Source organism: Lontra canadensis, unplaced genomic scaffold (genome assembly GCF_010015895.1).
Source record: "Lontra canadensis isolate GAN:19392208 unplaced genomic scaffold, GSC_riverotter_1.0 scaffold26, whole genome shotgun sequence".
Taxonomy (NCBI): Eukaryota; Metazoa; Chordata; class Mammalia; order Carnivora; family Mustelidae; genus Lontra; species Lontra canadensis.
In genome coordinates, this window is record NW_022631020.1 from 20,260,068 (window position 1) to 20,370,205 (window position 110,138).

The 110,138-nt window shown below is 37.5% G+C and overlaps 2 protein-coding genes across 6 annotated transcripts; one reads left to right on the forward strand and one right to left on the reverse strand.

The window, feature by feature from the left end:
- Window positions 1-11,071: 11,071 nt before the first annotated feature.
- UCHL3 (ubiquitin C-terminal hydrolase L3) lies at window positions 11,072-59,653 on the reverse strand. 3 transcript variants are annotated; one of them, XM_032864243.1, is made up of 10 exons: window positions 59,346-59,653; window positions 59,222-59,228; window positions 50,462-50,595; window positions 47,432-47,588; window positions 46,998-47,083; window positions 44,950-44,997; window positions 22,803-22,994; window positions 18,465-18,540; window positions 11,895-11,953; window positions 11,072-11,289 (listed from the first exon to the last, which is right to left on the reverse strand). In XM_032864243.1, exons 1-10 carry the CDS (start codon window positions 59,385-59,387, stop codon window positions 11,206-11,208), a joined length of 885 nt encoding a protein of 294 aa, XP_032720134.1. In that variant the 5' UTR covers window positions 59,388-59,653; the 3' UTR covers window positions 11,072-11,205. The 3 variants fall into 3 exon arrangements, with proteins under 3 accessions (XP_032720134.1, XP_032720133.1, XP_032720135.1); XM_032864242.1 differs by having other exon boundaries at window positions 50,462-50,590; window positions 59,217-59,228; window positions 59,346-59,649; XM_032864244.1 differs by lacking the exon at window positions 22,803-22,994 and having other exon boundaries at window positions 50,462-50,590; window positions 59,217-59,228; window positions 59,346-59,634.
- A 12,585-nt stretch (window positions 59,654-72,238) lies between these two features.
- Window positions 72,239-88,823, forward strand: COMMD6 (COMM domain containing 6). 3 transcript variants are annotated; one of them, XM_032864245.1, is made up of 4 exons: window positions 72,239-72,341; window positions 72,431-72,442; window positions 84,294-84,446; window positions 88,614-88,823. In XM_032864245.1, exons 1-4 carry the CDS (start codon window positions 72,300-72,302, stop codon window positions 88,662-88,664), a joined length of 258 nt encoding a protein of 85 aa, XP_032720136.1. In that variant the 5' UTR covers window positions 72,239-72,299; the 3' UTR covers window positions 88,665-88,823. The 3 variants fall into 3 exon arrangements, with proteins under 3 accessions (XP_032720136.1, XP_032720137.1, XP_032720138.1); XM_032864246.1 differs by lacking the exons at window positions 72,239-72,341; window positions 72,431-72,442 and adding an exon at window positions 74,087-74,301; XM_032864247.1 differs by lacking the exons at window positions 72,239-72,341; window positions 72,431-72,442 and adding an exon at window positions 74,334-74,358.
- The last annotated feature ends 21,315 nt before the right edge of the window (window positions 88,824-110,138 follow it).

Consider the following 110,138-nt stretch of genomic DNA (forward strand, 5'->3'; position numbering starts at 1 on the left):
CCTGCTGGATGGTTAACTGAGAAGGAATAAATGAGAAGCCGATGGTTATTATCAATCTTCCTCCTGTGTTCACAGACATCCCATTAAGAGATCAACTGAGATTATAACTTTCACCAAAACATGGGACCAACCCCATAATAAGAAGAACGGTTCGTTATTTTCTTCTATGGTAAAGATCTTAAGAGTTTAGAGTTTGGCTTTTTTTTTTTTTTTAACACATGGAACAGTTTCTTATCATTGAACTCAAATTATTTAACATTAAATGTAGGACTTTTTTTGTTGCTGTTGCCATTAAGATCCTGCATTTGCGTTCTAGCCAGAATTGCAAAACCACACTATAATTCTCTAAGTGATAGCAGTGAGATCAAAAGGACTTACCCTAGAATTAGCTTTAAAATAAACTATTGGAGCTTCTGGGAAAGAAGGAGAGAATGTGTGTTTACTAAATTTCTCTTCCTGAAGCTCTGTGAAATGAATAAAATAAACTCTGTATTTTCCCTAAAAAGATATCTTTAGTAATGAAAATCACAGACAAAAATAGTCAAGTCCAGATTTCTCTAAAACATATTTCTTTCTTTCTTTTTGTTTTTAACGGTTTGGAAGAGAAATTCTACCTGACTTCTCATTAAGTTTACTAAAATAGAGCAACAAACATACTATCTGTTCAAACTGTTCTGCTAAAAAGGCAGGTGAAAAAAAATAAGCACAGTGTTTATTGTATTAGTAACACTTTATAATAACCATTGTTGTTTACATTTTGAAATGGACCGAGAGAAGAAACAGCTCATCCATTATAGGAAACTTATTTTTATGTAATTATAGAAAATAAGGGCTTTGATTATAGAAATCATTATAGAATTATAGAAAATAAGGACCTTAATAATCCTTTTAATAAGCCTTTCTTACTGGCTAGGTATTGATAATATATTACCTTCAAAAAGGAAAGGATTCAAAAACTACAAAATAGACTGACCCGAGAAACAAGAGACCAGGTTGTACTCCTGGGTTTACCACTAGTACTAGTGAGGCCTCAGTTGTAAGATGACAGATTTCTTTTCTTTCTTTTCTTTTCTCTTTTCTTTAAGATTTTATTTATTTATTAGAAAAGCACACATGGGGGTGGGGGGGTGGAGCAGATGGAGAAGCAGGCTCCCCACTGAGCAGGGAGCCTGATGTGGGTCTCTATCTGAGGACCCTGAACCACAGCCCTGAGCCAAGGGCAGCCACCTAACCGACTGAGCCACCCAGGCACCCCAGATAACAAATTTCTAACAAAGCTCATTCTTACTTTCATGCACTATGAAGAAACCTTACAAAGAGCTATGAAAAGAAGCCCTTGGCTGTTCTTCAGAGCTCCAGGATGGCCATGAAATCACGCCAAGACAGGTCTGGTGCTCCCTCAAGGATTGGAGATTATCACAGAAGAGGTCAGCCTCGGACCCAGCTCAGCCAGAAGCTTCCATATGAAAAGAGGTAAAGGAGTTTCCTTGAATGGGGGGCGGGAGTCACTTGAGAATGCTCCCAAGGATCATGAATGAAACCAGACAGTCTGTGATATAAATCACCGAAGTCCCTGGGAGTTCTTGCAGGAAGAATGCTCCATCCATGACTCTACTGTCAACTTCTTTGGTCCCTGTGGACAGAAACAGACCAGTCAGTCCAAACCATTTCAATCCTATATGACTGAACTCAAAAACAAAAACAAAAACATGACCTTGGGGCTTTCTCAGGACAGAGAAGACACCTACCTATCCCATTTCTGCTAACTAAGACAGTTAGTTACACTATGTTATGGATCAAGGCTACACACACATGCACACACACAAGAACACTCCTCCACGGATTGTACACACAAGTGTCTTCTTCTACTGGATCTTTGAATAATTAAAGGTAGTGACTACAGATATGGGACTTTGTTACTTCAGGAAGCATTATAATGGACTCCATTTTATTTTTGCAGAGATAGACCTCTGGGCATGGTCTAGATAAGCAAAAGTTTATAGGGAAAGACCTAACACTATGCTGTGTAAAATGTAAAGGGCTATTTATTGTAGAGAGGAAAATTCTTTTCAAGATATATTGGCAATGCGGGGCGCCTGGGTGGCTCAGTGGGTTAAAGCCTCTGCCTTAGGCTCAGGTCCTGATCCCAGGGTCTTGGGATCGAGCCCCACGTCGGGCTCTCTGCTCCGCAGGGAGCCTGCTTCCTCCCCTCTCTCTCTCTGCCTGCCTCTCTGCCTACTTGTGATCTCTCTCTCTAGGTCAAATAAATAAAATCTTAAAAAAAATTTTTTTTCAAAAAAAAAGATATATTGGCAATGCAAAATTAGCCTTTTTAAAAAAATTTGTACAACAAAATAATTATACGGTAATATTTCATCCCAGAAAAATTCTTTGCCAAAGAGGTGCTCTGTTCATTGAACCCTCATGGCCAGAGAAAATTTTATTGGATGCTACATCCAAAGAGCAGGAGTTACTAATTTTTAGATCAGTTTTTAATTGGTATCCTGACATATTCAGCCAATACCATGAGAGAAAACAAGATTTTTCTCATGCATAACTAGATTTTTCAAAATCAGACATTAGTATTGTCTATGTTTATTGCCCTACCTGTCGACTAGATCTAATGTCAGGTTAGGGTAGTGGTCATAAATCAACATGTCACCCGCCATTAAGTATCCACTTCTAGTTTGGTCCCTTTGAAAGAAGTCTGGGGCTTATAATTCTTAAAACTCTCAAAAGCATGGCTAGAGTAAGAGCATCAATTATGAAGGTAGTACTTACAGACAATTACAAGATTTAGAAAAAGAATGAGAAGAACTATTCAAAGCTAAGTCCAGAAGGATCGTACTAACACTGGGCTCACAAACCTAAACTGAAAGTGGCTTTGAGCAGCTTGGTTGACATTTCTGCACGTCCTTAACACCGTGTATGTGGTAGCACCTTGCAAACTACAACATGCCTTATGCTACCTTAATGTCCTCCATCACCCAGACATATCCTACCAGTACAAGAGGTCATTAACGATTACTAAATTGCTAGGAGGGCACTAGATATTTGCAGTAGTGTGGCTACTGGCAATAACTTTTTTTTTAAGACTTTTACTTATTTATTATACAGAAAGAGAGACAGCGAGAAAGAGAACACAAGCAGGGGGAGTAGCAGAGGGAGAAGCAAGCTTCCCACTGAACAGGGAGCCAGATGAAGGGCTCCGTAGGACCCAGGGATCGTGACCCAAGCTGAAGGCAGATGCTAAACGACTGAGCCACCCAGGCGCTCTGAGATTGATTTAACTTTATCTCAGTTGTAGTATTTACTTTCTAACCTCCTTCTGACTTCCTCTTTTCCAACTGTATGTGTTCCAAAAGAAAACCAGATAGAGGCATTACGCCTTAGAGCTTTCAAAGCAACCATGGAGATGTAGTCAAAGAACTATTGATATGTCCTGTGTTGTAGACCCCTCCGTGGATCAAAGCCAGCCCACACCAACCCAGACGTGGGCACTCATCAGTTGCCTCCAAATTTCCAGCTCTCAGAGGTCTATTGGGCATAGAAAGCCCAACTGTAAAAAGTGGAAATTTTGAATATCTGAATTTTCTTTACAGGAGTTGTGATAAAAATTAACATAGGTTTATATCACAAACCCCATAGTGAACTTATCTGATCTCATTTTGTTACTCTAGCACCATACTGGAATTCATCAAAATTCAAATAGCTTGTAAATGAAGCATAAGCAGTTATAATACCTTGCAATGTTGAAATAATTATTCAGGGTGATTTAGATTCTGTAAACATAGCTATCAAAAAGAAAAACAGCATTCTGGCCCTCAAGAGTAAAACATTCAGATAAAAATGTTTTCCTAATGAGCAGTATGCTTTGGTATAGTATTATTACAGGAAAGACCAAAATTCCAATCATCCTTGCTAAATTGCATGTCTGCTAACTTCAGCTATTTTGAGATTTTTTAAAAGTCAAACCATTTCTGAGTTACAGAAGAAGTATGCACAGTTCCCTTGTGCATGGAAACAAAACGTGATCTATTCATTCCATCTTCTTATTCAAATTCTTCCGAAAATTAGGTGAGTCTCATGACTCATGACACAAACTTTAAAAATATGTTCAATACAGGTTATTGCACTCGTTGGGGGTGATTGTGATAATAATAACTATCTTTTTTGAGTAGGCTTTTATGTACTACAGTTACAATTCTCACAAAAAACCCACATAAGGGTACTTTTATCTAATATATTAATAATTTTCCTAAGACCAACCACACAGAGACAGAACTAAGAATCAAACCACATCTGAAACCAGAGCCTGAGTTCTGTTCCTGAATCAATGACATTTCGGTGGCTTTTTGGTAGAACCACTGTATTTGTTGCCGTAATGTCAATATCATGCTGTCAATCAAGCATTGTGAAAACACTGAGATTCAATCTTAGTTTCATTTTAGAGAGGGAGTGGGGAGAGCAGCTGGTAGGGAAGGGAGAGAATCTCAAGCAGGTTCTAAACCCATCACAGTGCCCCTCACGCTGGGCTTCTTCTTAGGACCCCAAGATCATGACCTGAACCGAAATCAAGAGTCTAGCACTTAACCGACTGAGCCACCCACAAGCCCCAAGAACACCGAGATTCTAAATTACCAAGGTCAGAAATTTTCTAGAGAAGCAATTCTCATAAAATAGCCATTTAGTGGGAAAGGGTACTAATTGGATATTAGGGGGAAAATTCTCCCTTAAAAAGTTCCATCAGCCAGAATCTCCAAATTCCATAGGTATTTAATTCTCCGGCCCATGGTTTATCTCTTCAGCTGGGTTCTAGAATCACCCAAATCAAAGTGGGGGTCTTCAGACCGGCAGCTTGAGTGCTTGTTAGAAATGCATAATATCGGACCCTATATCTAATGGCTGAATCAGAATCTGCATTTTGGCAAGATCTGGCATCTCCAATGCTCATTCAAGTTCAAAATGTTCTGCTAGATGACACATATCTTATCCCTGCCTCCCTGCCCACAGTTAGATCCCTCAAGCATCCCATTTCTTACCTGTGTTCTCAACTTGTCTCTATTTTTTGTTTAGTATTGCTTACCCTCACATAGAAATACTCTTTTAAAAGTCCTCTGCTGGGTACTTGGGTGGGTGAGTCAGCTGGGCATCTGCCTTCAGCTCCGGTTGTGATCCCAGGGTCCTGGGATCGATTTCCGTGAAGGGGGCTGGGGGTGTCCCTGCTAAGCAGGAGCCTGCTTCTACTCATGTGTTCTTTCTCTCTCAAGAAAATAAATAAAATCATTAAAAAAAATTTTTTTAAATAAAAAAACCTAAAAGTCCTCCACTGATCCTGATTCCACACACCTAAGACCTCATTTCTCTTCTCTCAACCATGTGCCTTGAAGGAGGTGCCTATATTCCTTGAATCTACATCTTCGCCTTCTGTTTGTGTCTCAACCCACTGCAGTAGAGTCTAATACAGGTTAGCTAAATGTCATCTGGCCCTCTTCCATTTGCCACACATTGTGCCAGACTCTGAGGATAACATGGTGTGCAAGAGACATGGTCCTTGTCTTCAAACGACCATCTCTGAAATTGTTTTTACACGGATAACCAACTGACTCTCTAAGTTACCAATTCCACTTTTCATTCATTATCAGGTAGGAGGATTTGGCTGTCTTCCATAAGTCAGAGACTAAAGAGATTTTGCAAAAATGTAATATACTGACTGCTACTCTTCTAACTTTTTAAAGAAAAGTTATTTTTAGAATATTGTTATGTTAACAGATGATGGGTTTATTTTTATTTGAAAATTAATATATTCTGAAAAATGTGTTTTAATCTTTAATATTTGTGGATCAACAGATATCATCCCTATAGAAGTTCTCTTTCTGGGCCCCTCAATAATTTTTAAGAATGTGAAGGGCCTTCTGAGACTGCAAAGTTTGAGAGCAACTAGATCAATTTTAAAACCAGGTTCATTGCTCAACAAATTGCTAAAATCTACATAGCTATCAACTCTACAGTTAATATAGGAGGGGTATGAATAAATTGGCCTAAGCATTTTCTATTCCATGTTTTATTCATCTAGCTAAAGATGTCACTTTCTCTAGGCATTTCATGCACATTAAGAAAACAGTAGTTGACTACTATCCCTGAAAAACAAAGCCTTCACAGGAATATTTTCAGTATCTGAGATACATGCTCTTGTCTCCTAAAAATGAAACAAGGTAAAAATTAAAACAGTAAGGCGAAGAGTTGGCTTTCAATATTCCTTTGTCTTTCTTTTGCCCAAAGCAATATTTTCTAAAGTTCTTAAAATCAGTACCATTATGCTGTTATCTTGAATACTTCATGTGTCCCTGATTATCAAGCCATACCAGACTATGGCTTTAAAAGCAATTCTATTTATCACATTAAAATAAAGAAATATTTAAGGCATTTGCATTTTGTTTATGAAAGAAATCAATTTCTCAGAAGAATGTGTCTTTTAAATTATACCCAAACCATGAACTATGCTTTGGTCTCCACAGTAGAAATATGAACAATGTAACATTCCCATCAACTGTGTACACACTATTATTAAATGTGTGCAGTCCTTTAGTATTGATGAAGGACAAGAGAAACTTCTGATTCCAAATACTTCATGTTGGAGGCAGAATAAAGAAAAATAACTGTCTGCTACTTAGCCCTAAAGGAAAATGCAAATGTAACCTGTTGTCATCTTCTACTCCAGGCAGTTAAACTCTCAGTAGGCAGGATGATGTTTCAGCAGACAGGTTTTAGGACATTTTTAAATGGTCTGATTTACGACATGTGCCTGTGTTGCAACTCTTTCATGTTTAGGATACAAATAAAACCTCAAGCAATTTTTCATCTTGTCCTCACAGAACATGTGCAGGATGGAGACTTTATCCTTTAGCTCTAAAGGGATACACTACTGAACATAACTGGTATTTAAATACAGTTTTTAACTAAATTTAAAATTTTTAACTAAATTTAACTATACATGTTGATAAAGGGCACACTTTGAATCAACTAAAATGTGTCATTCACACTATTTGGGATTTATTCTTGACCACATGGATTTTTATTCTAAATAATTCAATTTATACTCATAGCTGTCTTATGGATTAGAAAGCCTTTATTATATATCTCTAAGCCTTTTAAAGATTCTATGTATTTTAGAGAGAGAGAGAAGGAGAGCAGGGGGAGGGAGGGAGGGAATGGGAGAGAGAGAGAACCTGGAACAGACTCCTGAGTGTGGAGTCCAACATGGGGCTCAATCTCAGGACCCTGAGATCATGACCTGAGCTGAAACCAAGAGTTGGACACTTAACCAACTGAGCCACCCCAGGTTCCCTAAACTTTTAAAATAATTAATTTTGCAAAATAGCTCTTAGTATAGGTTATGTATATTCAATGCCTCTAAACTAGGGATTCCCAACTAGCCCATCAATTAGACAGTGAGGTAATGCTCCTAATATATAGCCATTAGTGTCTAGAACTTCCCACTATTATCTAGGTGTGGACAATGGAAATGTCATACTGGGGACTCTCATCTATCATGTAGGCGGAAGCAATAGAGAGGTTCAAAACCACTATCCTAAACAAAGAAGTCCAGAGAAAGACTTAGAATAACTTTTATTCAAAGGCAAAACAAGTAAAAATATACAGGAAACTAAGGCATGAGGATTGGTCTGGTCCACTGGCACCGTTGACACCAGGACACTAAATTTCTTCGTTATACTGAATCATCTACAACACAACAGGCCATACTCTGAAATCAAAAGAAGCAAAAAAAATGACAAAGCTTACTTAATGGCTATCTAAAAACTCAGTATTTTCCACACTTGGTTTTTAGTGGTAATTCTGTTGAGAGTACAAGAAACCTCATTTTAAGATCTTACCAGAGAATCTTAATAAAGACATTAACTATTAAACTTTATACATGTATGTATAAATCCTTCTAAATTAGCTAAAAACCTTCTGTAATGATTACATACTTTTCAAAGTGGTTTTACTTTAATTTCAGCCAAGGATTTAAATAATCCACAGAGAATTTAGATCAAAGTTATCTGCCTTTTCTAGGTATGGATGGGTGAACATGTGTGGATGTGTGTGCACGTGCATATACATGCACATGTGTATCTCTATATTTGTTCCCAGATGACATATACACAAAAATATATACATATATACAAATACATATATGTGTGTATATATACACATATTTACATATATGTGAGCTTTCTCTAAAGGAAATTTCTACAGATAGAAAAATGTTTTAGATGTGATGAAAATATTACTTTTTGCAATTTTCTCACAAGCACCAATGTAAGAATCATAAGCCTAGAGATGTTACTTTGAAAGATATTACAGTAGACAGACAACAGCTGAAAATGTCTCTTAAACTATATTATTTTCAAAATGAGATAAACAGGTTATATGTTATACACAACCCAATTACAAAGCTTACCTAATAAGTACTGTACACAAATCTAAGTTGGAATTAAACTAAATTTAAATCATGTTTGAATAATTTTTATACAGTATTAAAGATGGTTTGCACTTAAGACATGTTAGAATTTGATTCACCACAGAATGCAGATAACCTCTGTTTTAGTCACAAATGAACACAGAAAATATTAGAGGTTAAATATGGATATCATAAGCTCTATTTCAGTACTTAAAAGCAAACCGTTATACCTGCTGAAAGATGATGTTTAGTTAATTCCCAAAAGTCCAAGTAAAAACATTTAAAGTTTCAGTTCACTTTAGTTCCATTTCCCCCAAATGTATTAATCATCAACAAGTTCCAGAAATGTCCCATTTGTTGACCACCCTCTCTCTCTATAAGTTTCTATATAAAATTCATCATCAATTTCTTCTGTAAGTGCTAAATTTTAAGAAAGTGACTAAACAAAGTATTATAGTTAATACAGTAGTAGGACTAAAATCCTAGACAAAAATCTAAGAGAAAATTTTCAAATTTTGAGTTTCACAAGGGACTAGCGTCCTAATGTGTGTGCAAAAGAATGCCAGTCCTAAATGGTTGTTCCATAAAACATCTAAAAAATGACATTCATAATACATAGATTTTTTTTTAAAAGCTCTGAGTTCTGCAATGCTCCCACCCAAAAAAACTATATTTTTTCAAATGACCTTTAACCCAATGTTTTCAACAGATACTTGACTTCAAACCCTTCTTGCCCGTTAAGTCTGAAAAATTAGTATTCATTACAGCAAACTCTGAGAAATGATGTAGATTTTTGGTGATAAATTAGATACTCGGAAAAAGGGAACCAAGAGCTGTTTAGGAATACTTGAAATTTTAAGATAATATACAAGACAGCTGGGAGTACAGAATGCAAATAAATGATGGAACAGAAGAGTGGAACACTTGGTTTTACTGGCAGGACAGAAGCACCATTCTCATACACTACTGGTTGTTTCAGATGATTTCTTCATCCCTATTGCCATCACTTCATTCAAGCCTTCTTCACCATAGAGAGTTGAAGGTCTTCCAAAGGGACCCTTCTCCTTATAGTCTATTTTTCTAATCCAGTGCTTCCCAAACTTAATATGCATATTCATTACCCAAGGAACTTGTGGAAAACACAAGTTCTGATTTGGTAGGTCTACAGTGAGGTCTGAAATAATTCTTCTTTAGGAAGTTCTCAGGTAATGCTGATGTAACACTTTGAGTACCATAGATCTAATCCATTCTTTACGTCACTGCCCCATTACTCTTCCTGAAATACCACTTATCTCAGGTCACTGCCTCAGAAATCTAGGTTACCTCAGTGAATCAGGTATACACGTTTACACTCAATGATTGCTCTAGAACTTCATTCCAGACCAATTTGGTCTTTCTCCTAACTGTTACAATCCTTCGAACACAATTCTATTTTTTTTTTCCTGAGGTAAAATGAATGTACAGTGAAGTACAGATTTTAAATGAACAATTCACTGAGTCTTGATAATTGCATACACCTGTGTAATTAATACTCTCCCCCCCAAATATAGCACATTGCCATCACACCAAACCTGTGTTTTGACCCAGCTCTATAAATACTCTTCCACCTTTTCTCTGCCTTCCACTTCTCCTTTAAGATGAAGCTGAAGCCCTCCCTTCTTCAGAACACACATTAAATTCACACACATAGCTCCGTCTAAATTACCACTTCTTTTAAGATTAAGCCATCACCGTCTCTCATTGACCTCACAAATCTCTCTGCCTCCATTCTTACCTCCTCCCCAAAATATTATCCACAGAGGGGTCAAGATGATCTTCTGAGATTATAAATCAAATCAGGTCACTCTCCTGCTTAAAACCTTCCGTGGTTTACCATCACACTTGCAATAAATCCAAATTCCTTTTTCTGTTGTCCTGTATCACTCAGCCTCTCCTCCTACGACCTTATCTTTGCCACCTTCCCCTTCATTTTCTATGCTCTGGTCTTATGAGCCTTTTTTCTGGCCCTACAACACTGTAAGATTTTCCTACTTGAGGGACTCTGTATTAATTTTCCCTTTTATTCTTCACTACCACCTTTCTCAGGTTGTTTTTTTGTTTGTTTGTTTTTGGGGGGTTTTTTTTTTAGCTATTCAGATCTCAACTTCACAGTTACTTCCTCATAGGAGCCTTCCCTGACTACAGATTCTAAAGTAGCCACTCAGTCACTCTCTAACACAAATCTGACTTGGCCTAACATCTATCATTGGTGTGTCTCTTACTGATGTGTTCTTCATCTCTTCTCACAAGCACATAGGCTCCAAGACTGTAGAACTTGTGGACTGTGTTCATGGCTGTAACTCCTGTACCTAGGACCGTGTCCAGCTCATGACAAATCAACACTCCACAACTGCTTGTTAAGGGAGTATGTTAAAATATGTGATATATCATATATTTACACTATGCAGATGGAAACTGTACCTGTGCCCAAGACAAAAATCTCCCATGAAATTTAAGAGAATAAGAAGCCTATCACTAGTCCCCAGACAAGGTAAGTCGTTCACAAGAAACAAAGGGGAGAAAAGAATGACAGCTTTAACGTGGGACAAAAATAAAACGCAGATTAAGTCAAAGTTTAATTCACATAAAGTTTAATCAGTCAAGTTAATGAAAATATCAAAATTTTTGAGTTAGTGTATGGCAGCAGAAATTTAATTTTTGTTGCAAATAATACAGTATTTGGTGTTTCCGTCACTGACAAGCTATGCTGCAGATAGAGCAATTGCATTGAATCTCAGTTCATCAGGGTCACGTTCCATAAACTTCTTGCAAACTTCTATGGCATCCTATGGGGGGAAAAATTTGTAATTTTTCAGTTTATAAACTTGTGTTTTCCTTTCAAATGATAAATGTTTCGTATTTTCCCAATTCATGCTAATCTTTAGTGCAGACGTCTTTTTCCAAATGCAAAATAATTTAAAGCACAGACCAGGAAGAGTGAATGGTTGGTAACCTAATTTCCTTAGTACAAAACTTGAAGATACAGTAAGTGTTCTTTCTTAAAATACTTTAAAGAAACTTAACTTGAAAATTACTATCTCAGCCACACAATTTGTTCATAAATCTAAAAATCTCTAAAATCAGGATCAAGATAAAGATGGTGGTATCCTGGAATCAGTGAAATATGGGAAAAGATGTGCAACTCTTTCAATACTATTCATATCTTTTTGAAATTTGATACTTGTTCACAAAAAGAACTCTGAAACTCTCTTCATTTGGTGTAGATTTTTAACACTAACTCAGAATTTTCTTTTTGGATTTTCTCAAGAGGGTAAGGACACGGAAGCATTCAAATGCAGAGAAAATGTTATTCAAGTGATCTTTAGAAATATTTTAAAGATAACAAGAACATTGATAACACTTAAAGTAGGCCAACAAGTTTTATTGTTACCTCTAATAAAGTTTCATCACTAGTTTCCCCATGGTTAATTGGAAATGGTTTCCGTCCATCTGTGGAAAATGAATAAACAGTTGAAGGTTTAGCTGCTTATATAGGATAATGTACTTCCAACTTCCATTTTCCTCTTCCCACAAGTGAGGCAAAAGTTAAAAGATACTGAAAATGATATATCCTAAAATAAATATTTTAAATGTGCTACCTATCAGTATTCTTTATATTAAATGTTATTAGAACCTTGCTTCCATGTTTGAAAGCCTAAATTCTCTTCATAAAAAGAATTTATAAGAAATAAACATTGGCTTTAATTTCTTAAAAAAATGCAAAATTAATTAAGTCAGTTTTTAAAAAGCAACAACCCTAGTTTCTACCTTCAGGAATATGAAAAACTTATTTCAAATCAGAAGGTACCCAAGACTGACATGCTTATACCAATCAAGGGAACCATCACAAGATTTATATAGTAATATATATTATATATATATAGTAATATATAATAATAATTGTGTACAACCAAGGCAGTAAGCAGTATAGACCAACAATCTAAATAACCTAGGGTTATTTCACTGACCACCAATGTTAATTAGACACAATTATAAACATCTTGAATAAACTACTACTTTAATGAATGCTATGAAAAAAGGAAAAAGGAAAAAGTCCAATATTATATAAACTCATCCTAACCCAAAGTTAACTGATACTCTACTCTATATGCAAATCTTAATCTCCTGTATCTCATAAATGGCACTTCGTGGGGCAGCTGGATGGCTCAGTTGGTTAAGGACCTGAGAACATGACCCGTCAGCTCGGGTCATGATCTCAGGTCCTGGGATTGAGCCCCTGCTCAGCGGGGAGTCTGCTTCTCCCTCTCTCCATCCTGCTCTCTCGCTCTCTATCTCTTTCAAATAAATAAACAAAATCTTTAGGGGAAAAAAAAGACATTTCAAGTTCAATCCATAAAACACAATCCCTTCTATAATTCCATGGCTTCCAAATGTAATAATAATGTCTGAATCCATATACATACACAGTGATAGAGCTGGGCTGATACCACTGTGAAAGAAAAATATGAGGGAAGATTAACCAAACAAACCAAAAGGCAAAATGAGACAATTACTAAAACTGGATTAAAAAAATTTTATTTATTTATTTATTTTTATTTGAGAGAGTGTGAGAGAGAGAGATCACAGAGGGAAAGGAATAGGGAGAAGCAGACTCACCGCTGAGCAGGGAGCTCAATTCGAGGCTCGATCCCAGGATCCTGAGATCAGGACCTGAACCGTGACATTCAACCAACTGAGCCACCCAGGCACCTCAAGGTTTTTAAAAAGTACATTAATTATGGCTCAGCTAAGAATAAATGTTTCTGTGGTCATAATACTATAACTCCAACAAAACTGAGAGACTAGGAGAAAGGAAAGATTGGGAAGGTGGGTAAGGAACAAGGGTGACCACTGGAAAGCTAAATTCTGATCTTCCTTGTGGGAAGTGAAGAAATAGCACTGAGGCTACTTCCACCTCCAGCCACGCTGGAATAACTGATACCGGGTAACACCTTCCACTGGAAACAACGAAAAAGCTGGAAGAAATAGCTGAAACAGTTGTTCTTAGATATCTGGAAATTGGTAGTTTGTATGTGAGCTCAACAGTAATAGCGTTCTGCCAGTTCACAAATGGGAAACCCACACGGAGCCCAACAGTCTTAATGAGGAGACTGCGGAGAAAGAGCGCAGGATTCAGGAATTTGCAAAACATCAGAAAGAAGGTGGCTCCCCACTTTGCAGAGCTGTTGCTCTTTGTCTGTACTGGGTCAGGCCAGGATCAGTGTGCTGGGGGAGGAGGGGAAAGCGCAGGGAGCACTGTGTCTGGGTCTGATTTTTAGGCTGGGGTGGCTGAGAGCTTGTTTATATACAAGAGGAACGGGTAAATCAAGAAATACACAAAGGGTAATGGAACACACTAGAATAAACTCTATGCTATTAGATTTAGAAGTGCTACTGTAAGTGAATGCTTTTTAATATATAAACAGGTAACTGTGGGTATGTTTATACTCATATTCATATATATGTACCTGAGTGTATTTTTCTAATACATACAAACATTTCCTACCTCTGTCCTCTGAGAGGGCCTAGGAGCAATGATATCTTAGTAGCAATAAGCACACCTACCACCCAGATATTGGTTCTAAATACCATTTTCCATAGAACCAGGGCTCTATGGAGAAGTAACTGAATAACAGGGCCAGGGCACAGAAAACCAAAGATGAATCTAGAACATCTTATTCTACCTGACAGAAAGTGCTTGAAGAATGACAGAAACCTATCAAAAGGTCAAAAGGGCCAGCTTGACGGGGTTCCCTTCAAGGCCAAGTCTGGGAAAATTTAAGCATCAAAATAAATGATGAAAATGAACTGTATGTACCCTCTTGCATAAAATACGAATCCATGAGTCCATTCTGACATGAATGAATGAATGAGGGAGAAAAAGGAAAGCTTCTAATGTTGGAGAAATTTTTTTTTAAAGATTTTATTTATTTATTTGACAGACGGAGATCACAGAGAAGCAGGCAGAGAGAGAGGAGGAAGCAGGCTCCCTGCTGAGCAGAGAGCCCGATGCGGGGCTTGATCTGAGGACCTTGGGATCATGACCTGAGCTGAAGGCAGGCTTTAACCCACTGAGCCACCCAGGCGCCCCCAGAAGAATTTTTTTTTAAACACCATTTGGCAACCATCATAGTGACAATTAATTAAAAATCATCAATGGATGCTAAATCTGATAAAGGCTTAATAAGAAACGGTACATTTACATAGGCTCAAAGTATCTCCTGATAAAATATTTATTCATTACTTATTAATTAAAAACTATAACATGTTGACATATTAATAAGTTTAACAAATGCATTAACTTTATAATGGAGAAATGCAGATAAAACCTAGACCAAAGGATAGAGGTCACCATCACCAGCCATGGGACAGATCAACATGACGAGCGTCCTGAAATGATGCCCTGAGAACACAGTGCCACTTCTGTGGTGTATGTGGCAAAATTAGATAAATAATGAGGAAATATCAGACAACCCAAACTGAAAAATAATCTCACTTAAAAATAAATGTACATTTAATGTACACTGTACACTTAAAAATAAATGTCAAAAACAGGGTGCCTGGGTGGCTCAGTGGGTTAAGCCTCTGCCTTTGGCTCAGGTCATGATCTCAGGGTCCTGGGATCAAGCCTGCACTGGGCTTTCTGCTCAACAGAGAGCCTGCTTCCCGCTCTCTCTCAGCCTGCCTCTCTGCCTACTTGTGATCTCTCCTCTGTCAAATAAATAAATAAAATCTTTTTAAAAAATAAAATAAATGTCAAAGACACGGAAGAAAAGAAAAGATTGAGGAACCATTCCAGATTCAAGGAGACAAATGTGACAACTGAATACAACACACAATCCTGGATTGGATTCTGCACCTACAGAGGATATTGTAAAAATCAGAACAATTTGAATAGGGTCTGTGAATTCAATCATAATATGGATTGATGTTAATTCCCTGATTTTGACAGTCACTATAGTTATGTAGGAGAATGTCCACCTTTTCTAAAGAAATATGTACAGAAATATTAAAGAATAATGGGTCACTGTGTCTGCAACTTATTTTCAAATGGTTCAGACACATTAATTGAATCTGGGGGATCTTGAGTAAAAGGTTTATGGGAACTCTGTATACAATTTCTATGATTTCTCTAAAAATTTAAAATTATTTCAAAATAAAATTGTTTTAATGTTTCAGAGTATTCCTGTCCAGGGAGAAGATAAATTGTTAGTTATCAGTTTTCTAATCTGATGATTCAATCAGTTCTGAATTCACTACCAAATCCATTGTTCTAATTTATCCAAAAGAGTAATTATAGCTATTTAAAAACATGTACTTTTCCTCCCCTACATTTGCCATTAATGACATGAAGCCCTAAAGAAAAGGAAGGGTTGATAACAAAAAGATGAGTAATTCAGTTCTTTTCATCAATCAACTTTACAATTTAGTAGGGAATAAATATATTAAAGATACCCAGTATCCTTTGTTGAATAATTGTCCTGTAGGAATTAACTTGCACATGTCTACAATCACATAGCCTTATTTTTAAACAAATAAGGCTACTTCAAAATGATTTTTTTTTCTTAAAAACCTATGCTGTTCTCTTAGTCACTGTTTTCTATTCACTAACTCAATAGTCTTCTTGCTCAACATTCCTTTAGAATTTATTAGGAATTCGCGTCAGCGTTACTGCCAATCTCCCTTGCAGTGAATCAGCAACTGCCCATTTTAATTTGTCCTGTACCTTGTTCTCTATAGCATCTAAAAGATTACTGCTATTCTTTAGAACTCTGAAATTCTTTAAACTCATTTAAAGAACGTAATCCCCCAAAGGCTCCGATTCTCTATCAGCCGTGATCATTCTTCTTACTAAAGAACACCTGAACACCTGACCAGCAAGACCTCAGTAGTTGTCTTTCTTTTCTGCTGGTCTTCCTTTTCTGGTGTTCAAACCAATTTTAAAATCCTTTTGTACTGATCTTGGCATGCTACAAGAAAACCATTCTTCCTAGGTAGCTTACTCTTGATATACATCTTCCCTTCTAACTGTCCTTCCCAGCCTCTGAGCTCAGGGAGCTAGCTAACCAAATGCGTTAGTCAATGCCTTCCCATTAAGATGATCAGAGATTTCTTCTTGCTAAATATCTTTCTGATGTTACTGTTTGTTCTACTGATAAGTCTCTCATTTGGAAAGTCATCATCATTTCCATAGTTTCTGGTTACGGCTCATATTTACCGTTTCTCTAGCCTTTCCTAAGTGTACTTTCTTAAAGAAAAACAAAATGTGTCTGGCAAGTCTCAGCACTCTCTTTACTTCCCTTCCCACTAGTTATTCTTTATTGTTCAAAATTCAGAGAAGGAACTCAGCTTCCTGCAATCAGGCAGATGCGTGAAATCCCTGATCACTATTACATCTTATCTCTAGATACAGACTTTTGTAGACTGAATTCACAAAGCTGGTCTTCCACACTGCCTTGCAGGTCTGTCGTATGTGTCCGTAACAATGTGTTCTTTTCATTTCAGTTTGATTCCAACTCAGATCACTCTACTACTGTACAAAGCCCACGGGGTTGTAAATTTCTCCAAAATTAAGTTCTTTACCTTCCTTGTCCCCTTTAATAGAGCCATTTCTTTTTTTTTTTTCTTCAGAGAGAGAGAGGGAGAGAGAGCGAGCACAGGCAGACAGAATGGCAGGCAGAGGGAGAAGCAGGCTCCCTGCCGAGCAAGGAGTCCGATGTGGGACTCGATCCCAGGACGCCGAGATCATGACCCGAGCCAAAGGCAGAGGCTTTAACCCACTGAGCCACCCAGACGTCCTGAGCCATTTCTTTTTAATTAAGTGTATTATTCTGTTGTTATATTCCAAACATAAAATCTATCTAAATTTTATGGACCTCATTTAGAGTCACAGAAGTTCTTTCAGAATTCTTATGCTTTTAAATAAGCTGAGGAAAATCAAAGTGGCAAGTTAATACATAGACAGCAAGTAAGAAGAAAGAGAACTAAAAATCATGGTACCTAGAAATTGAAAAAAAGACTTCTCTTTTTATTTGGCTTTTTAAAAATTTTTTAAATTGAATTAATTTCTTTTCTTTCCTTTTATTTATTTTTCAAGTAGGCTCCTTGCCCAGAATGGAGCCCAAAGCAGGGTTTGAATTCACAATCCTGAGATTGAGACCTGAGCTGAAGACCAAGGATCAGATGCTTAACTGACTCAGCTACCTAGGCACCCCTTATTTGGCTTTTTTTAACCTAAGAAGAAAGTCTCATGGAAAAGGACAAGAAGGACTCACAATACTCACAATAAGTACCATATACCAGCCATTAAAGAATCATAATAAGTTTGTTATATCTGAATGGATCGATTAAAATTATGAGGATCTCCTCCAAAACTCTCCAAAATAGCCTACCTACAGTTAAATTTCTAAAAAATAAGTGCAGGTTTAGGCCAAAATGCCAAATAATTAATCACGACTACTTTGACATATGCCTTAGGGAAGTGTTGCCAGAAAACAGAGACTCCTGTAAAGTTATAAAAAATCAGATGCAACACAGAGATAGTACAAAAACCTAAAAACTAGTGATACTCATTAGTGATTACAAAAATTAGTCTTTATGAATATATTTTAAAAGTTGTTTCCAGATCAAGATAGTTCATCCAGATGTTGATGATAACTAACTTAATAATTTAGTAAAGAAAGCTGAAGTGATGTATAGGAGTTTCCTATGATTTTTACTTTCCTGCCCTGCTTGAAATACAAAGGAGGTATGCATACTTTCTTGAATTGTAATTTATTTAAACATCAAAAAAATTTTATTTTTTTCTAGTAAAAAATCTTAAATGGAAAACTTTCATTATGTCTATTCAATGTTATAGGGCAATTAATATTAAACACAATAAACATCAACAGTCCTATGAATCATAGAGACTTTCCCACTTATCATTTCCCTCCCCAGAGTAAATTTAAATAGTTCTTACCTAATTCATAGAGATGCCCATCTACATGAACTAATGCAATAAAATGAAGATCTACTTTTTCATCTATACTTGGTGCCTGAAATAGGAGGGAAAAATACATATGATGCATGTTAGTAGTCAAATCAATGAAGTACATGTAAATACATACAAATATGAAATGATATGAGAGAACATTTAACCAATATAATTCAAAGTTTATTAATCTTTGATATGGTAGACAAAGAATGAACACAACGACATTTATGACAATGACCTCAGGACATCAACCAGGAAAACACCGAATAAAAGCATATCGTTCTTAATCTCAACTGATCTAAGAACCTTTAATATTGTTCAACCTCAGAAGCGCTGGTGCCTAGCACAACGCCTGAAACATAGTAGATACACAATGCATACTTGCTGAATGAAATGAATGCATGAACTCATTTGTCTAATTTTTGATATTTGAAATAACAAAGTTTAAAAAAATTAATAGTGTAAGAGTTAAACTCCTTCCAAGCTAAATTTTAAGACATCAAGAAAGTGAATTCTTAATGATTTGAACTTGATAATCTTTTTTGAAAAATGTAATAAAGTCTTAGAATAAAACAAGTCTCATTGTTCATCATAGATTCAAAAAATTTAAAAATGAATAAATGCAGGAAACTAGCCCAAAAGAGTAAAGGGGGGGGGAGAGATAAAAGCAAATAAAATGCAATTAACTATAACCTATGATTTTTTGCCTGCTTTCTTAGTGAACTACTTGAAATTAAAATTACACCTAGGTTTTTTTTGTTTTCTTTTTTTTAGTTTACCAAATTCGATTTGCATTAAGCAATATCTGCTACATTTCTTAGAAATGTAAATAAGTTACCTAAAATCAATACATGATTAAATAGCACTATGGTATGCAGTAAACTGCCCAGTTAACACTGTGTGTTTGCTATATATCAAATCTTAAATGGTCTGGAATAAAATACAATCACTGTTAAATACAAGCAGAAATTTTAGAGGCAAATATTTTAAAAAGGCATAAGTCAAATCACATCTCATATTAACATCCTGTAACACAATAGTGTCTAAAATATAAAGTTTATACCTTTTTCACCTTCAGATAATTTTGTAATTTTAAGTTGTTTTCTAACAACAGCTTTAAGAAGTGTTCAGATGCAAAAAATTGAAAGCGACAGAATAAACATTACTATTTTGGATTTACTGAATATTTCTAAAACACGTACAGATAGAGGGACTCATCTAATCTCATATTATTCTGCCGAGATTATTTCCTTCCATTTATGAATGGGAGAATCTCAACATAACATTAATATGGCAAACTAGGTATTCCTAACTTCAATTGAAAATGAAAGAATTCCACTGTTGGTAGGAATCAAAATGATCTACTTTTGCTGCTGCTCCAGTAGTAGCCTCCTCCCCCGCGCAGCCCCATTTGCAGTGGCCCCTAGAACAGGGGACTGCCACTAGGTTCTGAGGCAGTCCATTTCGTCTTTGGACAGTTTTGCTGGAGTTATCCTTCATACTGAGACTAATATATGTCTCCCAGTGTTTTCCATGGTCTTAGAAAAAGTCTAATCCCTCTTGAACATGATATTTCTTCAAATATTTAAAGATAGTGGTAATGAGTTCCCTTACTTTCCTGGTCAGAGAATCAAAAAATATTACTGATCACTGAAATCCAATATCCTTGTTTTACTAATGACCGGAAGAGAATCCAATTTTTCAAGGCTAAACCTAGGCAATTCTACAAAGTATAAATTCAGTCTGTAACAAAAAAATGCTAGAAATGATTTTTTACCCAACTAGAAAAGAGTTTTGTTTTACTCATTACTCATTTACTCAATTTAAGACAATTCTCCAACAGGATATCAAGTATTTTAATTTTCAAAAATTATAAACTATTTTAACACCATCTCTTCTTAAAAAAATAATACATCTTATAGCTTCTATTTTTCATATTTTGTTAGTAAATACAACCATGCTAGAGGAAAAAGGAGTATAAGTGGGGTCAGAGACCTGAATATGTATCAGACCCTATGTACACTAGGTTTTTAAATCTGTTTTAAAGTTTAAATGAAATGCATGAAAGTATTTTGTAAATTGTTAAGTGCTATGAAAGCATTATGTAACTTTGCAATATTAATACTACATTATCACAAATATAAGAAATCACTAATGCTAGTGACTCATAATGGTGAGTCATTATACCTTTTATTCAACAGTGCATACTAAAAATATACAGCTCTAAAGAGGGCATGAAAAGTCTTCAAACTATTATTATAAAAGGTAAGTAAAGCTCAAAACTTCTAAGCTTTCCACAGAACCTTGGTACCTATTGTGAGCCTTTCCCTTTGATCAGATTCATTAGTCTGAGAGTCTGAAATCTGCAATTATCCAACTGCTTCAAAATTGTTCCACTTCAAACAAGACCAATAAAGTCAAAGTCTTCCATTTCAAAACATGACCAAGAAGGCAGAATCCGGAAGCTATAGACTGGATAATGTTGCCTATGCTTATTTTATATATATATATATTTTTTTTACAAAGGTCCCTAATTTACAATACAACATGTATTATTATTATTTCTGACAACTAAAAATAATATAACAAATCAATTAGAAATAAATTAAATACTAAATATAAATTTCAAATTGTTGAAAATAACATTTTAAATTTAATTTATACTTGTAGGCACTGGCACTGTTTTAAGTGCCTTCAAAGTACTGACCAACTCATCATCATGTAAACTCTATGAGACAGATAATATACTCATTTATTCTCAAGAAAACAGTTTAACAGCTAGTAGGTGATAGAATCTGGTTTCAAACTCAGGTGGGGTAGTTTAGAATCCATACTATGCTATGAAAATACTTATGAAGCTATAAAGCATCAGAATTAATATGGAGAGTGAAGATCAAAATTATGTAACATCATATAAAACTGGAAACACCAATTTTATGATATGTTCACTTATATTTAGAATATTTTAAAAGTACTAAGGAATCAATCATATTTAGAATCAATTTTGCCCAAGATAGAACTTACAAAATTGGGGTTTTACTCTGATCAATTCACCTTTTATCTCCTACTATGCCAAACAGTGTATGGCACAGTAGGGAAGCAACAAATATTAAATCGATAAATGAATAAAAATGGCAAATGCATGTTGTGATCCAATGAGGAAAATGAAATAGACAGCAGTTTATTGACTGATACTCAGCATAAATGAAAGGCTATTTTGATGACCATACTGACATTTGGTAGAAACAGATATTTAAGGAAACATGTCAAGACTACTTCACAGTTTGTGTCTAGCTCTGGAAGAGTAAATAAAGGGAAAGAAAGAATGTTTGACACCTTTTAATTTGTTTAGCATTAAATGTATGAGGAATCAGACTTCCTCTGGCTTCAAAAGTTAGGATTTCCAGAAGCATCAAGTTTCTTATAAATGGATAGCATACATCAAATCTTTCAGATACAGCATTTCTAGGTAGACTCTGCCAAACCACAGTCATTGCTATTAACAATCTAAAAGACATCAGAAAGAAAAGAGCTGGAGTTGCCTAACCCTACAATTTATTTCAATCATGAGAATTATTAGAATTCCATCATCAACCTCAACATTTAAGATAATTGGCAAGATTTTAAGAACAAATGTACTTTTTAATAGTTTTTAATATTATCAACCTAAGAAGGAGAAATCATAAAATTTGTGGGAAGCAATTCTCAAGGAGAAAATCTTCACCTCCTACTTGGAAAAAGATCTTTAGAAACTGAATAGGTAGGGAAGATTGGATCAAGATTAAACCAAGTACCTGAGACACCTCAGGGAATAAAATAGCTTAGATGAACACCCTACACCATGAAGGATTAGGTTAAGGATAGAGTAAGTAAAGTGACCCCAGAGCATGACAAGAGACTATAGTCATGTTCAGAAACATGAAAAAAAATAAAGAGATGGCAAAGAACGCAGAAGGTACACAGCATTTGTTGACCTGGGTCAACTAAATGAAATCAGAGAGATGAAGGTTAAGAGAATACATATTCACTTTAACAACAGACAGGAACTTAAACATTGTCATGAATGTCGATCAGTATTCATCAAAAGGCAGGCATCCTAATGCTGGCGGGATATGGAGTGGGAAGATGAATGTTCACCGAGGCACTGGTGAAAGTCAAGCTAGACTGCAAAGCATAGAGGTATGCTTGCAATCTTATTGGGGGGAAAAAAGCTAATGGTTGAGTGAACCAAGAGAAAAGCACTTTGAAGACTGAAGAAGTGTAAGGAAAAAAATGGACTATCCTTGTCACTGGAAGAAGAGATGGAAGATTGACTACACTTACAACAGAATGGAGACCCATAGATGGTAGGCGTAAGAAGGGTCGCCAGCGACGAAGACGGAGAGATGGACTGGTAGCTTTTGCAGGGCCTACATGGTTACGTTTGACCCAGGGCAGGGATGCATGGTGACACAATGATGAGGCCTTCGTTCTGCAGTGGCTAGAATGAGGCTGTGATGAGGATGGCGAGGAGGACTACATAATTAAAAAAGAGAACATTTTACTTAGACCACGTTACTGGGCGATCATTTTTTTTTCTTAAAAGCAACGTATGGTCACACTTGTCTTTATATGGTCTAGTACTTTTAATCAACCATAATCTAGAAAAGGATCATATATGAATGTTGGTTAAAACTGGATAAAGTGGAAATATATAACTAAGGTATAAGGTTATATGCCATAGCTTCTGTAAGGATACATCTAAAATATTTACCTACTCTCATTTGTGTAGCACAGTCTCATGGAATTATTTAAAAGCCACTAATAATGGAATTATCACATCAAATTGTTAAAAAAACAGAACACACACACACAGAACACACAACATGTAACACATACAAAACACAAAGAATACTGTGTAGAAGAAAACAATATGGTGATAGGCAGTGATGAAAAGAATTCTTTAGTGGGAATAAGCTCTAAGAGGGAAAAAAAAAAACCTTTAAAATATAAAGAGGAGTAGAGCAATCCTCTGAAGCTGATAACCTGCATTAAGTATTCTCTTACTTACACTGACAAGTTAAATGGAAACTACCATAGCCTATTAGCCATCTTTCACTAATCAATAGTGTTTGTTAAAATATGTACCATTTATTTTGTCCTAGGCACTCTTTTAAGAACTTTACATTATCTATTCATTTAATCTCCCAGCAATCCATGAGACAGGTACCATATTCCCATTTTACAAATGAGGAATCAGAACACACAGAGGTTAAATAATATAACCCAGGCCATTATTCTAGCAAGTGGCAGGGATAGGATTTGGATACAGGAAATCTGGTTCTAGAATCCATTGTGTAGAATCACCTTGATGTGTACCCTCATTTTCCAAGGGAAAGATTTTATAACTAACTTAATAGATCAGATTCTAATGAGGAGAGGTACAATCCTCTTAAAATTAGATATTTTGAGAATCATGCTTTCAAACATAATTACGGCACAAAGGTTGAATCTGGCCCAACAGTTTTTCACAAAATGCACATGCTTACAATAAGTAACTTATTAATGGTAATCCAAATGTTAATTTTATGATTGCTACCTCCAATAAATATTACCAGTACATGAAATAAAAGTTTAAGGCAGTGTGAAAAAATTATAATCATTTATAACCATAGTGAGAAGCAGCAATAAGAATAGTATTATGAGGGGCGCCTGGGTGGCTCAGTGGGTTAAGCCTCTGCTTTGGGCTCAGGTCATGATCTCAAGGTCCTGGGATCGAGCCCCACATCAGGCTCTCTGCTCAGCGGGGAGCCTGCTTCCTCCTCTCTCTCTGTCTGCCTCTCTGCTTACTTGTGATTTCTCTGTCAAATAAATAAATAAAATATTAAAAAAAAAAAAGAATAGTGTTATGAGTCCTTGGGAAGCGATAATGATCACTAACCATGACTTATTCTCTTTAGGAAAATGAAGGGGTTTTCCCCTAATGATTTCTAGGACTCTTTCAACCCTAAAAATTCTGTGATCCTTTTTAGTATTTTCAATCTGTGGAAACAGTACAGTAACCTAAAATAAAGCTATAACTGCAATAAGGGTTTAAAAAACTAGTGGCTCTTAATAAGAACCAGTCAACCAGAAATACATAAATAAATCCTCTTGGCTCTATACAGGAGTAAATGGTCTGCTCCCACAGACACAGTCTAATCAGAAGTTTCACGTATTCAATCTGATTACATTAAAATAGGAGAAAGAAAGGGAAGGAGAGAATGGGGATAAGAAGAAAAATGGATGAAGAGAGAAAAGAAATGGAGGAAAGAAAGAAAGGGAAGGAGAGATGACTAATGAGCAGGGGAAAAAAACAACAATCTTCTGAGCAAGGAGGAGAGATTACTAAGCTACAAGTAGAACTGGAAGGTGAATACCAAAAGAATGTGGAAGGTTTGGGGAGGTGATATGGGAAAAGGATTCCTGGCCAAGAATTCAGTGTCAGAAAAAGAACAGAAAATAGGGACAAGGAAGACATATTCACAGAACTAGACCACCGGGTCTAGGATTTGATTTTACCCTTTCAATCAAAAGAGCTGGCCTGTTACTTTTCCAGGGATGCTGGAAGAAGACTTGGGATGCCTGGGTCAGAGAAAAGGGACTTGACTTCTAGCACAGCCAGGAGCACGATCATCTACAGGTCTGCATGCGCTCACGCTCACGGGAGGGCGACACAGAGGGCCTAGATGGATAGCTGCACACAAGGAGAGCTGCATTCCAGGAGAGGAATATTGAGTTTGCGGAATCGTGTTTTATAGCAAAAAGCAAGCAAACATTCTCTTTCCTATAAGCAGACCTTACCTAATCCCTCACAATTTCCTACTGGGAGAAAAGCAGTTTCTCTTCAAGTGTAATGGCCTTCTTCTTTTGCCATTTTTGAAAAACCTTTTAAGAACTTAAAAAAAAAAAAATCAAGCTTATAAAGTTGCAAAAACAAAAGTAGCACAGGAAGAACTGAACTCTTTACCCACGAGATCCTAGCCCCCATTCGCTTTGTCCTCTGCATTTATGCTCTCTTTCTATATAATTTTTTTCCTGAACCATTTGGGGGTTTAGGGTAAGTTACATATATCATGGTCCTTTACCCTCAAGGTATTTCCTACAGACTAAGAGAATTCTCTTACATAACAGCAGTGTAGTTACCACCTTCATAATTTTAGATTGCTATAATATCTTGTCTAGTCTGCCCATATTTTAATTTGTTAGTTGACCTATTCATTTCTTTTAGAGCATTTTCCCTCGTGACCTAGGAACAGGTACATTGAATTTACTTGTCCTGTCTTTTCAGTATCCTTTAACTTGGAATATTTCCAACAGTCTTCCCTTGTCCTTTATGACATTAATATTTCAACAGTCTCCATCCCCCATTTTTAAATAAACAATTTTCTACATAAAAAAATCATGCTATGAATACAGACACTTATTTCTTCCCTTCTAACCCATATGACCTTTCTTCTTCTTGCTTTCCTGCCAGGATCTTTAGTATAATAATGAATTTCATTGATTTCTGCTTTTATCTTTATTATTTCTTCCTTCTATTTGACTTGGGTTTAATTTGCTCTTCTTTTACTACCTTAAGGTAAAATGTTAGATTACTGACTTGAAAAGATCTTTTCTTTTCTACTATAAGCATTTAATACTATGAATTTATCTTGAATCCTTGCCTTTTCTTTTCTACTGTAAGCATTTAGTGCTATTGATTTTTCTGTAACTCCTGTTTTTTCTCTTCTATAAGCACTTAATGTTAAAGAGTCCCAGCTCCTGCTTTACCTGAAACCTGTATATTTTGATTTTTAAAAAATCTTATTCAATTTAAGATGTTTCCTAATTTCCTTTGTGACTTCCTCTTTGACCCATGAACTATTTAAAAGTATATTGTTTCACTTCTAAATATTTGGGAATTTGTCAGATATTTCTCACTGCTGATTTCTAATTTAATTTCATTAATCTAGAAAACATTCTTTGTATGATTTCCACTTTTAAGAAAATTGTTAATTTCCTGATCCAGGGTATGGTGTATCCTGGTGCACATTCCATGTGTATTTGAAAAGAATGCATAATTAAGCTGTTTGGGGATGGAATATTCATAAATGTTAATAGGGTCAAGTTGTTTAGTAACATTGTGAAAGTCTTCTATGTTAAGGTCTTACTAATTTTAAGGTCTACTTGTTCTACTGATTACTGAGGAGACTGCCGAAATATCCAAATATTTGTGCATTGTCTATTTCCTCCTTCAAATTTCCCAGTGTTTGCCTCATATTTTTAGAGGTTCTATTTTCAGCTACATACACATATTTTATGTCTTATTGGTGAATTGATCTCTTTATCCTTAGAATATCCTTTATCACTGTAAAATATTCCTGGTTCTTAAATCTACATCACCTAATTTCAATATTATTCCAGCTTTCTTTTGATCACTCTTTGCATTGTATATCTTTTCCCATTATTTTAATTTAAATCTTTCCAAGTCTTTACATTTAAAGTGACTTTCTTGTAGATACATATAATTGTGTTCTTGCTTTTTTACCAGTTATAATCTTTCTTTCAATTGATGGGTTTACATTAAGACCATTTATATTTTATTAATTTCATGTAATCATTGATATGGTTGACTTAAAACCTATCATCTTGTCAGCTCTCTACTTTCACCATCTGTTCTTTGTTGTTCTTTCTTTGCCTTTTTTTGGATTATTTCTATGATTCCATTTTATATGTGCTATTGTCTTATTGCTTATATTTCTTTTTCGGTAATTGTCCTTGGGTTTAAAATGTTTCTTTTGTCACAGTGCACCTTCAAATAATATTACACTGTATGTCATCTAAAAGCCTTATGGCAGTATTCTGAATTCTTTCTCCCATCCTTCGTGCTAATGCCATATATTTTAATGTATCCTATAAATTTATAATACATGGCTACTACTTTACATTTAGACAGTTAATTATCTTCTAAAGCAATTTTTTAAAAGAACAAAATTTATTTTACATTTACCTTCCCTTGTTCCATTTCCAGCCCTTCCCAAGTTTTTGTGTAGCTCCAAATTGTAGTACAGGTAAGCTGCTGATGAATCGTTTTGGGTTGTTTCAATGTGTCCTTTAGTTTTGAAAGATATTTTTGTTTTAATTCTTTCAACACTTTAAAAATATCATTCCATGGTGTTCTGGCTTGCATAATTTCTCATGAGAAGCCTGCTGTAATTCTTATCTTTGTTCCTCTGTATCTAACCTATCTTTTTCTTCTGGCTGCCTTGAACATTTTCTACTTATCTTTTGTTTACAGTAGTTTGAGTATTATGTAGCTCAGTGTATATGTGTGTTTGGTTTTTGGAGGATAGGGGTACCATCCTACCTAGTGCTCTTTGAGATTCTTGAAGCTGTGATCTGAGGTCTTTAATTATTCTTTGAAAAGCAGCCATTAGATCTTGAAATGTTTTTTCTGTCCCATGTCCCCATCTCACCCTCGCCTCTTCTTTCCTTCTAGGATTCTCTTTTCATGTATTAGATCATTTGAAATGCCCTACAACTCTTGGATGCCCTGGGTACCCCCTACCACCAGCAGTATATTTTACTTTTGCGGTCTATATGAGTATGATGTGTCTTCACATTTACTGATTTTCCCCTCAATTTTGTGAAGTCTACTGGTTGGTGGACCCATGAAAGGAATTCTTCATCTCTGATACCATATTTTTCATTACTAACATTTCCATTTGATTCTTATAGTTTCCAACTCTCTGCTGATATTGCCTCTTTGTTAGTACATGTCCACTTTGTTCTCATGAGTCTTTAACATATTATTTATAGTTATTTCAAACTACATCTGACAGGTCCAATATTTGGATCATATCTGACTCTGATTCTGTTGACTGGTTTGTCTAATAACAATGTATTGTTGTTTTTCTTGTTTCTTCTTTGTCTTGTAATTTTTGGTTAAAAGTTATACATCCTGTGTAAGAGCAGACTGAGGTAAATACTTTTTATGCCTGAGAATGGGCATACCTTTTCTGCTACAACTTTAGTGTGTGGAATTGAATCAGTCTAGTCAGAAGCTGAGCTGTTCTGTGTTTTATTGTGCTACGGTTAACCTCAGCAACCTACCAGCTTAAAATTCGTCTAGCATTACCTTGTGCTTAGGGTAGCAGCTAGGCTGTTGGATGCTTTCTTTTTCAGTGTTCTTGTTCCACCCACAGCTTTAGGCTTTTTCTCAGAGCCTGGGTTCAGAGGTCTCTCTCCTTGTTATTGACTCACTCACACACTTTTGACACTTGTTTATTGATGCTGACTGGTCTTTAATGGTGGGAAGGTAGAGATATTCTTTATTGCTCTGGTTTAGCCATTGCTTCTACCATTATAGCTAGGCTGTCTATCCCTGGTATCAAGAACCAGGCTTTCCTCCTTCGACTATCTCTCTCGTTGTTTTCTGCCCCTTCCCCAAAAAGGTTATTTTATCTATTCCCTTACCCAAAGAAGGGGTTTTGTCCTAGCATCTTTAGGTTTTGTTCTGTAGGGGAGAAGAACCAAGGCTTGGAGCCTTAGCCGAAGTACAAACTGCTCCCTTCCTCAGGTTTGTACCTTAAGTCTCTCTCTAGTCTTGTCCTTAGTCTATCTTGTAAGTACCAGTGAAGTTTGTGGAGTGAATGAGAGCTTCCCTTTTGGGGCCCCTTACAGCAATTTTATAATTTCATACTAGTCTATACTTGGCCTTTAGCAATTTGTTAAAATTTTTAGCATTTTGTTTCTTTTTTTCTTTTTATAAAAAGGGATCATATGCTTCATGCTGCTTTTTTCACTATCCATATATTTTGGGCATCTATCCACCCCAATAAGTATGTATCTATATCATTTTTCAAGGCAAGATATTATTTTTTAAATATGGTTAAATAGATGAACCATAAATAAATATATATATATATATATATATATATATATATATATATATATATATATATATATATATATATAAAATTGTATATTTAGGTTGTTTGTAGTTTTCTACATTTATAAACTATGCTATAAATAGGTTCACACAAGTATCTTTAATATGTTCACCAATGAATAATAGTAATAGCTAACATTGTGTGACTATCGTTATATACCAGATGTTCTAAACTACAGATGACAAAGATCCTCACAATAACCCTATAAAGTAAAAATTATGATCATTTCTATTTAAAAATGGAGATACAATTGTTGTCCAAGCTCTATCAGATTATCTATAGGCGATTTTAGCCTTTTTTACTCATCACATCTTCCAATGTAAACTTATATAAGAGAAAAGAATGAAAAACGTATACCATGCTGAATGAGTTCCACACTTTAAGTTTGTATGCATGTGTGTCTGTATCTGGCTATGTTTTTATGTTGTAGAAAATAAAAAATAGGCCAGTACAATACTATATTATGACTGTTTTACTTTTAAACACCTTGAAAAGGTCTTAGGGAAGAAAGCTGTTACTATTTTATAGTCCAAGTGCCAGCTTACTATTATTTTTAATAAATAAGTGAACATGTTAAGATGTTAAACGTTAGAAGCATTAATTCTAAATGTTTAGTCTAGTCATATTTATTTCTACCTAATGCTAAATGAACACGATGTATACATATTTTCTCTAATAACATGATTTCTAAAGATAATCTAATTCATAATTTAGACATAATATTGTACATCATATATATTTTCAATTCTAATAAAAATTTATATGATAGGGGCACCTGGGTGGCTCAGTGGGTTAAAGCCTCTGCCTTCGGCTCAGGTCATGATCCCAGGGTCCTGGGATCGAGCCCCGCGTCTGGCTCTCTGCTCAGCAGGGAGCCTGCTTCCCTTCCTCTCTCTCTGCCTGCCTCTCTGCCTACTTGTGATCTCTGTCTGTCAATAAATAAATAAAATCTTTAAAAAAAAATTATATGATAATTCAGGAAAAGGCTGTCAAGTAATATCATTTCAAGAGATGAAATAACTTTGATATGAAGTATGCAATTATGGATTCTTAGAACTCCTAGGCTTTCTTCGTAGAATTATAAAGAATTACATGAACTTTTAAATTTTCATATTAACTGTCAACACAAATGCTTAAGAAGCCAAGATAGGGGCTGCCTGGGTGGCTCAGTGGGTTAAGCCTCTGCCTTCAGCTCAGGTCATGATCTCAGGGTCTTGGGATCGAGTCCCATATCGGGCTCTCTGCTAGGCGGTGAGCCTGCTTCCTCCTCTCTCTCTCTCCCTCTCTCTCTACTTGTGATCTCTCTCTGTCAAATAAATAAAATCTTTAAAAAAAAAAAAAAAAAGCCAAGATAGGCTGCCTTTCAAAATATGAAAATTTAAACTGTAAACTGAATCTTGAGACTAAATATCCAATTTTTCATTGTCTTCCATACTAATTGGAAAAGATCAAATATGTATAATTTATTCTTGAATCTTTCAGAAGAGTCATAATAAAGAGCTCATTCCCTCGGTTTTTCAGTTCTGGTAGAGGAATCCAAAATTGCTAAAAATTACGTATTTCACTAAAATTACTAAAAACATCAATATCTGCCAGGACTTTAACATTGAACCTGCATCCCCTCTGCTGTGTGGGTAATGCAACCATATAATGTACCTATATATATAGAACACTTTGCATATACTATAAATCTATCTCTTTATTACATGATGTTTGGAAATATCTAGAATAGACTTTTCAGAACCCCAGGCATTTTAAAAGCAGAGTAAATGTTTTGCTCTTTATAAAACACTTAGGAATTTAATAAATTAGAATTAGGTATAAACATTCATTTTAAGAGATTTTTAAGCATTCTCATTTCAACTTAAATCCTCAGAGTTTAAAAATAAAACACCAAAAAAATAAAATAAAATAAAATAAAATACAGAGAGTGAGTTTATCATGAGAATGTTGGGGTTTTTTAATATTCAGAAGCAAAAGGACTCAATTGACTTGCCCAGAGCATTCAACTAGTGCCTGTCAAAGCGAGAGGCAGAACATATGACTCCTGGCTCTAAATTCAGTGTTTTCATTACATACAAATCCACTCACCCATCAATTGTCAACTAATTTATCTGATTCAGAGAGGGAAATCTATTACTATCTTTATCTGTATTCTCCAAACACAATTCAAGAATTTGTTTTCCAAAACTTATAAATAGTTCAGAAAAAAAAAAAAAAAAGAAAAAACCCAGAACCAAAATTCCCGGGTCATACGAGGCCAAATTACTTTTCCTTCACAGGTAACATGCATGTTACCTTGTATATGAGAAAATGAGTTAACTGCTCCTTAAACTGTTTAATAACAATAAAAAAAAAATAGAAATACCATGAAGACTAAAAAGAAATGATCTAAACCTTTAATAAAAAAGTGGAGAGTGTGTGTCCCTTTAAAAAGGAAAATTACCTTCTTTCAACTAATACACCTCTCTGTGTGTAGGAAAAATGAAGACTATTCTTTAAACTGTTTAACATTAGGGGTGCCTGGGTGGCTCAGTGGGTTAAAGCCTCTGCCTTTAGCTCAGGTCATGATCCCAGGTCCTGGGATCAAGCCCCACATTGGGCTTCTGTTCAGCAGGGAGCCTGCTTCCTCCTCTCTCTCTGCCTGCTTCTCTGCCTACTTGTGATCTCTGTCTGTCAAATAAATAAATAAAATCTTAAAAAAAAAAAAAGATTTAAACGGTTTAACATTAACCAAGGAATTAGAAATACTATAAAGGCTAAAAAGAAATGATACAGACATTTTTTAAAAAGGGGGCAGGGGGTCTGCCTAAAAGAACTTGTCTATTAAGAAATCAGGGTTTGGGGGCACCTGGGTGGCTCAGTGGGTTAAAGCCTCTGCCTTCGGCTCAGGTTGTGATCCCAGGATCCTGGGATCGAACCCCGCATCGGGCTCTTTGCTCTCCAGGGAGCCTGCTTCCCCCCTCTCTCTGCCTGCCTCTCTGCCTACTTGTGATCTCTGTCTGTCAAATAAATAAATAAAATCTTAAAAAAAAAAAAAGAAAAGAAAAGAAATCAGGGTTTGGTAGGTTATTTAAGTGCTCAAATCTGAATTATTTTAAAATGCTAAAATAAACGAAGTAGATTTTGGCTTACACCCAAAACATTTTCTCATTTTAATGGGCATCCTATTATTATGAAAAATATCATTATAACCATGTAATTTTCTGAACATGAAGGGATCATTAGCTGGTAGATACTTAAAATAATTACTGTTTTCTGAAATATACATGATATGATAATCAAAAGACTGTCTTGGTTTATGGGTGAGATTTTATGTTTAATATAAGGAAATATCTACTAAGAGCTAACTTAGATATAGGGGTAACAAGGAATAAAGTATTCAGCACAACTCTGGACAGTTATAATGCATTACATATTTGTATTAATTGGCTGTAGAAATAAGTCAATCAGAGAAAGACAATTATCATATGGTTTCACTCACATGTGGAATTTAAGAAATAAAACAGAGGAGCAAAGGAGAAAGGAAGGAAAAGCAAAAGAAGAAATCAGAGAGGGAGACAAACTTCCAGGGTTGCTGGAGGGGAACGGGGTCATTTGGTGATGGACATTAAGGAGGTTACGTGATATAATGAGCACTAAGTGTTTAAGACTGATGAATCACTAAACTCTACCTCTGAAACAAATAATACACTATATGTTAATTAATTGAATTTAAATAAAAAATTATTAGCTATATTTAAGTTTGCTTTTAGGACAAAAACAAATCTTTAAAATTAAAAATCATTTCTTCTTTTTTGTGTTAGGATTTTGATTTATGTACACATTGTGTTGCCTTCAGAGCATGGTTACTTACTAGCTATGTGACCTTGAACAAGTAATTTCTCAGATTTCCCACCAATAAAATGGGGTAACATATATGGATCTTAAGGAATTTAGAGGATTAGTACAGTATAACTATACTAATCATTAAAATAAGATGGCAAACATACTTTCAAAAGCAGTAAGAATTAAGAAGATGAGAATAGGACACCTGGGTGGCTCAGTGGGTAAGCCTCTGCCTTCAGCTCAGGCCATAATCTCAGGGTCCTGGGATGGAGCCCCATAATGGGCTCTCTGCTCAGCAGGGAGCCTGCTTCCTCCTTTCTCTCTCTCTGCCTGCCTCTCTGCCTACTTGTGATCTCTGTCAAATAAATAAATAAAATCTTAAAAAAAAAAAAAGATGAGAATATTTGGAAGCTACTAAGCACCTCAATTTCTATTTTTATTCACCCATAAATGACACTAAAGAGTTACAAAGAAAACTTCCTCAGTTGACACTGCAGCACCCAAAATGATGCCTAACTCCAAGCATCCCCAGTCACCTCACAGAGAGAATTCTTTGGCTTTAAAACCTATATCTGGGGGCGCCTGGTTGGCTCAATGGGTTAAAGTCTCTGCCTTCAGCTCGGGTCATGATCTCAGGGTCCTGGGATCAAGCCCCACATCCGGCTCTCTGCTCAGCAGGGAGCCTGCTTCTCCATCTCTCTCTGCCTGCCTCTGTGCCTACTTATGACTTCTGTCTGTCAAATAAATAAATAAAAATATTTAAAAAATAAAATAAAATAAAACCTATATCTGTGCATGTCTAGTAGAGAACAATGTGCACTCTCTTCACAGTATCTCCTTCTCTTCACAGGGTAGAAATTGGAATAAAATACTGAAAAAAAAAATTCAACTTCTAAAAATAATTTTAGCTTCTCATTATATGATCATTAGAAATCATGATTCCTGGGCGCCTGGGTGGCTCAGTTGGTTAAGCGACTGCCTTCAGCTCAGGTCATGATCCTGGAGTCCCGGGATCGAGTCCCGCATCAGGCTCCCAGCTCCATGGTGAGTCTGCGTCTCCCTCTGACCTTCTCCTCACTCATGTTGTCTCTCGCTGTCTCTCTCTCAAAAAAATAAATAAAATCTTAAAAAAAAAAAAATCATGATTCCTTTTATCGACCCATTGATAAAATATGTACTTGATCACAAACAAATTTCATAGTTATTTCCTGAATGTATGTACATGTTCTTTCAGAGGTTAGAAATACCACTGAGTTTAAAAAAATTGCCTACGGACAGAAAAAGAATTAGGAACTTCCCTAGGGCTGCCAAATGCTATGAAAAGAAGTAAAATATAAATGTGTGTGCATACAGGTATGAGCACATGTGTGCACATGCATGAGAACATGTACGCATATATAAAACTTGAAAAGTTTAAAATCAAAATTATAAATTAATTCTAAATGGAGTTCTGTAGATTTTTTTAGTAACTATCCATACAATAGATCGGATTACACTAAATGTAAGGTCCAAATTTAAAAGAGGAAAGTAAAACCAGATTCATGCAAAAGATGCAAACTTTCCTACAGAGTATCCAGTCAAAGCAGTCAAAGTGAAACATGGGCTAGATATCAAAATACACAAAACACCACCACATAGTCCTTGGAAAATCTGCATGATGGCAAATGTATTCATTTTGCTCACCTAATAAATCAAGATGCCCACAGTTAAGAATGTCTTAAAAGACTTTTCCTCTATTGGTTTTAACAACTGTGTTTTCTCACTTCAATTTATAATTCTCCATGGCAGAAATCTCTATTAATATAATGACTTATATCTGTACATGTCATATTAAATTCAACCTTACCATTGTTAAGGTGGCCAAATGAATTCTCAGAAATTCTTTTTTTTTTTTGGCAATGTTAGAATAGGTTTCATTTATTACAAATGAAAAGAATCTTAAAGCCTAGCATTATCCTCCATTTTGGAAAGATATGGTTTAAAACAAAACAAACAGAAAAACCTCACCATCCCAAACCTAACCTTGACTCTAGTTTATTGCTGAAGACATTTTTATATAAAAGGTTATGCCCAGTCAGATCTGAAAGATTACATTCCTGAGTTCAGTCTAAGAATTTTTTTTTTAAATAAGTAATAGCCTAATATCTCTATTTCCAAAACCCTCATATTGTCCAAAAAATAAATAAATAAATAAATAAATAAGAAGATGAAGAAAGAAAAGAATATTTTGATCCATTTTAGGACAAAGCACTTGTTAACCTAAGAAGGGAGGAAGAAAAGCATAAACAGGATGGAGTAGTAATTGCATTTCTTACCCTTCAACAACTAATTTAATCTATCTATAATCATTTTTTAGTGATAGTAAATAACTGATTACACGATTGGAGACATGGTGTTAATGTTTGAATATTACTTAGCCATCAAAAAGAATGAAATCTTGCCATGTGCAATGACGTGGACGGAACTAGAAGGTATTATGCTAAGTGAAATAAGTCAGAGAAAGACAAATACCGTATGATTTCACTCAAATGTGGAACTTAAGAAATAAAACAGTTGGACATAGGGGAAGGGAAGGAAAAAAGAGATAAAAACAGAGAGGGAGGCAAACCATAAGAGACTCTTGACTACAGGGAGCAAACTGAGGGTTGCTGGAGGGGGCGGGGGGTGGGAGGATGGGATAACTGGGTAATGGGCATTAAGGAGGGCACTTTATGTAATGAGCACTGGGTATTACATGCAACTGATGAATCCCTAAATTCTGCCTCTGAAACTAGTAATATACTTTATGTTAACTAAATTGAATTTAAATTAAAAAAAAAAAAGAAAGAAAATAGAGGAATGAAAAGAACCACTCCAATAACATTTTCCCAATTATGACTAAATCTAATTTGTACTCCCTCCCTCAAATTCAGCTCCTCCACTCAACTTTACATATACTTTCGAATCATGCCTCTATCTGGGTAATGATATGCAGAAGGAGTGACAGCAATAAAAAAAGATGGGGATGGAGAAGAGATGGAGGCAAAAGTATAAGAAGTTAGGATAGGCGTTACAGAGAATTTCTCAATTTTAAGAATGAAATAAAATGAAGTTGCCCAAAAGATTAACCTTAAGTCTTGTTGGAATGGAATAAAGAAAATGAGGTGAGGAAAGTAAATGTAGAAAAAAGATCAGAAAGTGCCAATTTCAGATTTCCTAACAAAAGTGGACTATACAGCTTAAAAAGCATACTTTTTCATCAGAGTTCCATTTGTTTCCAACTGATTCTTCCAAGAATATAAAGAACTTAAACTGTACATTACATAAGAACTAAGTTTCTTCCTAATTGGTTTAGCTTCTTTCAAAGACAGGAAAGAAAAAAAAACCTTAAAGAAGAGAAATAAATGTGAATATCTTAATTGACCCCAATTCTAACATAATCAAAATCATTCAAAACTGTACTGCAGAGTAAAATGAAACCATGGAAACCATACTTCTACAATAATGAAAATGAAACCTGACACTGTTTTCCTCCACTGACAGTCTGCACTGATTGGGCCAAAAAGCAAATTAAATACACACACACACATTTTATTTTTATCTATGTATACATATATGAATACATACCTGAAATCACAAGTTACCCTTTGCTTACCTTACCTAACCTTAAACTTACTCTTATAGGACAACAACACTAACCAGAATATATTATTACATATTTCATCATAAATAAATTACAATTTAATTTCACAATTTAAATTCATTCTGTAAACTTTTCCTAAAGATCTCTGAACTGTCATTAGCAATCAAACTTATTATTTTCCTCTATCACACATGCTAAAATTTAAAAATAGGATTTAACCCTGGCAAGGGTTATTTTTGAGGCTATCTGCACTGAAGTGAGGGATCCTTAAAGACACAAAATGTATCTTATTCATCTTTGTACATACAGCTCCTAGAACAGTGCCTGGCATTATAGGTGCTCAGACAGGTTATGTGGTTGATCAAATGAAAGGAGGACAATTTTATATTCTGTAACAAGAATCTTAAAAATGTTTATCCCTTTGTCTCAATATTCCACCTAAAAGTAACTTAAAGAACCTAGAATGAATACTTGAATAAAGATATTTAATGAAATTATAGTTTTAACTTGAAAAACTGTAAACAAAACAAATATCACAAGTTTAAAAAAATGCAAAGTAAATTATGATTCATTCACATGATAGTACACAGCCACAAAGAATTTTTTATGAGGAGGTCTTGAAGAGACAAGAAAATGCTCAAGATAAAATATAAAGAAAAAAATCCCACAAAATCTTTTTTTGAAGATGTTTGAAGATTCTTTTTGAAGATTTCATTTATTTATTTATTTATTTATTTATTTGACTCAGAGAGAGAGCACGCGCACACACGCATGCACAAGCGGGGGAACGGCAGAGGGAGCTGCAGAGAAAAAGGGAGAAGCTGACTCCCCACTGTGCAGGCTCCATCCCAGAACCCTGAGATCATGACCTGAGCTGAAGGCAGACGCCCAACTGACTGAGCCATCCAGCTGCCCCTTAACTGTTTTAAAGATAAATTTAAAAGGGGGGCACCTGAGAGGCATCTGACTCTTGGTTTCAGCTCAGGTTATGATCTCATGGGTCATGAGATCAAGCCCTAGAATGGGTTCTGCTCTCAGTATGGAATCCACTTGGGATTCTTTCCTTCTATTCTCCCTCCACCTTTTCCCCTACCCCCACTTGTACAAACACACACTCTCTAATAAATAAATCTTACCAAAAAAAAAAAAAAAAAAAGGATCAATTTTAAAGGGGCGCCTGGGTGACTCCCTTAGTTAAGCATCCAATTCTTAATTTTGGCTCAGGTCATGATTTCAGGGTTGTGAGATCAAGCCACAAGTCAGGTTCCATGCTAGGCATGAAGCCTGCTTAAGATTCTCTCTCCCCCTCTCCCTTTGACTCTCCCCATTGCCTCTCTCAAAAAAAAAAAAAAAAAAAAAAAAAAGGAGGGGGCACCTGGGTGGCTCAATCAGTTGGGTGTCTGCCTTCAGCTCAGGTCATGATCCCAGGATCCCAGGATCGAGCCCTATACTGGGCTCCCTGATCAGCGGAGAGCCTGCTTCTCCCTCTGCCAGCTGTTCCCCCTGCCTGTGCTCTTTCTCACTATTTCTGTCGCTCAAATAAAATAAATAAAATCTTAAAAAAAAGATAAATTTTAAAGAAAAGATTGGAAGTATATATATACATATATATATATATATCTCAAAAAGCATTCTTTGCTACACTTTCCATATTGGCATGCTTATTTAAAACCATAAATAAAACAACAGTGCCACCTTCTATTACTTTTCTTCATTATTATAAACTTGAATGGAGGGTTCTGAGCAGTAAAATAAATTTATTCTTTTGTAAAAAGTTAAATAAACAATACATTATCAGAAGATCTCTACTTTTATCTGGACTGGCTCCCAGACTAATATGGACAAATGACAAACTTTAGAAAAAACTTTTTTTTTTTTAAATATTTTATTTATTTTTGACAGACAGAGATCACAAGTAGATGGAGAGGCAGGCAGAGAGAGAGGAGGAAGCAGGCTCCCTGCTGAGCAGAGAGGCCGATGTGGGGCTCGATCCCAAGACCCTGGGAACATGACCCAAGCTGAAGCCAGAGGCTTTAACCCACTGAGCCACCCAGGTGCCCCAGAAAGTGCTTTTTAGATAAGCAGCAACAAAATAAAAGTACAGTTTAAAGGCAAATTAAATACCTTTTTGGATTTTTTTTCTTTTCTTCACATTGGACTTGCAGATTGCTTCCATTATTGTATCACTGATACTTGTTCACAATTTTAAAAACACATTATTTAAGTTCCTCATAGCTCATTGTTCTTTTATCTTAAGTGAAAAATGAAAGCAATAATTTTCAGTATAGGTTAATGAAACATAAGTGAGGTGGGGCTACTGTCTAAATTTCTGGATTAGCCAAAGTATGCCTAAGTATCATGGTGGGATGGTGGGATGGGGAAAACCATACAAGAAAACAGACAACTGGTCAATAGTAGCATATTAAGGCCAATCTTCTGAAAACATTATTGCATCTGGGTGGTTTGACTTACTGATCTCTCATTTAGTCTACAAATCTTTACATGCACTAAGGCTCCTGCCTGTCCTACTTCCATAAACATGTTCTGACAGAGTACCAACGATGTCAATGACGACTACCATTGCAATTACATATTATTACTGGCTCCTCTTCCTCTAACCACTTCCTTTAACACCAACATGTCCTGGGGATTTATTATGGCCCACCACTATTCTCCCTCTATAGAATTTTCAAGATTCTAACTACTACCCAAATACAAAAGATTTCAGATATCTCCCCAAAGCTTTAGGCTCCATATCCAACTTCTACACAGATGCCCCATAAATTCACCTTAAACTCAATATGCTGAAAACTCAATGCACCATCTTTGGCGGCTCCCCATTGCCTATAAAATCCAAGCCCCTCCTCGATCGGGCTTCACCTTATTACTTCTTCCTCTGCCTCATCTGGACCATATTAGAGCCTCATCCTCCGCCATCCATATTCATTTTTCTGAATGCCTAATAAAATTACCACCTAGTATTTACTGAAGGTCCATTACATGCCAAGAACTATTCTAAACACTTTATCTGATTAACCCATCAATCTTCACAGCAATCCCATAGGGTAGATGCTACTGTTTCCACTTTACGCTGTGGAAAGTATCTTGTCTAAGCTACAAAGCAGTGGAGTCAGCATACAAACCTATATCCTGTGTTCCTTACCTTTGTATATGTAATTTCTCATAAATGCCTACACATGCCAAGCACTGTCCTGGGTATTCAAGGTGAATGGGACAAACAAGGCCCATGACCACATGGGGCTTATAGTCTAGTAAGCAAACAAAAAACAAATAAACAAAACACCTTATTACAAATCACTTAAAAGTTCCATGAAGAAAATAAATAGGATTTTATGACAGAAAATTCAGAAGTGGAAATACTTAACAGTGATAAAAGAAAAGCCTCTTTGAAAAAATGACTTTTAAGAAGCAACCTCATGGATAAGGTGTTAACTACGCAGATAGGAGGGATATTTCCAGAAGAGTACTGAGTCAATTGAAAGCACTACGATGGTATTATAGATGAACTGCATTCCCCCAAAATGCTCATGTTGAAGTGCTGACCCCCAATTGGAGTTAGGGTCTTCAGGGGCATAAATAAGGTTAATAATGTGGGATTCCAACTGGATAGGACTGGTGTCCTTACAAGAAGAAGAGAAGATACCAGAGATCAGTCCATCGATGGACAGATCAATCAATCTCTCTCTCTCCCTCTCTCCATATGCACACAGAGGAAAGGCCAGGTAAGGACACAAATACCCATCTACAAGCCAGGAAGAGAGGCTCACCAAAAACCAACCCTGTCAGCACCATAATATTGACTTCTAGCCTCCAGAGCTCTGAGAAAATAAATTTCTGTTGCTTAGGCCACCCAGTCTGTGATATTTTGTTATGGCAGCCCAAGCAAACAAATATGAATCAGAAAGACTTAGTTGTTTTCCAGGAACTGACAAAAACCAGTGTGCTAGAATACAGAGACAATGGAGATAATAATATGTCAAAAACTCTTAAGCCCATCTTGGCAGATGAACCTGAAACGAGACAATCACAAAAATAGTATCTGGGGCAAAAGTTTTAAGCTGGTTCATACTGGATTTGAAAATGTATGCTGTGGGTTTTTGTTTCCTCAGTGACTGGGAGTCAATAAAATAGCGACTAAAATACAGTAATTTATAGTCCACCGTGGAATGCACAAAACAGCCCCACACAACAAAGAACTGAACCCTTCCCAAAATGAGAGTAGTGCCCTATTGAAGAAAAATGGCTAATGGGTATGTCTTGTTTACACAGAGAACTATGGAAAAAACAAGGATGGGGGGGTTGTTGTTGCTGTTTAGTTCTTACATCACTAAAGATAGTTCTGAGGGAATTATGGTGAAATAATAAGTATGTGTGGTGCCCACGTGCAAGGAATGGTGTTGGATATTTTGGAGCACATCCAAATGAACCAGATACCAATCCTAGGTCTAAGAGCCACAGTAATACAGTAGATATGACACCCCATTTCATCAAATGTAAGGTACCAGTCGTTATATGATGTATCACATTTTATGCATAGCTAAGCAAGTAAATTACAACATTAACTGTAAAATTACATCCTAATTTCAGGGCTGTTAAAATGTAGGGGAAAAAAGTGAAAAAGTATACATCTTAAATAAGTGAAAAAGAACACGAAAATAGCTAAATGCAAATAATAGAAGTCACATAAAAGAGCCAATAGAGGGGCGCCTGGGCGGCTCAGTGGGTTAAAGCCTCTGCTTTCGGCTCAGGTCATGATCCCAGAGTCCTGGGATCGAGCCCCACATCGGGATCTCTGCTCAGCAGGGAGCCTGCTTTCCTTCCTCTCTCTCTGCCTGCCTCTCTGCCTCCTTGTGATCTGTCTGTCAAATAAATTAAAAAAAAAAAAAAAAAAAAAGAGCCAATAGAAAGAATGGATTGTTTCATGCAGAAGGTAGTATTTAAGCCAAATCTTGAAGAATGGGTAGAAGTAGGAAAAGCAGAGATTGACAAAGGAATTTTTTTTAGTAAGAGTAAACTGCAAGAGGTAAAGCATAGCAACAATTAAGTGAGGGATGGCTATAGAGAAATATTTAAAGAGAAAACACTGATGAAAAGTTGGAAGGATAGGGCTGGGAAAACCTTGAATACAGCTAGGCTAAAGAAGTTGAAATTTGGGTGCCTGGGTGGCTCAGCGGGTTAAGCCGCTGCCTTCGGCTCAGGTCATGATTCCAGGGTCCTGGGATCGAGTCCCACGTCGGGCTCTCTGCTCAGCAGGGAGCTTGCTTCCCTCTCACTCTCTCTCCCTGCCTCTTTGCCTACTTGTGATCTCTCTCTATCAAATAAATAAATAAAATCTTTAAAAAAAAAAAAAAGTTGAAATTTATTATATATGCTTGGGGAATGGTTCTCAAACACTTTTCGTTTTTTTATCCAATACACTTGGGGGATATAGTATACGTAAAAAAATAGGGTCACTCTAGCAGTGATCCTCAACTATAGGAGATGCAAAATGACCAAAAGCAATTAATTTTCTGAGAGTAAATTTAGAAAAAGCTGTCCAGAAAATCCTAACTTCTATCCCTACCTCACCTTGAAAATCACTGCTTTCTACACACTTAAAAAAAAAAAACCAAAAAAAAAAAAAAAAAACCAGAAAAATCTGAGTACCCACAATAATCAAGTTACAATTCAGGAAAAGTAATCCAGGAGAACAGTGTAAAAAGGAATGAGTATTAGAATAAAGATTAAGATTGAGAATCTACATAAGAAGCTGATCTTCTAGGAAGAAATGAAATAAATTCGTATTCGATTAGTGATAATGCGGAAAATGTATGGTGCAACTATTATAAGAAACAGGAAAAATAAAGGGAAGAAAAAGTTGAAAGTACAACATAATAAGCTCAAACAAGGACAAGTGCATTCTAAAATATTGGTGGTCATTCAGGTCATTTAGGTAATGTCTAAAAGTTTAAGATTAAAATGAAGAAAAGTGGAGGGGTGCCTGGGTGGCTCAGTCGTTAGGTGTCTGCCTCCGGCTCAGGTCATGACCCCAGGGTCCTGGAATCAAGTCCCGCATCGAGCCCCCTGCTCAGCAGGAAGCCTCCTTCTCCCTCTCCCACTCTCCCTGCTTGTGTTACCTCTCTCGCTATCTCTCCTCTCTCTGTGTCAAATAAATAAAGAAATGAATAAAATCTTAAAAAAAAAAAAAATGTGAATCCTTTAAAAAAAATTAAGATGAAGAAAAGTAGGTCTGGAAAAAACTGTGAACATCATCTAAAAAGAATTACTGAAGCATAATATGGATAAAGCCATGAAAAAGAAGGCAAAAGAAGGTGTCGCAGAGAAAAGTTTTTGAAGTAAACATGCATTAAAGCATTTAATAGCTCTACTATAAATTACTGTCTTCATATTTTATAATAATCTCATGCTGATCATCATCATTGCTAATTTTAATACTGTAAGTTTACCAACAAGAAAGCAAAGCACAGTGAAGATGAAGAACATGCTTAGGACCATACAAAGCAATTTAAAAAGGGAGCATTTCATTAATTTCCAATCTAGTGTTACAGTCATTTAGAGATGCCGTGTGTGTGTGTGTATGTGTGTGTAAACTTAGTCAAAAAGCAATAGTTTACACCCCTGAAAACAGAACTTGAGAGCAAGCAAGACAGTATAATATCACTATAGGGAGAATTAGTATTTAAATTCCTAGACAGCTTTATTCTAAACACTCAGTTATCCAGCATAATCTATGAAAAGCTGCAGTTATACCACAGTATTGAATTGTTTTCTCCTTAAAATTAAAAAAAAAAAAAAAAAAACCTTTCTGGAAATAGTGAGTATATTTAAGAACAATATTTTTAGATTAGATATTTTTCAAGTATTTTTCCAAGTATTGTTAAAGCATAAAGGCAATATGATCTCTGTATGTGAAAAAACCTGGTTTCAAGTCACACATGGATAAAAGAAAAGAAAAATCTATAATTCTCTGGTGTTAGCACTTAAATGTGTTATAAATTTACCAAACGACTTTAATAGAGTCTATCTGTTTTGACTGAAATACCTTTTTTTTTCAAATTTTATTTTTTATAAACATATATTTTTCCCCCAGGGGTACAGGTCTGTGAATCGCCAGGTTTACACACTTCACCGCACTCACCACATAGCACATACCCTCCCCAATGTCCATAATAACCCCACCCCCCCTCTCCCAACCCCCCTCCCCCCAGCAACCCTCAGTTTGTTTTGTGAGATTAAGAGTCACTTATGGTTTATCTCCCTCCCAATCCCATCTTGCTTCATTTACTCTTCTCCTACCCCCTTAACCCCCATGTTGCATCTCCTCTCCCTCATATCAGGGAGATCATATGATAGTTGTCTTTCTCCGATTGACTTATTTCGCTAAGCATGATACCCTCTAGTTCCATCCACGTCGTCGCAAATGGCAAGATTTCATGAAATACCTTTTGACAAACTTCCTCCAAGAGTAGGAACATCAGGCTTGGAGGGAAGGAAAAGAAATGGAGAGGGAATGAGAGAATGAGAGAAACCAAGAGAACAAAAAAAAGAGAGAGAGAGAGACAGAATGAGAGAGACAAAATAAGAAGAGGAGAGTTGACCCAGTTAAAGAACTACTATCAGAATGAAGATGGCAGAAATCATCATATTGCCCCAAGCAAATTTAGTGAGCAAAGAGAAGGATGGGGCTTTTTGCTGGAGGTTGGGCATGATTAAAAGTCTTAAAAATCCTACAGGTTCATCTGCTTGTACTATCATGCAGCTATTTTTCTCAAAACACTTGCACAAGTCGGAAGAATCTAATAAGGAAGATGCAACCCGCCCACAGTCTGCAATCCTTCTAAATGATCAAACTGTGATGGCCAATACCAAAGTGCCTATTAATAGTTTATCGATACATGTTCTTGAGCTACTTCATGACTACTTTTATATAAGCAGATTCCCTCAAAGGAAAAAAAATGTCCAAGTGATTTTCTAAAACTACATGCCATACAACAACACCAGGGTTAAACTTACACAGGCAAGAAAAGTTTTGAAAAATGTGAAATACCTCAGTCTGACCTTCATGGGCACTGGTCTCATGAGTGACTCGAATAGCCTGTAATAAGAACACAAGATATTAATTGGAAAAAATGATTATATCCAAATTTTTGAAAGAAAACAATAATGCTAAATTCTAACACCTAAAGCTTTGTTAAGAGATAACAAATTGGAAGAAAATTAGGAAGAGTTTAATATTAAAGAATGATTTCTGGGTAACCAAATGAATTCTCTACTTTCCAACCCACAAATCCCTGAAGACTTAGGAAAGAGATGAACTGATTACTTGTAATTTCCAGATGTGAAGTGGGAGTTATTTAAATTATTTGTTAGAACTGACGTCTTGGGTACTAGGGCGCCTGGGTGGCTCAGTGGGTTGAGCCTCTGCCTTTGGCTCAGGTCACGATCGCAGGGTCCTGGGATCGAGCCCCAAATCGGGCTCTCTTCTCAGTGGGGAGCCTGCTTCCCCCTCTCTCTCTGCCTATCTCCCTGCCTACTCGTAATCTCTGCCAAATAAATAAATAAAATCTTAAAAAAAAAAAAAAAAAAGAACTGACACCTTAACACTTTATTCAACTGGGACTAGAATAAAGTAAGCATCTCACAGACAGAGACGGAAAAAGCTTATCTCATCTGTTTCTCCAGGTCACATGCTCCTCTGCAGCTCTGGCTGTAGTTATGCTTAATCATGCAGCTTCAGTCAGCAGTTTCAAATGGGGAGCAAAAAGCATGCACTTATCAGAAACTAGAGATTTTAGCTTTCTGAACTTAAAAAAAAAATGCCCTTACAATACCCACTATTAGCAAAGATGAAGAAAATAGGCAAAAGTAGTAAATTTGGGGTGAAGTACCATTATGAATGGCAATTTGGCAGTAAGTGTCAAAGCCTTAAAAACATGCAAACTGTTGGATCCAGCAATTTCTGTTCTAGGAGTTGATTTACATGTAACTGTACATAAGTATATATAAGGATATTTGCAAAGATTTTGCTACAATAACATACCTTGTAGTATTTTTTAAATGGTGAATAAAGAGGAAAAGTATTAAATTTCCAACAATAATTAATTGGTGAAATAAAATACTGCTCAATGGAAAGCTATGCAGCCATTAAATGATGATGTCAAATATATACTTACTGGTATGTAATACGTTTGTGATAAGTTAAATGAAAAAAGCAAGTTATAAAACAATATTACAGTGTGATCAAATTTTTGTTTTAAAAAACTGTGTATATACATATATACTCCCTATAAAAAATATGACTAATGGTGGCTACCTCTCATTGGTGGGATTACTGGTGATTTTTATGTTGTTTATTTTACTTTGGTGGAAAATAAAGATATTTTATGAGATCTGCAGGTTTTTTAAGAAAAAAATTAAGATAATTGAAGTATATAAAAATGCTAAAACAACAAAATCAAATCAATGAATTTACTGGGCACAAACTCTGTTCAAGTCATTTTTCTAGCCAAATAATCTGTATACTACACTGCTTCTAATTTTAGAGAACTTACCATCTACGTAATAGTGTTACTAAAAGGTAAAAAGAACCTCAAAAGAAAAATAGATTTCAAAACCAATGAAATTTAAATGCCACTCTAAAACAATTCTACGAAATTGTACAATTATTTAAAAGTAGATTATGTGGCTTGTGTCTTCACACATGCAAAAACATTAATAAGAGGATAAGAGAACTAAAGTGTGGTCTAGAATCTACCATTAAACTTTTGCTTTTTCCATTGGTCTTCAGCTTTGTTTCAAATTCCCAGTGAAAGACACATAGAGTATTGGCAGGCATATATATATTATAGGTTGGGAATGGTAAGCAATAGCCAATCATAAAACATTTTCAAAATTTGTCAATAAAACTTTTTTCTCTCATTCAGCTCTGGATGTAGAAAAGTGGCAATTTATCAATATTTATGGATATTCGGGTAATGACACAACAAAATCCTTAAGTGCTCAAAACTACAGTTTTAGGACAAACCCCCAAACAGAATCTACAATCCCACAAAACTTTGCCCATAACTGAGATTGAGACAGAAAGAAGGTACCGACGTCATAGTTCTCTAGGTATCTGGCTCGTTCTTCAGGACTCATTGACACAGACTCCTCGAGGAATTTTTTCAAGGTTGATCCAGATTCTGAGAATATTAAAGAAGATCAAATTGAGAAGGTTTGCTATCTCACTGATACCTGAAAATATTAGAAGCATGTTAACTTTTTCAGGTAAAAACTTTATCACTGGTAAATTGGGAATGTAAGAAAATTTGGATAAACGATAGGCTTTTGTTTGCTCATCGGTCATATAAAAGAATGGGAAAGATTAGTATTTCTTCTACACAATACTTCCCATTATTAAAGAAAGGAGAGAGGAAAAGGTTTCCTTTAATACTTTAAAAGAAAGAACTATAGCACCACCTACTGTTCAATAAGATAACTTTTAACTTGGGTGGGGGTGAGGGGACAAGCAGTAATATAAAATCATTTACCAAAGTGCATCTTGTCTTTATTGTTGGCAATAGCATGGATCAATCCAATTGTTCCACAGGCATTGCTGATTGTTTGCTTCATGAAATATACTGATGATGTAACATCTTGTCCCTGAGATTTTATTTTTTCCTCCTCCTCTGTTCTGAATACTTCATACTATTAAAAAAAAGCCAGTAGTCTAAATATGAAAATAATACATTAAAAAGAAACCAAACATAGGGGCTCCTGGGTTGCTCAGTTGGTTAAGCGGCTACTTTGGCTCAGGTCATGATCCCAGGATCCTGGGATCAAGTCCCACATTAGGCTCCCTGCTCTGTGGAGAGCCTGCTTCTCCCTCTCCCTCTGCCTGCCATTCTGCCTACTTGTTCAGTCAAATAAATAAAATCTTAAAAAAAAAAAAAAAAAGGAAATCAAACATAAAACTGGAAAACTTCTAACTATTCATCAATAGGGGTTTGGTTAACATACTATGGCATATCTTAATGGAATACTATAAGTACTTAAAAAAGAACAAAACATATTTACATATTCCAACTCAGAAATTTGTCCATGATTAGAGGGTGGTTCTAGGTCAATATATATTAATATGATTCTCATTTATGTTTTTAAAATATCTACTTTAGGGACGCCTGGGTGGCTCAGTTGGTTGGACGACTGCCTTCGGCTCAGGTCATGATCCTGGAGTCCCGGGATGGAGTCCCGCATCGGGCTCCCAGCTCCACGGGGAGTCTGCTTCCCTCTCTGACCTTCTCCTCGCTCATGCTCTCTCTCACTGTCTCTCTCTCAAATAAATAAATAAAATCTTTAAAAATAAATAAATAAATAAAAATAAATAAATAAAATATCTACTTTATAGGGGCACCTGGGTGGCTCAGTCGGTTAAGTCTCTGCCTCCTGATTTTGACTCAACTCATGGTCTCAGGGTCTGTGAGAGGGAGCCCGGGGTCAGGCTCTGCACTAGGCATGAAGTCTGGTTAGATTCTCTCCCTCCCTCTGCCCCTCCCCATCCACTCATGTGCATATAAGCATTCTCTCTCTCTCTGATTTAAAAAAAAAAAAAAAAAGGTTTAAGGGGCGCCTGGGTGGCTCAGCCAATTAAGCACCTGCCTTGGGCTCAGGTCGTGATCTTGAGGTCCTGGGATAGAGCCCTGCGTCAGACTCCCTGCTTACTGGGGAGTCTGTTTCTCTCTCCTTCTGCCCCTCCCCTCTGCTCATGCTCTCTCTTTCACTCTCTCTCTCTCCCTCTCACTCAAATAAATATTAAAAAGAAAAAGGAACACAGAAGCCTGAAACACTTCATATTCCTCAAATATCCACTAGATATCTTTTGAGTGACTTTAATATATCACTTATGAACGGAATGAGAATATACCAAATTGTAAGAGAGATCCTGACGTGGTAGATGCCGTTATATTCTCCACTTTAGTAGTTGAGAATTTGTGTTCTTTCTAGCAGTAGGCACAATGAGCTTTTCAGTACTGGTGATCTACTAAATGAAGAGTCCAATTGATAAGGACAACAGGCTTTTTAAAAAATACTAAAGACCCACTAAATGAAGGAGACCAAATCCAATTTATTCTTTAACTTAAAAAAGTGAATAAAAAAAATTTTAAAAATAAGAAGAAACTTTAAAAAAAAGATCACTAAACTCAATGTTTTGGGAAATTTCCAATTCAGACTATAAACTCACATTTGTATCACACCAACTAAGAAATCCTAAGCTTTAAGCAGCTTTCTTTTCTTTTCTTTTCTTTTCTTTTCTTTTCTTTTTATTGTTCCTTACAATTGGAGTAAGGGATAGCTATCCTGGGATAGCTATCTACTGGCTTATTTTAGTAATAAAAAAATTAATTAATTAATTACAATAAAGCTGGACTAAGAGTAAACTTAAGTGTCCTAACGTCTTCTCAAATTTCAGAATAATTACAGCCTCGCCACTAAAACTAGTTTAGTCTAATAATGGATAATCAATAAGAAATTTCTAACTTTGAGTTCCTATATTATAAACAGCAAATATGAATAAACATCCCTTCCTTAATTAATTTGTTTTATGGAACCTGAAGTAGAAAAAAGAAGTATTTCAGTATTTTTAATTTATATTGAATTGAGGCTAATTAGTTATGGCATAAAGAAAATTATCCAGGAATTTCTAGGACTGAACTGATTCTTACTGACTGTGAGACTTGGCTCCATTCATTCCTGAAAAATAAGGATAACCTGAGCATGTATTTACCAAGTCATCAATACTTCACTGCTCCCACATCTTTCCATTTACTTCTTCATTTTTCACAACTACTGACTTCATCCTGTTGTTTCTACGTTTAAAATAAAAATCAGAAGGATATGGACTCAAAAGCTGCTTTAAAATGAACTTAAAAGTTCTGCCTCCATAATGCATATATCTAGACATTCTAGAAGAAAAGCCTGAAATATGGAGGTATGGAATTAAATACAGAACCCTAGGAACAGCTAATTATAATCCCCAACACATCCTAAATCTGCCAATTAAGCTATATTTAAACTTAATCATTTCCAAACATACTGAGTTTATTCTGAAAATAACATAATCCCTGTCATTAGTTATACCTACCTCCTTAAAGACTTCTTTTTTACATATATTGGAAACAATTACATATTTTACATACTGAAATTGTGAGTATTCTTTATTCATGCCTTCTCTAAGACAGATTTAAGATTATTCCAGTACCTAAAATTTCTAAAGTAGATACAACGAAATATGATTAAATGTGGTATCGAAACATGCTGAGGCAAACTAATCATATTTTATAAAAGAAGAAAACCAGTCAAATTAAAATCTAACTGAGAGCTTTATCGTCAATCTATAAAGCAAAATCTAAATATCATCTCTTTAAGATGTCTTTTAGACATCTTTAGGCTTTTAAGATGTCTTTTAGATTTCCTTATTTTATGTAAGGGAGTCATCTGTTCTTGAAGAGCATGTTTTTAATTCAACATCGAAAGAGAACATTACGTTTACCAGCAACTTTATTATCTTAGTCAACAATTACCTTTTCTGTAATAGGGAAGAGAAGTAACACTGCACACACCGGTCTTGGTACCATGCTAAGAAGTTCAGGATCCATTCCATATACATCAACAAACTGCCAGTTAGGATGTAGACCTAATTGTTTGAGAAACTGGTAAAAGTTGAAAATAAACAAACAAAAATTGTAGTGTTAACAGGGAAATAATGAACATGCATTATTGAATATCTAATACATAAAAGAGAATGAAAGGTACGATTATTAATGATGTTTGGTAAGTGAAGTAAAGCAGGTTTTCCATGAACAGAGTGGGAGGAAATAGCAATATATTTATACCAATCAAGAAACATTAAAATTTTGGGGCGCCTGGGTGGCTCAGTGGGTTAAAGCCTCTGCCTTCAGCTTAGGTCATGATTCCAGGGTCCTGGGATCAAGCCCCGCATTGGGCTCTCTGTTCAGCAGGGAGCCTGCTTCCTCCTCTCTCTCTGCCTGCCTCTCTGCCTACTTGTGATCTCTGCCTGTCAAATAAATAAATAAATATCTTTAAAAAAAAAAAAAGAAAGATTAAAATTGTATAATATATTAAGCAAAATTCCTTTTTTAAAAATCTATTACTTTGGGATTGAACATAATAAACCAGGATTGAACATAATAAACCAGGACTTCACCAAACACATATAAATTAGTTTGGTTGAACTAAATGAGTTGAAACTCATTCCCAATACATGATTTTTAAGAAGGTGTATTTAAGACCTAGCAAATAAAGAGTTATATTAGATGATCAACACAGTTTATCCTTCTTACCAAAGATGAAGGTTGAGGCTTAAAGACAGACATATATCACAAATTATATCAATGAGCAAAAAGTACATAAAGCCAAAAAAGGCCAGTGATTATATGAACACCAGAAAATCCCTGATATAAGAAGTAAACTATGGGCTTCCTGACCCCTACTATACAGTGAAACCTATCCAACTTCATTGTCTCTCATACTTGGCAAAACAACTGTAACAAAAGATTGGTGATTTTTTTAAACTCTAAGATTTCATAGGAAAATAAAATGTCAAACCCTAGTCTATTGCAAATAGAAAAAATAATGAGAATGATGTCAATTTCACAGTGAAATCTTAATAAATATTTGTGTTGAATGAAGCTATTGATTTATAAACGTAAACTATCACTGGGGGCGCCTGGGTGGCTCAGTGGATTAAAGCCTCTGCCTTTGGCTCAGGTCATGATCCCAGGATCTTGGGATCGAGCCCCGCATCAGGCTCTCTGCTCGGCGGGGAGCCTGCTTCCCCTCCTCTCTCTGCCTGCCTTACTGCCTACTTGTCATCTCTGTCTGTCAAGTAAATAAATAAAATCTTAAAAATAAATAAATAAATAAAAGTAAACCATCACAAAATACGGTTTAGATGACAGGAAAAAAAATCATATTAAAAATGTATCATGGGACATCTGGTGGCTCAGTTGTTTGACATCAACTCTTCATTTCAGCTCATGATCTCAGGGTTATGAGACTGAACCCCATTTCGGGCTCCCTGCTGGGCGTGGAGACTGTTTAAGATTCTTTTTCTCCTTCTCCCTCTGCCCCTCCCCCTCTAAAAAAATGGATCATTATATCTTACTTCAAGAATATAAATAAGTCAAGAATATAAATTAATGGGGTACCTGAGAGGCTCAGTTCAGTTAACTGTCCAATTCTTGATTTCAGCTCAGGTCATGATCTCAGCATTGTAAGATCGAGCCCCATGTTGGGCTCTACACTGAGCATGGAGCCTGCTTAGGAGTCTCTCTTTCCCTTGCCCTCTGCCCCTTCCTCCCCTATCTGAGCACTCTCTTTCTCTAAAAAAAAATATATATATGTATGTATGTGTGTGTATATATATATGTATATATTTTTTTAAACATTGTTAGGTCAATAGGTAACATATTGTCAATATGTTATTGACAATATGTTACCTATTGACCTAACATTAGCTAAAATTTGAAAATAAGACAGTGCCTTGGGTGCTTCTCCCTGAAGAATGATCGCATGTACTGGGACCATCAGCTGAGATCTTGCAACACCAACAGAAACAATGCCGTGTTACATAAACAGTGCCATTTGTCTCATACAGTCAGGTTCTATAAGAAAAGAACTTCCTAATTAAATAGCTAGTCAGGGGTGCCTGGGTGGCTCAGTGGGTTAAAGCCTCTCCCTTCGGCTTAGGTCATGATCCCAGGGTCCTGGGATCGAGCCCCGCATTTGGGCTCTCTGCTCAGCAGGGAGCCTGCTTCTCCATCTCTCTCTGCCTGCCTCTCTGCCTACTTGTGATCTCTGTCTGTCAAATAAATAAATAAAATCTTAAAAAAAAAAATAGCTAGTCAGTCTCCTTCTCTGCCTGGTGAAGAAACTCTAATTAATGATAATACGGTTGGTCAAAAATAAGGTCCTAGATACATTTAATAAAAAATATATGGAATTAAAAAACTCTTGGTGGAATGTGCTCAACACCTAATTAAGTTAATCAAGTCACATGCCCTCCAACAGTCTGGGGTCACAGAAATCAATGGACTCCTTTATATTATACCTATTCCTCATCTGATTCCCACTCACTCCAAACTACTTTTCTCTCCATTCTCCACTTTCTCCAAAATTCTTAGTTAATGCCCTTCTCAATATTCAGTTTTATCTAGAAACCAAAAAGAATCAAAATTGACAAAGTCAAGGGAGGGAACTATGTCTTATTCATTTTTTTAATCCCATCCCCTAGCACTGTACCTGGCTAAACCAAAGACACTAAAGTTTTACTTGTTGAACTGAAGATTATATCCCTATTTTAACAGATAATCTTGCCATCTCTATGTCTATATATGTCCATTAAGCTCTGGACATGTATTTAAAATATGTTCATTTTTATTTGTGTCATGTTAAATAGATAGGAAAAATATATTTGCCTAATCTAAAACCAGGCATTCATTTAATCAACTCAGAATACTACCTGGCCAGTCTACGACCATACCACCCTGAACGCACCCCGATCTTGTCTGATCTCAGAAGCTAAGCAGTGTCATGCCTGGTTAGTACTTGGTTGGGAGAATACTACCTGCCCAGGATTGAGACCTCTAAAAGGAAAAGTATCATGAACCCCGATGAGAGGATTTAAATTGTTAATTTTATATACCCCAAAAAGTCATGCTGTCATAAAATTATAAAACAAGACGGTACACATAACAGAGTAATTTCACATCTGTGCCACAAACAGCAAGTAAGACTTAAATATTTTAGTGATAGTCTGGACAAGACTCGCCAATTTCTGTGAAGTAGAAGCCTTTTTCTCAACTGACTCCACGGCAGCCAAAGTTGTTAAGTATGAAAAGTACCAAGATCCAGGGCAGCAACTCTAGGGAGACTGGTAAGTAACAAACTGAGGAATGAATGACTAAATGAACATATAAAGGGCTAAATTTTAACTGGAATCACACTTTTTTAAACTTTTTACTCATATTACTTATCAAATGAGATTGATACAAAAAAAATTCAGTCATTATCAAGTACATTAGTTGCATCCTCTGACCAGATTTCTGTAAGATTCACACAGGAAGTCATCATACAAATAAAAAGAACAAAGGCAGCTATTAATAGTAACTACCTCTGGGAAGGTGAGAAAGGGTGAGGAAGAAGGCTTTTAACTTTCACCTCTTTTTTTTTTTTTTTTTAAATCATGAAGCTGTCCTACATTGATTATTAAAACAAAAACAAAACCTGCGTTTAAAATTACCCTATGCAAATAGAGAAAGACTGAATGGAAATTCTCTAAAATATTGACTGCAGTTAGCTTGGGTGGTGTGAACTGAACTTTTTTATTTTCCAGTTTTTAAAAAATGTGTTATTTTTACAATAGGTATATATAGTTTGTAAGTTACAAAAAGCTATAGAACTGACACACATATGTATTTTAGTTAAATTTACAAAACTGGGAGAAAACTCAAAATAACAATCTTAAAACTACTCCAAAAAAAATCTCTCCAGACTACCCACAGAGTATTCTTTACATGCATTTGCAAAGCCATCTCTACACAATTGGAAGCATCCAGTTTGCATCAAGCAGGCTAAATGGTATTATAAACTCGAATACCATATTTTTGGCTTTTCTAAACATTGGATAATAAAATAACAAAATTCTGACTGATAAGCTCACTAAACTTTCACAGTGCCATTAAAATTTTGGCCAGTCAAGAAAAATGAGTAGGGGTACTTTAGGGGCACCTGAGTGGCTCAGTCAGTTAAGTGTCTGACTTCAGCTCAGGTCATGATCTCAGGATCCTGGGATGGAGCCCTGTGTCTGGCTCCCTGCTAACAGGGAGTCTGCTTGCCTCTCTCACTCTGTCCCTCCCCCTGCTCCTCGTGCATGCTCTCTCACGATCCTTAGGTCACTTATTTTTTTTTATTCTATGGTCCAATGATAAAATTTTCCACCAAATAAATTTAAAATTATTTTTAAATATTTTTAAAAACTATCATGTATCAGAAACCCTGCTATAGGCTTTAAGTACCTCACCATTATTGCAACAGGCAAGGTAGCTTTTATTAAATCCTTTTACCAGCTGAGAACATGGAGTCTCAGCATTTACATTATTTTTAAGCACACACTGCCAGAACCCACATGCAGAGCTCTGGATGCTCTCATCCCTATTTACTTTTCTAGCCTCATTTTTCACTGTCTGAAGTCTCTTTTTTTGTATCTTGTTCTCTAACTTTAGCTACAAAGTCTACAGTCTCAAAGGTTCTATAACCACCTCTACTCTCCAGGTTTTTGCACACAAGTTAGATTTCTCTACATGAAAAACTGTTACCTTCTACCCCTAATTTATAGGGAATTCTTCCTCCTTTTAGGTGACAAATAACAAAAACTCCGATTTTACAAATTTAAGAAAATAGAAAAATAATATTCACTTTCCTTTTAAATTTGTCCTAAAGCCACTTTCTCCAGTCTTTAATAGCCTGCTTACAGCAACAACAGACTCTGCCTTATTACTAAATTGTTAATGATTTAGGTTCTAATGGAAATTTTACTTATTTAGTACTTGCTTGATATTACTACTAATAAACATATATTAGTAAGAAAGGCTAGATGCAGAAATAGGAGAAATGAGTTAAATGAGAATAATTTTTCCTATCACTTAACTGATTTATTTTATTCCAGGTAAGTCTTACCTGCAACATGACAAAATATCCTTAAAAGGGACTAACAGCATATTAATCAATAAGAAAAAAATCATTGCTTACCACATCTACAGAGACACATGGTTACCAGTTAGTATCTGACATTTAATAATGTTCTCCATATAGTAAATATGGATTGATCATTCTTCTACAAACTAGGTACCATTAGAACATAAAATAGTACTTGCTCAAACTAAGAGTACAATAATAATATATGCAACTATCAAACTGTAACAAGTAAAAGGCCTAAGATTCCTTTAAGTTAGGGAAATAGGGAGTGTGGGGATAGATGCTGTTGGGGTGTATGTATGGTTTAATTTATTAATTCTCCAAATTCTAAGTCAGTTATTAAATTTCTATTCCTTTTCTACCCTCAGTTTTGTCACTAATGCATAGACAATAAAGAAAAAAACACGAAAATTTGGTTAGAACTAATCACTTCTTAGATATTTGGCCATTCTTCCCTAAAAGCACATTACTTCTTTAAAACAAATTGAACCATGCCAAAGCAAGCCAGAAATAGGAAAGAATCATACACTAAAGTAACATCTTTTCCCTGTTTATGTCACCTCAGAATGGCCTCCTGTCACCATCCAACCTATTATGTTTCTCCTAATGGAGAAACAGTATCCTATTAATTTTTTTCATTGTACTTAAAACAATTGCTAATTGTTTGCTTACTTGTTTATTGTCTATCTTCACAATGAAATGAAAAGCAGAAAACCATGAATATTTTAATCACCAGAATAACCAGCTGCCTCTTATAGAAGATATTATTTCTATTATATGAATATTATAAAAGGTATTATTATTTATATTATGTGAATAACATTATTAATTAATTGAAAAAGTACATTTTGGGGGTCTTGGGGGTTTTTTAGTGAACACATTTTATAGTTTATTACGATTACCTAGAAAGAGTCCAGTAGCAGCTGGATCACATCACAGCTGAATAAATTTATATCTTATTAACAAATAACATTATAATCTAAAAAATACTTTTGTTCATTAGTCTGTTCTATGGTTGGTTAATTACACTGATTGACTTTGGAATGATGAACTAGCTTTGCAATACCTGCATAAACTGCTTAGTCTTGAAATATTAACCTTTTCACACATTGCTACATTCTCTTTGCTAACATTTTGTTGGAGATTTTTAGATCCCATGAGGGATACTGGTCTGCAGTTACTCATATTATGGCTTATCCAGTAATGCTGGCCATTAAAATGAATTCATAAGTGTCCCTCTTTCTTCTATGTTTATGTAGAATTGGTATTATTTCTTCCTTAAATAATCTTCTCAAGGGATGTGGAAAAGTCATCTGAGAAAATTGAACACGGATTCATGGTAAAAACTATCAGCAAAGTAGGAAAAAAAGTAAATTTCTTTATCTGAGAAAAAGTATTTACTGAAACCCTACAATTAATATACCAAATCATGAAAAATCAAATGTTTTCCACCCAAGGTCTGGTACAAGACAAGCATGTCCTCTCTTTCCATTCTAGCCAACTTTGTATTGAAGGTCCCAACCAGTGAAATAAGAAATATTAAAGCACACAGATTGAAAAAGAAGAAATAAAAAAGTCTATTCACAGAGAATATGATGGTCTATATAGAATGCCCCAAAACATTCATAAAAAAGCCACCAGAATAAGTGAATTTAGCAAGGTAGTAGGATATAAGTCAACGTACATAAATCAACCGCATCTCTATACATAACAATGGACAATTAGAAATTAAAATTTTAAAACAGTATCATTTACAACAGTACTGAAAATCATTAATATTCAAGTATATATCTTATAAAATATATGCAAGACTTAAATGCTAAAACTATAAAACACTGTTGAATGAAATCAAAGACCCAAGTAAATGAGATATATACTATATATATAGTATATATCTATCTATATAGATAGATATATACTATATATATAGTATATATCTCATCATTTACTTGGGTCTTACCAAGTAAATGATGGATTACAAGACTCAATATTTTTAGGATGTTAATTTTCCCCAAATTAAATCTATCTACTTAGACACACATTCACCATCAAAATCACATTTTTTTTGTAGAACTTGACAAGGTGATTCTAAAATTTATATGCTAAGGCAAAGGAACTAAAATAACTGAAAACAATTTCAAAAATGAACAAAGTAGGAGGATCCTCGCCATTTGAGTTCAAGATTTACTACAAAACTATAGTAATCAAAACAGTGTGGTATTGAGAAAAGAAGAGACACACATAAATGGAAAAGAACAGAGTCTACATGTATGGTAAATTAATTTTTCACAAAAGGTGTAAATATCGTTTTGGATTAAGTCTGAGAAAAATACCTCCTTCCTCTGGCACTAAATCAGAAGTTGCAAATACTGATTTTTTTTGCCCCCCCCCCAATTTTTTTTCTCTTTTTACAAAAGGGTCAAAATGTTTCAGGGAAAAAATGAACAGCAAATTTCAAAGGTGGAAAACAAAAGAAAATGTACATGATAATGGGCAGGGAATGCCACCTAAAGAGTAATATAAAAGATATATGCTGGTTTTCAGTTTTGTATGTTTCTAGGTTACTAAAGAGACAAGAGTTTGGAGTCATTCTGAAAGCATAAAATAAACTGCGTAAGATGAAGGATTTGGTCTCAACATTAAGATAAAGCATTTCTATCTACTTTTGGTATATAAAAAATTTTTGAAAGGTTTCTACAAGGTTTGAAAACCAAAAATCAATTAAGTACATGATGAATCATTATTCTTTGGTGATGAAAAGGAAGATCATGGTGGGGGGGTATATCATATAATAAAGTAAGAGGGCAGTAAAAAGTCAATGAGCTGTTGAGAATGAAAAACAGGTTAAGACAAAATACACCTGAGCAAATCAAAAGTTTATACCTGGTAGCACTTATTGTTCTTTTAAGGAGCGGCTGGGAGATGTTCCCTTTTCCCTCCCCAAACCTGAACCTTCCATACCCAAAGGACTGTTAAAGTGTTGGTAGGTGGGCAAAGAATGGCGTGGGTTTCTATTAGTGCGCTTTCTATGGTATCAAAGCAAAACTGAATTCCAGTTTTAAGAGACTGGAAGAGAAAGGGGGCGTGGCGGGGAAGAGAAAGGACTTGATGGAGCAAGAGAAGATGATTGGAAGATGATTTCATAGCGCAGGCGGTGGATGAAATTACAAGGACTGGGTGGGCGAGTTTACAAAGCTTGGAGTCAGGTAGTGTAGACAAATTAGTCACCCAGAAGGTCCAAGAGTTGGGAAATTATGGAATCAGCACTAGTAGAACGAAGAGGGAAGAGGTATGGGAATACAGGGTCAACACGCCACAAGCCTCAGACCCGGAGACCCCAGGAAACGCGATGACTGGGCAATGGGACCAGAGGAGGGGCTGAGACAGCTGGGAGCATCTCCAGGAGCCAGGTGGGAGGCACACGGCCGTAAAGGGGGCACACTCGTCAGAAGCAGAGCAAGAGGGGCCCTCACGGAATCTAATTCCAGATTCCTGGTGAGCGCAGAGATGCAGGCGAGCAGGGAGGGCTCCGGGGTCGCGAGCGACAGACACCTCACTCACCTGGTTGGTGACCTGAAAACGAAACAGAGAACACAATTTATAGAAACAAACTGCTCTCGACTAGCCGCGGCAGCCCGCTTCCCTCGACCCCTGCCCGCGGCCTCAGGCTCAGATCCGAGCCGCGCTCACCTCGGGATTGGCCTCCAGCGGCAGCCAGCGCTGACCCTCCATCGCCGCTCCGCCCGGCCCCTCTACAGGTCTGACAGCAGCCGCCGTCGCAGCCGCCGCCGCTTCCGCCCCCGCGCTTCTTGACCTGGGACCGTCTAACCCTCCGCCCCCACCCCGGGAGGGGGGCTGAAGAACGAAGCGGAGCTTGACAACATCTAGCCCCTTTCTTGCTCTCTGCAGAGCCACACTCAAGTCTTACAAATTAAGATACAATCGGAGAGGAGAAGAGAAGCCACCTCCCTACTGCACAAGGAAAAAGAACCTGAATCCACAGCCAGCTCCCCTCTCACTTGGACTGTTCCTATCCAAGGCAGGCGCTCGCGCGCTACGCATGCGCCATGCAAGGGCCGGGGACCGCATGTTCGCCCGCGCTCTCCCATTCCTGCAGCTTCATCTGGAGGCGCTAGGGGGCGCCCGAGAGGCGAGACGGGACTGCCACCCACACATCAAGACTACTGAAGGCCAGGATGCCCAGGAGTCGTGCCCCAAAAGCTCTTTTGTCACGGTGCAATTGAAATATTGGCCTTTTCTAATGTTGTAGAATGGGGCAGGGGTAAGGGACGGAGCGGGGGGGAGGGACTGTGCCCTCTGTATACCTATTCAGTTACGTCTGAAAAAAAAAATGCCAAGCATCAATTAAAAATCAGACTCCGCATTCACCATAGGGTAGAAGAGGTGGACAGAAGAATGAAAAATCACAGGGAAGTATGATATATATGTGATAGTGGTAGCGTGAGGCGTAGAACTGCAGAGATGTGCAGCTAAATGGGAGAGGGTGTGTCCAGAGGCTTCCAGCAGAAGGTAAACATATGGAGTGAACTTTTTAAAAAATATTTTATTTATTTATTTGACAGACAGAGATCACAAGTAGGCAGCGAGGCAGGCAGGGGGGGGGGAAGGGGGAAGCAGGCTCCCCACCCAGCAGAGAGTCCAGTGGGGGGAGGGGGAAATCCCAGGACCCTGAGATCATGACCTGAGCCGAAGGCAGAGGTTTAAACCTACTGAGCCACCCAGGAGCTCCTGGAGTGAACTCTTGGGCACCTGGGTGGCTCGGTAGGTTAAAGCCTCTGCCTTCCGTTCAGGTCATGATCCCAGGGTCCTGGGATCGAGCCCCGCATCGGTCTTTCTGCTCCACGGGAAGCCTGCTTCCTCTTCTCTCTCTGCCTACTTGTGATCTCTGTCTGTCAAATAAATTAAAAAAAAAATCTTAAAAAAAAAAAAAAAAGACATAGTGAACTCTTAAGACTTTAGCCAGGCAGAGAGGAGGATGCTCTGAAGAAGGGAAAGTATGCACTGTGGCTGTGGACCCAGAAAGACTGAAGGGCTGAGGTTAGAGGTGATGCTGGAGAGGTAAGAAGGGACAAGTCCATCCCGACATCCGGGCTTCATTCTGAAAACAGCAGGGAACCATGGAAGGATTTTTTTTTTTTTAAGATTTTATTTATTTATTTGTTAGAGAGAGAGAGAGAGAGAGCACGAGCACAGGCAGAGTGGCAGGCAGAGGCAGAGGGAGAAGCAGGCTCCCCGCCAAGCAAGGAGCCTGATGTGGGATCATGACCTGAGCCAAAGGCAGCTGCTTAACCAACTGAGCCACCCAGGCGTCCCCCATGGAAGGATTTTACACAGGATTTTCATCTCTCTCCTCCACCAATCTGTAAATTCCATGAGGTCTGCAGGAGTGTCTTTTTAAATTCTTCACATTGTTTCCCTAAAGCCTCACCCAGTGTCTGATACATAGTAGATGTGTCTGATACATAGTAGATGCTCAATAAGTACTTGAGGAACAAATAGAATCATCAGATATGCTGAAATATAATTTGTCAATAATATAGGATATGTGTAAGAGTGAAATGATGAGAGAATTAAGGCAATAACCATGGAGACGGAGAGGTAGGCACAGATTAAAGAGAAACTGCTTTAAGGAGGTATCCCTTTGATGAGCAGGAATTGTCAATGGTAACTCCATAGATTTGACCTGGGGTCCAGTGCATATTGCTACTCTGCACCCAGTAGAGGGCATTCCAGGAAAGGAGAATTTAGAAGTGAGAAAAAGAGGGACCCCTGGGTGGCTCAGTCAGTTAAGTGACTGCCTTTGGCTCAGGTCATGATTCTGGGTCCTGGAATTGAGTCCAGTGTCGGGCTCCTTGCTCAGTGGGGAGCCTGTTTCTCCCTCTGCCTTTTCTACTTGCTCTCCCTACCTGCTTGGGTTCTCTCTCTTTCTCTGACAAATAAGTAAATAAAATGTCAAAAAAAAAAAAAAAAGCGGGAAAAAGGTAATTTTATTATACTGAGTTTGTCTTTCTTGAGGAACTTCCAACTCTCCCATTCATGTTCTTCTGGCCACTGTTTTTTGACCTCCAAGGAATTTTCAATCTTTTGACTCCTTTCTCTCCTTATCTATCTGATAGATTACTGTTATACCTACCCATAAGTCACTTGGTAAATCTGAAATGTCCAGCTAATGATAAGCGGTCATTGTTGCATAATACTGAGTTGTATGGCAAGGCTTTCAGCAGTGTGCCTGGGGCTGCTTTTCAAATGACAGACTGTCAGAGAATGGCCTTGCTCCAGAACCTTGAGGTTCTGCACTGTGATTCTCTTGTTAGGATTACCTAAGAATCCACATAGCATCCTTACTGACCATGGACCTCTCTTGTACCATAGGATCTGCTGAGACATAGGGCCAAACAGCAAGCAGCTTGCATTTCAGCATAGACTTGCTACAGAGCACTATCTTGCTCAGGGACCCACTCAAACTGGCAGCCATCCATGTTGCCCAATAAATGTGTTGCAGCTATATTTTCAAGTGTGGCATATGCTGCTCTCAGAAAGCCAGAGAGGCTCAAGTCCTCTGCCTCTTCTCTATTAATAAGAATTGCAAGATGAAGCAAATTAATCCTCACCTTAGAGAGGCTGTCCCAGTATGCCCCCAGACTCATAAATACTCATACAAATATTATGTAGTAGGCCCCTAATCTCTGTAAGGTTTAACTTCCACACTCTGGCATGAATATACCCATCATCCTATTGAAGGCAGCACTTTTCAAACTTGAATGTGTATACAAACATCTGGGGAATCTGAAATGCAGATTTTGATTCAGTAAGTCTGAGGTAGAACTCCGGATTCTGCATTATTGGCCCCAGCTTTTTTAACCCTCCTTTCACCTACCTCTTTCTCTTTTGCCATAGAACTTTGAACTTTTTCCCCAGTAAGGGGCAAAGCAGTGTTGATCCTTGTTTTTCATGGATTCTGCATTTTGAATTTGCCTACTTGCTAACATTATTTGTAACCCCCAAATTCATACTCATGTCGCTTCCATCGTCATTTGCAGACATGCGCAGTGGCAAAAAAAACTTGAGTTCCCAGCTGAGGTCGAGCACGCAATATTCTTCCTTCTTGTTTCAGGTCTCATCCTAGAAACAAATGTCCTTTTTGCAATTTTTTAATGCCACATTTTGTTTTTGCATTTTTGCTTGTTGATGATTTCAGAGTACATATGGCCCCAAGCATTGTGCAAATGTTCTGTCCAGTGTTCCAAACAGAAGAAGACTGTGATGTGCCTTACACAGAAAATGCATGTGTTAGGTAAGTTCCTTCAAGCATGAGTTATGGTATTGTTGGTCAGAAGTTTAATGTTAATGAGTCAACAATATATATTAAGTGAGGTGTCTCTAAACAGAAACACATTAAACAAGGTTATGTATTGATCTGTTGAAAATGTGATCAGAGGCTCACAGGAACCAAACCTCTATTTCTCCTGGGAGCAGTGGTTCTGTATTTAGTAATGCAGTATTCATGGTGACTTTATAGAGCATAACTATCACAAATAATGAGAATCAACTGTGTATTTCCCCACTCCTTGACACTGAGTTCAGCCATGTAACTTGTTCTGGTCAATAAAGGAGAGCAGAAATAATGGTGTGCCTGTTCCAAGTCTAGGCCTTAACAAGCTTGTGTTTCTGCTTGCTGTCTTGCACTTCTACTGTTGCCTTGAGAGGAATGTGCTTGGGCTAGCCTACTGGTCCCAGAAACACAGTAAAAGATACCAAGAGAACAGCAGAACCACCTCACCTAGGCTCAGGCTAGACTAGCCAACACATTGCTAACCCTTGAGAATTGTAAGCTTGATTAATGTTTGCTTATAGCAGGACATTGGGAATTTGTGTGTGTTGGGGAGGGGGCATTAGTTTGTTTTTACATAGCATCAGCTAATTGCTATGCCTGCCAAAACTTCAAATAATCAAGTTAAAAGGAATGGCCAGGTAATTGATACACTTGCCCCAAATTCTAAGAGCCAAGTAAAATTGTGAAGTTCTACCTCCAGAAATTAAAAAAAAAAAAAATGTATATGCTAATGCAACTTTAATTTATTAATGAACTATTGAACTATGTTAACTAAGTGAGATGTTATGTTAGCAATGAAGCAGTAATATGTATTCAGACTTGATTCAGGCTTTACTTTTTTTTTTTTTAAGATTTTATTTATTTATTTTTCAGAGAGAGACACAGCGAGAAAGGGAGCACAAGCAGGGGGAGTGGGAGAGAGAGAAGCAGGATCCTTGCCAAGCAGGGAACCCCATGCGGGGCTCGATCCCAGGACCCCAGGATCATGACCCGAGCCAAAGGCAGACAACCAAGAACTGAGCCATCCAGCCTTTACTCTTAATAGAAATTTCGACATTTCTCCTAAGTCCGTTGAGTCCTCACCACAATCTGTCAAGTAGGCAGGTGAGATAAGGTTGTCACCATATTACAAACACGGTAGCTATGGCTTGGAGAGTGTAAGTTGTTTCCCATGGTTGCACAAGTGGCAGAATGAGACTTCAACCTAGATTTTCTGCAGCAGATCTAGAATTCTTTTCAAAACAGGAAGGAGGCAGGAGCAGTGAAGACGTTGACAAGCCAGGGAAAGGTACTCAGAAGATAAGCTGGGGATTGGAGGAAGATAAAAAGTATTGTTGCAACAGCAGGTGCCAGAATTCTCTGCACTGTCTCTTCAGAAAAATTTCACACCATTGACGAACCACTTGGTTTGGAGACTGAGCCCCAAGGACATCCAATTCAGCAACAGAAAGTCATTATGACACCTCTCTTTGTGAGAGGAGAGTCTGAGGAGGTTAGAAAAGGTGGGGAAAGAAGAAGGAGAGAGAGGGAGAGGATGAAAAGGAGGAAATTAAAGAAAGGAGGTAAGTGAGGAGCTTGAAGAGCCTTATAAGGGAGAAAAATCCTACAGCTTAGTGGATGTCAGGGTATTTGATTTTATTTTCACTGCTGATGAATGAGTTTGGATATTTTTCCAGTTGTTATGGGTTATAACTTCACATCTTTTCATCGTGGATCCATCCTAAAGTTCTTTCTTAAAGCTCCTGTAGCATTTATTATCTATTCCAGTGCTTCTCAACCTTTCTCCCACGTGATACACACAGATAAACAATATATTTCATGTTCTTTTATTGACTTTAACACCAGCAGATTGATTTGGGGGGTTGTCAAAGAATATCAAGGTTTGTCACCATTTCCTACTTGACTAAACTCATGGTATCATTTTCTCACCCACTAATGAAAATTCAACAGCTTTTATTCAAAAACAGCGGTATGTTTCTAACAAAGTGGTGTTTGATGTCTTAACAAAAGTAGTTTCTTCTCAAAACTGTGCTCTCTCATCCTCATAAATTTCTTTCTCATACTCTGAGGGATTTGGTAATTTATCCATCTTTGAACTGGAATAAGCTACCTTTTTGTTTTATCTACTCAAGACTATCTACTTTTTAAAGGAGCAATAAATTATTTGGCTGTTTTGTGAGAAAACATGGATTTTTGGTCATTAATAAGCTTTTGCCCCACTGATACAAGTTTACACCCATTGTTCTAGTTCCATAGCTAGTAACTTTTTGCCAAGTAGTTGTTCTATTTCCATACCTAGTAACTTTATGCTAAATAAATAAATAAATGTCTCTTTAAAGACATCTGAAGTGGCAGTTAAACATAGTAAGTATACAGTCAACAATACCCATAACTCAATAGAAGTGTTGATCGGCTATGACCAAGTTCATGCATGCACTTGAAAAAACAACTGAGTCACAACTACTGTCTGGCTACCTGTCACTGTAAGAAGCAGGGCAATTGCTGAGATGTTAAATATGAAAAGAAATAAGAATCTAACAATGGTTGTTATTGTTATGCAGTGTTTGTATAACACCTGACAACCCAGTAAGGTTGTCCTCACAGTGTCAACCAGCTCAGGGAATCTTCCAGGCATAGGCCCACCCAGTTTTCCCTGGAGCTATGGGGATCAATTTTTCTATATACCTGTAACTCATTCGTGGTGCACCACCATGACTACTCACTGTCTTATACCATTTATCTTTATAGAAATATGTCTAGCTGTCTTCCTACTGTATGTGTCTGTATTCTGTTGAGCCTGCATTGCATTGCCAAACCATCATCCTAAAACACAGTCTCTTTGCAATGCTTAAGAACATATCCAGGGTGCCTGGGTGGCTCAGTCCCTTGGGCAGCTGCCTTCAACTCAGATCATGATCCCAGGGTCTTGGGATGAAGCACTGTATCATCGGCTCCCTGCTCAGTGGGGAGTCTCCTTCTCCCTCTCCTGTTGCTCCCCTCCCTATGTGCACACACTCTCTCTCTCTGTCTCTGTCTCTCTCTCTCAAATAAATAAATATTTTTTTTAATGAAAAGAACATATCCAAAGCTTACATAATTTGACCTCATCTGCCTGTGTGATGGCTTAATACGTCTCCCCACTTGATCAGAAGTCATAACTACTGTAATCCAGCCATGTTTCTATAAGCCAGGCACTTAACCGACTTAGGTCTCCTTTTAAATAAGAGACTCTACAAGGTCCCTTTAAGCCAAAGTTGAAACCTGGATCCTGCAGGTTTCAGATAAACATGCAAATTGGCCAGGTGAATTGAAAAGTAGAATACGGGGATAGCGACAACCTGGAAAACGTAAAACCTGTCTAAATGCATTCTGACTCAGTTTTTGAGGTAGCTCATCTTATTTTCTTTGTTTGGTTTTAAATATGTGGGTAGGCCAGGTTTGGCCCAAAGGCTAAGAATTCGTACAATCCGCTATAAGCTCTAAAACCTACTATGAGTCTAGGATCAGTGATCATGGCTTATTCCCCTTCCTGCCTCTTTGCTTATGTTGCCCATCCAGTACTACTGCTATCTCCCACGGCCCCCACCCCTGCACCAAAACACACAGACACACACACACAAGCACTCATATTCTTGAATAGCCTGGAGTACAAGTCGAACATTCCGTCAGCACAAGACAGCTGAGAAGGACTTCAGGACGTACTCTGGGTGGTCAGAATCCCTCTGGAGTTCTCTGAGATTAGACTGCAGACTGTAAATGAATACCAGAGTTTGAAGTTTTCCCTCATAGCTAGGTGATGTTGCTGAACATTCTAAAGCTTTCGTTTTCTTCTTTTTAAGTTTTATTTGTTCATTTGAGCGGGAGAGAGAGGGAGAGAGAGTGGGAGGCTGGGGGAAAGGAGCAGGAAGAGAGGAAGAGAGAGAATCCCTAGCAGGCTCCCCACCGAATGCAGAGCCCAACGTGAGGCTCTGTCTCATGACCCTGAGGTCTTGATCCGAGCGGAAATCAGGAGTCAGATGGTCAACGCACTGAACCACTTAGGCGCCCTGTGAACTTTAGTTTTCTCCTCTTTAGAATGGAAACAATGTATGCTGAAGATCACTTACAGTCTTTTTCTGAGAATTGAATATCATGATGGTTATAATAGGAACCAGTATTTATTAAGTACTTAACCATGATTCAGGGACTTCACTATGTTGTGATCTCATTTAACAGTTAGTAAAAACCGTCTAAGTCAAATATGAATAGCCTCATTTTTACGGATTAGAAAGCTGTTGTTCAGGAAGGCCACCTTTACTGAAGTCACACAGCTGAGTGGTGGAAGACAGATTTAGATTCAGGCCTATGTAACTCTAAAGCCTCCGGTGCTGTCCTAGTTTTCCACTGCTGCTGGAACAAACAACCACAAACTTTGTGGCTTAAAACAATGTAAACTTGTTATCTTACAGTCTGAAGGTCAGAAATCCGAAATGAGTTGTACTGGGCTAAAATCAAGGTGGCAGCTGGGTTGTGCTCTTGTATAAGAGAATCCATGTCTGTTCCTTTTCCAGCTTCTAGAAGCTGCCTGCTTTCTTTAGCTCTTGTCCTCCACCACTGACTCTTTCTCTGTGACTCTAACTCCTTTGTCACCATCTTCCACATATTAGGACCCTTGTGATGACATGGGGCCCATCTCAGCAATCCAGGAACACCTTCTGATTTTAAGATTCGGGGATTAGCAAACTTAATTCCAACTGTAAATTTAATCCTTCCTTGCTATGTAACATACTATATTCATAAATTCCGGGGTTTGGGAAGTGACTATTTGTTAATTAAACAAATTAACCCATTTGCCTGGGATGGCTCTAATGTTGTGGTGGCCTCTGTGAAGCAAACCAAAATCCACACCTCTAAATGCCTCAAGTTTACAAGGTCAAAACGCTAAGGGTAATCAAATCATGCACAGCCAACTAGGCTTTAAGCCATTGCCAATCAATATCTTCCTTACTTTGCTTCCCCCATTTCTCTAAGAAATTTCTTCTTGAGTTCCTGTGAGTGGAACGTTCCTAACCATTTCTGGCTTGGCACTGCCTGATAGGAATCGATTTCTTTGTTCAAATAAACTCCAACTTAACAGGCCTTAGTTTATCTTTTAACACATCTTTGGGAGGCCATTATTTTGCGTATTATCTCTACCGATTGTATAGTATAGCATTAGTAAATGTATTTACTAGTACTAGTATAAATGTAATTAATAGTGGACATCTATTGTTTTTGTTCCTTCAGTCCTTTGCATCTAAGTTTTGTTGCATCATCCTCACCTCTGTCTCCTGAAGGGTATGTGTTCTTATCCCTTTTGTTGCTACTTACTGCCAGTTACACAGTTCTACCTCTCGTGGCCACAATAGGGGGCAGAGGGAAAAAATAGTAATGCATCACCCTAGACACAGGATTGGTCCAAGGGGTGGGCATATGACCCAAATAGGCAAATCAAAGTCTCCCTTTAAGAATTGAGATGGACTGGGGCACCTGGGTGGCTCAGTGGGTTAAAGCTTCTGTCTTTGGCTCAGGACATGATCCTAGGGTCCTGGGATTGAGCCCCACATCGGGCTCTCTGCTCAGCAGGGAGCCTGCTTCCTCCTGTCTCTCTCTCTGCCTGTCTCTCTGCCTACTTGTGATCTCTGTCTGTCAAATAAATAAAATCTTAAAAAAAAAAAAGGATTGAGATGGACTCTCTGATATGAGGAACTTGAGAAGCAGGGTGGAAGGTCATGGGGGTTAGGGAGGGAAAAAAATGAAACAAGATGGGATTGGGAGGGAGACAAACCATAAGAGACTCTTAATCTCATGAAACAAACTGAGGGTTGCTGGGGCGTGGGGAGGTAGGGTTAGGGTGGCTGGGTTATGGACATTGGGGAGGTCATGTGCTATGGTGAGTGATGTGAAATGTGTAAGCCTGATGAGTCACAGACCTGTATTCCTGGGGCAAATAATACATTATATTTAGGAAAGAAAAAAAGAATTGAGATGAAAGGGGTGCCCGGGTGGCTCTGTCAGTTAAGTTTCTGACTCTTGGTTTTGGCTTGGGTCATGATCCAGGGTTGTGAGATTGAGCCCAGTGTGGGAGTCTGTGTGCTGCAGATTCTTTCCCCACTGCTTTTCCCTCCTCCTTGGTGTGACTTGCACCCCCTCCCTTGCACATGTGTGCATGTGTGCTCTCACTCTAAAATAAAATAAAATCTTTTTAAAAAAATTGAGACAGAAGAGCAGCTTCCTCTTTCCCTTTGGATCATGAGCCACAGGCTATGACCTCAGCAGTGCTAGCAGTCATATATCTATGGGCAGATACTCTCTTCTACAACATAGGGAGAAACCCAAGAGAATAAGCCAACAGACAGACAAACTGAGTCAGAACACAGCTGAGAAACAGAGATTGGGCCCTTTTGCTATTAAAATCTCAGAATTCTGTGAGATCCCTGCACTTGGCTCCACCCCTGCATTTCAGAGGTCACCCTGTGACAGGATGATTTTGCTATTTTGCTCAGGCTAGTTTGAGCTGGGTTAATGTCTTTTGGCATGGAAAAGCCCTAAAATAAAAGCTTCGATTGAAGTACTGCTTGCTTCATGTGTATCAGTTTTCTTTTCTCCATTACACATACAGAGGTCAGAGTTCATACCATAGTTCTGGGGACATCCTCCTACACATCTGTCAGTGCTGGTTTTGTTTGTTTGGCTAGGAGCTCCAAAACATGTTTTCTTACTTATAGGTTCTACTTAACACGTAATCACAAAAAATAAATATAAATAAAACAGAAGTTATGGCTATACATCTTGAATTTTAGCATTTTTGACTCTATTCATAAAATCTGTGTTTTCCAAGTCTGAAACTTGCATAAGTTCTGATCTTGAATAAGATGGAGGTCTTAAAAGTAAACAGTTGATCACACGTACTGAAGTGTCAGGAGCACAAAACAAGATTAACAACTGGCAGACATTGGCCTAAACACTATAGGCATTTTACTCTCCCCAAATTTTTCAATTTTTGAAAAGGGGCACTAATGTCTAAAGAAAAAAAACAAAAAACAGTTCTAAAAGAAATTCATGAAAGGGGAGCCTGGGTGGCTCACTCCATTAAGCACGGGCCTTCAGCTCAGGTCATGATCCCAGAGTCCTGGGATCAAGCTGCACATTGGGCTCCCTGCTCAGTGGGGAGCTTGCCTCTTACTCTCCCACTCTCCCCTGCTTGTGCATGCTCTCTCTCTCTGTGTCAAATTAATAAATTTTAAAAACTTTTAAAAAAAATAAAAGGAGTGCAGGAAAGATACAGAAAGACAAAATTAACTTTTTAATATATGTCATCTTTTCACCTTTCAGAAACATTTTTATGTAATTAAGGGGGGTATGCACGCGCGCGCGTGCAGCCCTGTATGGAGCATAATGCCGCCAGAGAGCATAATCTGATGGCAACCAAGAGCTTCAGAGAAATAATCCCTGACAAATGGAATTGACATACCAGTGGGATGCATCACAGTGTTCTATCTTTCCAGACTTTCTTTCATAAGAAAGAAATCACTGGATTAATTCAGGGACTATGTTCCCAAGCCAGTTAGTACTTTTAATTTTGTCCAATAACCTCGAGTCAGTGGCTTTTTGGCACAGATTCTCAGTGTTATATGCCAGGCATGATTCTAGAAGTTTTACATGCATTAAAACAATGTAGTTCTCCAACAATCCTGTGAGGTTGTGTTCAGTGGCGGAATTTTAAAGATGCTCCTCTCCCCAAGAGTTTCATCCACTGATTATTTAATCAAGTACTAATCTGGGTACTTCTCTGCAATGGTTTTGCAGATATAATTGTGATTATGGACCTTAAGAGGTAGAGATTATCCTGGATTATCTGAGAACGCTCGATATAATGATTTAAGACCTTAAGAACAGAACATTCTCAAGCTGGACTCAGAGACTGGTGAGAAGACAGCAGAGGAGAGATGATACAGAAGAGGAGATCAGCGATTTTAAGTTTGAGGAGGACTTAACTGCTATTAATGGTTTTGAAGATGAAGAGGACCACAAGGAATGCTGATGTCCTCCGACATAAAGAACTCCACAATCAAAAGCCAGCAAGGAAGTGGGACCTGCATATAACTGAGTTCTGGCAACAAGTGGAAAACGGATCATCCCGGAGAGCCTCCAACAAAGAACCAATGCAGTCCCAAGGACATTTTGCCGGTGCAGTTTTAGATTGGCAGAGATGGAGCAGAAATGATAACCAAATTCAACGGTAGTTCTTAATTAGATTCTGGCGGTGGGTTAGCATGGGGAACAGTTCTAAAGAATATTGAGACCACTGGCGATATTTGAATTTGGCCCACGTGTTAGATCATAGTATTTTGTCAATGTTAAATCTCCTGAGTGTAGTTGTAGTATTGTGATGATTTAGGAAATGTCTTTGTTTTAAGGCGCTATATGCTCAAGTATTTAGAGATGAAGCGCCGTCATTACCGTATAGGTAGCTCGAGGTAAAGCAAATGGATAAAATGTTAAGTTGATGAATCTAGATGAAGGGTACACGAATGTTCATTGAACTACTTTTGCAACTTTTCTCCAAAAAATTTCAAGTTTTTCAAAATAAAAAGTTGGCGAGAAAAAAAAAATCGCTTTAGATACTGCGGAGAAGGCATGTGAGATGCGGAGGGGGAAAGAAGGAAGACCCGATGAGAAGGCATCCCGTAGTCACGCTGAGAGCCGGAGTTGGTCAGTGGCAGCGTGATAAAAGAAAGCATCCCCACCCCACCCGCAGCTAGGCCAGTGAAGCAATCCGAAGGACAAAAGCCAATCGCACTATAGTTTCCAAGGGCATCTTCCAGCCCAGCGACTTCTACAGGGAAAGAGGCGTGGTCTCCAGCTGTTTTTAAATTTGGTGGGGATCAATTCCTCCGGCGGCCGCCAGTCTGCGCGCGAGCGCAGAAAGCGCTGGGGGTGAGCCGCGGAGCGTAGACGGGAAGAGTCCACGTCTACAGGTTAGAAGGGGAAGATGGTATCCTGAAGCTAATAGGTCCTTCCCCTCACAAGGTATCTCCATAACTTTCGGACCTTTCCCCACATAAATGTCCTTACTGATGAATATCTCCTTGAAACTGATGTTTAATTGACAGTAAGGGTGACTTACACAAATATGTTTGTTTCCGCTCCCGCCACTTCCGCTGCGTGCGCCAGGCCGCGAGGGGACGGAGAAGGAAGCGGAAGTGTTGGCGGCCGGGGGTGGGGCAGGCCACCTGGTCAATCGGTGGTCCGAGCCCTCGTACCCTGCCATGGAGGGCTGCAGCGAGCCGCGACTGGATGCTAAGTCCGAGGTAAGTCCTAGCCTGAGAGGATCCGGGGCAGCGGGGCTCTGGAACTGGAGGGATGTTTCCCTAAATTGTGTTTTCTGCCTTCATTTCAGGTCACCAACCAGGTGAGTGAATGGCCGCCCCGCCCTCAGCGAGCGTCAGCTGGGCAAGGGGCGGGCGGTAGCCCCTGGCCCGCACCCTGCCGCGGGGGGGGCGGGGGCGATGCCGCCGTGAGCCTTCCCCAGCAGTCCTCCAATCCAACGCCTGTGTCTCCGAGTCTCTTTCAGCCCGCCACCCTGCATTGCTCTTTCCACTTTGCACCTGCTACAGTAGCCGCTGCCGTTGTAGTGGAACCTCTTCCACCCACTCCAGCACGAAGAGTACCGAGCAATTCTTATTCTTGGTGACCGTTTATTCAAAACTAGGTACACGGTATTTTAGAATGTGATAAATAGAAGAGATTTTTAAAAATCTACAAAGATATAGCACTGCAAACATTTCCTTAGCCTTTAAAAAAGTTATTTTGAAGAAGGAAAGTATACCTCTTGAACCTTTCAATGGCCACATGTTTTACGCGACAAAAAAAGTTTGAATTTTTCAGTATATCTTATGCCTCTTTGTTCTAAGTGTTCCTGTCCTGTTTCAGGTAATAACTTATTTTCAGACGAACAACTTAATAACACATCTCCCAGAAGAAGAGCACGAAAACTAGAGCGTTTTAGGTCAGGGGTTTCTCAAATCCAAACGAAACATAAGGAAGGGCTGAGATAAATAAACAGGAGTACAATGGAGAGCCCATTGGTTGCTCCATGTCAACTGTCTCCAGCTGCTGTTGCAGCTACCTGGGAGGTAGGGGGAACTAAAATAGATGAATCAACCCCCTTACCTGGCTTTGCTCAGAGTTATTGAGTTAGTACACTTTGATTGAATCTCTCAAATCATTTTTATCTATTCACTTACACTAAGTAATATGTTTATTTCAGCAAGACGTCCTGAAACTGAATTATGTTGATTATAGGCTTTTAAAAATTGAGCCTGTTTTGGGAGGGACAGTGTTTAAAACAACACAGATTTATTATCTCTGTTCTGAAGGTTGGAAGTCCAAAATCAGTCTTGTGGGACTCAAATCAAAGTGTTGCCCAGGCTGTGTTCCTTCTGGAAGCTGTAGGGAAGATTTTATTTCCTGTTCGTTCCAGCTTGTAGAGGCTGTCTGCATTCCTTGGCTTGTGGCTTCTACTTCTTTCTTCCAAGCACAGCGTTCCAACCTTTGCTTCCATCATCACATCATCACGTCTTGTTCTGTTATGATCACCACAACTCTTTCTGTGACTCTGAACCTTTTGCCTCCTGATAAGGACCCTCATTATGTTGGACCTACCTGGATAAATCAGGAAAAATCTTCCAACCTTAAGATCCTTAATTTAGTTGAATCTACAAAGTCTCTTTTGTCATATAACATCTTCACAGATTTCAGGGGTTGGAATGTGGACATTTGGTTGGGTGAAAGGGGAGCTGTTTTGAGCCAACTACCCATTCCTTCCATGGAATCATTCACAGGTTATAGGATTATTTACACAGAAGAAGCGAAGACCAAAAAAACAAACAAACAAACAAAAAAAAAACCGCAAGATAATTTAAAAACATTAGAATATATGAGACTTTAGCAAGGTGATTCATTCAGTTGTTTATCTAATTCAGACACAGAGGTTGAAAAATATTTTTGTAAAAGACATCATTTACAATGTAAATTATAAACCTTGCAGTCATCTAACAAGATTGTTCAACGCCTTTATGAGGAAAATGGCAATGAGTGCTAGACATCCAGTTTCCAGTCTGGCATATAAGGAGCTTGGAATGTGGAAGACATCACTTCATCATAAAAACAAGTAAAAAGCTGAACAAACTGAAGAGCTTACAACTCTTGGATCCATCAGAGAAGTGAGGTCCCAAGGCAAATTGCTCCCTTCAAATTGGAGAGATAGAGGTGAATACGGAGAATTACAAGTCACCAGAATAGAAATCTGTGGAAACCAGTGCCAGGGTAGGAAAACCTGAACTATAATTGATAAAGTGCTTAGAGGAACTGTGGATAAGTCTGAGAGCGAAAACCTCAAGGACCTAGTCACTGGGGGAGAAAGGGTGGGAAGCACCTGCACGCTTCCATGAGTTTTACCACCAGGAACCCCTAAGTAGAACATTTTTATTCATAGTTCACGATGCAGTTTTAAATGTGCAGCTGGAAAAAAAAAATGATGATTCAAGAATATTGTTGAGGGGGAAAATCCATTACCCAGCTTTAAGTCATTTATGTTTGCAGTATATGCTCTTTAAAATGCTCCAAATAAAACTAATGTTTAGGCTTGACCTGTAACACCTTCTGTCTTTAAATATTTCTCATGAGTGTATGAATTAGCCAGGTTAATTGAGACGATAGCTCCAGTGAGAGTTCACAACCCCCCATATTAGCCATCAGCATACCAACTGTTTTCTCCACCTTTAAACTATACTCTAAATTCATCTTGCCTTGCTACCACCTAAGTGCAGCCCTCCATCCTCTTGTATACACTGCTTTGCAGTGGGCTCTCAATTGGGTCTCCTTGCTTTTCTTCTTAAACTTAATGTTCTGTCCAGCAATTTGGATGAGCCATTTGCAAGTCTAAGTTAGACCGTGTCTTTCTCCTGCTCAGAGTCTTTTTGAAGTGATTCCTGTCCACTAGAAAAAAGTCATAGACATGGCCTGCAAGGCCCTTCAAAAACTGATTCCTCATCCCTGACGACTCTTCTGGTTCATGCCAGTCCAATTACATGGGCCTCATTGTTGTTCCCTGTTCATGTCAGGCATGCTTCTCCCTTTGTCTAGACTGTTCTTTTTTCCAGAGGTCCATGTGGCTTTTTCCTTTCCTTTATTCTGTTCCCTTTCTACTCAGAAGGCACTCCTCAAAGAAGTCTCTCCCAGATTCTACCTAACTAGCCTTCCTGGTCACTCTATCCCTTACCCTGCTTTTTTTTTTTTTTTTTTTTACACTTTTTATATTTGTTTATTATTTGTCTTCCCCACTAGAAGGTAAGGTCCTGAGGCCTGAGGTCAGGAACTTTTTTTAATTCTTTTTTTTTATATCCCCAATGCCTAGACCACAGTATTCTTTAGTAAATTTTTATTGAATATTGAAGCATATTGTGACTTGTCCATGGCCACATAGTTAAAAGGTAGGGGAGCTGAGATTCAAATCAGGTGGTCTGACTTCAGAATTTGAGCTTGTTACATTGAACAAATCATAGTGCTATCTTACCCAGCACCAGATGTCTCAGGTTACTCATTACTACACGGTTCTGATACTTACAATCATTGTTTTGAAGTAGCTTGTGATTTCTTACAGATGTCTAACTAGAATGCATCATCATAGATGAATGATTATTCCTACCGCTACCACTGTTATTGCTTTCCTTGCCAGTTTTATGGTAGAAGTAAAAAGTGAGATGTTCCAGGGTGCCTGGGTGGCTCAGTTGGTTAAGTGACTGCCTTTGGCTCAGGTCATGATCCTAGAGTCTCCCGACCAAGTCCCGCATCGTGCTAAGCTGCTCGGTGGGAAGTCTGCTTCTCCCTCTGACCCTCGGCCCTCTCATGCTGTCTCTCTCTCTCTCTCATCCTCTCTCTCTCAAATAAATACTTTGAAAAAAAAAAAAAGGTAAGATGTTCCATTGACAATATCTTGTGCTGTTTTTTCTTTTCCCATATATGAGACATAGTGACTTAAACTTGTACATTTTATATAGTGGTTTATAAATGCTTATGTTTGTTTTTCTATGTACATGTGTCGGATGTATAAACTGCCCTCAAGGAGTTTACAGTTTAGTGGATATGGGGGTGGGAGACAGATCCACCTGTACAAGGCAGAATGTTCTAGGTGGTCGGGTGTAAGAAATGCTGTGAATATTCATAGAAAGTTTGAGTAAACTAGGAAAGACTTCACAGAGCAAGTAGAATTTGAGAGGAATTTTAAGTAGATGTTTGAGAATTCTACTGTAAGGGGAATGAGCAGTGTGAGCAAAGGTATAAAGGCTGAAAGCAGATTTAAAGAAGGGATGCAGTCCTGTTTGAGGATGAGTGGGAAAATGGAGTCTGTGCTGCAAGATAACTCAGGTACTTGGTATCTACCTCATGAGCCAGTAAACTTTACAAGTTTTGACCTGTGATATTAGATTTGGTTAATCTATAAACAGTATTTAGAGACCATAGTCTGGATTAGAGCCAACAAAGACCTAGGCAAGAAACTAATTAAGAGGCTGCAGTAAAATTTAAAATAAGATTTAAAAACAAAAAGGGTATTTGTGTAGGTCTGGGGCAATGAAATTGGGAAGAAAGGAATAAACATTGGCACTGTCTAAAATAAAATCTTGAATGCCTATCAGTTGTTACATATTTTGAGAAAAATCAAAGTTGACCAACTTTTCAAACCTGTGTCACTGAGGGAACGGGGGTCATCAGTAGAAATGAAATGAGGATGAGAAACATTTTTGAGGGAAGATGATATATGTCTGTGTTAGAGGGCATATGTACTATGAATTTTTTCGTAGTGAATGTCTTTATTGGGAAAGGCTTTATTGTTTCTGTCTTTTATTAGAAGTATTAGCATCTCTCAGAGGTAACAGGTTAAACAAACTAAATCTGAAATATCTTTTAGTTTTTGCTAAAATTTCTAGAACCTGGTATATTTCAATTTAAACAGTTAAGAGAGTACGTTTTTGATGTCATATGTTAAATTTATTGACAAAATTATTTTCAGCCAGTTATGTTTATCCGCTTTAGTTATGTATTGGCTGTGTAATAAACTATGCAAAACTTAGTGACTTGAAATAACAGTTGAGTGATCTTTCAGGACTCTCATGGGTTATCCAGGCTTAGCTAGGTGGTAGCTTCTACTCCTTGTCATCTAGAAGCCTGATTGAGCCAGAAACCCAGAGGGCTTACCCACATGGCTAGTGATGACGTTGGCTAAGAGCTCAGCTAGAGCTGATCGTTGGAGTGGCTTGCTTCTTTTCCCTACATGGCTGTTCACCTTAAGGTAGCTGGGTTTCAAGAGGGAAAGTCCCAAGAGCCAGCATTGCATAAAGAAAGAGGCAGACACTTCAATTTCTCCTAAGGCCTGGGCTCAAGGATTCCAGAAAGCCTCTTCTGCCATATTCTGCTGGTCAGAGCAATCACAGGGACAGCTCGTATTGGTGCAGAGGGAAAATAAGCTCCACTTAATGTGAAGAGTGACATGTATGTACAGGGAGGGGTGACACTATTTGTTGGAATCTATCTTTGGAGACCAGTTACCACAAGCTCCAGAAGTTATAAACATATTAGTTCAACAAATATTTATTTGAACATTCACTTTGTACCAAGTATTGTTGTAGTAGATTCAGTAATAAACTAGATGGATAATGCTCTTCCTCTTAGGAAGTTTGAATTTCCTTGGGGTACAGGTAATAAGTAAACATGATAATTTCAGATAATGATGAGTGCTATTGAGAAAATTAAAAAGCAGAGAATGGAGGAGGGTATCAAACAAGGTAAGGCAGGCTAATAACTTAGCAAATGTTGTATACTTGGACTAGAGTAATATGACTTCTCAAGTAGAAATTTGCTAATAACTTATGCCTTAATCAATTTTCACACACAAAGTATAGCATAGCGCTGTCCAATAGAATTTTCTGTGATGGTGGAAATGTTCCCTGTTGGCACTGTCCAGTATGGGAGCACTGGACACCACTTGAAATATGTGAAGATGTACTCTGGAGCTCTTGAAATATGACTAGTGCAACCGAGGAAGTGAAATTTTTTATTTATTTAAATAGTCACATTTGGGTAATGGCTACTGTATTGGACAGCTCGAGTCTAGCATGTAGAAGATGACACTCTCATGCCATCCTAGGCCTGTTTACTTTTTGACCTACTAGAACTTACTTTAACTCCAAATAGTAATGTTGCAGCTAGGTATAATGAAAATTGCATAGAATATGGAATCAGACTGATTAGGGTTGGAATAGCAACTATACAGGTTTTGTTGGGTGAGTTATTTGGTCTGTATTTTCCTCATAGTTACTTTTGAGAGAGGTTAATGTGTGGAGAATACTTTACGTTCCTTCCATTGGCAGACTTTCATTTTAAAAAGGAGAGAACACAAAAGTATATATTTTATGACTCCAGCTATAAAAAATACATACAAAGACTAGAAATAAGAAAATAGTAGTTAAGATAGAGTAATGCATGATTGCTTTTCTAATATTATATGTTGTATTTTGAAAAAAATAAGTTAAATTTAAACTGAAATGTAAACTTAAACTGAAGTGGTGTTTATCAGTATTTTTCTTTATAGTTTTTATATGATGTTTTTACATTAATAACTGCAGCTACCTATCAATTATTTTTTAAAAGATTTTATTTGAGAGAAAGAGAGTGTGTGTGTGTGTGTGTGTGTGTGTGTGCACGCACGCATGTGCACGTGAACAAGTAGGGGAAAGGGCACAGGATGAGGGAGAAACAGACTCCCTGCTGAGTGTGGAACTGGATGGACATGGAGCTCTGTCCCAGGACCCTGAGATCATGACCTGAGCTGAAGTCAGACACTCAACCCAGCCACCCAGGAGCCCCTAGATCAATTAAATTTTTAGTCACACTAAAATTGTGACTGACTATAACTAATTTCTTTGTTTTTCTTTTAATCTATATTTGTTTCGAGATTACTTTTCTTGTATTTTTTTTTTAAGATTTTATATATTTATTTGCCAGAGAGAGTGTGAGAGAGAGGGGCAGGCAGAGGGAGAAACAGCCTCCCCCCTGAGCAAGGACACCAACTCGAGACTCAATTCCAGGACTCTGGAATTATGACCTGAGCCGAAGGCAGACACTTAACTGACCAAGCCACCCAGGTGTCCCTCTTTCTATTCGTTTTACTTGGGGATGTTTTTATGCTTTTTCACTACTAGTTTTTTTTTTTTTTCTTTGTACATTTTCCTTTTCTTAATTCTACAATAGTTTAGAGACTGTATTATTTCATTCTTAATATCCTCCATAATGATGTGTGCTCTGTTCTGATTTTTCTTTTATTCTTTTCTTGTTAAAATCTCCAGTGCAGTTATTCCTAGTTAAGGCTAAACCACGTTCATTAGAAAATTTGCTTTTAATTAGCATTTGTGTGTTCAGTTTTAGAATCATAAACTGAATCCCATCTTTCTTTTATTTATGAGTATTCATTTTGCACAGTGAGTGTCTGGATGGTAGCTCTCCCTGTTTTGTCACTTGAGAGTTCACCATTGTCAGCGGATTCCAACATTGTGTTCCTTTATTGATTTTCTGTTTGAAATGTTCTAAATAATCCAGAGTTTTATTTTGGACTCAGAGTCAGCTAAGTAATGATTTTCTCTACTATTTTCCTGTAGATAGTAAAGCATCAAGAAATTGTGTAGGCTCAGTGGGTTAAAGCCTCTGCCTTTGGCTCAGGTCATGATCTCAGGGTCCTGGGATCCAGCCCCACATCGGGCTCTCTGCTCAGCAGGGAGCCTGCTTCCTCCTCTCTCTCTTCCTGCCTCTCTGTCTACTTGTGATCTCTATCTGTCAGATAAATAAATCTTAAAAAAAAAAAAAAAGAAAAGAATTGTACAGGCTGAATAAGCCTAAGAAGTACTCTGAATTAAATTTTCAGATATCCCCATTAATCTAATACAAAAACTGTATCTCTAATCATGAACTCTCTTAGATTCTGTTCTTGGATTTTTAGCCACTTATTGAACATTCCTATTTAAATATCCTGTATCCCCACTTGCTAATCTTTAAATATACCAAGTCTGATTGGTAACATGATATCAACATTCTCCCTATCATCTGTACTCAGATTTGCATAGTTGTCTTTGATCTCCCATAATTGTGAAGAAAAACGTCAGGACCTACTAATTCATTCTTTAAGGATCAGTTTAATCCTGCTAGTTACCACCTTAGTTCCAGCACTTAAAACCTCATTCCTGGATTATTGTATTCTGCCACCACCAGATGAATATTTTTTAATCAATACTTTCATATCCTTGCCTTTACTGAAAAAGATTCAGTGAGTCTCCATTGCATACCGAAAAAGTTTAAATGATTTAACATATTTTCCATAAGATAAAGTATATGAGAATACTTTAAAAACGTCTGAAAACCCACAATTTGAAAACAATTATTGGCTTCTTCATCACTTTTCTTCAGCTTTATCTTCCATACTTCCTTAGAGGAGCCGTCCACTTTAAGGCAGTTAAATGCTCTCTTGTACCGGATATTGACTCTCTCCATCTCTGGTTGGTTCAGCTTAATATTTAGTAACCATTTATACTCTGTTAGGTGTATATTTTTGGAATATATAAAGAAGACACATTCTCATCTCAATTTCAGTTCTGTTTAATCTTCAAAACTGAGCTGAAAGCTTATGTTCTCTATAAAGCATTCCTGTGATCACTGTAGCCTACAATAAGTTTTTCTTTTCAACCAGAAATGTGTTTTGTATTCAGTAATTTATATTCACTCCCCCCACCTGATATCTACAAGATAACATATGCAAAAGAAGTGCATTACCATGGCCAGCTTAATGAATACTTTTAAAATGAACACCTTTGTAACCATAATCAAATTCAAGAACTAGAATATTACTGGTACCCCAGAAGCCCACCACATGCCCTTCCCCAATCACACCTCTCCCTTCTCTTCTCCCTGGAGGTAATGATGATCCTTTGGTGATAATCACATTCTTGCCTCTAGATGCAGTTTTCCTACCTGTGTATGCAGCCTTAAACAATATTGTATTTCCTGTTTCTCAAGTTTAAGTGAATGGAATCATGTATCTTTTGACTTGTTTCTTTCAACATTTTGGTGTTAGTGTAGCTGAAGCTCATTGCTGTACATATTTATCTTTCTTACAACTGCTGAACATTTGGGTGGTTTCAATTTAGGACTATTATGAATATTGCTGTGCAGAAGCTTTGAGTTTAAAGTAGTCCCACTTGCTTACTTTTGCTTTTTTTTGCTTTTGGTGTCATATTGAAAAAACTATCACCAAGATTTCTAGAAAAATCATCGCCAAGGAGCTTATGCCTACATTTTCTTCTAGGAGTTTTATGGTTTCAGATCTTACTTCCAAGTCGTTAATCCATTTTGAGTAAATTTGTGTGTATGGTATAAGATAGTAGTCAAGTGGGTGCCTGGGTGGCTCAGTGGGTTAAGCCACTGCCTTCGGCTCAGGTCATGATCTCAGGATCCTGGGATCGAGTCCCTGCATCGGGCTCTCTGCTCAGCAGGGAGCCTGCTTCCCTCTCTCTCTCTCTGCCTGCCTCTCCGTCTACTTGTGATCTCTCTCTGTCAAATAAATAAATAAAAACTTAAAAAAAAAAAAAAAGGATAGTAGTCAAGTTTCCTTCTTTTGCATGTGGCTGTTCAGTTTGCCAGTATTTATTGAGGATACTGTCCTTTCACCACTGTATATTCTTGCCTCCCTTGTCATAAGTTAAGCATATATGCATGGGTTTATTTTGGGGCTCTCTATTGTGTTCCATTAATCTATCTGTCTCTTTTCATGCTAGTGCTATACTTTAAAAATTATTATAACTTTGTAACATAGTTTGAAACCAGAGAACATGACATCTCCAGCTTTGTTCTTTCTCAGAATTTGCTTTGGCTATTTGGATTTTTTCTATTTCTGTAGAGAATATCTTTGGACTTTTGATAGGGGTTGGTTTGAATCTGTTGATTGCTTTGAGTAGTATGGACAATATTTTAACAACATTAATTCTTCCAATCCATGAACACAGGATATCTTTCCATTTATTTGTGTGTCTAATTTTTTTTTAAGATCTTATTTATTTATTTGAGAGAGATAGCACAAGCTGGGGGTGGGGAGGGAAAGGGAGGTTGGAGAGAAGAGGGAGGGGGAGAAGCAGACTCCCAGCCATGCAGGTTGGCTGAGGGAGGTCTGGATCCTAGGGTTCTGGGATCGTGACCTGAGCTGAAATTGAGTCAGATGCTTGACTGACTGAGCCACCGAGGTTCCCCTCTATTTTCTTGAGGTGTAAAGTTAGCTTGTTTAGTTAAGACTTTTCTTGTTTCTTGAGGTAGGTGGGCATTTATGGCTGTGAACTTCATCTGAGAACAACTTTTGCTGTATCCCATAACTTTTGTTATATTACATGTTCATTTTCCTTTGTCTCAAGGTATTTTTTAAATTTCTCTTTTGAGTTCTTCTTCGACCCATTGATTATTCAGTAGCACGTTGTTAGGTCTCCACATATTTGTGAATTTTCTTGTTTTTCTCCTTGTAATTAATGTCTAGTTTCATACCATTGTGGTCAGAAAAGATGCTTGATAGGATTTCAGTACTCTTACATTAAGACTTTCTTTGTCCTAACAAATGATATGTCTTGGCTAATGTTCCATGTGTACTTGGGAAAATGTGTATTCTCTCACTTTTGGATGGAATGTTCTGTAAATATCTGTTAAGTCCATCTGTTCTAACATACTGTTTAAGGCTGATGTTTCCTTATTGATTTTCTCTCTGGATGTTCTATCCATTGATGTAAGAGTGGTATTAAAGACTTCTGCTATTATTGTACTGCTGTCTGTTTCTTCTTCTAGGTCTGTTAATACTTGCTTTGTCTATTTAGGTGCTCCTATGTTGGGTGCATGAATATTTACACGTTATATCTTCTTATTGGATTGAACCCTTTTTCATTATGTAATTTGCTTTTATGTTTCTTATCACAGTCATTTTAAAGTCTATTTTGTCAGATATTAAGTATAGCTACCCCAGCTTTCTTTGGTTTCCATTTGCATGGAATACCTTTTCCATCCCTTCATTTGTAGTGTATTAGCATGTCTCTTGTGGGCAGTATATAGATGAGTCTTGTTTATAAAACATCCTAAGTTTTATAAAAAGAGGTTTATTTATAAGCAAAGCTTTTTGCCCTATCAGCACTCATTTGATAGCAAAAAGTATCAATCTATCAGCAAGTATTTTTTGTAAGTGCCTGCTGTGTACCATTTACTTGTTAAAGCTTTGAAAACAAGAAACAAAATCCTTCTACTCACCATCTTAGGTTTTAGTCAGTATTAAGAGCTGCATTTATCCAATCCTGTTTTATGCCCAGAACACCGAGCGATCACCAACAGAAATTAGATTAAAAGTATTAAGGCAGCCAGTAGTCAATAAGCATATAATCTTTGGAGTCAAGCAGACTTTGGTTTCAGTTCTGATCACAGAAATGTGTGACCTTGCACACATTATCTAAGCTCTCTGAAATTTAGTCTTGTCATCCGCAAAATGGAAATAATAGCCTATAATGTTATGATGATTCAATGAGGCATTTAATACATATAAACTACATAGCACATCACCTGACAGGTGTTCATCATTAACAGTGTTGAAATCTAAAACTACCTTGTCACCAAGTGCTTATGCTCATGTATGGCTTCAGGTCGAGGACCATGGTGAGCAAGGGAACTGGAATGGTTCCCAGGGGGTCCCAGTCACATATGAAGATGGGTATGTAGCTCATCTTCCATTTTAGGATTTTGGGTCGTGGAATGGGATAAAGCATATATGGAACAGGAGAATGAGGTGAGAGAGGCTACAAAGCATCTGTGGTCCCATTAAATGCAGGAGCAAAATGAAGGGAAAACCAGAAGTCGTACCACATCTTCTACTTCCATCGTACATCTGGTAAAGATGGATGTGTGTGTGTTTTATTGTAATGATGACGGTGTTGTTTTCCAACTCTGTTTCTATCCCATATTGCCTCTCTCCATTTTCATTTGATTATTGTTCCCCTAGCAATATTAAAATGAAGATATTTTCTTTTACTGTGACTGGCATTGAAACTAAAAGTTGAGTGTGAGAGCAGTAAAATTGAATAAATATCTGCATTCATGGCAGTGTTATTACCCATGTATTGTTCTATAATGTTTTATTACAGCTTGTAGATTTTCAGTGGAAGCTGGGTATGGCTGTGAGCTCGGACAGTTGCAGATCTCTTAAGTATCCTTATGTTGCAGTGTTGCTGAAAGTGGCAGATCATTCAGGCCAAGTAAAGAACAAGTCCTTTGAAATGACAATTCCACAATTTCAGGTTTGTGATTTTACTCATTCAGTTGTAGTTCATTGTTCTGTAATTGCTACTTTAAAATGTCTAAAATCTTTTTTAAGGAAAATTGTAATTGTTTTTACTTTGTTTTGATGTGCTTTATATTTATTAGTACACAAAAAATATCTGAACTTGTTTTCTTTGGGAATTTGATAAATTTCACTATTTTCAATATAATGCTGAACTGGTGTACTGTCATATTTGATCACTTTCACAGTACTCCTCTGTGAATATATTTAGGGAATTTTCATCTTCTTTGGCAGGAAGATGAACTTTGCATTTAACTGTTCTACTTTTATTCTTTTTAGGCTTAATATTTGAGAATGATAGCTAAATGAATCTTATCTTTGAACAGTGTTGACCCTGAATTTTCTGACTAACAATGTTTATAAAATTCTGATCAGCGTACCAGTACTTGATGATAGTTTTATCAGCTAGAGATTTGAGTAACTCAATAGTTTATATGTAGAATCATCTTATTCATATGATCATTTGTACCTCTTTTCTGTAAGCAAGGAAGAAAAAAAGGGGATGAGTGAAAAATTAGATTTTCTTTAAGATATATTCAAGGAAATGTTTTATCATTGACTACTTTAATTGGCCTTAGAGTTTTGTTTTTGTTTGTTTTGATTGCTTGAATACTTAAGACTCCCCACAGTAGTTAGTACTCTAAGAAAAAGTACTCTAAAAACAACAACCACCAAGTGAATGCAATGGAAATATAATGAGAATTCTTTGTAAAACTGAAAATATGCTGGTTCTATGCTTCCTTCTTAAGAAAAGCTTCTCATGGGCCAAAGGATGCTTTTGATTTCTTTTACAGTCTACACCGTTTCCTTAGCTTTATTGAGGTATAGCTGACAAATAAAAATTATATATATTTAAGGTATATGATGTGATGTTTTGGTATTACGTGTGCATTGTGAAATGGTTACCACAATTAAGTTAATTAACATAATCCATCACCTTGTATGGCTACCTTTTATATGTGTCTGTGTGGTGTGTCTACTCTCTTAGCAAATTTCAAGTACACAATACATTATTGTTTTTATTATTAACATATAATGTATTATTTGTTTCAGGGTAAGGTCTGTGATTCATCAGTCTTACACAATATAGAGCGCTCACCAAAACACATACCTCCCCAATGTCTATCACCCAGACACCCCATCCCTCCCACCCCCCTCCATTCCAGCAACCCTCACGTTGTTTCCCGAGATTGAGTCCCTTAATGGTTTGTCTCCCTCTCTGGTTTCATCTTGTTTCGTTTTTTCCTCTCTTCCCTTATGATCCTTTGCCTCTTTTCTCAAATTCCGTGTATCAGTGAGATCATAGGATATTTATCTTTCTCTGGTTGATTTATTTCATTTAGCATAATACCCTCTAGAGTTCCATCCATGTTGTTGCAAATGGCAAGATTTCATTTTTTGATGTATATATATGAACCACATTGTCTTTATCCATTCATCTGTTGATGGACATCTGGGCTCCTTCCTTAGTTTGGCTGTTGTAGACATTGCTGCTATAAACATTGATGTGCAGGTGTCCCTTCGGATCACTACATTTGCATCTTTGGGGTAAATACCCAGTAGTGTGATTGCTGGGTCGTAGGGTAGCTCTATTTTCAACTTTTTGAGGAACCTTCATGCTGTTTTCCAGAGTGGCTGCAGCCACTCCACAATACATTATTATTAACTATAGTCACCATACTATACATTAGGTCTCCAGAACTTATACATCTTATAACTGAAAGTTTGTACTTATGAACCAACATTTCCTCATTTCTCTTACTCCCCAACCCTGGTAACCACAGTCTACTCTGTTGTAACCAAGAGTTCTACTTTTTAGGTCCCACAGATAAGTGAGACCATACAATATTTATCTGTCTGTGTTTGGCTTATTTCATTTAGCATAATGTCCTCCTAGTTCATTCATGTTGTCAAAAATATCAGGATTTCTTTCTTTTTAAGGATGAATGGTATTCTGTTGTGTGTGTATATATATACAGACACACACCACATTTTTAAATGCTTTCATCTGTCAAAATACAGTTAGGTTGTTTCCATACTTTAGTTACTGTGAGTAATGCTGCAAAGAACTTGGGAGTGCAGATACCTTTTTGAGGTAGTGATTTTATTTTCTTTGAATATATACCCAGAAGTAGGATTGCTGGATCATATGGTAGTTATGTTTTACAAATTACATTTTAAGGGTTTTTGTTCCCTTTGATTTCTTTCTTTTAAAATAGATACTGCTACTTTCAAACAAAAACCTATGGTCACAGATTCAACATTATTATGCTAAGTAGCATCCTGGAAAGAATTAAGACTTGTCTAAAAGGAAATATAGTATAATATGATATGTAAATAGCGTTCAATTGAATATAAGGACCAAATCAATTAAAAAAAAAAACAAACAGGTTTCATGGGGCGCCTGGGTAGCTCAGTGGGTTAAAGCCTCTGTCTTCAGCTCAGGTCATGGTCCCAGGGTCCTGGGATTAAGCTCTGCATCTGGCTCTCTGCTAGGCAGGGAGTCTGCTTCCCTTCCCCTCTCTCTGCCTGCCTCTCTGCCTACTTGTGATCTCTGTCAAATAAATAAATAAATAAATCTTAAAAAAAACAACAATAGTTTTCATTCCTTCATATAATTCACAATCTTGGCCCAATACTTATTTTTTTTTATATAGCATTCATGCTCTCTGATTCTACCTCTAAGAATTTTTTTTTTTCCTATAGAAAAGAATCACAAATGGGACACATTTTTTAAAGGTTGTTTTTACATGGCTTTTAACCAAGAACAGAGCAGGACTGAGAGAATAGGAACTTTTTTGAGCTTTTAATTTGTATCTTTCTTGTAGCTGAGATTTTGACCGTCAGTATATAGTCTTAAAGAAATAGTTTTTACATCTGGCTTCATTACATATAAACTAAAATGAAATATATATAACTTTTAAGTAGCAAAGAGAATTAAGACCAAATAAGAAGGAAATGCAGATATGTAAATCATTAGAGCATATCCTAATTGCTGAGGTTAAGTTTCAGATTTGCCTCCTAGTTCCTAGCAGGTAGAGAAGAAAGGAAAACAGAATTTGTTTACTTCCTCTCTTGGAGATTTGGGAGATGGAAAAAAAGATGATTTTTATAGGAGAACAAACATACCAGCTAATTTTTAAATGAAAGGAAACTATCCTTTTACTATATAAGTCATTGTCAGTGTTGGGTCTTTTTTTTTTTTCTTTTAAGATTTTTAAAAATTTATTTGAGAGAGAGACAGAAATAGTGACAGAGAGCATGAATGGAGAGAAGAGGAAGAAGGAGGCTCCTCGCCAGGCAGGGAGCTTAACTTCAGGCGCTATCCTAGGACTCAGGACCATGATCAGAGCCAAAGGCAGACGCTAACCTACTGAGCCACCCAGGCGCCCTAGTATTGGGTCTTTCTTACTGTAACTAATAAACCCGTATCTTAAAAACCCGTATCTTTCATCCTGAAAAAGTCTTTCACTAGATTTAAAGTGGTTTAAAGCCTGGAAATTGATTTTATTTTTTATTTTTATTTTTTTTTTTAAGAGCTGCACGTTGTGTGTGCCTGGGTGGCTCAGTCGCTTGAGTATCTGCCTCCTGATTTCTGCTCAGGTCATGATCTCATGGTCATGAGATTGAGCCCCATATCAGGCTCCATGCTCAGCACAGAGTCTGCTTGTCCCTCTGCCTTCCCTTCTGCCCCTCCACCTGCTCTCCCTCTCTAAAATCAGTACAAAAATAAAATCTTTAAAAAAAAAAAACTGCACACTACCAACTAAGCCAGCCAGGTGCCCCCCAAACTGTTGTTTTTGTTTTTATCTTCATTGCCTCGTACAGTGTTGGGTATTTAATAACTCTTTCTGGTATGATCTCAAAATAACTTTTTTGTGTGTGATTTTAAATATTTTAGTTGTGAGATAATAATCCAACTCTATAATAGTATTTGTGCTTGTGGTACCAAATTGTACCCATTTTTTTTTAATATAGCTTTCCAATAATAATAGTGATATAAACTTAACATAACAAATTTAATATGTCATATGGTCTTTAATGGTCAGGTGTAATAAGTTAAAGAATTACTTACATATCCTTTAAAAGCTAAGTTAGTATTATTTTTCCTTTTTCTCTCCAGAATTTCTACAGACAGTTCAAGGAAATTGCTGCAGTTATAGAAACTGTGTGAAAACTGATTACTTGGCTGATAAATTACTACCATCATCCTAAAATCATGGACTTCACCTCCTGTAACAAAACTGTATAAGGGTCAAATGGTATTTATTGAATGAAAATTGTACTTTTGTTTTTCCATTTTTTAATAATAAAAAAATTAGACAAACAGGAATTAGATAGTGGTGATCAATGCAAAACTTTTTGAATGTACTAAAAGCTGCTGAATTGAACGCTCTAAAGGGTGAATTCTATGTTATATAAATTTTATCTCAATAAAAAAATCAGACAAACAGTTGAATGATTGATATTGGAGGCAACACAAGTTTATGTGTCAGACCAATAATTTTAAAACTTAGCAATAACTGTACCCATTTTATAAACAGAATCTCTTATGGAGTCCTATATATAAGCTATATATAAACTTTAAAAGTAGCATTTGATTGCAATAACATTACAAATTCAATTTTTTAATACTCTTAATTTTTTATTTTTAATAAAATACATATTTAATAAAATCAAATTTTAATATTTTAATATTCACTGAAGAGAACAGCAATCAGTGAGAAGACTGAGCCTGCTCCTTCTCATGCATTTGGATCAGGTTAGGACTGACCATTGCTGCCTTCTATTACCCAAGCACTTAGTTGTTACTCTTATTAATATTTGTGGGAAGTTCAAATACATGCACGGAGATAGAACAATATGATTTATCTTGAGTTCTTTATATAAATGAGTTAATCTAGTAGCACTAATTATTGTGTTAGATGGTTTCCATTGAATTTAAATTTATAAACTAGTTATTAAACTATTTTACAGAACCACAGCAAAGAATACTATATGGCATTGCTTAGAAATAAACAAATAAATCACTGGAATAGACTAGGTGGTCTAGAAACCGATCCAGCCACTTGGGACAGGGATGTATCTCAGTTGGGTGGGGAAATGTGATTTATTTAATAAATTATACTAGCACTCACAACATAGGCAAAAATAAATTCCAGATGGATTAATGCCTTTAAAATATAAAAACTAGAAGTTTTATAGAATATTTATGTTCATTAAGGCTGAGGCAGGTAGCCACTCCATAGCTATAACATACAACACATATATTTGAAATACAAGAACTAAAAAATTATATTTGGAGAAAAATGGGTCACTAAAGACAAATGCTAGGTTGATATATAAGTTAGTCTTGGTCTGGAGAAAAAATTGCTTTAAATATTTCGAGTAGGAAGAGATTTTATACAAGAAATGAGATGCTCACTAACGGGTCAGACTGAAGGAAAAAGTCACTAGAAATTCTTGCTGGCTTTTAGAAATCCAGTGGTGCAAGAATGTCAGGGAAAACCACAGCCAATAATCTCTGCAAAATGCAGGACATACCTGGGGGCCACCGTGAGCGCCATTTCCGCCATCTGTCAACATGCGTAATGAAATAAAGGCTGCTTGGTTTCTTTGCCCTTCCTAGTTGCACAGTGAGAATGCTTCTTTTTGGTGGAAGTTAAACCAGGACCCTGCTGACTCTCAGTTTCTACTCTTCTCTAAGAGGGGAGATTTCAAAAAGCAAATATGGTGCCAAATATTATTACTCTGCTGAAGAAATAGGAGTTTTTATGGTCATTATGCAAAGTGATGACACACGATATAGAAATTTCATAGTCCAGAAATAAATCCTTTGAAATAAAGTTAGAGTACATAAAGATATTGGCAAAATTGGTGGAATGTCATCCATTTCCTCTGTTTGGGCCCCACAGGAAGACTCATTTTCCAGCCTTCCTTGCAGTAAGGTAAGGACTTCATGATTGGGCTGTAGCCAGTGAAATCTGGGCAGAAGCATCCTAAGCCATACCCAGTTTGCGTCATAAATCCCTCTCATCTTCCAGCCAGCAGACATATGAGAAAATGCTCAAAATCACTAGTCACCAAGGAAATGTAAATCAAAATCACAATGAGGTATCACCTTACACCTGTCAGAATGGCTAAAATCAAAAGACAAGGAATAACAAGTGACAAAGATGTGGAGAAAAAGGCAGCCTCATACACTGTTGGTAGGAATGCAAATTGGGAAGGCCACTGTGGAAAACAGTACGGAAATTCCTCAAAAAATGTAAACTAGGAACACCACATGGTCCAATAATTTCACTCCTAGGTATTTACCCAAAGAAAATGAAAACACTAATTTGAAAACATGTACCCATATGTTTATTGCAAGACTGTTTACGATAAAGATATGGAAGCAACCCAAGGGTCCATCAATAGATGAATGGATAAGAAAGATGTGGTGTGTACACACACCCACACGAGTATGCAGCCATAACAAGGAGACTTTGCCATTTGTGACAATGTGGATAGATCTAGAGGATGTTACGCTAAGTGAAGTAAGTCAGATTAAGACAGACAAATATATCATTTCACTTGTGTGGAATCTAAAAAACAAACAATAGCAGAATCAGACCTGTGAATACAGGGAACAATCTGATGGTTGCCAGAGAGGAAGGGAGTTGGGGGGGGGCGTGGGCAAAATGGGTGAAGATGCCTGGAAGATACAGGCTTCCAGTTGCAGAATGAATAACAAATGTGTAGTGTTCAGAAGCAGGATTATTTGTGAAGTGCCTCCCCAGACCAAGATAGACAAACTTGAAATACGTCAAACGTAGGCCTAGCGATGCTTTAGAAATGGTGAGCGCAGTTGGGTCTAACATTTTGGCTAGCACTGCTACAAGATACACGTCATACCTTTGTTTCCTCTTCTGATCTTCCGTGTTGGAAATTTATATCTTCTTCACACTGTTGGCATTTCCACAGGTCCCCTATGTGAATCCATTTTGTTTCTTTCTCCTCTGCTGGGAAGCACACTGCTAAGAGGGGCCCGGGTCTGACGCCTGTTGCTGCCCACCTGTGGTACTCAGAACCCACCTGCTTAAAGAGTTATCCAGATGGTCATTCATGCTTACCAGCTGCCCAGAGATATACCCTATTACCCACCCTATGGATAGTAGCATATTAATGATTCTGGGATTCTGAGAAGCCCAAATCCCCTTTCCATCCCTTTTCTATCTTGTGGGGTACCAACTTCATTTTACCCCCAGAAATCAGAGTAGAAACCAATCTGGGTAAATACAACATACTTACCTTCCCAGACTGTGCACAGGGTCTCTCCATGTCCCACCCACCCAAGTTCATTCTTCCCTCTCCATTTGCAGTGGTTATGCAAAGAGTCCCAAAGCGAGGTCCTGGCTCAGACACTGTAGTAATGGATCTGATTAGAATACATTTAAACTGCATGTGGAAATTTAACTTTTGCATTTGAAAGGCAAGGGCTTTTTTTTTTTTTCCATAATACAGTTTTATACTATGTTCATTGCAAATGTCTACTTTGACTTTTTATAAGTTTAAAGAGTTCACTGGGATGGCCTGACAGTTAACCACTGTAATAACTTTTCCGTGGGAAAATGTGTTTCAAGTCTTAAACACTTGCTTTTAAATGTAAACTTTTGGGAAAAAGAAAACTTATTCTTAAGTTGAAAAGATATTAACGAGCTTTTAGTTTCCAAAAGGGAATAAATTGCCCCTGAACTCATCAAGCAAAACCCCAGTGTTTTCATATATTCAGCTACTGAGACGAGTTAACTTAAGTATCAGATTTATGAGGAAAGAAGGCAAAATAGCCACATTTATTTAAAGGAATTGAAACTTCCAACATACTGCCTTGATTTTAAAAGTGCTTCGCCCCTAGAATTCTCACTCTTTCATTCTCATTTTTCTGTATTAACTGTTTACCTCTTTTTTCCCACTATTCTTTTTTCAGATGTTACCGATTCAGTACTCCTTTTCTTCCTTCCAGTATGGCTCATCTGAAAAGTTTTGAAACATATGGCAACAATACAAGCAGTAAAAGAGAAAAATACTGAGAAAGTTAGGACACATTAAAAATGCAAGTAGGGGAGCCAGGGCGGCTCAGTTGGTTAAGCATCTGACTCCTGATTTCTGCTCAGGTCATGATCTCGGGGTCTTGAGATTGAGCCCTGTGTCAGGCTCCATACTGGACGTGGAGCCTGCCTAAGATTCTCTGACTCCCTTGCCCCTGCCCCTCCCCAACACTTGTGCATGCTCTCTCTCTAAAAACAAAACAAAACAAAACAAAACAAAACAAAACAAAAAAAAACCCCAAATTACCAGTCAGAAAATACAATAGCTAAAATGAGCTTAGTGCAGAGAAATAAGTATAGGATACATTCTTGTACAGTAGATGAGATTGGGTTGCAATTTAACTGTTAGTTTTCTAAAGTTAAAAAAAAAAAACCCTAAAACCCTCAAGCAGTCGTTAAGAGTCACTGTAATATACAAGCAAAACATATACTTCAAGGTAACCCTAATTTAGGCAAAAGAGATCTGAATTTTGCCCTGGGTTCCTGCCTAATACAGAGGGCACTCTACAATGACTCAGATGTCATTTTGGATAACATCCTGACAACAACTGAAATATAATTTCCTGCCAATGCTTTGTAATATTGGTTATACCACTGTAATCAAAATCACAAGTTACAATTATAATCAATTGTTGTAGATTTGTTTGACAGAATTCCTAAAATTTTCATTAGTAATGCGTTTAGAAGTCATTTCCCATCTTGAGATGCTAACAACTAATCCTCAAATTAAGTGATTCTTGTAGAAGTAGATTAGGAGATTATGTTGGGAGTCCTCAAGACCATTCTGAGTTTTGGCAAGTCTTTAGAACTCACAGGACTCAGCATGTAGTCATACACATGGTTACGATTTATTATAGTGAAAGGATAAAAAGCATAACCAGCAAACAGAAAAGGTCCATGGGGCTCAGTCCCCGGTAAACCAGATGTAAGCTTCTAAGATTTCTTTTCCAGTGGAGTCACACAAGATGTGCTTAATTTCTCAAGAAAAAAGCTGTGACGAATAGGAAATGTTGCCAACAGGAAAGTTCGTTAGAGACTGAACACCCAAGGTTTTCACTGGGGTCTGATCATACAGGAACCCTCTGTCTGGCATATACCCAAATTTCGGATTCTTAGAGGAAAAGCAGGGGTTTGCAGAAATTATATTGTTTGTACAAACAATTTAGATACTGTGAGCCACTTATAATGGGTTAATAGTAGGAACATTCCAGAAATCCATGTTCCCAGATGCCAGCTAAGGGCGGACTTTTTAAGTAAGGACTTAAGCTTTTTAAGTTAGAACTTAACTATGTTAACTTTTTCTGCACCCGGATGATTAAACTTATTTAAAAATTCTGGAGATAACTTACTAAATAGTTTCTTATATATTTTCTGAAGAAAGAACCTACTTGTGTTAGTGCTAGTTCATTGGTATTAATTTCATTAAATCTCATGTAATGAATGATGTCAGTGTAAATTTAGCCTATATACCCTACTAAACTGATTAAGAATTCATGGATCAAGAAACTTCAGAATTTAAGTATTACGTGTTTTCAAATTTGAATAAGAAACTTCTTACGTGTGAAATTGGTTAAATGGAATTATATAATTTCGTATATCATTCTCAAACAAGAGTGCTGATTACTAGGGCCTTTATTTGATAAGGGGAATATTCCATCTATGGATTTAACCAACATTTCATAGCATGAAGAAATACTAAATATAACAGATTGCGTAGCTTGATTAACTTGATTTTGATTTATGTTCTTTTGAATTACAAGTGCCCTCAGAGAAAGTAGCTATTAAGCTTTGGCTAGTTACAATTTCAGCATATGAAGAGCACTGATTAAGGAAAGGCACTTACACGTCTTACTGTGTTTCACATTTCTGTGCCAACGGAAAGGGGAAAGAAATATTTAAGATGTACTATTAAAGAACTGTTATTATCAAGAAAATAACTGCAGAGACTTACCATCTATGTTTTCTTCCGGAAGGATTAGGTTTATGGTTTCAGGCCTTATGTTCAACTCTTTAATCCATTATGAGTTCAATTTTGTGATGGTATAAGTCACTGGTTCAGGGGCGCCTGGGTGGCTCAGTGGGTTACCTTCATGAAGCTCAGGTCATGATCTCAGGGTCCTGGGATCGAGCCCCACATCAGGCTCTCTGCTTAGCGGGGAGCCTGCTTCCCTCTCTCTCTGCCTACTTGTGCTCTCTCTCTCTCTCTAATTAAAAAAAAAAGACACTGGTTCAGTTTTGTTTTTTTTTTTTAAGATTTTTATTTATTTATTTGACAGAGAGAGAGACCACAAGTAGGCAGAGAGGCAGGAAGAGAGAGAAGGGGAAACAGGCTCCCTGCTGAGCAGAGAGGATCCCAGGACCCTGGGACCACGACCTGAACCGAAGGCAGAGGCCTCAACCCACTGAGCCACCCAGGCGCCCCAAGACACTGGTTCAGTTTTATTCTTTTAATGTGACTGTCCAGTTTTCCCAGTACCATTTATTGAACAGACAGTCCTTCCCTCATTGTATATTCTTGCCTGTGTTGTATATTAATTGACCATATATGTGTGGGTTTATTTCTGGCTTCCTATTCTGTTCCATTGATCTATGTGTTATATTTATGCTAATATCATACTGTTTTGTTTACTACAGCTTTATAGTACAGTTTGAAATCAGGGAACATGATGCCCCCAATTTTGTTCTTTCTCAATATTGTTTTGACAAAGGGTCTTTTGTGGTTCCACACCAAATTTTAGGATTGTTCTATTTCTGTGGAAAATGCCATTGGAATTTTGATTTAAAAAATTGCATTGAATCTATAGATTGCTTTGGTTAGTACATACATTTTAATGATGTTAATTATTCTAATCCATGAGCATGGAATATCATCCCATTTATTTGTGTCTTCTTCAAATTTTTTCATTAATATCTTACAGTTCTCAGTGTATAAATCTATCACCTCCTTGGATAAATTTATCCCTAGGTATTTGATTCTTTTTGATACAATTGCAAATGTGATTGTTTTCTTAACTTCTCTTTCTGATAGTTCATTATTAATGCATAAAAACCCAACAGAATTTTGGTTTTATTTGTATATTACTTTTTTTTTTAAAAGATTTTATTTATTTATTTGACAGACAGAGATCACAAGTAGGCAGAGAGGCAGGCAGAGAGAGAGGAAGAAGCAGGCTCCCCGCTGAGCAGAGAGCCCGATGCGGGGCTCCATCCCAGGACCCTGGGATCATGACCTGAGCTGAAAGCAGAGGCTCTAACCCACTGAGCCACCCAGGCGCCCCTGTATATTACTTTTGTATCCTGCAAGTTTACTGAACTCTTTTGTTAGTTCTTTTTTTTTTTTTTAGGTTTTTTTTTTTTTTTTTTTTAGTTTTAAATAGAGAGAATGAGCAGGGGAGTGGCAGAGGGAGAGGGAGAATCAGGATCCCTGCTGAGCTGGGAGCCCCATGTGGGGCTCTACTCCAGGACCCTGGAATCATGACCTGAGCTGAAAGCAGAGGCTTAACTGACTGAGCCACCTAGGCGCTCTGTCTTTTTTTTAGTTTTAACAGTTTTTTGATGGAGTCTTTAGGATTTTCTGTATATGATATCATGTCATCTGCAAATTCTCATGTACTTGCTCTAGCTAGGACTTCCATACTGCCATGTTGTCTTCAGATTACATTTACACATATGTATGTTTTATACCAAATAATCTTTGTTTCCTCTCTCCTTACTCCCACCTTCCTTCTCTCTTTCTCTCAGCATTTCTTTTACTGGTAAAATTTGTATTTTTGCTTGGATGTTTGTTGTATACTAATGCCTTTATACCATACCCTTAGTAACTTTCTATTTGTTCTCTACTATGAGAAATAATTGAAATTGGCCAACCACCTCTTCTTCCTTCCTGCTCTTTCTGTCTCCCAGCATCTGATGTGAAGTAATATCCTCTTATTTCTAGGAAATAGCTATAAGGTAATCAGGTAGCTTATTCTACTTTTCATATGTTCTCCCCATCTCACACCTACTCCTCCTATGTTTGATCGTTGTAGTCTACTTTATTACACCATGTGACCAATAACATGTTATATTCTCTCCTTTATATCACTATTTAGTCTTAGTTCCATAGGTCAAGATATTGAAATCTGTCTAGCCATTTTGGTGGTTCGAGGCTCATTCTCTAGTAGATAATCTTAGAAAGGGGCAGGAAACAGTATTTCTTTTGTTCATGAATATTTATAACTGTTTGTTTATGGTCTTTATTCTTGAATATATTTGCACGGTACAAAACCCTTAGGTCACTTTTTCTTGCCTGGAGTGTGTTAAGTATCGCACTCTATTATCTTCAACCCATAAAGGGTTGAGGTAGAAAGATCTGGCAATTAATATTCTTTCTCTCATAAGTGATTAGCTGTTGGTGTTTGCCTTGATACAATAGAATATTTAAAGTTTTTCTTTAAAATTCATTTGTTTTGGGGCACCTGGGTGGCTCAGTGGGTTAAAGTGCCTTCCGCTTGGGTCATGATCCCAGGGTCCTGAGATCGAGCCCCGCATCGGGCTCTCTGCTCAGCGGGGAGCCTGCTTCTTCCTCTCTCTCTGCCTGCCTCTCTGCCTACTTGTGATCTCTGTCTGTCAAATAAATAAATAAAATCTTTTTAAAAAAAATTCATTTGTTTTACTAGAATAATTCTTGGCATTGGCCATTTTGGTGTCAGTGTTTCCAGGTATGCTTTTCAGTATATTTTTCAGGTTTTTCTATTTTGTTTTTTTCCTTCAAATAAATTTTCTTAGATTATTTTGTTCCGTTCTGTTGCTCTGGTTCTCTCCCTGGGGTACTTCTTTATCTGTCACTTTCTCTCAAAACCGTTTTACATCCTTCTTCATTTCTTTTTGATTTCTAACATTTTTCTCCTCTTAAACTTCGATTTCCGCTAAAACATTATTTGTTACTGTTATATGCTCTTGTGTTTCTTGTTTATGCTTCCTTAACATTTTTTAAAATTTATGTTCTGCGTTCCCACATTTTTTTCCTCACAAAAACCTTTTGTTTTATTAAATAAAGCACATTTCCATACGAGGAAAACGCCTAGGCCCAAATAACAGAAGCTACTAAGGCTATAATGAATGCTTGCCTCCTGCTTAGTAAATCAAAAAAGCAGAGACTTACAGGGGCTTAAGTTACCCACTCTGGTCCTTGTGCTCTCCAAGCAATTGAAATTTCCTAGAGGTCAAGCTGGAAGTTCCAGGCAAGGCTTTTATGGGGGCTTATGCTTGAGCACAAAGGAGACCGCACAAAGGAAAAAGTCCTTCCTGCTGGCTCTCCAGACAAAGGCTGGGGAAAATTTTTACAGAGACTGAGGTGGGAAAGGAGGGATATCTAAGCATGTAGGGCCAGGGAGGTACAGGAAGTTGGGCACACAGGTTCAGCGGACAGAACACGTTTTGTCAATGTCTCATTAGTATGTTAAATCCCCACCCCTGGGTGTGATTTTTAGTATTATAAGGAGGGAACAAGTCAGTGAAAGGTCAGCTGTGGAGTCTGCCTTGGTGCAGACTGGTTTGGTTTGGTCTTTACCAGTCTTCGTAGTGGAGTCCCTCCTTTGGTAAGCATCCCCCTTCTGCAGCCCTGTAGGGCGTGCTACTCCAGAGACACAGGTTTCAGCACCAAACACTGTGTTTTGTGGTCAGGATTGAGGGGACTCGAGTCCACTCTCTGGTCATCCTTACTTAAAACTCTCTAAAATATCTGGAGCTAGAGAATAGGGAGAAGACTAAGGTAAGTCATCCAACCATTGTCTGATCCCCTCTACCTCCGGCTCAAAAGTTGTATTGTTGGGTCCCCAATAATGGGTCCGTGATTAAAGGAGCGAGACTGATACAAAGCGAAGGTCAAGCAAAGCTTTATTTCACACCAAGTATCAAGAATCAAACTGAACATTGGGGGCCGCGCCTCTTACAGAGAGGGCGACCTCTCTCTGCTTCACAGACTAGCTTTTTTTTTATTTTTTAAAGATTTTATTTATTTATTTGGCAGACAGAGATCAGAAGTAGGCAGAGAAGCAGGCAGAGAGAGAGGAGGAAGCAGGCTCGAGGCTGAGCAGAGAGCCCGATGAGGGGCTTGATCCCAGGACCCTGGGATCACAACCTGAGCCAAAGGCAGAGGCTTTAACCCACTGCGCCACCCAGGCACCCCCACAGACTAGCTTTTAAGGGCAAAGGCCATGTGGTTGGGCCTGGCTACGCACAGGTGGCTAATGAAATTGTAACACACAGAGAAAGCTGCGTAGTCATGTTAGGTCACACATAAGTGACCAATTGAATTACAATTTACCCTAGTAGATATTTGAACCAGCCTATCAACTTGGTCAGAATTGGCACCCAAAAGGTGCCCAAAGGGCGGGGCCCAAACTTCTTGGTAGCTAGGGAGACAGTATGTGCCCCGCCACCGATCGGATGTCTCCACCTGGCCTGACCCACCCTTGTATTTGGGCTTTGTTACCTGGGACTTGTTTTCAAGTAAGTCCCCTGGTGGGAGGGGCCAGGGACAGTTTAAATATTACTGCAAAAACAACAAAATGACTATTTAATCCAAGATGGAATCCTCTGGCTAAATAGGCCCTTACAGTATTACTTCTAGAACTGGAGGCGTGTTTCTGTTTGTTCAAGTGCATTTTCTCCCTATGTTAATGGTTAGGACAAAGGCAATAGCTACGGAAGAGGTATTCCACTGGTAAATATAGAACTATATCAGAACAAAGAGGGGGGTGACATAGAAAACCTTGTCTTTCCAAATATCAGTTGCTTTCGTAATATAGTCATATGCAGTGAAGAAAACTCTACCTCCCACAGGCTTAATCCAAAAACTTTTTGTTGCTATTCATACCAAACAAGGCTCACCATACTTCTGGCATCATTCCTGAACTAAGAGATCCAGCTGGCATTTTAGGGTATTGGAAAACTTCATTATGTGACCTCCATTATGGATTTCAACACTGCTGGCTATTGGCTCGGACAGGTGGGCCTCCTGATCAATGTAGACTTCAGCAGTTTTGTCTTAAGGGATCATTCTTTTGCACCTCAGCCTTTACTAGAAGGAAGTCCTGATTCCTGCAATGAACAGTCATTGGAAGCTATAGCAAGAGGGCAGTGCTTCCAGCACTCAGTGCCTGGTTGTACCTTCACCACCTTGTTGAGCATGTGTTTTGCTTCTCGTAGGTCGTAATAAGGTCATTTCTGGCTCAGAAGACTTTTAAATGTGCTTGCTTCAAGTTGGGCATTTAAATTTCCTTTTGCTGCACAATTTGCATTTTTTTCCTTTCATGATATTCTGTTACATTAAGTCTCTTTGTTTGCACAAGAGAACGTTTCAAATGTTTTGCATTTTCTTGGCCTTTGTCTCTTTTCCTTTTGCTTTCCCATTGTTTTCTTGTTCAGTGAAAGCTATCATGCCTAATCTGCTATTGTGTGTCCACATTGCTGAGGGCCATGCAAAGCCTGAGAGTTGGCTCAAGCTGATTTTTGGTGGGAAAAGATTTAGCAAAAAAGAAATTTAGCAAAATTCTTGGCATCTTTGCTTTAAAGCCCCAGATCCTGGGGCGCCTGGGTGGCTCAGTTGGTTACGTGTCCTACTCTTGATTTCGAACTGGGGTCATGATCTCAGGGTCATAGGATTAAGCCCAGCAACCAGCTCTGTGCTCAGCAGGAAGTCTGCTTGAGGATTCATCCTCTCTCTGTCTCCCCTGCTCCTCCCCCCTCCACTCTCTCTATTTTTAGAATTTTATTTTATTTTATTTATAAATAAATAAAACTTTAAAAAGACAAATAAAACCCCAGGTTCTTGGCTGGCAGTTTTTTAGTTTTTCTAATGCTAATTTATGTGCTTTTAATGGCTTTTATACTTTTGTTAAAAATTTTTAGCTTATTTTGAAATATTAGATTTTACAGTTTCCCAATTTGTTGGCATGTCTTCCTGAAGTGTTTTCATCATAGTGTGTGGGGATTTTATCCTGCCCCTTATTCCTTTTCTTCTTACAATAATTTTGCATGAAATTTGGCTGCAATTCTTTTTTACTGCTTATTTTGAACATGAAGTAAGTTTTCCCCACTTTTTTAATGGGGGAGATCCAAAAAGATAGATTTTCCCTTATTCCAGGAATCCTTCTGTTGTTTTTGCAAAGCAACAAGAAAGAAAAAAAAAAAAAAAGAAGAAGAAGAAGAAGAGGAAGAAATAGATCTCTTTCAGAGATCTGCCTCTCATTACCCCCTCCCCCCAGCCTTTAAGGAAAATAATGGATCACTTAACAAAGGAGAATTACTTTAAAACAGGGACTATCACAATGAGTAGCTGAGAAAGCAGTGGAATTTTAATAAAATGTATGTATGGAGTTTAATAATCCGAAGTAGAGATGATTAATTCTTCTCTAGATTTATACCCATAACCTGAAAAAAAATGGCCTTGTCTACATAACCTATTGCACACACATTAGAGCAAACTGATGTGAAAACTTAAGAACTAATCCAGAAGCAGTCCCACCACTTCTCAGGGTATTTTTAACCCTTCAGCCATTGGTTTTTTCTTTCTTTCATCCCTTCCCTTCACCCATTTGCTTAAAAATGAATTCTCTAGGCCACCTTTTTCACTGTTTTCTCTTAAGTAATCTCACTACTAGATAATCCGTTATTTTGGCCAAGTTCTCTATGAAGCTAAATTTTGTGGAGAACTGATTTAAAAGTCCCTAGTTTGTTTAAAAAATGCATTGTATAATATTATCTATTGGTTAGGTAATGACTACAAATCAACATATAGTTCATTCAATCTTCTGTTCAATTTCATGTTGCGTTGTAGTATTTATCCTTATATAGATTTGGCAGTTCTTCTGATTGTGTAACAAACTCACTTGTCTTATGACTATTTTCTCCTGTAGGGGAGTGCTAGGTTTTCTGTGTTATGTCCTGATAGGGTTTCCTTGATGCCATGGGCTAAGGTCAGAGTGCTGTAGATTTTGAAGTAGGAGCTCTTCTTGGAGGGAGAAGTCCTTTCCACCATCAGCCACATGAAAGACTGGAGGGGTTAAGCTGTTGGGAGGCTAGAGCAGGGGCTTACGGTCAGGCTTCTGGGGCCCTTGCTTCCCTGCCCAAAGATGGCTCAAGTTCTGTGAGAAGGGACTATGTAGACAGTGAAGTAGTTCTATCTTACTTCATACATCTCATGCTCAGTTTATTCCTTTGAAGACTGGTGGGTGCCTTGATGGTTGTTTCAGTATCTGGGCAGCCAGGTGTCAGAACTGTAGTGAGCTTTAAGAAATGTCCTCAAGATAGAATGATGAAACACTGTCCAGGTGGGGAGACAGAACTGTGGAAGACTGTGGACTCTCGGGAGCCATCATGTTTCAAATCTGCTGGAGCACTACCAAGAAAATAGGGGCACCTGGGTAGCTCAGTTGTTAAGCGCCTGCCTTCAGCTCAGGTCATGATCCCAGGGTCCTGGGATTGAGCCCCACATCAGGCTCCCTGCTCCACAGGAAACCTGCTTCTCCCTCTCCCACTCCCCCTGCTTGTGTTCCCTCTCTCGCTCTCTGTCAAATAAATAAATAAAATCTTAAAAAAAAAAAAGAAAGAAAGAAAAGAAAGGAGAAAACAAATATTAAAGTTTGTGGCCTAGAGTTTTAAGTTTTAAGGAACAGGTAAAGGTGCCAGAAGATCTGATTCAATACTGAGGCCCAGGATGGGGAGTGCATGTGGGTCAACCCCTTTCATGAGCTTCCACACATACAGCAGAGGCTGGCAGGTGCTTCAAGAGGCTTTCCTCTGAAGTGTCTTTCCAGAACATGAAACTATTTCATCAACTTTTTTCATTCTTTTCGGTGGCTCCAATATACCTTTATTTCCGTCAGATGATCCCATCTTTCATTTCACAGAGAAAATAGAAGTTATCTGATGGAAGTTTCTCCAGTTCTTCATACAACGTCTACCAAATATGCTGTATCCACCTTATTTCCTTTTCTTGGCTTTTCTGATGGAAGAGATATCCCATCTCTTGTCTTAGGATAATTTCTTCACCTGGCTTCTGGATTAAATGCCTTCCTGTCTTATCAGGGAATATACTCATTTATTTAATAAACACTTAACTGAACATCCATTTTTTAACAAACACCATGCTCCATCCATTCTCTCTTTTGTAGAGTCAGCTGCTCTCACACTACTGCCTCCTTCCCAATAGCCTTTAGCCATGCTCAATGCTCTCCCAGTGAAAAACCAACCAGGCCAAAAAAAGTCTTTCGCCCTAACTCCTTCCTCAGCTACTAGCTTGTTGTTCTCCTCTACACAGCCAAACATCTCTAAAACATCGTCTGTACTCGGTGTTTTCATGTCTGCCTATCTTATTCAGTCTGCAACACACAGATTTATAGCTACTGCTCTCATGGTTCCCAATGAAAGTGCTTTCATTGTGGTCGCCAATAACCAGCTTGTGGCTGAAATGCATGGAACCACTTCAGTTCTCACTTTGATCTGTAGGCAGCATTTAAACATGTGGACCACTTCTTCTTTCACGAGGTTTCTATAATACCACATTCTCCCTAGTGTCTGGTTCATCCTTCTCCGTCTTTTTGTAGGCTACATTTTGGTCTGTATTTCTCTTAAGTGTTGATGTTCCTCAGGGTTTCCTGGGCAATCTTTCCTTTGTCAGCACGTTATGGTTGATGTCATCAGCTTCTGAGACTGTAATTATCATCCATATTATGTAGGAAAGATACTTGCCATTGTGTTGACATGAAGATGTGAGAGTCTCAAAGACTGTTTTGTTTAAATAGGTCTATAAGGAGAAGGCCAAAATAAATGGCCTGATTAGCAATCTATCTCATGCCAATTAAATACCAGTGGAGTGACCAAAGAAAGTTCCTAGGTTTATAGTAGGACCTTAGTCATCCCAGTGCTGGGTATATTTTACAATGTAGATGTGTAGCGACAATTTTTACAATGAAGTTTCACGCAGTACTGATGTAGTGCAGAAATACAGTACCATAACAAAATGGAAAACAAACTTTACGGTATCTATTGCCTTGAGTTAATGTTCCATTCCAAAGAAGATGAGGACGGTAATCCTTTTATAATTAAAAAGTAGACTATTACGAAGAAGGTTCTTTTTGTCCTTCTCAGTGAACTGTCCAGTTATTGATATTTATAAGGGACAGAACCTGTATATGCAAATTGAACATGACCTTCTTCCCACCTGGCTCATGCTACATATTCTTTGTGGGTTTACGATATGTGATTTATCAGTATTATTAAATCTTCTCGGGGCACCTGGGTGACTCAGGTTAGGGCCTCTGCCTTCGGCTCAGGTCGTGATCTTAGGGTTCCTGGGATCGAGTCCCGCGTCGGGCTCTCTGCTCGGCAGGGAGCCTACCTCCTCCTCCTGTCTCTCTCTGCCTGCCTCTCTGCCTACTTGTGATCTGTCAAATAAATTAAAAAAAAAATCTTAAAAAAAAAAATCTTCTCCTTTACCTTAACACCCGTGTTATTCTCTACTTACTTATCTAGATACATTGTCTGCCCTTATCTCCTTTGCTTTATGCCCTGGAATATTGTCCTTTGAGAAATGTATCACCTGTGCTTTTTTGGCTTTTCCAGTGGGAGATACACCAGCAGGAGATGTAACACAGGAGGACAAGGTCAGGGTGTTTCTTCTCTGCTCCTGTCCTGCTCTGTGCCGTATCTCTGGCAGTATCTGTGTCCCTCCCCAGTGAAAGGTTCTGCTGGGCTGTGCCTCCCATGAGGTTCCATTAACAATTTTTTACTCTTGACTTTTTGGTCCTAGGTGTCATAACGGTTTCCCATTGTTGCAAGTCTTTCAAATCCCTCGATATTGTGGTTTTTTCCCATCATATCGTCCCATACCTTTGTAATCCTTCCACTGAAGTTTTTTTTTTTTTTTTTTTTTTAAATTTTATTCGTTCTTTTTGACAGAGTCACAGTGAGAGAGGGAACATATGCGGGGGAGTGGGAGAGGGAGAACAGGTTTCCCGCGGAAGAGGGAACCTGATGCAGGGCTTGATCCTAGGACCCTGGGGTCATGACCTGAGCTGAAGGCAGATGCCCAACAACTGAGCCACCCAGGCGCCCCTGATTCAAGTGTTAATTTGAACTCATTTAGGGTGATTTTTTTTTCTTTCCAAGAACCTGATAGGACAATGTTGTAAAATTAGCCCAGTGCTTTGCATTCTCAAAAATACTTGTGTCAACAATTCTGTTTCTATTTAGGATTCTCATTGAATAATGTGATGTGGGGTCCTAAGATTTCACTTATACTTCATTCAAGGCTGAAAGCTTATATTCGTACTTCCGTATTTTTACTATGTACTAAAGACTCACAGACTTATACATTTAGCCCATATATGTCTCCTAAGATTCAGAACTATATGTTCAACTCTTCTGATTCGTCTGCTCGGATATCCCACAGTTACATAAAATTCCAAATGCTTGATTCCATTTTATCTCCCTACATGTCCTTTGAACAACTTCTCAGCCTGTTCCTGTCTGTGTTAGGTTAGGGGTCCAGGAACCTCTTTACAATGTGAACAGTCACGGTCCCTCTGAGTCTGGCTTGGCAGTACTTTTGCTAATACAATTCCCTTAAGAACTCTGGGGGCTTTTTATATTTGAGATCAAAGCCTACTCTATGCTCTAGAAGTCAAAGTCGCAATTGTTTTCAAAACAGTTTTCTTCTTTGAGACTGCTTTATTGCTACTTTGGTATCAGGCCTCTGTGGGACCTTATCTTTGTGCTTTCAAAATGCCATTTGGTTTAGCTGAGAAAGAAAGCACCAATTTAAATTCCTTAGAAGCCTTAAAAAAGTGTCCTAGGGCCAAACCTTTGATTTGACCTTAATCCTTTATCCTTAGGCCATGTCGTAATTTGAGAACCTTATTTGCTTAAGAAACTGTAAATAAGAGATAGTTTATATTCCAGACTGACAGGTTCTAGCCTCTCAGTAGATCTACTTAAGATGTGACCCAAATAATTTCACTGCCAAAACAAGTCTTCTTTTTTAAGATTTTATTTTTTAATTTATTTGACAGAGAGAGAGAGAGAGAGAGAGATCACAAGTAGGCAGAGAGGCAGGCAGAGAGAGAGGAGGAAGCAGGTTCCCTGCTGAGCAGAGAGCCCCATGCAGGGCTGGATCCCAGGACCCTAAGATCATGACATAAGCCGAAGGCAGAGGCTTAACCCACTGAGCCACTCAGGTGCCCCTTACTGCCAAAATAAGTCTTATGACCACACCTAAATTTAAGTGGGGGCAGAGAAGAGCTATCTTCCCATGTGTCAGGATGCAGAGAAGATCAGATATTGGTAAATGGTAATGATACTCACTGTATCGTAAGATAAACATCACAAAAAAGTCACAAAGAAAATGCTAAATGCTCTTAGAGCAGGAGGCAATCACAATTAGGGTATCACATGATGTAAAAGACAATTCTTCTGTTTTTCTGTCCAGGAGGGAAAGTTAATTAATTCACTTTCTTTTACCATTAGGAAATGGTCTGCAGGGGTTCCAAATTCAGTCCCAGCTCCCAAGCAGGTTGAGTTGGTAGAACCAACTCACAAGATGTCCATGCTTTCCTTGTTCCACAGATAAGCCTAGATAACACCCACATCAGTGTAAATAATCCAGAGAATGATCCAAGACTCTTCACAACTAATCCTAGAGAAGAGGCCACAGCCATAATGGGATATATCTCTTTAAAAAAAGAAGAAAAAAAAAGCCAGTACTACTAAACCCACATGATTGTCCTGAGGATCATTTGTACAGAGTAAGTACTCAACAAATGGTGGCTATTATTAATTCATTTTTAGATCCATACATAAAAATTTGAAAAAATGGCTGCTTCCAGAAAGAAAATGGGTTGCTGGGGAAAGGAGTAGAAGGAAGGCTTATATTTTGCTGTATTTATTTTTTTTTGTAATCTTATTATTATTTTTTGTAACCTTATTTTTTTTGAGAGAGAGAGTGAGTCGGGGGTGGGGCAGGAGAGAATCTTCAAGCAGACTCCCTGCTGAGTGTAGAGCCCCACACAAGATTTGATCTCAGGACCCTGAGAGTATTACCTGAGCCGAAATCAAGGGTTGGATGCTTAACCAACTGAGCCACTCATGCACCCCTATTTTTTGTAACTTCTAGAATTTTCTACCATCTACCTATGTCATCTATTCCAAACAATAATGGGTGTTAAAAATACTACTTGTATATTTGTTCCTTTTACTCCCTATTATATTAGAAGCTTGAAAGTTGCATCTTAAAATCATCAAGGAATATATGAAACAGTTCATCCATGAGAGACTTAAAATCGACTCCTTAAGATTCTTAGGGCCCATTAGAAATAGTAAGTAAACAAGAAGTTTTCTTACAGGGAGACAGTTTTTTGGTGGTATCAATATAGTTTTGGTGGCAAAAAATTCCACTAAGTTCAAGAGAAAATAGTCAATAATACCAATGTAAATCTACACAATTTTGAAGAGCATAAATGTGAAATTTCATTCAGTGATAAAGGAGTGTTTAGTGGGGAAAATATCTAATCTCGCTACACTAATATCTTCGCTCAAATATACGGTACTTCCCAACGTATGGCTGATTTCATATGCTTTGTTAAGATGGAGCTCTTTGACTTGAGGGCATGCATTAAATAAATGTTCATTTTAATCCTGCTTCCTTTCACCTCTCAACTTGGTTTTATGACAACAGAGTTTTTTAGATCACTTGAGGCACTTTTGAATTATACAGTCAGACAAAAATAGGTATCGTAAAATTATCTCAGCCTTATGGTAGAAGAAAAATCTGTTTCCTCTGTAGAAATGCTTAACTTCTGAAACTACCTGATTCTGTTCTTTGGCATTTGAGAGAGCTGTAAAGCCATTCATTCACCAGACATTTATTAATCACCTTCTGTTTGCAAAGCACCGTGCATTTGATTAGTAATCAGTCGCTATTCATTCCATTCATTTTCTATCCCATTACTTTCATTGCCCACTTATGTTGTGCTTCAGCTTCCTAATTTTTAGAAAAATAGCACTTTTATAATTCTTGTCATCCATTTATCTGTCAAGAGCATGAATAAGTAATGACTATATTTGGGGTGTGGTCTGGTGTAAATAAATAATTAATTTTTGTCAAGACATCTTAAACACTGTCAAAAGGCAGGCGTAATTTCTTTGAATATTCCATGAACGTCTGAAAGAAAAATCTGTATTCTCTCTTTTTGTCATGTTCAAAAAAGATAAATAATAAACTGGGAAAAACATAAGAAATATATTTTGGACAAAATGTTACTATCCCTAATACCTTAATACAGGACAATTCTCTAAGTTGACCCTGGTTAAAAAAAACAAACAAAAAAGGCAAAAGATATGAACACCAAATCCTTCAAGGAGAAATACAGATGATTGATCCGTAGACATGAAGAGACTATTATTTGTTATTCCCTTCTATTGTTTTCCCATTTTTTATTTTCCTAATTTCTAAACTTATCTCTATTACTTTCTCCCTTTATATTTCTTTGGGCTTCTCTATGACATTTTTTCCTATTTTTTTAAGTTGAATTTTTGTTCATTTATGTTCATTCATTTTTTTTTTTTTAAGATTTTATTTGTTAGAGAGAGAGAGAGAACACAAGCAGTGGGGAGTAGCAGGTGGTGGGAGAAGTGGGCTCCTGGCTGAGCAAGGAGCCCAATGCAGGACTCAATCCTAGGACCCTGGGATCATGACCTGAGCCAAAGGCAGATGCTTAACAGACTGAGCCAAAAAAAAAAAAAAAAAAAAAAAAAAAAAATCCCCAATAAAATTTTTTTTCAATTTTTGATTTTATTATTTATTTTAATCACTATATTTACCTATATTTGACAAGTTTTGACATTAAATTACTTTTATCATTTAATTCCATGTATTAAGGGGTACCTGGCTGGCTCAGTAGGTTTAGGGTCTGCCTTCGGCTTAGGTCATATTCTCAGGGTCCTAGGATTGAACCCCATGGACTGGTCTGGCTCCCTGGTCAGCAGGAGTCTGCTTCTCCCTTTTCCTCTGCACCTTCCCCCACTTGCCCTCTCTTTCTCAAATAAATAAAATCTTTTAAAAAATAATTCCATGTAGGGGCGCCTGGGTGGCTCAGTGGGTTAAAGCCTCTGCCTTCAGCTCGGGTCATGATCTCAGGGTCCTGGGATCAAGCCCCACATTGGGCTCTCTGCTCAGCAGGGAGCCCGCTTCCTCCTCTCTCTCTGCCTACTGCTCTGCCTACTTGTGATCTCCCTCTGTCAAATAAATAAATAAAATCTTAAAAAAAAAAATTCCATGTATTAAAATTTTTTTATAATTTTCTTTTTAATCAAGAATATTAAATATTATATTTTTACTCTCCAGATGTAGTGATTTTTAGATCTATGTTTTTGAATAATCAGACAATATCTATATGATGTTAATTCTTCGGAATTTATGGGTTTCTTGTATGACACAGTGCATCGTCAATTTTTGTTTCTTCCGCAGGTACTGTATAAAAATTTTGCATTTTCTATCCATCAAATTTATAGATTTGATTATACTTAGTTTATTTAATCTCACTGTATCTGAGAATGATTTTTTTTTTTTAAGATTTTACTTATTTATTTGACAGAGATCACAAGTAGGCAGGCAGAGAGAGGGTGGGAAGCAGGGTCCCTGCTGAGCAGAAAGCCTGATGCGGGGCTTGATCCCAGGACCCTGGGATCATGACCTGAGCCAAAAGCAGAGGCTTTAACCCACTGTGCCACCCAGGCACCCCTACATGGAATTATTTTTTAAAAGAGAATGATTTGTTACAATCACCATCAAAAAATGTTGATGTATTTATTTTTCCTGTCACTCTTTTAGTTGTTTTATGCATTTGAAAGCAATTTCCTTAGTGCATATGTGTTTAAAAAATAATATCTTCTTAGTGCTTTCCCTGGAAAATCTTCCTTTGTGACCTCCCCTTCATTAGCCTCAATTTCTATTTAATTGGATATTGAAACCACTACTTGGGCTTTCTTTTCATTCATTTGTGCCTGATATATTTTTTTCTATTTATTGCACAGTTTCTGTATGGTTGTGTTTTTAAAGTGATTCTGTAAACAGCAGGTTCCTGGATCTTTAAGTTGTTATCTTTTGGTGGGTTAAACTAATAATTGCCATTTATTATAGTTACTATTTGGAGTTACTTTAGCCATACTATTTTAAGTTTTCTATTATCATACTTTAGTTTTGTTTTCTTTTTTTCTCTTTCTTATTCCCTTTTCTTTTCACTGGATGGATAAATTAAAAAAAAAAAAAGTCATACATTTGTATTTTGGTTTCCCAGTAGTTATCTCTTATTTATTTCTTCTTCATCTCCATTTCCCAAGTTTGGGAAAACTTTTTTAAGTTTCTAGAGCAGGAGAAAAATGACACGGCGCACATACTCTAAATCGTTTGCCTTTGCCAGGTCCTTAGCTTTTGGGACCTCAAGGCTAAGAATGGACTCTTTTGTTATCTGTATTTTGCTGTGTCATCCTTTCCCTGGAGCAGAGAAGATGCACTGCCT

Bases quoted from the DNA above. Each gene is read 5' to 3' on its own strand.
- UCHL3 (XM_032864243.1), bottom strand. From the start codon at position 59,387: ATGGAGGGTCAGCGCTGGCTGCCGCTGGAGGCCAATCCCGAG. The intron at 22,995-44,949 runs GTATTTCACATT...TTAATTATGTAG, and splicing joins CCCATGAAGGTCAGACTGAG to TCCTCCTCGCCATCCTCATC. The intron at 11,290-11,894 runs GTAACAATAAAA...TTCCCCCCATAG, and splicing joins GTGATGAAACTTTATTAGAG to GATGCCATAGAAGTTTGCAA.
- COMMD6 (XM_032864245.1), top strand. From the start codon at position 72,300: ATGGAGGGCTGCAGCGAGCCGCGACTGGATGCTAAGTCCGAG. The intron at 84,447-88,613 runs GTTTGTGATTTT...TTTTCTCTCCAG, and splicing joins TGACAATTCCACAATTTCAG to AATTTCTACAGACAGTTCAA.